The sequence below is a fragment of the Malania oleifera genome, chromosome 1, assembly GCF_029873635.1.
Source record: "Malania oleifera isolate guangnan ecotype guangnan chromosome 1, ASM2987363v1, whole genome shotgun sequence".
Lineage (NCBI taxonomy): Eukaryota > Viridiplantae > Streptophyta > Magnoliopsida > Santalales > Ximeniaceae > Malania > Malania oleifera.
The window spans coordinates 117,716,393-117,860,571 of NC_080417.1; the positions used below are offsets into that span (position 1 = coordinate 117,716,393).

General features: G+C 36.3%; 2 protein-coding genes and 1 long non-coding RNA gene across 9 annotated transcripts; 2 read left to right on the top strand and 1 right to left on the bottom strand.

The window, feature by feature from the left end:
* Positions 1-8,150: 8,150 nt before the first annotated feature.
* LOC131152285 (protein TRANSPARENT TESTA 9-like) lies at positions 8,151-85,911 on the bottom strand. 7 transcript variants are annotated; one of them, XM_058104127.1, is made up of 20 exons: positions 85,506-85,911; positions 82,588-82,639; positions 82,411-82,487; positions 82,187-82,320; positions 81,821-81,917; positions 81,534-81,591; positions 75,359-75,467; positions 75,139-75,217; positions 74,848-75,037; positions 73,422-73,738; positions 66,448-66,536; positions 66,300-66,367; positions 57,374-57,436; positions 57,049-57,186; positions 33,639-33,744; positions 33,317-33,391; positions 33,179-33,228; positions 32,272-32,428; positions 32,012-32,178; positions 8,151-8,750 (listed from the first exon to the last, which is right to left on the bottom strand). In XM_058104127.1, the coding sequence occupies exons 1-20, from the start codon at positions 85,556-85,558 to the stop codon at positions 8,490-8,492; spliced, it is 2,340 nt and encodes a 779-aa protein (XP_057960110.1). In that variant the 5' UTR covers positions 85,559-85,911; the 3' UTR covers positions 8,151-8,489. The 7 variants fall into 7 exon arrangements, with proteins under 7 accessions (XP_057960110.1, XP_057960102.1, XP_057960097.1 ...); XM_058104119.1 differs by having other exon boundaries at positions 82,588-82,654; XM_058104114.1 differs by having other exon boundaries at positions 32,272-32,407; positions 75,139-75,259; positions 82,588-82,654.
* A 26,996-nt stretch (positions 85,912-112,907) lies between these two features.
* Positions 112,908-120,938, top strand: LOC131152324 (uncharacterized). The gene is made up of 2 exons (XR_009135924.1): positions 112,908-113,285; positions 119,503-120,938. It is a non-coding gene; the product is annotated as an uncharacterized LOC131152324 (long non-coding RNA).
* Positions 120,939-133,562: 12,624 nt separating this feature from the next.
* LOC131148488 (probable aspartyl protease At4g16563) lies at positions 133,563-134,978 on the top strand. Its single transcript, XM_058098202.1, has one exon. The coding sequence runs from the start codon at positions 133,563-133,565 to the stop codon at positions 134,976-134,978; it is 1,416 nt and encodes a 471-aa protein (XP_057954185.1).
* The last annotated feature ends 9,201 nt before the right edge of the window (positions 134,979-144,179 follow it).

The following is a 144,179-nucleotide window of genomic DNA, read 5'->3' on the forward strand; positions in this document are numbered from 1 at the left end:
TACTATGTGGCCTACTTTGCAAGTATCCATACCATCTGAGTCGTCCCTCCCTTATCTTATCTTCTACAGGAGCTACACATAACTTACCACGAATATGTTCATTCCTTAATTTATCTTTCAATGTTATACCACTCATCCATCTAAGCATTCTCATTTTGGCAACTTTTACTTTTTGGATATTATGTTTCTTCATCGCCTAACATTCCAATCCATATAACATAGCTGGTCTTATAGCTATCCTATAAAAGTTCCCTTTCAATTCTGTGAGCATTGTATTCTAGGAAAACAAACTAGATCTAGAGTGCAATTTGGCATTGCAATCCACCAGAATGAAGGTATTTTAGACTACATCCACACTGATGTATGGGGACCTACTAAAACTACTTCATTGGGTGATATGCATTATTTTGTCACTTTTGTTGATGATTTTTCCAGAAGAGTTTGGGTGTATTCTATAAAGCATAAAAATGAAGTGTGTGTTATTTTTCTTAAGTGGAAAAAATTAGTTGAAACTCAAACTGGCATAAGATTAAACGACTCAGATCAAATAATGGTGGTGAATACACAAGTGACCCATTTATGAAGGTATGTCAGGATGAAAGTATTGCTCGACATTTCACAATTAGAGATACACCATAGCAAAATGGGGTGGCAGAGCATATAAGTCAAACTTTGCTGGAGAAAGTTCGATGTATGTTGTCTAATTCTAGGTTGGATAAAAGGTTTTGGGCTGAGGCTGTTAGATATGCGTGCCATCTCATCAACTGTCTACCATCATCTGCAATAGGGGGAAACACCCTATAAGGTATGGTCTAGAAAGCTTGCTAGTGATTATGATTCTTTACATGTATTTGGTACTATGACATATTATCATGTTAAAGAATCTAAATTGGATCCAATAGCCAAGAAAGCAATATTCTTGAGGATTAGTGTAAGAGTCAAAGGATACCGTCTTTGGTATCTAAAGACGAAAAAAATAATTTTAAGTAAGGATGTGACTTTTGATGAACTTGCTATGATGAAGAAAATAATATGCAAGGAGTCACCAAGTGAAGTAAAGGCCAGTTGTACTCAACAACAGGTGGAGGTTGAGACAATTTTGGGAAACCCAGTGAGAAATGAGACTACACGATGTAACTCTCCAATTACAATAGGGAATAGTGTACAAGAAGAGGAGATTTCAATCCGAGAATCTTCACAGCAATAAGAATCAATTGTTTCTCAAAGGCCAAGATGAGAAATTCAAAAACATGCTCGGTATACTGATATAGTGGCCAATGCACTTTCAATTGTAGATTATGATGTTTGTTTCTCCTAGGCCAAGATGAGAAATTCGAAAACCTGCTCGGTATACTGATATGGTAGCCTATGCACTTCCAGTTGTAGATGATGATGTTCCTTACACTTTCAAATAAGTAATGAGGAACTCTGAATCAGACAAGTGAAAAAAAGCAATGAATGAAGAAATGCAGTCTCTTCATCAGAATCAGACTTGGGAGCTAGCCCAGCTGCCTAAAGGTAAGAAAGCAATTGGTTACAAATGGGTTTATGTAAAGAAAGAAAGATTTTCATATGCAAAAAATGTTCGCTTCAAAGCTATATTGGTAGCTAAGGGCTACGCACATAAGGAAGGTATTGATTATAATGAGGTATTTTCTCCTTTTGTTAATCATTCTTCCATTCGAATTTTGTTGGCTTTGGTAGCACAATATGATCTTGAACTAATTCAACTTGATGTAAAAACTGCATTTTTACATAGTGGTTTGGAAGAGGAAATCTATATGACCATGGATTTAAGGTTGCTGGAAAAGAAAATTAGAAATGCAAAATAGGAAAATCATTATATGGTTTAAAACAGTCTCTAAGACAATGGTACAAACGTGTTAGCTTTACCGTGATCCCAAGAGAGGGGGTGAATTGGTATTTTTAAAATCTATCCCCTAGGTATTCCTCCGAACAGCAGTATGTTCACAATCCTATGGTCAATCTAGTGCAAGTAATATCATAAATTAAATAAAGAAGATAATCAATTTCACAAGCACCAGAAAGCAGTAAGAGAAGGGTGACACACAGATATGTTATCGAGGTTCGGCCAACTGCCTACGTCCCCGCCTTGGCTAACCAGCACAAGGATTATCACAATAACTTGCTCACTTAAATGGGTGGAGCGGCACCTATACAAACCAGGTCAAATTAACACAGGGCTGACCTCAACCTCTACACCAATCCTTACCGGACTGGATTACCGCCCCCTCAGGCCACGCCTGGAATCTCTCAGATATACAATCAAAAGGAATAGTATAAGGGTGCTTTCACGTAAAGCAGATTTGTACCCCAAATGTGCACAATCACAAACACCACAGATGATTTAAAATGTAAGCTCAGTGTAGTCTAAATAGTTCAACTCTCAAAACTATTTTCTATCAGTGTAGTGAGTACGTGAGAGTATCAACAACAATATGTGTATTTCAAATATGTTTCAATCAAATGTGTTTACACAGAATATCAAGCAAGCCTCAAGAATATCAATCAATAGAATATATCAATCACATGAATATTTATATGCTTAGATTGCAAAATAGATAATCTTTGTATTTCAGCAAATGATATAGACTTCAATGGATATTACCACAAAGATTAATGTAACAAACACAAATATCTTTTCACAAATAGTTCAATAAAGATTCCACAAGATATTTGAGTAAGTTTGAAAATGTTTTTGCAAACTAAAAACAAATACAAACTTCCAAAGATATTGCAATGAGAGTGCAATACTCGGAAGTTCACCACAAACCTTCTTAGGGTAGGCTTATTAGTAAAGCCTCCTAAGAATGCTTAGGTTATGCTCTCGTTAGAAAAATCAATTCAAGATACTTCAAACAATGAGAGCAAAACCTTTTTGAATATATACTCAAAGCTCTTACAAATGATTTTAAACTTGAGAAGGAAAGCTGGAGTGTTTGTAGGGAAAGTATGAGCAATAGGAATCAAAAGAGAGTATTTTTGCTTAATAGAAATTTTTAATCTTTTTTCTAAATCAATCCTTAATTCTCCCAAATGAAGGAGTATATATAGACATACTGAAATTTTTTATCGTTGGGGACCTATTAGGGATTGTTAGAAAAGTTTAATGACATTTAACCCATTTTAACCCTGTTTTAAAATTTTAACTGTGGTAAAAAATTAGGTGCAACCCGAGAGGTCCAGTCGACCAGAACAAGTTCGGTCGACCAGGACTCATGTGGTTCGGTCAACCAGGGAAATTTTGAACTGAGTGATCGGTTGACCGAAAGGCCTTTTCCAAAGGTGATTTTCCATTTCTCCGAGGTTCGGTCGACCAGGCAATTTTGAACTGGCTGGTTCGGTCAACCAGACAGTTGGGAATTTTCTCGAGGACCCTCAGTCGATTAGGTAGTTGGTGTACAAACCTAGCTCGGTCGACCAAATGGTCAAAATGTTGACTAGAGAGGGTTTCGATCGACCGGGGCTTTTTGAACTATTCTGATTCGGTCGACCAGGTGGTCAAAAAGTTGACCTAGAGAGGTTTCGGTCGACCGGGGCTTTTTAAACTATCCTGGTTCGGTCGACCCGGGACTTGGTCAACTGTTGACCCAGGCCCGGTTCGGTCGACCAGGGTAGAATGAACTACCTGGTCCAGTCGACCGAAAGTGCACCAAGTGTGCATTTCGGTCCCGTTTTGAAGCATACAAACCCTATTCAGGTGCCTAACAAATATATGTGTAAATGTGTGTGTCCTAGGGTCACTTGGGGTCCAATTTCAAGATACCAAAAAAGTTCGGTGTCGGTCAACAGGGTGAACCCTAAGGTCTTTCTACAGTCACTTTCAGTTCGTATCTGGTTTGAGCTTACAAAATGAACCATGCATGTGATGTGTGTGTTTATTACAAACCAAATACCCTAATTACTATTATAGACAAATTTCACTACAAAAAAAATATTACAATCGAGAACAAGAATTTGTCTTCAAGCTTTGAGCTTTCACGTGCCATTAATGATCTACTAATATAAACTGCACATGAACTAGATATTTATTAAATATAGGAGTATTTGTCATTATCAAAACCGGGCGTGACCTATAAGGTCAACAAAACGATTTCATCAATTTATGATTGGTCACAAGAACATTAGAAATAAACATGATCATTGCATTTATTTTTGCAAACTACAAAATGGATCTTTTATATATTTACTATTGTATGTTGATGATATGTTGATGGCATCAAAGAACAGGGAAGAAATCAACAAACTAAAAATTCATTTAAATCAAGAGTTTGAGATGAAAGATCTTAGTGAAGCAAAGAAGATATTTGGCATGGAGATATGCAGAGACAGAATGAAAGGAAGAGTTACTTTGTTTCAGAAATAATATTTGAAGAAGGTAGTACAAAGTTTTGGCATGTTTGAGCAGTCAAAACCAGTTAGCACTCCGCTTGCTCCGTACTTCAAACTTAGTGCATTTTTATCTCCTAATTCAGACGAGGAACGTAAGTATATGTCACAGGTTCCTTATTCAATTGTTGTTGGTAGTCTAATGTATGTAATGGTTTGTACAATACCTGATATTTCACAAGTTGTTAGTATGGTGAGCAGGTATATGCATGATCCGGGTAAAGGACATTGGCAATCTGTGAAATGGATTTTACGATACATTATGAGTACTATTGATGTGGGTATAATATTTGAAAAAAAATAATACTATTTATCAACGTGTTGTTGGATATGTGGATTCTGATTTTGCAGGTGATCTGGATAAACGTGGATCAACTATTGGATATGTTTTTATATTTGCTAATAGTCTAGTGAGTTGGAGGTCTACTTTACAGTCTACTATTGCCTTTTCTACAACAGAAGTAGAGTACATGGCAGCTTCAGAGGCTATTAAAGAAGCTATTTGGTTACAAGGTTTACTTGAAAATTTGAGAGTTGTTCAAAAGCACATAGTTGTGTTCTGTGATAGTCAGAGGACTATTCATTTGACAAAAAACTAAGTCTACCATGCACGAACAAAGCACATTGACGTTCGGTTTCACTTTATATGGGATATAATTAATGAAAGCAAAATACTCCTTTAGAAGATTGTTACAGCTGAAAATCCCGCAAATATATTGATCAAGATTATAACAACAATCAAGTTCAAACATTGTTTAGACTTGATCAATATCCTACAAGTTTGAATATTTTTGGAAGGCGCCGATGATGCGGAACTCCAAAAAATGATGGTGACTAAAAAAATTTGTTGAATTTACCGTTAAGGTAGAGATTTGTTGGTTTTTGTTTGTCCCACATTGATGGAAAGTTGTTTTGAAGTTTTTTGTTTGTCCCACATTGGTGGGAAATATTTTTTGGACTTGAGGTTGAAGTTATATAAAGAGCTCACCTCTCCACTTATAAATCACACCTCAAAGTTGTACTTTGTCTAGAAGTAGTGGATTGATCGTCGACGACCGAGGACGTAGGTAATTATGTACCAAACCTCATTAAATTCTTGTGTTGTTCTTTATTGCTATCATTTATTATTAGTTTCTACATTACTTTAGGTTTTATATATTCAATAGCATTAGTTGTAGGATTGGTATTTGGCACAAGTGGAGTGCCCGTCACAACATAGGTAACCTAATGACTCCTTTATCATGCATTTACAGGGGGAAAAAATTGCCACATAGAACATGAATATATTTGTGCTTTTAAAAAAATATGAATATATTTGTGCATATAAACTTAGATCTCTCTCTCTCTCTCTCTCTCTCTCTCTCTCTCTCTCTCTCTCTCTCTCTCTCATATATATATATATATATATATATATATATATTAAAACCAAGTAAATTAGAACTCCCAAATGTGCTTGTGCTTCTAATTCCTTCCAAGTAATGCGGATTGGTAGGCAGTCAAAAAGCTTGTGTCTTTGTTGGCCTAAAAAGACATGCAGCTTACAAAATAATTTGAATGCAAAGCATTAATTACAAAAGGAGTGTTTGAATGGAAAGCAAGGAATAATCACAGTTCCTTAGACTTCCACCCTTCTGCCCCATCCTCCCATCCCCATCTCCATCTCCATCTCCATCTCCATCCCCATCCCCATCCCCATCTCCATCTCCTCTATATATATACACACTGCAAAGCTAGGTGCTAAATTGGGATTGTTTGTACACAAGGAGAAATGAGTTCCAAAGCGAAAGTAAGGGGCTATCCTTTTTCTAGGTTCAGTATGAAGCCCCCTTTAATTTAATTTTTCTCGAGGGGATCGGGACTCATTGCGTTAAAGCCCTCTCCTCTTGCTTACATCGTTTGTCTGGGTTTTTCTTTTCCTTTTATTTTATTTTATTTTTATTTTTTTGCTTTTTAAGATAAAGCAGTAAAGCAGTCCAATGCATAAAGCAATATTAAAAGCAAAATATGGCATTATCTACTCAAAAGGGTCGCTCATTTTATGCCTTTCAGCCTCACTTCAAACGAGCATCTTGGCTTATACGTGGCCATGTGGACGAAAGCAAAATCCCAACTCCAAGGGAACTCAAAGAGAGAGAGAGAGAGAGAGAAGGTAAATATACAGGGGGATGTGGGGGTACTTTTAAAGGTGGGATAGATGAAGAAAAAGTTGGTCCAATTTTGACATGACAGCCTTGTTAATGTAAAGTTGATGGAATTACGTACCAAACACTCCTTTTCCCAAAAGTCACATTATTATTACTAATATATTTCATTCATGTGTGTGTGTGTGTGTGTGTGTGTGTGTTGGTTTAGTGAGTTGCATTTAGTTTGCAGTGCACAATCAGTAGCACCTTATATAAAAAGACGCCATCATGAGAATTTGTAAATTATTTTAGTGGGGAGTATCCCCTGCCCCGCTCTGCACTTGCGGCCCCTCTTGCCCTCGTTCAACATTTCTTTTAAATGAGGAATTAGAAATACATTGCACAAAGTTTTAAATAATTTCAATTCTGCTTATCAGCTTTCACGGTCCACAAAATTATGTTAGGTTTTCCGAGATTGGTGGTCAATTATTAAGTGTAAAGAATGAAAGACTCGTCCCATGAGCTAACTTTTGGAATTGAAAAGTCCCTAAACTACCTAACACTAATATCAGAATCATGGTTCAACATTCTCCTGAGACGCCAAATAGTGCTTGCCAATTTCGAGCCCAACATTCTCCCTGAGGGAAAGATTGTTGGGATTTTTCCACATCAATTGCGGAAGGAGCTGATGGTCAGTTATTAAGTGTGCGGAAAAACATCACCCCATGAGCTAGCTTTTGGGGTTTTTGAAAAGATCCTAAACCACCTAACAAATTATTGCACTATTGTATAAATTAAAATATCAAAGAACTTAAATGTATATATAACTGTACGAGAGTTTAAGAGCTTTACCATTCCAAGATCAACTTTTGACCCAGCTAAGTATTCTCTCGCATAGCTCTCTACCATCAACTGTTGTTCGGCTTTGTTGTAGCCAAAAAATAATGCATCCAACAACCCACATGCTTGAAACAGGAGACTCCGAAGGAGTTTAAAATGAAAAACGGATTACATTCTAAATTAATAAGCCTCCCAATAGATAAAGAAAAACAATCTAGAAATTCAACAAATTGGGTGTCCCAAATTAAATTCTCAATCTAGTAGAGTCAACTTTGTGTAAATGGATAAAATAAATAATCAATTTTATTCATTTTCCATCTCAAATAACATTTAAAAATTAACTAAGAAATACTCAGGAAAAAAAACTTCATTGAAATGAGAAAAAACAAAACAAAAATGAAATATTAATGATTTGTAAACTTATAATTATATTAACTATTTATTTCATTTTTCCATTTTCTTGATAACTACAGAGAAAAATGTTCCTCAATACTTTTTTTTTTTTTTCCATTTCTTCATATTTTCAAGTTTCAAATGAAAGCCTGGCAAATTCTTAAGGTCCTAAAACCAAATTAATTTTCTACAGCATCGGCTCCAGTTGCTTGTAAGCGAGATTCCTCACTAATACCATATTTTTCTATCAAGTTGCCTTTTTTTCCTAATCTAATTTCAATGTTCTATTTCTATTTTGCCACTTTGAGGGCTGTCTGTTTAGACAGTAGCCAACATAGAAAGTAGCACGTGAAAAAAAATTCAAAAAACTGAATAAAAGATCAGTTGAAGAAAAAGTGGGAAGAAGGCACTTATATAAAAACTAACCTGTACATTAAACTCAAGTTCTCAGAGAGAAAAATGACCATCCATGACAGCACTTTCTATACAGCTGACACTTTCATTGCTGGTGATCAATCCTTGAAGAGTCAGCAATGTCCATGTGGAGTTGCAACTTCATTGGGTGAACCACACCATGGTACATTGGTGATTGGTGCTTACCTATTTTATTGCAATAAGTTGTTAGTGAGCTAATCTAAGAACTCCTATGATCATCAGCGCTTCATCACTCACACTGAGCCTGCCAAATTTCTAGGCAAAACATCCTGAAGCAATGGAGTCCTGTCAGTTTCTAGGCAAAACATCCTGAACTAAGGGAGCAAGAAAATCCTTAACAAATGATCTCTGCTTGTTAATTGCCTCTTGTAATAACAACTGAGCAGCCACACAAGCCTCGGCATTTGGAAAACCAAGTGTCCACGTCCCATCTTCTACATGTTTAGACGCATCCCAGAGATGACTTCTCGTTTTACTTGCATCAAATCTTGGATTGAACTCTCTTATCCGAAGACGCAACCATGTTGGATGGTTCTCATCTATTGTTGGCTGTGTCAAGGTTAAACAATTGTTTTCATAAGCAATGTCAGCAAAAATATAATTCAACACCAGATGAAAAATTATACATTATTTTTCTTTTCTTTGCTGGGCAACTGAAAATTAGATCAGAGAGAATTAAAGGAAGGGTTTCAATCAGTCCATAACAAATTTGATGAAGTCTCCCACATACCTACAAACTTCTACGAGACCAAATTCTAACGATTCAGCACAGAACAAATAAAATTTTCTTTCTTTAAAAATAAAATAAAAGTATTAAGCCCATCATTTCATTTGAAACATAACTAGCAGGAAACCAAAAATTGTCATAGAGAAGATGGCAAGTGTAACTAAGAGCTTTAGACAGGAATAGTCAGAAAAATGACCTATAGACTTTCAGCAATGATTAGCACAAGGACAAGTTAAGGATAAACAATAACCAACAAACTGATGAAATATTTTGGGAATAATTATCAGAAAACTTCCAGAAAAATGGATAAATGACAATGCATCCATGTTTTAATTTACGAAAAATGCATGACAGTTTTCATATAACCTACAACTCAATTGAACTCAACAAAGTTTATCCCAACAACTTGAAATCAGCTGTACAATCCTCTCATTCCACTCTATCTAGGGCAAGCACATCTTTGTTATGGTATAAGCTATCATAATTTTTCACATCATAGACCTCATTCCTCTTGCCCCCATATGCCATTCAACTTGAACCAAAGTCACCACATAACAATGGTGGCGTTGATGGCATTCATTCCACGAGTCCGTGACCAAACCATCTCAGCCAACTTTCTTCGCAGAAATTTGCAGCCTCTATCAGTTCTTCTGCCACTCATCTATCTCATACTCTCATTCTAGCTACACTCAGTATAGAATATTGTAAGAAACTGCAATTCTAATGTTGATGCAGGAGCATCCCAATTCCAAAAGAATGCCAAATAGGCCAGATTTACTGCCCAATTACTTTGGTGATTACTATTCATGTCACCATGCTGCTGTTCGTACTGCTTTAGCAGTTTCATTCTTTCTAGGGGATTTTATTTTGGATTATTATTGTCTAAATTTTTCATAAATAAATAAACGACTCAGATTAAAATCTCTCAACATGAAATTAAAGGCTTTTTAGGTCTTCAGTAACTTGGTATAAAAGCCTCTCCTAAAAGGCTGCAGTTTCAGTTTTTCTCAAAAATGGATTTCAGATGTGAGTTTAAGAAGCTCATTATTTCAACTAGTTCCAATGTCCTTCAATAGGATCTCTTAATTGTAGAGAGGATTTCCCAAAAGCAGTAGTATACACAAGGCATACCCAATAAAACTTACAAGTAAACCAGATATAGAGATGGAGAGTAGGATTGCTGTTTCCATTATAAAATTGTAAGACTAGTCCACTCCTACGGTCACAAACCCTATAGACTTATCTATTTATCTTCCCTCTTCAATTTCCTACAATTATTTGGCTATTTTCTTGTTTTTGTTTCTGCCAGAACTCTATTCAGCTGCAAAAAAGCAGTTTTCATGGCCCAACACTGCCAATGGTCAAGAATGATTACCTTATAAACTCACAGTAAAACATTTTCCCATGGTTTAACCATTTGGCCAAACAATTTTGGTTCTTGTTTTCAAATAATGTCACAAAAGTCCCTAACACATTTTACACTTTTGGATCCACTTCAATCAACCCCTTTCCCTGCTGGATCCTCTCAGAATCTTCCTTTGCTTCAGTTACACTCATTCAGCAACAGCGACATTGCTGAAAATTCTAGTTCTCTAACTTCTCATTAAATTCTACAAGATGGTAGCATATCTTTTTATAATACTTTTTGCTACAGGTGAGCATTTACATATTATCACTATGTATTCACTAGAACAGCAATAAAATTATCCTCAAAAGCAGGCTTCATTGCAGCACATTGCTCGATCCAAACAAATTTTAATTTCTCATTGAAATCTACAACCAGCAGATTAAGTATATTACATAGTCTGTTTTAGGGATTGGCGACTTACCCATTCTGTCAAGTGAAGACAATGTTTGCATTATCACATATCAAAATCTGACTATTTGTTCAGTGGCAGAATGACCAATAGTTTTTTATTTCTTTCTTTGTGCGGTTGACATATGCACATAACATGTTTATCGCACAAGCAGATCCAAGGCATCCAAACTGTTTATAATACCAAGTTTCTATCCAAAGTGTTACATACAGGCATAGAACTAAAGCATGATAACTCAGCCAAGTTTTACACTAGCAAAAATGTGATTGACTTCCTTTTCTCCCAGCAGCAACCCACTTACAGCTTATGCTTGGCGCAGTTCTTGCATGATGGATGCATAAACTTTAATTATGAGCAACCTGGTTGCTAAGTCGCAGCAAAGTGATGATTAATTATTTACTTCCTGAATCCTCTGATAACACACAAATCATTATACTAGTTGTCCAAAATTTTAAATAACAATCATTATATAATTATAGAACACATTTGCAGAAATTTTCTGCAACTTTTTATGATGTTCGTGTCCATTTTAACTTTTTTGGCAGAACATACATTTGTGATGATTAAATAAAACTAAACTGCACAGCAGCCCTGTGTGTAGACTTCAACCACTCAAGTCTGAAACTTAATAGATGATAATTGGCAGGTGAAGAATAAAAATTGTAAGAAAATGTCACTTTTAATAATTAGGTTGTGTGAGTTGGGGTATTTTTGTCCTCAATTCTTTTTCTATTAATTAATATATAAGACAGCAGACCTGGAGCTGTACGTTGTTGAGTTATCCCACATCAGTTGTGGAAGGGGCTGGTGGTCAGTTATTAAGTGTGAGGGAAAGCCCTACTCCTTGAGCTTAGCTTTTGGGGTTGAGAAGCCCCTAGACCACCCCAACATACGTGTGCTCCAGGAAACTGCTGCTGGGCTCTATTATCTTCGTCTTCTCTTTTTCTCGTCTTCTCTTCTCCATCTGTAACCCTAAGTGCTGTATTACTTCATTGAATCTTCAATTTATTGGTAACAAAGCAAATACTTTGAGGTAGTGTTCAGTAATCAAGGATTAGCTCTAGGAATTAGAATTTGAATGGTCAATTCCGATTCCAAGTGTTTGATTTGCTGGAATTTCATTCCAATTCCCATCCATGGAAGAATCAAATTCCCCCTTCAGCCCACTTTTTGATTCCCACTTCCTAGCCTAGAACCAAATTTTGATTCTTAACCAAAATAATAAAAAAAATTATAACATTAACCCACTCACAATGCATTCATATAATCATATATACATTTACTTGCATGACGTGTGCGTGTTTGTGTATATGTACACCTACACATGCATCACGAGTCAAACTTGTTCAAGGCATTGTGTTTGCCTGTGACCGCTTATCTCTAGCACTAGGAAACATCATACTGTTCAAGGAGTTGTACTTTCATAACCATTTTTACACTAGGAGAGAAATACCCTCAAAGCAATAAAACCTATACTAGTACTTACATAATGGTAACTTAGTCCATGCACATGAGATAAGCGGTCACAGGCAAGCATAATGTCTTGAACAAGTTTGACTCGTGATGCATGTGTAGGTGTACACATACACAAACATGCACATGTCATGCATATAAATGCATATATGATTATATGATTGCATTGTGAGTGGGTTAATGTTATAATTTTTTTTATTATTTTGGTAAGAATCAAAATTTGGTTCTAGGCTACGAAGTGGGAATCAAAAAGTGAGCTAAAGGGGGAATTTGATTCTTCCATGGAATGGGAATTGGAATGAAATTCCAGAAAATCAAACACTTGGAATCGGAATTGACCATTCCAGTTCCAATTCCTAGAGCTAATTCTTGATTACCGAACACTACCTCAAAGTATCTGCTTTGTTACCAATAAATTGAAGATTCAATGAAAGTATGACTCCTCGAACAGTATGATGTTTCCTAGTGCTAGAACCAAAATAGCATATAAAGCTCTTTAGGGGGGCAGTGAGCGTTAATTGGTCTTGTAGAACTCACTAGTAATTGTAAACATATTTAGTCTACTTGCCTCCCTCGACAGACATGTTGCTTATAGTGGTGTTGCTTAATGAAATATGTTGCTTCCATGTTTATCGCTAGCTTGCCATTTACTTTCATGGATTTCTTATTACTTCTGCTTTCATTTCATTCAATTGCTTTGAATGTGCTCTATTGGTAAACTGCGATAATCTTTGGTTGACTTGTTAAGCAAGAGTGTTCTTCACAAGGTGTGAAATACTCAGCCTGTGACAATTGGTATTAGAACTCGGTTAATTGCTACGTGAATTCACTTGCCTTCATTGTGGGATTGTGTTAAGCATTGGTAAAAGATCAAGCCAACCAATACCAAAAGAATTAGAGCGCTAGAGGCATGGGCTAAAATAGCCAACAATGTGGCCGTAGAGATGGCCAAACTTGTTAAGCGTGTTGATGATTTGGAGGGATCACAAAAACGTCAATAGAGTTCCTGGGTGTAAATGTCAAAGGAGCTCCTCCATACAGTAGAAACTTTGTAGGCTCAAATGGTGAATCTAACTGCAAAGCTACACTTTATGATTGCTATAGGAAACTCCAATGCTCCGGTGTATAAAGGAACTAGGGTGCCAAAGCCCAGAATGTTTGGGGGTGCCAAGATGCCAAGGAGTTAAAGTTCTTGTTTGATATTAGAGTAATACTTTCACACGATGAGGTCCATGGTTTTAAATAATAGCTGCAATAGTTACATAATGCCGTTACATAATGATTTTTTGGGTTTCCAATATCATTACACACCACGAAATCAGTAGGAAGAAAAATCAAAGTCGTAGCAACAGCCACGAATTGCGACCATTACGTAAATGTCGTTACGGCTATTACGTAACCACTATAGGATTGTTATGCCAAAAATTTTATTTTAGTGTTTACTTTTTCTTCTCATTTTTGTTTTTTTCCCCCTTTCTTAATCATTCTCAATATATTATGTGGCGAGAGGGGGGAAAAGATTATAATGACAATGATAATGATACAAAATTTACTATATTTTCAAATGCTCACAAGAGATGCATTAATTAACAACTTGAAAATGCTAACTTGTTAGGAAAACATTTTATTTTGATAATATTAGCAATTTGATATCTACGTTCTATATTTTTCAATTTCAACCTTCTTTTCTTTTCTAATTATTGTATATCTGTATTATTCATGTCTTATGTGTCTAATAGATTAATGGAGTGTATAACATTTTTTTTATTAATTAATTTATCACAAATAAGAACAACGAGAAAGTATAAATATGCATACGCGCGCACATAATTTTTTTGTCAATGGTGGTTTAAAACAAATGAAAATTTCTTTCCCTTACCAAACAACCTAGTTGAACTAAAGGATCCAAAATAAAACTCTTTCTAAGAAGGGTTAAAAGCTTAAAACATGCAAATACACTAATATGCACAATGTTGTGCGTGCTTGAAAAAAATTCATTGTTACACCTTGTTATGTAACATCCTCTACTCCTGCTTCCTCTTACACTCATTACCGTTACGTTACATTACTTGCTACCAAAATTTAAAACCATGATGAGAATTGATTGAAAACAATGGGTCAATCATTCATTGACAAGGAGTTCAAAACTTGTTTACCGCTCAAGCTGCCACGAAATGCATGATTGACTACGCTGTAGGAATTCCCTAACATCCAAAAAGAGTGGTGTAAGTGGAAATTGTGGAAAGTCTTTCAAGAAGGGTAAAGCCAAAAGTGAGGGAGCTGACAACAAAGCATCAACTTCAAAAGAAGTTTCGTCTTCTTAATCATTCAATACGCCCATTGGTAATGGTAGGTAACAGGACATGCTTCTTATCTCAAGGTCCTCCAAAGTTGTTGACTGCCCTGACAACACATCATTCAATGCCTTACAAGCTTCCATTGTGGAGGGGACACTATAGGATAATAAGGATGAGGAGGAAACCTTGAGGAGGGGTGCAATGCAGTCAGTGAACGCGTTGGAGAGGTAAATGAAAGAACCAAAAGTTACACAAGCAAAAGGGTTAATGTTTGTTGACTAACAGAACAATAAGAAGAGCACCTGTGCTATGGTTGATATTGAGGCTATCCATAACTTTGTTTCACAGGCAGAAGCAAATAGACTCAAGTTATCCTTGGAGAAGGATTTAGGGAACATGAAAGAAGTCAATTCCACAATTCAACCTGCTCTTGGAATAGTCAAGCAAGTCATTGTGAAGCTTGGCTAAAGGAGAGAACATATGAATTTCACAATTGTGTCATTGAATGTTTTCCAAGTGATTCTTGGAATGGAATTCTTGAGGAAGACTACGGCGGTACCAATGCCATTTTCTAGTTGCCTTTGTCTAATAAGAGACCACCCTTGCATGGTGCAAGCAGTTGCAAAGAAAGGCGACAATGAGAAGTTCCTTTCTGCCATGCAACTCATGAAGGGATTTGATGAAGGATGTAAAGACATATCTTTCCACGCTAGTTGTAGATGATGAAGTAGGCCAAGAGGAAGTGTCTACGACCATCCAAGCTATGTTAGATAAGTATGAAGTTGTGATGCCAGAGAAACAACCTTACAACTTACCTCCACGATGGGATGTGGAGCATGAGATCAAGTTGTTCCCAAGAATGAAGTCACCTATTAAAGGGTCATATAGAATGGTGCCTCTAGAGTTAGTAGAGTTGAAGAAATAGCTTGATAAACTTTTGGAAGTGGGATATATACATCCTTCTAAAGCACTGTTCGGAGCACCAGTTTTGTTTCACAGGAAACATGATGGGAGCATGTGGATGTGTGTGGACTACGCATGCTCAACAAGGTGATAGTGCACAACAAGTACCTTATTCCACTGATTGCTGATTTATTTGATCAATTGAATCATGCAAAGTACTTCACTAAACTAGACTTGAGGTCAGACTACTATCAAGTAAAGATAACATATAGAGATGTACCGAAGACACCCTGCGTAACACAGTACGGGGCATACGAGTTCTTGGTGATGCCATTCAAGCTGACGAATGCACCTGTGACATTCTGCACCTTGATGAACTAGGTATTTCATGAATACCTCAACAAGTTTGTTGTGTTATTCATGGACGATATAGTTGTCCATTGTTCCACTCTAGAAGAACAAAAAAAGCATCTACGAAAGGTGTTCGATAGGCTAAAAAAGAACAGTCTGTATATGAAGAAAAAGAAGTGTTCTTTCGCTCAGCGAAGCATCAAATTCCTTGGTCATGTGATTAAACAAGGTCATATCAGGATGAATATGGGGAAGGTATGAGCTATTCAAGATTAGAAGAACCCAAAGACAATGAAGGATCTACTTTCCTTTCTTGGACTTGATAATTACTATCAGAAGTTTATGGAAGGGTATCGAAAGGAACCATAGCAGTCAAAAGCGCGAGGCTCAATGGAGCGACGAGGTTAGCATCTCATCAGGGTTGAGGCAAGGCGATCTTCAAGAGGAGCAGGCAGGCACACTGAGGCTCCAGGCGTAGTGAGTCATGCCTCAAATTCGAACTTGCCCTAGCCCTAACCCTAGCCCTAGCCAAAGGCTTCGACTCAAACCAACAGGTCCAAGATTCATTTTCGAGCCTTTGAACCAATATAAAACCAGCAGTCCAAGCTTGCTACTACTGCTTGCTAGTGGCTAGCAAGCTGCCCTACTCTTGGCAAGTTATAGATTAACTTGCATTGAGTCATCATCGCCATTCTTCGTGATTTGTCAAGTTGCTTCAAACTTCTTCTTCTTCTTCTTGCATTAAACCACTATGTTGATGCTTTTGGGCCTTTGGCCTAGCAATTTCATTTCCTTTCTAATTTGAAGTTTAAACTCTTGCATGTGTAATTACTTATGTTGAACTATGTTTGTTTCACTTGGAACTTGGTACTTGGTTCTCATAATTTATGTGTTTATGTTTTGTTATTGAATATTTGGCATTTTAAATTATAATATTACTATTGATGTGTTTTCATATATCAATTACCCATCAAATAGGCATTGTACACAATTTTAATAATTGTGTGCCTCACCTTTGTGAGGTTAGGGCCTTCGCCCCTCGCCTCGGCTCCAATTACCCTTCGCGCCTCAATGCACCTTGCGCCTTTAACTAGTATGAAAAGAACTACTCCTTTAACAAAACTGCTGAAGAAGGGGACAGAGAAGTGCTAGGGAGCCTTTGACAACTTAAAGGAAGTCATGATGCGAGATTCGGTACTTGCTCTCAGGACATCATGAAACCCTTTGAGGTACAAACAGATGCAACAGACTATACCCTTGGTGGATTCTTGTTACAGGAAGGACATCTTGTTGCATATGAATCATAAACTTAGTGAAACCAAACAAAGGTACACAATTCAAAAGAAAGAGATGCTAGTGGTAATACATTGTTTCCACGCAAGGACATTACCAACTTGGGTCGAAGTTTCTGGTGAAAACAGATAACTCAGCCATCAGTCACTTCTTTACACAATCAAAGTTATCACCTAAGTAAGGTCATTGGCAAGAATTCCTGGCGGAGTTTGATTTCTTGTTTAAGCACAAAGCAAAGCGGATGAACCAAGTTGCAGACGCATTGACCAAGAAGGCCGAGCTGGCGGCCTTGCAAATGCTAACACACTTGAAGATAAGTACGGTTACCATGATGATGTGAGAGTGCATCAAGGAAAACCTTGCCAAAGATCCAGATGCCTAGAACCTTATAAAGTTGACAGAAGCGGGCAAAGCACGCCAGTTTTGGATAGAAAACAAATTGTTGATGACGCATGGTAGCTAGTTTTTGGTGCCTTGAGTTGAAGATCTAAGGAAGACATTACTAAGTGTCATAACACAATGTGGGCAGGACATCCAGGATGGCATCGCACTTTGGCATCGCTAAAGCAAAGGTATTATTGGCAACACATGCATGATGATAAGGTCAATTGTACCCGAACTTGTCTCATTGCCAACAAGACAAGGTGGAGTGGAAGAAGATTACAGGACTACTAAAACTCCTACCAGTACCAACTAGACCGTGCGAGAGTACTCACCGTACTTCATCACTAGCCTGCCCAAAGTGGGAGATGCAAGGTCTATACTTGTGATTATAGACAGGTTTTCGACGCATGGTACCTTCATACCCACGCCAAAATACCATTTGTCAAAAGAGACGAAAAAATTATTTTTAAAACATATTATGAAATATTGGGGTGTTCCTAAAGATGTAATTAGTGATTGAGAGTTAAGATTCATTAGCAACTTTTGGATAGAAATTTTCCAAATCCTCTATTCACAACTTGACCTATCTTCGAGTTACCGCCTACAAAGGGAGATTCAATAGGCTACTAGTAGAGTGCTTGTGTCATTTCATCAATGCCAATTAGAAGAGTTGGATGCAACTACTTGATGTGGCTCAAAAGTCCAAAAGAGCTCAACCAACAATAGTCCTTTTGAGCTTATTATAGGCCAGTAGCTCACTGCTAACTCACGTATCTCAGAGCATACATCTTTACCAAAGAATGGAGACACAATGCGGAGGTTGCCCGAACCTACTTGGGGAAAGCTTCCAAGCAGAGGAAGAAATGAACAGATCAGGGGAGAAGACCACTGCACTTCAACATAGGTGACTTGGTGCTTGTTAAACTCAATCTTGAACCGATCATGTCATTACAAGGTTGAGATTGAAGACTACTTCGCAAATATGAAGGACTAGTCCCCATCTTGGCTAAAATCGAGAAGGCCTATTACAATGTTAATCCTCTGACTTGGATGAAAGTACATCATGTGTTTCACATCGGCTGCCTCAAGCCATTCAACACCAACACTAAATATCCAAGCAGAAGTCAGTTAATCAAAGCACCAATGACGACAGCGCAAACTAACAAAAACGAGGTTGAAGTCATCCTTGTAGACAGAGAGTTCACATCATCAAGGAATAAGCACTTCTTAGTGAAGTAGAAAGGTCTTGGAGACAAAGAAATTAGTTGGATTTTAATGGAAGAAATGCAATTGTTCATGGACAAAGTTGAGTACCTAGCGTCAAAGTCTACAAGGACATCGACCGCATAAGTGGGGGAGCGTCACAAGCAAAGCTTGCTTTTGTCATTATGCTTGCCTGCGACCACTTGTATCATGTGCATAGGATGAGTTTACTATCATGTAAATACTAGTATTGGTTTTATTGCTTTGGGGGTATAGTTTTCCTAGTGTAAAAATGGGAGTATGACCCCTTGGACAGTTTGATACTTCCTAGTATTAGAGCTAAGTAGCATATAAAACTCTATAGGAGAGGGTGAGTGTTCATCAGTCCTGTAAAACTCACTAGTCACTGTAAACATATTTAGCCTACTTGGCTCCCCCCCCCCCCCCTACACATGTTGCTTATGGAGGTATTGCTCAATGAATTACGTTATTTCCATGTTTACCGCTAGCTTTCCATTTACTCTCATTGATTGCTTAATGCTTCTGAATACATTTCATTCAACTGCTATGAATGTGTTTTGTAGATAAACCGCAATAATCTTTGGCCAACTAGTTAAGCAAAAATATTTTAGCTAGTCCTGCATGGCCCTTCACAAGGTGTGAAATACTTAGCCCATGACATCATGCATACACAAGTATTTTCATAAGTATATTTATATATGTATATACATAATATAATATACTGCTTATACTTTATTATTTAAAATTATATAATATTACATGTATTTACAACATATATTACACTTAGTAAAATAATATTACGATAATACCATTAAATTTATTTTTTCAAATATAATATAATTTAATAATAATTATATCATTACTATAAATAAACATCATCTTCATTGTTGTTGATGTTGTTATTATTCTTATTATTATTATTATATTTAAGATGTAATTTTGGTAGATTATTGATTTATACTATTATTATTTCATATTAATATTATTATCATTATTAGATTTATTGTACTTTGCATATTACATATTTATATATACTTTTGTTATCATTCTATTTTTCTATAAATGTATCAATATTACATTTTATCTTTAATTTATTAATATAATAATTACAAATATATAAAAATTTTAATAATATATATTATTATATAAAAATAATATATAATACTATTGTACAATCAAATATAATGATAATATTATGGTATGGTTATCTTTTGTTATATCATTATTTTAAATTAAATAATCAGTTGTATTATAAGAATATAGTATCTTATATTATTATTATTTATATATTTGATAAAATACATAATAATAAATTATAATAATTATTAAATGAAAGATAAAATGTAATATTGATACATTCATAGAAAAATAGAATGATAACAAAAGTATATACAAATATGTAATATGCAAAGTACAATAAATCAAATAATGATAATGATATTAATATTAAATATAAATTATTACAGAATAATTATTGACTTAAGATATTATTATTTTATATTAAATTACATAAGCATTTATAATATATAGTGGTCTATTAGACAAATTAGAGCTCTCGAGTTCGCATATACCAAACGGCATAATTTAATTCCAATTCCACTTCTCTGTCGAATCAAACACGAGGGAAATTTTTAATTCTATTACCGATTCCAGTGCATTCCATTTTCGATTTCAATTTTGATTCTAGTCACGAACCAAATACTACCTAAACTTGATTAATTGGACATTGTTACAGCCCTTTTCTTCCTCTCATTTTCTCACCCTCATTGACTCTTAAATTAGAGATTCTTTCTGATTTGTGATTTATTTAGGGTTTCTTATCCCTACTGCAGCTGGCAGACTTTTGTTGCTGTTCGGTTGTTTCCTCTGACTGCTGGTAGAGTGATGATAAGGTTATGATGCCACTATTGCCGTTTTCATGCCTGCCTATCCATCTAGACACTGCCAGATTGATTAAGTGCCTGCACTGCTATCTAAGTGTCTACAGTGCTTCATTGTGGTCTGCCCTGTTCTGAGCAGCAAGTGTGTCCTGTTCTGTTCTGTGTGGTCAAATCCAACTTTGACAGGATGAGTCAGATATTGTTATGTCAGTAATTCCTCCTAGGATACTGTAAAATTTAATTCTATGGTCAAAGCTTCCTGTTGAAGTTCTGGACCTTCGAAGATCTAGAGTGTTGTTCTGTGCTAGTATGTGCTACCTGATTCTGCTTTGTTGTTGTGTGTTGTTCATTCCTATATGATGATTGTAGTGTATTGAGGTGGTTCTCATTACCTCTGCAGAGAGAGCTTTGGCTGACACTATTCACTTACATATCAGAGCCATCAAATTGGTGGCATTCTCCAGATGTTTCATAGAACAGCAGAGGCCATACGGGATATTTTTGAAAGTTCTCACAAGATAAATTTTTTTTCTTTTAATAGCACAAGATAAATTTTTTTTTTATTTATATAGCAAAAGAAAATTTTTTTCATAGGAAGAGAATTTACACAAGGGAGAATGAGACATCTCCCAAAAAAGGCCTGGAATTATCCAGTAAAACAGCTAAAAAATACCAAAAAAATAAATCAGCATTCCAAAATGTTCCTCCAATATCTATGTAACTCATGGAAACTAATTCCTTTAAGAAAACCCAAACCAGTGCACCACAGTGAGGCCAACTACTGAATTTTTCCCCAAACCAGCACCTCATTTAATTTCTTCCCATTGAATGCTCCAACTATAACCCCCCCATAAAACTGCGAAATTTCCACACGTCCATAGGACTGCCTTGTCCTTTCTCCTACCAAAGCCTTCGAAAGAAATAGCTAACAATTCACTAACCAAAGAAGACAGACCCAGCTCTCTCCAGAAATACCAAAAATCATATTCCAAATCCTCAAAGAAAATTCACAGTGCAAAAGAAGAGGAGAAGCTGTCTCTGAATTTTTGAAACAGAGTAGACATGCATCGGAAGAGAAAGCCTTCAAAGGTCTCCTTCTTTGTAGCAAGTTATTAGTATTAATTTTATTGAGCACAACTGGTTACGTGAGAGCCTTAATTTTTGGAGGAGCCTTAGCCTTTTAGATGAAACGATAGAATGGGAAAAATAATTGGAATGAGTCAAGAATTCAAAAAAAGATTTACAAGAAAACAGTCCGACTGATCCAAAGACCAAGAATGAACATCCCTCCCCAATGAAAGATTACTCCCATTCAATAAAGACAACAAAGATGACAGCTCTAACATCTCCCTATCATTAAGAGGTCTCCTAAAATGGATATTCCAGGAAATCAATAAACAAATCAAATCCCCAACAAAGAACAATATAACTCTATTTTTCCCGGAGCTTAATCCAAAAAAGATGAGAGAATGAATTAGATAAGGATGCAATACCTAGATGAAATGATATAGTGGGAAAGAAGAGCTGGAATGAGTCAAGAATTCAAAAAAGATTTAAAAGAAAACACTCCTGACTGATCCAAAGACCAGGAATGAATATCCCTTCCCCACGAAAGATTACTCTCATTCAATAAAGATAACAAAGAAGACAGCTCTACCATCTCCCTATCATTAAGAGGTCTTCTAAAGTGGAGATTTCAGGAAACTGATGGGCTACTCAAATCCCCAACAAAGAAAGATATAACTGTATTTTGCTCGGAGTTTAATTGAAAAAATGAGGGAATGAATTGGATACGGATGCATTACCCAGCCAAGGGTCTTTCCAAAAACGGATCCGAAAGCCCCTCCTCACCTCAGTTTAGTGTCAAAGATGGAATGAGGATAAATCTGAGAAATTGACCTCCATGGACTACCCAAAGAGCATCTTAAACTTACATTGGTATCCCACCCACTCTCTTACAACCCAAACTTACTTCTTATTATGCTATGCCAAAGGGACGATTCTTCCAGAGGGAAGCGCCATAGCCATTTAGCTAAAAGAGCCGCATTTGTTTCTCACAAGATAAAAATCAAATCAAGTTATTGACCTAAATGAGAAGTTTTTCAAATATAGCACCATAAAGGGTATGTGAGAGGAACTCACTATCTATCAACCAGTTAGTTCCAATGTTGAGATCATTAAGATGCAATGGGCAAAGTTTTTGGATAACAAGAACAAGAAGAGTTATTGGCTACCAAGTTTCTGTCTGGGTAGAGTCCTAAGTTTCAACCCATCTATGATCAGATTCTTGCCATCCATGAATGGAGCATATGCTAGAATCCGACAGTTTAGTAGTCATCCTCTCAAGCTTTTTCCTGTGATATTTCAGCCATGGTTAGCACTGTCTTTAACCATTTTAAGGGAAGTGTTGGACGACAAGGACGAGTATTGGATGGCATTCATGGCAAAGGTAGTGTATCAAGATGAAGAGGTTATCAAGAAATTTTGGAATTTGAACATTGTGGTAAAGACAATCATAGTGTTGATTGCTACTGGAATCTCCATGGGAAATCGACTTGTGCCTACAAGTCTCTTGCTGAGGGTGATTCTAATGTTGACACTTCAAGTGCACCTGACAACTCCATCATCTACCATTGGAGGAGTATAACACTCTTGTCTGCATGGTTCAATAACTTGAAAATAAGTCTTCTACATCTAGTGCTATTGTGACCCCCTTAGATGGATCTTCATCCTCCTAACCCAAAGAAACTGGTTCTAGAACCTCCTCCCATATAACAGGTAGTCACCCTCAAGTTTAGACTCTTAAGGTTACTGCTGGAAATGGTTTTGTTACAACGGTTTCTGGTTGTGGCAATATTTTTTCATTTCCTTCTATTCCTCTTTCCTCTATAAATTTATCCGAAACCTTTTATCAACTAGTCAATTACTAACTCCTATACCTATTCTATAACCTTCTTGGAAAACAATTGGTGGAGAGCTTGTGAAGAATAGCCTTCTGTATTTCAATGGTTGTGGTAGATCCATAGATCCGTAGATCCAGTTCTTATCATAGGACTTCCTTAATTACTACTCATGGTCTTTCTTTAGATCAGAGGCAAGCTCATTTGGATCATCCATCCTTTCAAAAGGAACAAGTTCTTCCCATGTTCAAGTCTATTTCTGATTTCGAGTGTTCTGCATGTCAAGTAAGCATATTAAGACATCTTTTCTGTCCAGTGTTGAATCTTATAGTAAATCATTGTTTTTTCTTACATATTCAAATATCCATGTAGAGTCAAGAATTTGACTCATCATCAATATTTTTGTGGTTGTGGATGATTTTTCGCATATGGCCTAAATCTATTTATTAAAGACATGTCTGAATTTTTTAATGTATTTACTAAATTCTACCAATCAGTTTGGCATTGGTATTCAAATTTTTCGATGCAATAATGTTTTGTTCATGTTTCACGTACTAATCAAGACAAGTTCTCTTCATGTGTTGTTAAATGTGCCTTTGTCGCTTACTTTAGATCTTAGAAAGGATATAGATGTTATGGTCCCTACAATTGCCAAAACTACGTGTGTTGGTGTTACCTTTTTCAGGGAAACCTTATTTCTCTAGTATCGTGTCCTCCTTGGATGAATCTTTTTGTTTTCCATCCACGATTTATGATCACCCCCTCATGTGTTGATCCTTCCATTCCTGTCCTTATCCCTATTGAGAAATCTATTATCTTTCTCCTCCTTTGAATCCATCAATTACTGATCCATAGAAATAACTTGCAGTTTATAAACAACAGAAGTGGGCAAAGATATCACTACCATCATGTAGCTGCCTCTTCTACTCATCACTTTTTCGACTTCTAGTTCTGGAAATCCATCCCAATGTGCCCATTGCTCACCAGAAAGGTACTTGAACATATATACAGCAGTCCTTAGTTGTTTATTCTATTGCTCATTACAGTTATGCACCTTCCTAGTCCTATGTATTCGTTTGCCTTGTCTATTTTCTCTGTCTCTATTCTTTTATCACATGTTAAGTGCTTGCTAACCTTGGGTGGAAGCACACAATGGATGTATGAATGGATGCCAAGACCACTCGAGGGAAGACAATTTCTAGTGCCATTCTTCTAGCAACTATTAACAAATAACAGACATGGAACTTGGGGCATCTTGCCCCTGGTAAGGGGTTGGTTAGGTGTTGTTCGGTCTACACCATCAAATATCCTCATAATGGCTCTATCAAACAGCTTAAGGCTCAAATGGTCACCATGGATACATCCAAACATTTGGGACCTTCTCTTCTACTAATAAACTAACCCTAGTTTTTTTTTTTTTTGGATTTCCACTTTACCTATATATCAAGCCTTAACACTTCCCCACACGTGCAGCTAATTGCACATAAAGAGTTAAAAAAATGATAAATGACTCTCATTACAGGAAATAAAATAATTTTTAACAACCATACAGTAATGTGGGCAACAACCAACAAGACTAGAACCCAGGATCTCGTAGCAACCATGGCTCTAATATCATGTTAGATTACCACTTCACCTAAAAGCTTAAGCTATTAGGTTGTGAACCAACAATCCATATCAAGCATTAACAATTTTAATTAGCCCTAATAATAGTAAGATGTGAAGATGCCTATTTGTATAGATATTTGCAAATGAGGTATAGATGGAGCAACATCCTAGGTATGTTACTCAAGGGGAGGATAGTAAGGTATGTAGATTACATAAAGCCATTTATGGTCTTGGGTAGTCTCCTCAAGCTTAAAGTGACAAATTTAGAATGATGGTCACTGCACCATGGTTTTAAATAAAGGCCGCGACCATTACGTAATGCCGTTACGTAACGATTTTTTGTGTTACCAATATCGTACACTGCGAAATTGGTGAGAAGAAAAATCACGGCCGTAGCGGCCGTTACGGACCGCAACCATTACATAAAGGCCAATACGGCTGTTACATAACCGCTACAAGACTGTTACACCAAAAAATTATTTTATTTTTTGCTTTTTCTTCTCACTTTTTCCCTCTTTTCATATATCATTCTCAATATACCTAGTGGCAAAGGGGGGGAAAGATCATAATGAGGATGACAATGATACAAAATTTACTATTTCTTTAAAAACTCACAATAGATGCATTAATTAACAATTTGAAAATACTAGCTTGTCAGGAAAATATTTTATTTTGATAATATTAGTAATGTGACATTTATGTTCTATATTTTTCAACTTCAACCTTCTTTCTTTTCTACCTATTTTATATTTGTATTATTCATATGTCTTATGTGTCTGATAGATTAATGGAGTGTATAATGTATTCTGTTTTATTAATTAATTTAGCACACATAAGAATTTATCACAGATAAGAACAATGAGAAGTATAAATACGCACACACATGTAATTTTTCTATCAATGGTGGTTTAAAACAAATGTAAACTTGTTGCCCTTACCAAATAACTTAGTTACACAAACTAAAGGATCCAAAATACACTAAAACTTTTTCTAAGAAGGGCTAAAAGCTTAAAACATGCAAGTACACTAGTATGCATAAGGTTGTGCGTGCTTCTCCCATTATGTAACATCCACTACTCCCACTTCTCGTTACCATTACGTTACTCTACCAGCTACCACAATTCAAAATACGTTACTCTACCAGCTACCACAATTCAAAACTATGCTCCGCATTTAGTTTTATCTAGTACTAATTTAATCATTTAATCTCTATCCTCAAAAAGGGGGCAAGTGTGGTGCTTCTAGTAGTTTATGTTGATGATATCATCATCAATGTCAGTGATGAGAGCAAAATTGCAAAAACATCAAGCAGTGGCTTCAAGAAAATTTCCAAATGATAAAATTGAGTACTTATGTTACTTTCTTGGTATTAAGACTATACAAAGGGTTGAATCTATCTTATCGAAAATATACCTTGGACTTGCTTAGTGAGATTGGTATACTAGGAGCTAAACCAGTTGGTACTCCTGTAGATCCCAAGGTGAAGTTTTCTAAGGTGTTGAACCAGACTTTGGACATAAAACGTTGATATAGGCACTTTGTATAAAGTTAATCTACTTGACTACCACTAGGCCTAACATATCCTTTGTTATAGGGGTGGCGAGTCAATTTATGAAAAATCCCAACAACCATGCTAGGATGTTGTCTGCACGATTTTGTTATATATGAACTTTGAAGGTCTATTACTGGATATTGTACATTTGTCGGAGTTAATCTTGTTACTTAGCATAGCAAGAAACAAATGTAGTATTCACTATGAGTGAGCTTATGTGGTTGAAATCTATTATTGCAGATATGGGATCCTTGAACTGACCTAATAGATATCTTTTGTGCTAATCAAGCCACCAAGACAAAGCACATTGAATTCGATTGTTATTTTGTGACTAAGTTAAAAAGATTCCAAGGACTCTTTGTGGACTCTTTGGGTCAATTAGGCTATGTTTTCACAAAGCTTTTATTCGAGTCAGCCTTCTCTAATGGTTGTAACAAGTTAGAGTTAATGATATTTACACAACTCCAGCTTGAGAGACAATGTTAGAAGAGAATACGTTATTTTATATTTAGGTTGCATGAGTGAGGGTAATTTTCCCTAATTCTTTTTTTTATTATTAATATATATAAGAGGGCAAACCTGGAGTAGGTATGCTCTAGGAAACAATCGCAAGGCTTTCTCTTCTTCTTCTCTTCCCCTCTTCTTCTCTTCTCCACCTTTAGAAGTAAGTGCTATATTTTCTTCATTGACTCTTCAATTTATTCCAAATTTACAACAAAAATAAAAATGTATTTTTAAAAATCATCAACCAAGAAAAGCCAAAGTCAACAAAGGACAATAAATTTTTAAAGATTCTCATTCAATGGTGCAACCAAAATTTGTCTAAAAGTTAACTTAATCTCTATCTATTGGGATTTTCATTTTCGAAGGTCTCTTAATGATAAAGTGGTTTGGAACTCACATCTTTTTTTTTTGTTGGAGGATATTCATCCTTCTTTGAGGAACACACCATCAGTTATGGGTCTTTGAGGCCAAAGTTCCCTCCAAGAAGGCTTTTATTTAATTAGTTGTTCTTAGTAGAATTAACACTAACAATTTGCTGCAAAAGTCAGATGCCTAAAAGACTTTATCTCCATATGTTTGATCTTTATGTTTCGATATGTCTCTCATTTGTTCCTTTATTGTTCCATTTCATTGAGGGTGTGGAATACTTTTTTTGGAATATTTGGAGATATTTGGGTGTGTCCAATGTCTATAGAGGATCTATTGGCTACCTCTTTTTCTTGTTTTGGGAGGAGTAGAAGACGGTGTAGCATGTTGGAGGTGTGAACTTTTTGCTGTCTTATAGGGGACATGGTTGGAGCAGATGCATGTACATTCACATGATAGAAGAAGTCTTCATCTATGCTTTGGGATAGGATTCTATACTTGGCCTCATTGTGGACTGTTGCAACTGGTGGTTTTAAAGGATTGTTTTTTTTTCCAAACTTACAACATGACTGGAGGCCAATGCTATCATCATATTCTTCTTTCTTTGTTCTTTTATATTCTAGAGAGAATTGTTTGTGCACCTTTTTGTACTTTCTCTTCTCTCAATAATTTTTTTCTTTTTCTATCCAAAAAAAATAAAATGGTCAATCTCATAGACAAGGTCTTAAATACCAGTTTCAACTTCCAACTAGAATTTCAAGGCTTTAAAAGTGCACAAATTTCAATTCAAATGCCATAAAATTTGGCTGAAACCTTTTATATTGATTTCAAATTTTTTTTTTTTTTTAAAAATCAACATTTGATAGAAATACATTGAATTTATAATTGAAACTTCAAAATCCATTAGTAAACATAATAGTGCAAGATTAAAAAATAAAATATTATAAATAAAATACATGAATGACGCATATGTGGTGTATAACCATGGTCTCAAATTTCCACAAATTGTCAAAGTTTCTATTAAAATTTATGCTTTCCACCACCCTCAAAATTGAAATTGCAGCCAATTTCCTTCTTACAAGTTTCTGATGAAGTTTCCACAAATCATTCCAAAATTTATTGAATCAGAATATTTCATCACAAATTTTTGAAAAAAAAAAATTGACTAAGAAAATTTTCAAAACCCAAAAGTTGAAATTTATCTTGTTAATTATCTTTTTCTATTGAAACTAAGGATTATTACAAGAAGGATGTGAGTGCTAACTTCCATAATTTTAAAATTTTATGCGAAACTAAGATATTAGCTAAAAAATTTTGTTCAACCTTTTATGTTTACATTATTCGTACTTGTATAATAGCTCATATTTAACTAATTTATGAATATCATATTTATTAATTGAATGTGCTTAATATGATTATTGTATTATAGATATGGAACCTTTCAAGAATACATACCTATCATTGATGTATTTTTATTTATAATATTGTAGTTCTAAATCTTGCATTATTATGTTTATTAAATGTTCCTGAATTTTCATAAAAAAGAAAATTTCACGTTTTACTACTAATTTCCTCATTATTTAAAACTGAAATTGAAATTGACAACATCAATTTGAAGTCTCATAATTTTAGTTGAAATCAAAATTTTAAACCTTGATCATAACCATGGTTTTAAATAAAGGCCGTGACCGTGACATAACGCCGTTATGTAATGGTTATTTGGTTTACCGATACTGTTACACATCGCGAAATTGGTGGGAAGGAAAATCACAGCCGTAGCGGCCATCATGGACCGCGACCGTTACTTAACCACTGCAAGACTGTTACACCAAAAAACTATTTTATTTTTTACTTTTTTTTCTCACTTTTCCGTCTCTTTCATATATCATTCTCAATATACCTAGTGGCAAGATGGGAAAAAGATTATAATGAGGATGACAATGATACAAAATTTACTATTTCTTTAAATACTAACAATAGATGCATTAATTAACAATTTGAAAACACTAACTTGTTAGGAAAATATTTTATTTTGATAATATTAGTAATGTGATATTTATGTTCTATATTTTTCCACTTCAACCTTCTTTCTTTTCTAATTACTTTATATTTGTATTACTTGTATGTCTTATGTGTCTAATAGATTAATGTAGGGTATAATGTATTTTGTTTTATTAATTAATTTAGCACACATAAGAATTTATCAAAGATAAGAACAATGAGAAGTATAAATACGCACACGCAAGTAATTTTTCTATCAATGGTGGTTTAAAACTATTGGGTGGTCTTGGACCTTCTCAACCCCAAAAGCTAGCTCATGGGGTGAGGCTTTCCTTCACACTTAATAATTGATCACCAAATCCTTCCACAACTGATGTGGGATAACCCCAACAATCTCTCCCTCACACATAGGGCTCCAAACCCCTCACGCATCGGACTCCAAATCGGCTACATGCCCGGTATCCCGGGGAGAATGTTGAACCATGGGCTCTGATACCAGTGTTTGGTGGTCTTGGGCCTTCTCAACCCCAAAAGCTAACTCATGGGGTGAGGCTTTCCCTCACACTTAATAACTGACCACCAAGCCCCTTCTACAACCAATGTGGTATAACCCCAGCAAAAACAAATGTAAACTTGTTGCCCTTACCAAATAACATAGTTACACGAACTAAAGGATCCAAAACACACTAAAACTCTTTCTACGGAGGACTAAAAGCTTAAAACATGCAAGTACGCTAATATGCACAAGGTTGTGCATGCTTCAAAAAAATTCACGGCTGTTAGACCCACTTCCCGTTATGTAACATCCGCTACTCCAGCTTCCCATTACACCCATTACCGTTACATTACGCTACCCGCTACCGCGATTTAAAACCATGGTCATAACAAAACTTTGACCACTAGGAGACCGATTTGCTTGTTATTTCTCAACATTATCTTCAAGAAAAAATATAGTATCATTAACAAACTAAAGGTGGGGCACCTACAGCTCCTCCCTACTTAAAATTAAACCTTTAATCGCATTTCCTTGCTTTTTCGAGAGTTTTTGGGGAAAATTCAAGGTTGAATATCAACATGTCCAAAAGTGGGGTGGCTCGCACTAGTATGGATCATAGTGATATAGAAGGATTCAAGGCTTTAACCAATTGTGCTTCTCTGGCTTGGCTCTTGTCCTATCTAGATCTTCCTTTAGGGGGTAACCTTAAGTCTATTGCTTTTAGGACCCAGTGATCAAGAGAATGGGTAGGAAATTGGAGGGGTCGAAGAGGGCACACTTATCATTAAGGGGTTGTATTGAGCTCATTAATGCTTGCCTTTTTAACATTCCCATATATTTTTATCCTTTTTTAGAGTACCCATGAGTGTAGCAGGGGTTTTCAAGAGGCTTATGAATGATTTCCTTTGGTCTGATACAGAGGAGAATAAAATGAATCATCTTGTTAGTCAACATATGGTTAGGAGACCCAAGCCTAAAAGGAGCTTGGCATTTGGTAATGTGGTATCTAAAAACATCTCTTTAGTTAGGAACTAGTTATGGAGGTCCCATTTAGAAGTTTCTCGGGCAAGGTCCCCAGAAGTTTGCTTCCTATGTTTTTCTTTCCTTCAGTTCAGAAAACGGTGATAGGATTGGGTTTTGGAAGGATAGTTGCATGGAAAAGTTTTATTGGAGATGATGGTGCCTCATCTTTTTTTATTATCTTCTATTCATAATGCACCAATTAATTTTTTTCTTCTTTGGAAGAGAGCTCTCTTTTTTGGATACCACTCCTTTAAGAGTCTCAACAAAATAGAGGTTGATGAGCCCACTACTTTGCTTAAATTTTTGGACTCTCTTGTTTTCCAAGTGAAGAGTGATGTGTGGGTTTGGAAACAGGATTCTTTGGGTTTTTTTTATTCTAATCTTTCCTCTTTCATTTATTGAAACCTGCAATCCCTTAGCTATTTTCGTTTGTACCATATCATATGGAAGGCTAAGATTACTTTTCAAGTCCAAGCTTTCATCTCATCTCACCAGGATTAATACAAATGACTTGTTACGAGGAAGAAGATCGATAAGACCATCAGTCCAAATGTGCTCCCCTTTCTATATTGTTGGGTGGCAAGCCAACTTTGGAATGCTTTTTTTTTTTTTTTTTTTATTGTTTTGATGAAGCATGGGTGCTCTCCCAAAATGAAGGGTGATTTCTTGGTGAGATTCTAAAGCTTTGGGAGAAGCATAGAAGGGAGGGCTTATGGACATTCGTTTTATGCTATTCATTGGACACTATGACTCAAGTGGAATGCAATAATTTCAAGACTCAAGTGGAATGCGATAATTTCAAGGCTCAAATAGGACAGAGTAATTTTTCTCTCTTCTTTCCAAGCACATTCTTTTGGGATTTCTGTGCCTGATTTTTCAAAAGTATTGAAGGGCAGCATTGTTACAGCTGTTTTAGTTGATTCCCAGAGGATATCTCGTCCTTCACATGTTGTACTTTTGTTTCATTTTATATAATGCAATTTTATGTTATTAACCTAAAAAAAAACTTACATTCAGTACAGCCAATGGAGCAACAGCAATCACAACACCTCGCCGAGTGTGAAAGGGATGTTTTTCCACAAGAAGCAACTTGCCGGATATTTCACTTGCCACTGGTATTAGATAGACATCCTTTACCCCGGCCTTAGAAAATGCAATTTGGCAAGGAGTTTCAGTGCCTGCATCAATTTTGTAAAGTGAGGTTACAGAATAAACACAACTAGGTGAGTAGCATGAACCAACTACTGAAACCTCAGAGTGACATGACCAACCTAGAGCCAGCTCTGACCCAAAATTTGCCAATGAAAGATCAGGAGCAGAGGTTATTCCAGAAATAGCCATAGAACTGATGCTCAAGCTTGTCAAAGAATTTTCAGGAGAATTTCCTTTGACTATAAATGCTTTCAGCTGCTGATGGAGAACAAAAACCTAATACATAATTACCATGAGAACTTCTACATTCCAAAAAACTTAGGAAATTATAAACAATAGCAATTTAAAAAAATGAATAGCATGGATTCTAGCAAAAAAAAAGAAACAAAGAAATATGGCTTCAATTTTTTTAAAATTAAAAAATAGGAAATCTGAATACCATAAAAAAAAAAAAAAAAAAACAGTTAGAAACAGAAAAAAAAAAAAAAAAAAATTTGTCTATAAATATAACAGACAATACTTATGCCATCCTTTAAGCTGCAACACACATCATAAGTGAATCCAGAATAAAACAGGACTCACGAAGAATGAAAAGGAAACAACATTGAATACAGTTATGAAGGAACAACTAAACCATGTAACAGTAAACACAATTTAGAGAGTATCTAGCCATGAATTTAATGCAGCTGTGTAAACATGTTATATAAGATATGAAAGAAATGACAACAAAAGAAGAAAAAAAAAAAGGCATGCTTTGAAGAGTATCTAGTTCTAGTCAATAAAAATCAACATGTCCATTCCTTATTTATTGGCACAGATTGAGCTATATAAGAAAACAATAACAGAGGGGTACCCATCTGCAATAGTCCTGAGGCCTTAATATGGATTTGTTTTTTAACCTATAAATAAAATTCACAGAACATATGATCTAGAACTAATGTGAATGTTAGGAACATTAGCACTAAGGATGCCCAATTTCAAAAGTTTCTGCCATGTCACACCATTTACGCACCCATGCATACAAACCTTGACTGCGTCGACCATTTTTTCCCAAGCAGGAGAAGAAGCCATATCACCTGTAATGCATATATACATGTTATTTACTAAATAGAATGGTGCACAAGTTGCGTGAATGATGGTATGACTTAAAGTAATATAAATTACCATCTGCCACTCCTTCATGGAAATCAAGTTCTAGCAAGAAAAAAAGATCCTTAGATTGCGGTGATTCCTCGAGAACTACAACCGAAAACATGAAAATCAAAATGAATGAAATGAGAAAAAGAAATTCCATCACATGTCATTAAAAAAAAATATCATAATCTATCATTGTCCACCAGGCACACAGAAAGGCTAGCAAAAACTACCAGTTGCCAGATGGAACTGTGTAGTTCAAGCCCTAAGCAAATCTCTTCCAAAAGGCAGTCCCCAAAATACCTTCCCAAGAAAGTGCTTTACCTCCAACCATGAATCTAATGATACACACCTGCTTTACAGCTTTCCCATTCATTTCTCAAAGTATTTGGGATATAATCAAACCAGCACCCATCAAGTTCCTTCCAAAGATTCTCACAGGATTGCTGATATGAAGTCTGCCCATGGAAATTAGGCATTATAAATCTTTAGTGTTCAAGACATAACAATAACACATCTCAATATAAATTTCTATAATCAGGGCAATAGCAGTGTTCACTTTTCCTTTTAGAAATGTCAAAAAGCCAAAAGCATGATTACTGCAATGGATTCCAGGACATGGATGTGATTGCCATGTTGAACAAGCCCATTGCTCCTTCCAAATGCACAAATTGGATAGGCATAGTTTCCTAAACTTTTTTTTTTCAACTAATTCCATGTTAAGCAAGCATTGGATTTGTAAAAGCAAGTAGATTCAAAACAGAAGGAAAAAAAAAAGGCAAACTTTTGCTACAAAAGATGACAATATTAGGGAACTACCAGGTATTACATGATTTCCAATAGTCAACATGAAACTATATCTTACAGTAAAAAATAGATGTATAGCAAAGTTACCAAGGAGGCTTTAGTGATGGGAATATCTAATCACAGCTGCTATAGTGCAAGGAACCATATCTGATAGTCTCCAGTTAGATCATGAATGTGCTTTTAAGATTATTTGCAAAAAAGTACGAGGTTGACAAAGAGGGATATCATCATGGGACACAAATCTTGACTCAAAAGACAGCCTATTAGGTTGAGGTACCACCCTTCCATATAAGCTCCAATACTGACCCCACCATATTCAGTGTAAAACTCTCTCTCCCACTCAAATCTGCAATGTCCTCCGAAGGTTAGACCGTCGCACCTACTTGTCATGATTCCTCACCCTTTTGAATGCTTGGCATGATGTCAGATTGATTGTTAGATTAGGCCTTTATATCATGTTAAAGGTTAAATATGTCTTTTTTTATTATTATTGAGTGTGTTAGTATGTTAATTAGTGAGAGTTAGTTAGGGTATTATTGTCATTAGAATATATTTAATTTGTGTTATAAATAGAGGGAGAGACCTATCTTCCGCTTAGGTCATTCATTTTAATCAAATCTTAACATGGTATCAGAGCATGATCCTATCTAAACCCTATTTCCCTCGGCCGTCGCCAGAAAACACCATTCCCGCTGCTGTTCTTCCCAGATCCACCTCCAACCCATACAAAATCACAAAACCAACCATACACCCATAATCAACCCCCCCCCCCCCCGGCCCTTTGGACGAGCCACCACACAAAATCCCATAGCCAGATGGCACTCCACGCACCGGCAGGGCCAACCCCATGCAATGGTGCATGAGTGAAGTTCCAACCACTTTTTTCCTTTTTCTTTTTTCTTCTTCCATGCTCTAATTCCTTCTTTAGACTATATTATCAAGTTGTTAGGCCAGTTTTTTGCTCAAAAATTCAACCTTTTTCGACCATGCACTCGCAGTATTCCATTAATTTCTGTTCAGTGTTTTTGAAGGCTTGCGAGTTTTTTGGAGCCATGGCAACATTTGTATGTTCAGTTGTGAGGCTGCGGCAGTGCTATATCCATCGGTGAGTTGTTCACCTCATCCGTGGTTGCGCCGGCGCTTCACATGGTTTGTGATTGTTCCAGTTATTTATTGTTCTTCTTGTTTTTGGTGTGGTTTCTGATTTTTGAGTGCTGTGGCACCGCTATATCCATTAGTGAGTTGTTCACCTTGTCCGTCATTGTGTCGGTGCTTCACATAGTTTGCGGTTGTCCCAATTATTTTTTATTGTTCTTCTTATTTTTTGGTGTGATTTCTGATTTGTGAGTGTTGGGATGGAATCTAGGAATCCCAAAAATGTGTTCCCTATATTGCTGCCGCAAATAACAACTCAAAAGTTGGATGGAAAGAACTATGTTCAATGGTCTAAAGCTGTTCAGATTTATTTAGCAGCATTAGGGAAATCTGACCACTTGCTCCAATCTGATTCTTTTGATGAGAAAAGAAAAGGCATGTGGATTCAGGAAGATACCTTGATTGTTTCCCTTTTATGGAATTCGATGGAGCCACAGATTGCACGGATGTGTATGCATCTAGATACGTGCAAGGAGACTTGGGATTATGTCAAACTTTTATACTACAGTAACCATGGTCTTAAATTTCCACAAAATTGTCGAAATTTCTGCCGAAATTTCCAATTTCCGTCACCCTCGAAATCGAAATGGCAATTAATTTCCATCTTGCATAATTTTTGTCGAAATCTCAACGAATCATCCGAAATTTATCGAAATCTCAAAATTTTGGCGAAACTTGTCAAAATGTTAACTATACAATGAAATTTCTTCGGAATTCAAATGAGAGATTTAAGAGTGAAGTGAAATTTCTCTTTTAATTTATTTTATTTATTCTATAAAAACAAAAGATTATTACAAGTGCTTTTGAAATTAAATGAAAAAATAAACTTACAGTAACATTTTATTTAACCATTCATGTCTAAATTATCATTATTTGTATAATAAATAATATTATTATGATTTATTAATTTCATTTGTAGTAGCTGAATATGTTTAATGTACATTACCTTACAAATATGTTTGATACACATACTATTTTACAACTTTTCCACCTCATACAAAACATAGATGTATTTAATTTGTAATATATTAGTCCAAAAACTTATATTATTATGTTTGTTAACCATTTTTAAAGTTTCACAAAGAATTTCATGCTTTACTACTAATTTCCGTCATTTTTTCAAATTGAAATCAAAATTGACATCGAAATCAAAATTTCTGTCGAAATTTCCGTACTTTTGGAGTTTCAAAAAATTTGAATCGAAATCGAAATTTAAGACCTTGCCAGTAACATTACACGTATGTATGATTTATCCCAAGAGTACTTTCAGTTGCAACAAGGAGATAGGAACATTGCAAATTATTTTGGATAAACGAAGCATATTCATAAGAAGCTTAACGTCGTGCATCCTATAACTGCCGAAGTCCGTGAGATGCAAAATCAGAGGGAGCAGATGGCAGTTCTTCGAGTTCTAGCAGGCTTAAGACCTGAGTTCGAGGCAGTTCAGTCCCAGATACTCTGTAGTTCCAAGCTACCATCATTTGCTGATGTTTATTCTCGTGTCCTCCGTGCTTCCTTTAGCACGCATTCTCCTTCTCATGCATCTGGCTCTAAGAAGACAGCCTTTGCTACATAGAGTGATTTCAGTTCTCTACCAAATAACCGCAAAAGTTATCACAGTGGTTTGAGTAGTCGAACTGGTAGAGATGGACAAGGCAGAGTTACTCCTCGCAAGTGCACTCATTGTGGACGGAATAATCATACTATTGAGCAGTGTTGGGATTTTCACAACAGAACTCCACATGTTGCCAATGCAGCCACCACTAACTTCACACCTTTGGGGGCAACCAATGCAGCCACCACCTACTCCTCACCTTTGGGGTCGAGTGGGGGGCAACACACAGTCTCTATGTTCGAAGAAGAGTATTCCAAGTTCCAGCAGTACCAAGCATCACAATAAGCTTCTCTTCCCATTGCATCTCTTGCCCAAACAGGTAATCATACATCATGTCTATCATCCAGTATTTCTCGTCCTAATCCTCGGGTCATAGACTCCGCCATTGCTGATCATATCACAGGTATATCTAATTTTTTATTCACTCTTCAATATCCTGCAAATTTACCTTGTGTTACTCTTGCAGATGGGTCAACTACTGCAGTCAAGGGAATTGGGACTATAAATCCCACTTCTTCTATTTCTCTTCCTTTGGTTTTATATATTCCCAAATTTCTTTTCAATCTTGTCTCTGTTAGCAAAATTACTAAATCCATGAATTGTTCAGTGAGATTCCTCCCTGATTTTGTGGTTATTCAGGGTTTGATGATGAGGAAGATGATTGGCAGAGGGCGTGAAGCTGGTGGACTCTATCACTTCAAGCCGCTATCACCTTCTACCGCCTGCACTACTACAACCACACCTTTCCAAATTCATTGTCGCCTGGGTCATCCTTCATTGGAAAAGTTAATATGTTTTGTTCCTAGTTTGAGTTATGTATCTAGTCTCGATTGTGAGTCTTGTCAGTTAGGAAAGCACCATCGTTTTTCTTTTGCTTCTTGGGTCAATAAGAGGGCTGCAAGCCCTTTTATGTTAGCTCATTCAGATGTCTGAGTCCTAGTAGGGTTATGTCCAAGTTAGGTTTCTAGTACTTTGTAACCTTTGTGGATGGTTATTCAAGAATGACTTGGTTATATTTAATAAAAGATCATTATGAGTTATTTCATGTATTTTGTGTCTTTTGTTCTGAAATAAAACTCAATTTAGTTTGCCAGTTCGAACACCTCGAAGTGATAATGCTAAAGAGTTTTTCAATGCACAATTCACTACTTATATGACTCAGTATGGTATTGTTCATCAATCATCTTGTGCCCACACACCTCAACAATATTAGGTTGCAAAGCGGAAAAATAGGCATCTTCTTGAAATCACTCGCACTTGACTTTATCAAATGCATGTACCTAAAGTGTTTTGGAGTGATTTTGTACTTACTACTTGTTATCTGATCAATAGAAAGTCATCCTCTATTCTTAGTGATAAAAAATCCCCTACTCCATTTTCTTTCCTAATTCACCTTTATTTTCACTTCCTCCTCCTACATTTGGGTGTCCTTTGTTCATCAACTAGCTCCTAGGGTGGACAAAGTGGATCCTCATGCTATAAAATGCGTCTTTCTAGGCTACTTATATACTCAAAAGGGATATTGTTGTTATAGTCCTATGCTGCATCACTTTTTTGTCTTTGCCGATGTTACCTTCTTTGAGTCTACAACTTACTACACCTAGTCACTGAACGCTTCTGAGCTCAATAAGTCTCTTCCTTTGCCTAATCTTCTAGATTCTACATTACTGTCCTTGCCCAACCAACCATCTGAGTCTCCATGTAGTTCGAGTTCTTCTTATCACCTTGATCATCCTAACTTGCAGGTGTATTCACGACAGCAACTCCAAGGAAGAGAATCCCATCTAGGTTCTACCACCACACCTTTTGTTTCCTCATATGATGATCACACTTCCCATGATGTTTATCCTCCTATTGATATTCAAAAAGGTACATGCACAACTCAACACCCCATTTCCAACTATGTTTCTTATGACTCCTTATCACCCTCCTATTATTGTTTTGTCACTAATATATCATCTCCTAACCTTCCTAAATATGTTTCGGAAGCCTTAGCCATTCAAGGTGGAGGGATGCCATGGTTAAAGAGATGAATGCTTTACATGACAATGGTACTTGGAACTTGGTACCTCTTGCTAGTGGTTGGTTGCTTGTGTTAAATTTATTTGTAACAAGCTAGGAGCATATGACATTTATACTCCAGCTTAAGGGGGAGTGTTAGAGGTTATATATGTCTTTTAGTATTATTATTATTGAGTGTCCTAGTATGTTAATTAGTGAGAGTCATCAGTAAAGGTATTATTGTCATTAGAATGTATATAATTTGCATTAAAAATAGAGGGAGAGACCTATCTTCAAGTAAGTTTATTCATTTTAACCAAATCTTAACATATCACTTCATCATGTGGTTGCACCCCGACTCAAAAGATCTACCTATTAGGATCAGCCTATTGACCCCAAGAAGTCCTCCAACATATCTGCTATGGGACTCCTTAACAACAATGCTATCAGATAACTTGATCATTCTAGAATAACATAGCCAAAGGTGGGTATGATACACCGAATTAACTTGAATAAACAATAGAAAGTTATCAATTATAAATGGGCAACTAGATGTCCTCTCTTCACATGGGCAAACTTAGCTTGAGATATATTATCATTCAAACAAAAATAAGCTCAAAGGAGAAAAAAAATTGCACATCATTAATGTAACAACCTATTTGAGACAATGTAAACACATCATTAATGCAACAACCTAGTTGAGACAATGTAGAAGCTTTCTCGGCTTCATCACTCTTTATATCACCAAAGTGATGGAATAAGTTTATTCATTATAGCAAGGATAGAGATTGGGAGACATTGACTCTTCAAGTAGAAAAAAATAATAATTGTTGAGATTTTGATTAAAATAAATTACCCAACTTGAAGATAGGTCTCTCCCTCTATTTATAACACAAATAAAATACATTCTAATGACAATAAAACCCTTACTAACTAAAAATATCTAATTAACATACTAACAAACTTAGTAATACTACTAAAAGACATAAATAACCTCTAACACTCCCCCTCAAGCTAGAGCATAAATAGCATATGTTCCTAGCTTGTCACAAATAAATGTAACATGAGCACCTCCCAAAGCCTTGGATAACAAATCAGCAAGTTGCATATCGGACTTCACATAAACGGTAGTAATATACTCTGCATAAGTTTCTCCCAAACAAAATGGCAATCAACTTCAATGTGTTTCGTCCGCTCATGAAAACCGGGTTGGAGGCAATATGAGCAGCAGCTTGATTATCACATATCAACTTCATGAGTTGAGAATGTGAAAAACCCAATTCTTCCAACACGTTCTCCAACCAAACAAGTTCACATGTAGTGTGAGTCATAGCTCTATATTCTGATTGAGCACTTGACCTAGCCACCACCGTTTGTTTCTTACTCTTCCAAGAAACCAAATTACCACCAACCAAGATACAATACCCGGTTGTGGATCTTCGGTGGAAAGGCAACCCAACCCAATCTGCATCTGTATATCCATGAATATAAGTGTGACACTGATCACGATATAAAAGACCTCTCCAAGCTACACCTTTGAGATATCTCAAGATGTGAATTACTGCATCCCAATGACTTGTCCTCAAAGAATCTAGAAATTGAATCACGACACTTGTTGCAAAAGATATATCCAGCCAAGTGGCTATGAGATAATTCAACTTTCCAACAAGTCTCTGGTATTGTCCAGCATTAGGCAACAATTCACCTATATGTAGCACTAACTTGATGTTAGGATCCATGGGTGTATCAACCGGTTTGGATCCCAACAATCCAATTTCATCCAACAGATCAAGAACATACTTCCTCTGTGACAAAATAGTTCCAATATGAGATCTAGATACTCATATTCCCAAGAAGTATTTCAACGATCTCAAATCTTTGGTTTGAAACTTAGTATGTAGAAAAAATTTGAGACTTTGAATACCTTTATCATCATCACCTATAATAACAATATCATCCACATATACAACAAGAAGGATCCTACCCGATTAAATATGACGATAAAACAAGGAATGATCCATTGCACATCGTTGAAGGCCAAACTCAAGTACTACAACATTGAAGCAACCAAACCATGTTCTGTGAGATTGTTTTAAACCATATAGTGCCTTCTTGAGCTAACACACTAAGCCTGACTCCCATTGAGCAAAAAACCTAGGTGGTTGCTCCATATAGACCTCCTCCTCAAGATTACGATACAAGAAGGCATTCTTCACATCTAACTAATGTGGAGGCTAGTGACAAGTGGTAGCCAAGGAGATGAACAAACGTACTGATGTAAGTTTGGCAACCATAGAAAAAGTGCCACAATAATCCAAACCATACACTTGAGTATACCCCTTAGTAACAATATGGGCTTTCAGAAAAGCCACTGAACCATCAAGGTTGACTTTTACAATATATACCCAGCAACAACCAACCACAGACTTGTCAAGAGGAGGAGATACTAAGTCCCAAGTGTCATTGTCCTGTAAAGCATTCATCTCTTCAACCATAGCTTCCCTCCACCCAAAGTGGGCTAAAACTTCCGAAATAGATTTAGGAAAGGTAGTAGATGATAGAGCAATAACAAAGCAATAATAGGAAGGTGATAAGAAGTCATAGCAAACATAGTTGGAAATGGGATGTCGGGAACATATGTGTTTACCTTTCTGAACAGCAATGGGAGGATCAACATCATGGGAAATATGATCATCAAACGAGGAAACTAAAGGCGTGGTAGTAAAAGCTAGAGGGGACTCTCTTCCTTGGAGCTGCCATTGTGAATACACTTGCAAATTAGAATGATCAAGGCGATAAGAAGGACTCGAACTTCATGGAGACTCAGATGGTTGATTGGGCAAAGATAACAAACTAGAATTTGGAAGATTAGGCGAAGGAAGAGACTCATTGAGCTCAGAAGCACTCAGGGGTATAGTAAGGCGTAGACACAAAGAAGGTAACGTCTGCAAAAACAACGAAGCCATGCAACACAAGGCTATAGCAAGGATATCCCTTTTGAGTATATGAGTAGCCCAGAAAGACACATTTTATAGCACAAGGATCCAACTTGTCCACCCCAGGAATTAGTTAATGAACAAAGGATACACAACCAAATATACAAGGAGGGAGAGAGAATAAAGTTGAATTAGAAAAGACAATGGAGTAGGGAATTTTACAACTAAAAATAGAGGATGTCATCCTGTTGATCAGATAGCAAGCTGTTGATTTTCTGAGTCTGATCCCTGTTTTGATGTTGACAAAGCACAAGGATTTTATGTGTGCATTTAGTCTGTGAACATATTTATATCTGACACGCACATAAGACAAAGGGAAATGGAAGCTATAACGGAACTTAAAAGCTCACATCATCTGGTGTATTCCAAGAAGGCAGAAGAGCGAAGAAGAAGACATTTAATGTTTAAATTGTAAAGGCAATTTTTGTTTTTAGTCTGTAATAATGCATTCATGCATGATGGGAATGTTAGCTCAATGAAGACCTTAGACTGACCTTAGGTCCCCAAATCATGAAAAATCCCCTAAGCTAAAATGTCTTACTTATACAAACAAGGATAAACTTATAAGGTTAAAAATTAGGGCACAGCTTAGTTTTTCAAGAGCCTCAGTCGACCAACCTGTCAGCATTATAAATACCTCAGTTGACCGACCTTCATAGCTAGGCTAATTACAAAGCCTCGTCCGACCGACCCTAAAATGAACATATCTTCCTCGATCGACAGACTATTAGGTTTCACCTTTTCAGCGTACTCAATAGACCGAATAAATGACCTAAGAAAGTCCCGATCGACCGAACATACGAAAGCTTGGAAAACACCCTTGGCTCAGCCGACCGGCCCTTGCCTCAATCGACCGAGCCTCGTATATTTTTGAAAGACATAGAGGGCTCAGCCGACCGGCCTTTTGCTCGGTCAACCGAACCTCACTAGTTGGCATGGATTTTATGCACGGTCAGCCGACCGACCCTCTCGGGTTGCCAATATTTTTTAGCACTAAAGACGTTTAATTTTACAATAAAACATTTTCAAAATACTGGCTGTGTCCCTAATGGTCATAATTTTTGGGGAGTCTATATATACCACATTCATAAGCTAGATTAGCAACAAGATTAAATATTTTCTCTTAAACATTTTGTGGTATTTCATGCTATTTTACTCACATCCAAGCATACACTTTGAACTCTCTTTCACACATTATTGTTTGCACATTCATTTAAGAAAGAGAGCATAAATACTCACTTTTTCATTTGCATTTTGATTGCAACTTGAAGCTATGTTGAGTGTTCATTATTGTGAGCATTTTAATATTTAGTTCAAAGCTTAAACTCTATCATTTTTGCATTGTTGAATATTGATTTTTGAGAGTAAGCTTGAGTTATTCCCATTGTATTTCATTCATAAATATCTTTTGGGAAAACTCTCCATTTTCTTGTGAATCTTTGCATCCTCATTGCAAGATTCAACAGCTTGCATTGTGCTATTGATAAACTCATTTTTACAAGCTTAAACCCTAATGTCTGCTGCACTTAATATTTGAAATTTTTTGTTAAGATATTTGCTAAGGGCTCTAAAGATTCTTTGATATTACATATAGTGAATATATTATCTTGAAATCAAAGATCTTACTCACACACATACATTAATATATACACTTTTGAGAGTTATCATATAGTTTACCAAAATCTCATTGAGCTTAAACTCCTATCATTTGTGAGTGTATTTGTGCTTATTGGTGTACATCATTAGCTTATTGTAGAAGCACTCTCTTTGTACACAAAATATTTATTATTGTTGTATTCCCGACGTGTGGTCGGAAGAGGATTGCACCAGCCTATAACGTGCACCGAATAGACTTGGACCCGGTTAAGAAAGTCCCAGATTGGTTCAGAATCGGTTAGGAGAACTAGGAGCACCGTCCTGTAAGGTGTAATTGTAAAGGTTGGGCTCAACACTGTAAATGTGAGCTGGGATATTCCTCGCCCCGTAAGGAGAGGAGAATGTAATCGGTGTCGCTCCACCCGTTACGTGAGCACCTAGCGTATCCTCTTGCTTGTTAGCTTAAGGCAGGGGCGTAAGCAGTATTGGCCGAACCTCAATAACAAATTTTGTGTTCGCCTTTTCTTCCCTACGCTTTAATTTTCCGCACTTACATGCTCATATTTGAATTATTGTGAATGATTGGGAAGTACTGAGTTTGCTATATCTAGTTTAAATATCTACTCAGTTTTTTTATATTGTTGGGTAATTGGTATTTGCTTCGACAGACTCTAGGTTGTATTTTACTGATTGTGATTTTCTATTTAACCTAGGAAAAAAATTTTAAATACCCAATTCACCCCCCCTTACCTCTTGGGAATACACCATTCCTCTCACAAGCGGTAAGTACAACATCATTCTAAAATACTTTAGGTACATGCATTTGATAAGGTAAGGTGCGAGCAATTTCAAGGATATGTCTATCTTTCCTCTCTGCAACCCCATTTTGTTAAGGAGCGGGGGCACATGATGATTGATGGAAAATACTAGACTGAGTCATATAAGTAGTGAATTGTGTAGTGAAATACTTTTTAGCATCACTTCAAAGTATTCGAGCTGGCAAACCAAATTGAGTCCTTATTTCAGAACAAAAGGCACAAAATATATGAAATAACTCGAAACAATTGTTATTAAATATAGCCAAGTCATTCTTGAATCATCCACAAAGGTTACAAAGTACAGAAAATCCAACTTGGACACAACACTACTAGGACCCCAAACATCAAAATGGACCAACATGAAAGGGCTTGCAGCCTATTTATTGACTTGAGAAGCGAAAGGGACATGATAATGCTTTCCCAAATAACAAGACTCACAATAAATACTTGACACAAAAGTCAAATCAAGAACAAGATATGTTTCAACTTTTCTAGTGAAGGATGACGAAGGCAACAATGAATTTGGAGAGGTGTGGCAACAATAATGGAAGCAATAGAAAGAGATAGAGGCTCAAAGTGATAAAGTCCACCAACTTCACACCCTCCTCCAATCATCTCCCTCATCTTCAAATCCTGAATAATCACAAAATCAAGGAAGAATGTTATTGAACAATTCATGGATTTAGTAATATTGCTAATGAACATAAGATTGAAAGGAAACTTGGGAATATACAAAATCAAAGGAAGAGAAATAAAAGAAGTGGGATTTACAATCCTAATTCCCTTGACAGCAATGGTGGATCCATTAGCAAGAGTAACAGAAGATAAATTTGCATAATACTAAAGGGTAAAGAAGAAATTAGGTATACTTATGATATGATTAGTGGCGACAGAGTTTATGACCCAAGGACCAGGACAGGAAGTACTAGATGACAGACACACTATGGGATTACCTATTTCAGCAAGAGATGCAATGGGAAGAAAAGCTTGTTGTGACGCTTGATACTACTGGAACTTGGAATACTCTTCCTCTAACATGGATACAATACATTGCCCCCCACTCGACCCCAAAGGTGTGGAGTTGGTGGTGGCTACATTGGCAACACATGAAGGTACCGTGAAGATCCCAACATTGCTCAATAGCACGATTACCTCAACCAATGTGTGCACTTGCGAGGAATGCCTCTACCTTGTCCATCTCTGCCACCATGACTACTCGAACCACCTTGATAACTTTTGTAGTTGTTTGGTAGAGAACAAGAATAACCTTGTGTAGCAAAGGCTGCCCTCTCATAGTCAAACGCAAGAGCAGGAGAATGTGTGCTAAAGGAAGCAAGAAGGACACAAGAATAAACATCGGCAAATGATGGCAACTCTGCACTACTAATTATATAGAATAGAACTGCCTTAAACTCACATCTTAAGCCCGCTAGAACCCGAAGAACTGTCACCTACTCCCTCTACTTCTGCATCTCACAAACGTTGGCGGTTATAGGTTGCACGGCATTAAGCTCCCCATGAATACGTTACATCACTCCAAAATAATCTGCAACGCTCCTATCTCCTTATTTTAACTAAAAGTACTCCTGGGATAAATCATACATGCATTTAATGTTACTAGAGTATAGAAGCTTGGCCTAATCCCAAATCTCCTTGCACATATCTAGATGCATGCACATCCATGCAATCTGTGCCTCCATCGAATTCCACAAGAGAGAAGAAATCAAAGCATCTTCTTGAATCCACACTTCTTTTCTCTTCTCATCAAAAGGATCAGGTAGGAGCAAGTGGTCAGGTTTTCCTAATCCTGCTATTTAAACCCAACAGCTTTAGACCATTTAACATAATTCTTTCCATCCAACTTTTGAGTTGTTATCTGTGGCAGTGATAAAGGAAATATGTTTTTTGGATTCATAGACTCCATCCCAACGCTCACAATATAGCAGCCACACCAATGTGAAACAAGAAGAACAAGCAAAACTAATCATGACTATCACAAATGATGTGAAGCACTAACACAACCACGGACAAGGTAAACAACTTACCAACTGATATAGGACTGCCACAGCCTCACAACTCAACATACAAACACTGCCACTACTCCAAGAAACTCACAAAGAAGCCTTTACGAAGACCAAACAAAAACTAACAAATTACCACGAGTGCAGGGTTGAAAAAGGTTGGATCTTTGAGCAAAAAACATGCCCAACAACTAGATAATATGGTCTAGTGAAGGAATCAGAACATTGCAGAGGGGGAAAAAAAAAGTGATTGAAAACTCTCTCACGCACCAGCACGTAGGGTTGGCAGTCGGGTGGCTGGCACGTGGGCTGTTGCCGGCAATGGGGTTTTGTAGGGTTAGGCTTCAGAGGGTTCTACTTTTGGCTATATGGTTGATTTTTTGAAATAATGAAGGAATAAGGTGGATCTGAGAAGGGCAGCAACAAGATGGTGTTTTTTGGCGACGGCTATTATGATAGGGTTTAGGTTGGATCATGCTTTGATACCATGTTGAGATTTTGATTAAAATGAATGACCTAACATGAAGATAGGCATATCCCTTTATTTATAATGCAAATCAAATACACTCTAGTGACAATAATACCCTTACTAACTCTCTCTAATTAACATACTAACAAACTTAAGTATAATATTAAAAGACATAAAGAACCTCTAACAATAATAAATAAAGAACTAGGGGGCTTTCAAAATCTGAGGCCGTGAGGCATGTTTCTCAAAATAATGAATCGGATGATCTGCCTTTTTTTTCAGGAAGTAAGGACTTGGAGGCAAAAGACTAAAATCAAGCGGGCAAAGGAGGGTAATGGTAATTCTTCTAAAAATTTCCATTGGTAGGCAAATGGGAAGATGATATGGAATTTCATTAGGGAATTGGAATCTATAGGAGGGGACATTATTAGAGATGCTAGATTGAGGGTTGAGGAGAATACAGATTTTTTAATAATCTTTATACTGAAGAAGTTACTTAAGGCCTATGACTAAGGGTTTGCTTTAGAGTCCCATAAATAATGACTAGGTGTCTTGGTTGGGAAGGACTTCTTACGAGGAGGAAGTAACAGTCATTGTGATTGGGATGGCGAGGGATAAGGCTCCTGGTGTTGATCATTTTAGAGTGGCCTTTCCTAAGCATTGTTGGATGTGCCAAGGGTTGGTTTTTTGAAATTTTTTACTGAGTTTTATTTGAATGGATTATTGGTAGGATTATTAAATATTAATTCTACATTTTTACCCTTGGTTCCTAAACGGAATCAGTCTATTAAGGTGTCAGAATTTTTTATTTTTTTTTTCAAACCCCACCTTGTGGGACTTCAGGCTATGTTTATTGTTGAAGTGGTCTAGATGGCCAGCAGCCTTACAAGGCCATTTATAGCCCTCAAAACCCTAAAATTAAGCCTAAAATTAGAGAAAAAAGGAAAAAGAAATTAAACCTGAAATTAAGCCGCCTAGACAGCTCCTAAAATCCCAAAATATTGCTAACATGTACGGTAACCTGCCATGAGTTGATTTTGGCTATTAAAACACCTAAAATACCTGAAATTAGAAAATAAAATCCCTATAAATAATGAAGAAAAAAATTACAATAATATCAATAAATTCCATATATGAGTTTGATTTGTGCCCATATTGTATCCTTCCTCAGTATCAATTAAAGGGGAAAAAAAAGAAAAAAAAAACACACACACATTTGTGTTGAGCTGAAAAACCAACATACAGCCCTATTCCATCCATTAAAATATTCTATAGGAAACCTAGAAGAGTCACAAAATCCAGAAAACTTTTTCTGAATCTCTTAACAATATGCCATTAAACCTCATTTCTTACTCTTGAAATACAATATCAATATGGCACAGCCCACATAAAACCTAAGTTATTAAAACTGGGATCCTACAAAGCATCAATAGGGGAGTTACCGAGATCATATTGTAAGCTCTGATTGAGGATTGCAAGATTCTACCAATCATATAAAACAAGGAATCTATACATTGTGTTTTTATAATTTTCAATGCTATAAACTGAGAAACCTGGCTAGCAAGTGTTCAAAAGTAAGAAAATCACAACCAAAGAAGTTCAAAAGGAGTCACCTCATATAGCAAAGAGATAAAGATTCAAATTGCAGCACTACTAACTCCATTAAACAATTTACAAAGGAGTAAATACTGTGCAAATACAGGATAACATAACTTTCAACACAAATCAGTCGTCACACAACTCTATAACTAGAACACTTAAAACCAAAAGATGTTTTAGCAAACAAATAACAAAAGCCAAAGTGTATGCTGGCTTCACCACATCAATACCATCATTTAATACAAAATCTGTTCATTAATATCATTGAGATCACAAAGGTCTTCATCACGATCCAGCAGCATTATTTTAACCGAATTTCTACGCATACTAATTTCAAAACCACTGTAGGTTGTTTATTTCATGTAAAGGTCGTACATGACAAACACTAGGATCACTTTTTGGTTCCCAAAGTGTCCACTCCTTGAAATAGAGTGGAATAAGATGTGAATGTAAAAAAACAATAGATGGATATAATAATTTTAAAAATAAAAATAAAGGTCTCATGCAAATAGTAATAGTCATTCCTTGTCTATTCCATGTTATGGATTCATAAAAGTTTTACATTGTCATTTGCTTTATAATGAGACACCTACTTTTTTAGGCTATCAAATTCTCGTATCATGACTGTTCTATTCCTAAGAATAGACATTTCTTGAACCAAGTAATCAAAGTCTATAGTCCAAATAATTTAGAAAAAAATGAGTCAAAAACATTTTTTTTATGCAGAATGTTATCCTACCCTAATCCTACCAATCCAACTGCAATCCTGCAAATTTGTGATTCTTCAGTTGACTATTTTGTTTTTAATCCGCTGTTTTATTTTTTTTTATTTTTTCTTGAGAATATCTTATCTCTCCCAAGTAATTTTCTCTCGTGTAATTTTTCTTTTCCTTCCTTAGAAATTTATTCTTCTATCAAACTAGAAGGATAAAAATTCTTCCTTAATTATCATCAGGCAACTTTTGTTACTTAGAGATACTTTCATACATCAAATCTTATGGAACATTCCTTTTTTTAAATAGTTTCACAAAGCAATACTAGAACAACTAGGTGAGACTTGACAACGTGACGTAGGACAAGAATCAAGACCTTGGGGAGATCCTTGCTGGAGAATAGTTAAGAAGAGTTTGGTCAAGGAATTGTTGGGTTCAATTAGTAGTTTATTATGTGTTTAGTTTAATTGAAATAGTATTACGTGTATTTGGGGGCTTGTTTGTAATATCTGTGTAATGTACGTTTTGGTTTATAATTCATGTTGTTTTAGGGATATTTGTGTAATTTCATGTTTAGAGGCTTTCTTATAAATAGTGTGTGAAAGCCATGTCATAAACAGTTGTTTTAGGGATATATGTGTAATTTCATGTTTAGAGGCTTTCTAATAAATAGTGTGTGAAAGCCAGGTCATAAGCAGTTGATGTTGAATTTGAATTGGAATTGAACATGAGTTCCACCCTAGTATATCATCTCTCCTCCCTTCTCCTTCCTTCCTCTCTTCTATTTCTTTTAAACTCTCCCATTGCTGCAGAACCTTTGGTGCTGGGCAGCATCAAGGTTCAATGATGCAGGGGCAGCACCAAGGTTCGGCAACCATGGAGAAATTAGAAGAAAAGAAGGAAGGGGAAGGGAGGAGAGAGGAGATACCAGGGGGGAAAACTCACGTTCACTTCAATTCAAATTCATCAACAACTGCCTATATCATGGCTTTCACACGCTATTTATAAGAACGCCTCTAAACATATGAAATTACACACATACCCCTAAAACTACATTACGTTACAAACATACTCCTACACAATTACTACAAACAAGCCCCCAACACAAATAATCCTAATACAAGCAACTATACACATATACTTAGACAACTAAATAACTAAGCTCAATTGGGTTTTGGACCCAATAAACAATTCAACCTATTCTTTGACATAGGCCTCCTAATTGGGTCGAAATGATCCATCCAAACAGCAACTTCTTGTCCTGCATCAATTCCCTCCTTCCGGAAAGAACTCAACCCCGTCGAGTTGGGAGTACCAAGGAGTCCATCACCATGAATAGAGTCATCTCATTTCATAAGAAATGAACCAGCAGTACACTTCAACTTGGTGAGTGCAAGAATCTGTTATGGCATCAACTCATACTTCTTTTTGTCAATGGAGAGAGAATAAGAATTATCATAATCATGCTTCACCTTCCTATCAAATAACCATGGTCAGCCCAAATTTTGAGAGGAAGGATATCACATTGCACCATCTCCATAATGGAACCAATATTGAAGGTAAGTAAGCAGCAATCATGGACCTTCAAGTTGGTATTATTCACCCAAACAATTTTGTATGGTTCGGGATGAGGCTCAACTTCCAAATTCAACTTCTTCACAACATCTTCAAAATCTATATTTGAGCAAGTACCAGGATCAATAACCAAAGTACAAAGTTGTTTTTGCCATATCACTTGAGTTTCAAAGATGTTGGTCCGCCTCAAATCCTCGATCTCTTTAACCTTGTGGAAAGAAAGCATATCTCGAAGCACTAAACAAGTTCTCAAATTGCCATCATCATCTAAGTCAATTGGGATTTCTGTTTCAGCTTCAACTACTTGAGTATCATCTTCTTCTTCTTCTTCCTTTCTGCAACAGCCGTGAATTGGTTAGGACATTGTGCAGCCTGACGTCCAAAACCTTGACATTTAAAGCATTTGAGTGATGGCTGGCTCTTAGAAGTTGTTCCAGAATGTTCAGGTTTCTTCCAAGAGGTATTAGTCTGAACATCTTTACCCAATTGCTCAACTATCTTCTCTCATACCACTCCACTTGTACTCTTCTCAAACCAAAAGGCTGATGTAGCTCTAGGAGGATTGCGTTGCATGTCCTCCTCAATCTGAGTGGCAAACTATGCTATATTCCCAACTATGATGAGACGACATGCAGCAATTTTGAAGGCAATAGCCGGCTTCAACCCTTTTCTGTACAAAGCTATCATAACGTCCTCTTTCCATTCTGTATCGGCACAAGTCGCCAAATGATAGAATCTACTAGTGTACTCCATTATTGTCTTTTCTTCTAAGAGTAGGAGGCACAAATTGCTCCTGCATGGCTCGCTTCATCTCATCCCACATTGTAATCTCACCAAATCTCCTTCTCAAGATTTCATTGTGTTTAATCCACCAAATTCAAGGAGTTCCCTTCAATTTTGATTCTGCAAAGTACAACTTTATAGCTTCATTCATGCCATGCCATTGGAAAAGGCACTCCAAAGAATACACCCAATCATCAAATTCATCAGAAGAACCATCACCATTAAAATCTAAGACTTCTAGTTTAATTCCCTTACTCAAATGATTGTTTCAGCCTTCACACAACTCAAAAGCATGAAGGACAGCAGCTATTCCACCATCTTGTTTGGTAGGAAATTCAATGGGCCTTTTACCTAAGGCTGCAACTTCAGTTGTTAGCCTATTCAAAGCACCAGTAATAGTCTCCAAAGCATTTTCCATATTTTTTATCCTACCGGATAACAACTCCACCTTTGCAGACAATTATTTAACATTGGTCATCATGATACACTTATATGAAGCAAATCACAAACTTCACTTTCAATTATTTAAGAATAATCTTCAAGTCACCTTTAATCATCAGTATCACGCAAAAATGAAACAAATTCACTAGAAAAACTCACAAATAGCAGCAATAAAACCTGACTTTTGATACTGGCAGCGACAATTTCTAGGGTTTCGTGCTTGCTTACACAATTTCAAGTTAGGAACCAAAATATCATGCTGCAAATCAAAATATCATGAGAAAACACCAATTTCTTGTGATCAAAATATCATGAGAAAACACCAATTTCTTGTGGCTGGGAACCAATTTCTCGTGATTCTACCAGCAGGACGGAAGTCCAGTGAATCCCACTCGCAGTCACCGGAGCGTGGGTTGCCAGCAGCAACTTTCCACCAATGATTTTTTGGTGAGTGGTAGAACGAAGGGTGGTGAGTTGAGTGGTGGTGGTGGTGTGCCAAGAAAAACTCCAGCAATGGTGATTTTGAAGGGGGCGGAGGATGGAGAACTTCAGGTGGCGCGTGGAGCTTCAAAGCTGGTCGGTTGGTGATGAAATTTTGAGGGGTAAGGTTTCGGGGGGGTTCTGTTTTTTATGGTATGGGTGATGTTGCAGGATGGTAGCTGGAAAGTGGCATTTGAAGAAATGGGGAAACAGCTGGAATTTTCTAAAAAGCTCTGAAACTGCAGAAATGCTTTCGGTTTTTTTTTTTTTTAAAAAAAAAAACTGAAATTTTGGAAAGGAAATAATGAGACAAGAGAGTAACAGAAAAGAAAATCTAAATGGAGAGATGGGAAGATGAAGAAGAAGAAGAAAAGATGAAGAACATGGAAGAAACTTAATTGCTGGACAGAGACTGCTGCAAGTAGAGGAGACAGCAACAGAATTTTGAAAATCAGAGAGTTGAGAGAATTATGGGAAAGAATTAAAAGAAGAAGAAGAAGAGAAACAGACAAGAAGAAGAAGGCAGACTGCTGCTAGGCAGCAGGGAATTATGGACAGAACAGGAGATCAGAAAGAGAGAAGAAAGAAGAAGGAGAAAAGGAAGAAGAGGAAGAGAAGAGGAGAAGAGTGAGGGAGAATGGGTGGATTGAAATGGAAGAATGGAGATCGAAGTTGGGCTTTGATACCAAATGATGCAGGGGCAGAATCAATGTTCTGGCGTTCTGCAGCCATGGAGAAATTAGAAGAGAAGGGGAAGGGAAGAGAGAGGAGATACGAGAGGGAAAACTCACGTTCATTTCAATTCAAATTCATCAACAACAGCCTACATCATGGCTTTCACCCACTATTTATAAGAAAGCCTCTAAACATACAAAATTACACATATACCCTTAAAACTGCATTACATTACAAATATACCCCTAGAATACACAATTACTACAGACAAGCCCCCAACATAAATAATCCTAATATGCAACTACACATTTAAACTTAAAAAAAACTAAATAACTAAACACATTAGGGTCTCAGACCCAATAAACCATTCGCCCTATTCTTTGACATAGGCCTCCTAATTGGGTCGAAATGATCCATCCAAATAGCCGCTTCTCATCCTACATCACAATGCTCACAAAATTGTGAAAAAATCAATCAATGAGTTCAAAGTTTACACTTTACAGAATAAAGAGAAACTACCTAATTTTTGCCAACTCAATTGCTACAACAACAACAAAAACACCAAGCCTTAAGTCCCACTAGATGGGGTCAACTATATGAATCATTTTTCCGCCAATTTATGCGATCATAGACCATTTCTTTTGACAAATTCAAGGATATTAAATCCTTACTCACTATCTCCTCCCAAGTTATTTTAGGTCTACCCCTACCCCTTCTACTTCCCCCCACAATAACTAACTCACTCTTCCTCATTGGCACACTATGTGGCCTACGTTGCAAGTATCCATACCATCTGAGTCGTCCCTCCCTTATCTTCTATAGGAGCTACACCTAACTTACCATGAATATGTTCATTCCCTAATTTATCTTTCAATGTTATACTACTCATCCATCTAAGCATTCTCTTCTCAAAAACTTTTACTTTTTGGATATTCTGTTTCTTCATTGCCCAACATTCTGATCCATATAGCATAGCCGGTCTTATAGCTGTCCTATAAAACTTCCCTTTTAATTTTAAGGGTATTCTACAATCATAAAGCACACTTGAAGCACTTCTCCATTTTACCCAATCTATTTTAACTCTATGCATTACATCATCTTCAATTTCTTCTTCAACTTGCATAATAGATCCAAGGTATCGAAATCTACAAGTGCTATTTATTTATTCATCATCAAGTAAAACTTTGTCTCCAATATTCCTCCTACCATTACTAAAATTACATTTCATATATTCTTTCTTATTTCTACTTATCCCAAAGCCCCTAGATTCCAAAACTTCTCTCCATAATTATAACTCAGCCTCTACTCTGTCTCTAGTTTCATCAATTAATACAATATCATCTGCAAACAACATACACCATGTAACCTCCTTTTGAATACCCTTAGTCAATTGGTCCATCACTAAAGCAAAAAGATAATGGCTCAAAGCAGATCCTTGATGTGCACCTATGGTGATTGGAAATTCTCTAATTTCTCCATCTATAGTCCTTGCACAAGTCATTACTTCATCGTACATATCCTTAATGACATCAATATACCTACTACATACACCTTTTTTTTCTAAAACCCACCATAGAAGTTTCCTAGGTATCCTATCATATGCTTTCTCTAGGTCAATAAATATCATATGCAAGTCCCTCTTCTTTTTCCTAAACTTTTTCCATTGATATTCTTAAAAGATACTTAGCTTCAGTGGTAGATCTCCCAGGCATAAAACCAAATTGATTTTCTGAGACCTTCGTTTCTAACCTTAATCTTTATTCAACTACCCTTTCCCATAGTTTCATCATATGACTCATAAGTTTAATTCCACGATAATTATTACAATTTTGAATATCTCCTTTATTTTAGATATAGGCATTAAAGTGTTTTTCCTCCATTCATCTAGCATTTTCTTTTTTTTTATAATTGTATTAAATAAATTAGTTAACCATATAATTCCGTTATCACCTACGAATTTCCAAACTTCAATTGGGATGTTATCTGGTCCTATAACTTTCCCATTTTTCATCTTTTTTAGTGCAAACTTAACTTCGTTAACTCTAATTTTCCAAATAAATCTCATATTTTTAGTCTTTTCCTCATTTGACAATTCTTAGTTCAAGTCTTCTATTTGGTTTTCAATAAACAACTTACTAAAGTAACTTTGGCATCTTTCTTTAATGTCTTCGTCCTTGACCAAGACAATATCATCCTCACTTTTTATACATTTTACATTTCCTAAGTCTTTACTCTTCCTTTCTCTTGGTTTAGCGAGTTTAAATATACCTCTTTCCCCTTCTGTTGTATCTAATCTATCATATAAACTATTAAATGATCTATATTTAGCTTCACTAACGGCCTTTTTTGCAACTTTTCTCGCCTCCTTATACTTTTCAAAGTTATCCATGTTTCTACATTTTTGCCACGTTTTATACCAAATTTTTTTTGTATTTACAGCTTTTTGTACATCTTTATCCCACCACCAACTTTCTTTGCTATTCAAGAATTTTCCCTATGATTCACCTAAAATCTCTTTTGCTATCTTTTTAATAGACCTAGCTAATCTACTCCAAAGAGTATTTGTATCTATCCCATCCTCTATAGTCCAATCCCCATCTTTGATCATTTTATCTTTAAATTTTATTATATTTTCTCCTTTTAAGTTCTACCACCTAGTTCTCGTTTATTTTATCATTTTTCTTCCATTTTTTAATTCATATATCTAATACTAACACTCTATGTTGTGTGGTTAGACTTTCACTTGGAATAACTTTACAATCCTTGCATGATAAACAATCTATCCTCCTAGTTAAAAAAAATCTATTTGACTTCTATTTTGTCCACTTTTAAAGGTTATTAAGTGTTATTCTCTCTTCTTAAAGCAAGTATTCATTATATTAAATTCATATGACATAGCGAAGTCTAAGATCATCTCCTCATGCTTATTTTTGTCTTCATATCCATATCCTCTATGTATCCTCTCATAACTTTTATTATCCCTTCCAACGTGTCCATTTAGATCTTTTTCTCAATCCCTGGTATGCCTTGTATAATACTATTCATATCTTCTCAAAATTGTCTCTTAGGATTTTCTGTTAAACCGACTTAAGGGGCATAAGCACTAATGATATTTATTATCTTTTGTCCTAATACCATATTGATTTTTATAATTCTATCCCCTACTCTATTTATACATCAACAATGCTATCTTTTAAGTTTTTGTCAATAATAATTCCTACTCCATTCTTATGTTTTTATTTTCCAGTGTACCAAAGTTTAAATCCTGATTTATCAATTTCTCGAGCTTTCTCCCCCACCGACTTAGTTTCTTGCAGGCAAATTAAATTAATTCTTCTTCTAATCGTTGTGTCCACAATTTCCATGCTTTTACCCGTAAGTGTCCCTATATTCCAAGTTGCTAATCTAATCCTAGTTTCCTGAACTAACGTCTTTACCTGCCCACGTCCGGAATGATGCAGGAACTCTCGTATATTTGACACCATACCCAAACGCCGACATGGCGCATCGCTTTGGGGCGACAACCTAGCCCACCCTCGCCCACTTTTCGCTACACCTGAGTGGTACAAGTACAATGCATCACTCGTAGGGGACACCTCAGCAAATATTCAGTAAGGATTCATATCAAAGTGATCTAACAAATTTTACGCTAGTTGTCAGCTACCTAACGCAACCCTCCTCCTTTACCCAAGATTGGGACCAAATGTGTGTGAAAAAATTAGGACATTAAGTGCATCACAGGCAGAGTTTTTGCCAACTCAATTGCTGATACTTGAAAACTCCAACAGACTTGAGGAACCAGATCCTAATGGTTTATGCCACAAAGGAAATTGCAAAGAATGATCGTAGTAGTAGCTTCAAGAAACCTCAACAACCACACATGATGGTGAACATCCACTTCACTCTGGCATGAGAACTTCCGGAGCAACAACATTTTCAAAATGAGGTAAATAAGATAAAATCATAAAAGACAAGATACTTAATATAGATTAAACCTGTCATACGAATTAAGCCTTACATTGAAAAGGTGAAAATCATGATCACTGAGCTTCCATTCCTGAAAAGCTAGTAGCTTTCGCAAGAACCATCCAGTATGCAATAGAACTACTGAGAATTGTTGATGGCGTGATAAAACCTTCAACAAAGCATGTACAATCTGAAAATTGGAAGAAGGAACCCATAATAACACTGACAGCTAAAAATGAAAACAATCCAAGTAACGCTACCTTGTACAAGTACAGAATTGAACATTAGTAAAAAAAATATAACGATTCAATGTGGAAAAAATAATAGAGCATCCACTACCACATGTTACATATGTGCTATATATGAATATGATATACCTGTGGCATGTATGTCATGAAGATAATTCCACTCTTTACCTGTGACGCTGATAAGTCGGTTGTCTACAAGTGAAGATATTAGAAATATTAGCTTAAAAGTAGCCAAATATTACAAACTCTAACAAATTACCATAGTTACTATCCCAAACCCCCCCCCCCCCACCCCCAACAACATGACAGGAATCAACGGATAAACATCTAACAAAGTTCCATGAGTCCATCCACCATCATAATACACATAAATAGTTGGATAGATGATTCAAAGTAAACCAGTCGAGGAAATCTACAGTCACCCACAACAATAGAAGCTCCATTGCAAACAAGCAGTTCAAAAGCAATAGTCTGCCAATGGTAATTCAACAAGGTGAATAAGAAAGAAAATGATGCACAATGTAAAATTGCTAAATCTTTCTAAATTTAAAGGACTAAAGTATTTTCATTAAATTGTCTACAAGAAAAGATAATATAAACAAACATAATCAACTTGCAATGGGCCAAGGAGGGGGATTGCAAGACAATTTTTTCTTAGGATTGCTATGTGACACAAAGAAAGACTGTGATTAGAGAGTTGGGGCCAATGGAGTATCAATTTTGACTTATCTAAGTATAATAGAAGAAGAGATAATTGGTTTTCTAAAAAACATTATTTGGAGGATGTTAAGTCATAGGCCTATGATTGATGGGTTGGATTGATGTCCTATTTTCAAGGGAAAGGGGAAATGGTTGGAGAGGCCTTTTGAGGAATGGGAGATTAGGAAGGCAATCTTTGGTATGAAAAGGGAGAAGGCTCCAAGACTTAATCACTTAGATACTATTTTTTTTCAACACTGTTGGGATGTGGTCAAATACTATTTATTGAAAATCTTCCAAGAATTTTATGGCTGTGGGGTATTTGTACATGGGAGACAAATTTTGGATTCTATTCTCATAGTTAATGAGGTTGTCGAAGATATTAAGAGTAAGAGGAAAGGTTTACTTTTAAGCTAGTTTACATAAGGATTGATGGGTGAATTGGCTTTTTTTTTATGGAGTTTTAGACAGAAAGGTTGTTAGGTTGAGATGAAGAGGTTGGATAAGGGAGGTGTCTATCATCTACTTCTTTTTTTGCAAGTGTCAATGTAGCGCCCAAAAATATGTTTTCACCATCTGTGTGAGTGAAGCAAAGTGATCCATGGTGTGCATGTGTGACAACAAGCATCGGTTTCCTTGGAAAGCAATTTGAAAAGTAAAGGTGTCCCTAAAAAATGTAATTGAAATGAAAAATGTAGAAATGTGATTGAAATGAAGAATCAATTAATTAGAGACATAAAATTGCAAAAAATGAGTCAATATACACAATGTGAATTTGAAAAATTATTAGTATCAATAGTTGAATACACAAAAACTGCCTAACTAAACTGCCTAAGTCGCTAATCCCTATCCCTAAACCTGATATAATATATAAACAAAAACTCAAAGTAACTAAGCAATAAAAGAGAGAGAGAGAGAGAGAGAGAGAGAGAGGAAAACAAAAAAAAAGGAAGGAAGCACACTTGAAGAGTGATGAGGGAAGGACCAAAGGAGTCGACTCTCCTAGAGGACAAAAGGAGTCTCGAGGACTCGAAGACCAGTCAACCAGAGGGCAGACGGAGCTGGCACGAGCTGCTGCAGGGCTGCCTGCCACTGCCGAACAGGCGAGGAGGCTCAAACAAGGGCTCAGGGTGCTCGAGGGGCAAGATCAAAGCCTCCTAACTCGATTTCTTCCCCAAATAAACAGAGATGGCTGAAGATTTCCAAGGAAATTGGAGAAATAGAGGGGGGCGTACTGGCCCTACTCAACAGTGAAAACGAAGGGTGTCTTCTTCTTCATCTTCAAACAACAGTTCAAACGTGAAGTTTCTTGATTTCAAGCTTTGGAAATCATTGGAATGGTAGAGCTACCAAGGAAAAGTGGTTGGGAGAGGGAGAAAGAAGGGAATCATGAAAAATATGCATGAAATTGAAAGATAAGAGACCGAAACACACTGTCAGCAGAATAACAGACCGTAACAGACTGTAACGGCCATTACGGCAGAATAATGGCTGTTACGGCCATGAATCCACCCCCCTCCCTGGGCAGATCAGTGTGTAACAGTTTAGGTGGCCTAAAATTCCATTATGTAACGACCATTACATTACAAACCTAAAATTCCGTTATGTAACGGACATTATCTAAAACCATAGGAACCTCCCTTTGGCATAAAGTATTAGAAACATAAAAAGTCTGAGTGGGAAGGGGAAGGATAACATTACTAGTTTTAGAAGAACATGAAAAGAATCCATCTTTTCAAAAGTTTCCTCCCTGACAACCAAAAGAAAGACCATTCAAATTATCAACAAGAGGAGAATCAAGCTCAGGGTTGGAAGGAAAGAACCCTTTTCATTTAAGGCAATCAGAAGGTCTGAAAAGTCATTAATAGAATATTTACCTTCCTGTGTACATTCTGGATTCCAATGTTGACATTCTAGCTCCATTTGCTGCAAAGTGCTACTGCTGAGTTCACTATGTCCTGAACCCTTCAAATCAGCATTTTCATACTCTCTTTCAAATAGTTGAAAATATATCACCTTCCTCTGCATGCAAGTTCAACTCTCAGCTCTTATCTGATTAACTAACAGCTCCTTCTTAGATTTGCAAATGCTGCTCATATTATCCTCGCTGTACAAAGAATCCAATTTTGTTTCCTCTTTCAAAATTAGTCTTTCTGATTCTCATTTGAAACTGATTTTTGGGAGAAGATTGAAAATTCGAAAAAAACTTCTCCTAAAATCCAGTCCAAGAGTTTCTGATTGAATGTGGGGTTTCTCCCCACTATGAGAGGTACCAACAATCTCTGAGCAATTCCCATTTATCCCATCTTCCCTATAGTTTTCTGCATCCTTCTGCCCAACGTTACAGATCAGCCCATTGAGATCCTTCTTTCCTTTCTTTCTGCCCTCAGTTCTGGTAATCTTCAAGTCGTCAGTTGTAGCACATCTGCCGGTCTCAGAAGATTTGTTCCCATGATCTTGAGTTGGCTGCAGTGGTACACGCACTGAAGATTTGGAGGCATTACCTGTACGGTGAGCAGTGTGAGATCTTCTCCGACCATAAAAGTTTGAAGTATTTCTTTACGCAGAAAGAACTGAATATGAGGCAGAGAAGGTGGTTGGAGTTGATTAAGGATTTTGATTGTACCATCAGTTATCACCCAGGGAAAGCAAACGTGGTAGCTGATGCGTTGAGCAGGAAATCCAGGGAGCCGGTGTTGGCGGCTATGGGGATCCAGCATCCGATCATAATGGATCTGGAGAGACTCGGCATAGAGTTGGTGGAGAGTGATCTCCCAGTATGTATTGCCAGCCTAGTGGTACAGCCTACCCTGCAGGAGAGAATTAAAACTGCCCAGAAGGAAGATCCAGAGCTAATGGAGGTGATAGACAGAGTACAAAGTGGGCAGGGGGAGGAGTTCAGTATCGCAGATGACGGAGTTTTGCGGTTCCGTTCCAAATTATGTGTTCCTACCGATACTGAGATCAGGAAGACTATTCTAGAGGAGGCTCACAAATCTTTGTATACAGTTCATCCCGGTAGTACGAAGATGTATAGAGATCTGCGAGAGTCATACTGGTGGAGTGGTATGAAGAGAGAGATTGCCGAGTATGTAGCGCAGTGTTTGACGTGCCAGCAGGTAAAGGCTGAGCACCAGAGACCGGCAGGGCAGTTGCAGCCATTATTCATCCCGGAGTGGAAGTGGGATCACATATCGATGGACTTCGTGTCAAGACTGCCGACGGCGTTACATGGTCATAATGCCATTTGGGTGATTGTTGATCGATTGACGAAGACCGCCCGCTTTATTCCCATCAAGATCAGCTACTCCCTCAGCCGTTTAGCGGAGATTTACATTCAGGAGATAGTACGTTCTCATGGGGTGCCTGTATCTATTGTGTCGGATCGAGACTCACGATTCACATCACGATTTTGGAGAAGTCTGCAGGAGGCTCTGGGGTCTCAGTTATCGTTTAGTACGGCATTCCATCCTCAGTCAGACGGGCAGACTGAGATGACCATACAGATATTAGAGGACATGCTCAGAGCGTGTGTACTAGACTTTGGGGGTAGTTGGACTCAGTTCATGTCATTAGTAGAATTTGCGTATAATAACAGCTATCAATCTAGCATTGGCATGGCACCATTTGAGGCTCTGTACGGTAGAAGATGTCGTTCTCCTTTGTTTTGAGATGAAGTGGGTGAGCGGCGAGTAGTGGGGCCAGAGCTGGTTCACCAGGCATGTGATAAAGTTCGTCTTATCAGGGACAGGATCAGTGCAGCTCAGAGCCGACAGAAGAGTTATGCCGACCATCGCCGCAGGAATTTAGAGTTTGATGTAGGTGATCACGTATTTTTGAAGATAGCTCCGATGAAAGGGGTTATGCGATTTGGGAGGAAGGGTAAACTTAGTCCTAGGTTTATCGGTCCATTTGAGATTCTAGATAAAGTGGGACCGGTAGCCTACGGGCTAGCTTTGCCACCTGTATTGTCCAGGATTCACAACGTATTTCATGTTGCTATATTGAGGAAATACGTCCCAGACCCTTCTCATGTCATCAATTATGATGAGTTGGAGCTTAGTGATTCACTGGGATATGAGGAGGTACCAGTACAGATTCTGGATAGGAAAGTGCAAGAGCTACGTAACAGGACGATTCCTCAAGTAAAAGTCTTGTGGAGGAATCATGCAGTAGAAGAGGCTTCTTGGGAGTCTGAGGAGCAGATGAAGCAAAGGTATCCGCATTTATTTCAAGAAGTCTGAGTGAATAAATGTAAATAGTTAAGTAGTTTTCTGTTGTAGGTACATGTAATAGTTGAATAGTGTAGTACTTTAGTTTTGGGAGAATGGTTTTTCTTTTGTATATGTAATCTTCCAAGACTCGAGATGTAACCACGGTATTCCTCCACCATAAGTGAGGATAGGTAATAAAATGAGTAGACCTTTTTTCCTGATTAAAGCATGGCGAGTACGAAAACAGTAAATTTCGAGGACGAAATTCTTTTAAGGGGGGAGGAATGTAGTAACCAGAAAAAAATATATATATAATAATAATAATAAAATAATAAAATAAAATTAATTAATTAAATTAATAAGTAAAATGAACAGTATGATAAGGAACAAATATATATATATATATATTTATAAATATTAAAGCATGTATATATATATATATATATATATGTGTGTGTGTGTGTGTGTGTGTGTGTATATATATATATATATAAAAGGTATGAAAGCTTCTTAAAGAAGCTTTACTTTACTTTACTTTACTTTACTTAAGGTTTATTATATATGTATTATTAAATTAACACGAGCTTCTTTAAGAAGCTTTGAAGGTAAAAATCCAAATTTAATTGGATTTTTGGTGGATGTGAGTTCATTCTCTCTCTCTCTCTCTCTCTCTCTCTCTCTCTCTCCTACGACTCTCTCTCTTCGATTCCGGGTTAGTTTCACGCCGGATCGACAAACCGAAACCACCACGACGCTCCTGGCAAAGTTCTCTACAAGTCTGCCGGAACGGATCGTCAGGAAAACAAAGTTGAATTTCATCCCAAATCCAAGGTAAGGCTTTATATTCAATATTTGGATTTTTTACAGTTGAAGAAAGTAATATACGCGTAAAAATACTGAACTTTAATACTGAAAATTTTCAGTTCCAGGGTATTGATTGGGAACGTTGGGAATCATCCCTAAGTTGAGGTAAGACTTTTTAAGTCGAATTTGACTTAGTGGTAGTTATAGAAAATGTTGTACGTACGAAAATACTAAACTTTAATTCTGCGAATTTTCATTTTCAGGGTGTTGAGTTGAGAACCTTGTGGGTACAGGGAAGATTTTCTTAGGGGCTTTTCAATTATCAGGTAAGGGGATAAACTAAGCTAGTTTTGTTTTGAGAAAATGTATGTATATATATATAGCATCTGGTTTCAGGAAAAATAAATATATTTATATATATGATTTATATTTGGAAAATACTGTTTAAATGATGATATGTTGAATACGTAGAAAATTTGTTTAGTGTGGCATGAGTATAAAAATGTTGTGAAATACTGTTTTTTTTTTGAATGAGGACGATATGGATTTCTATGATGGAAAACCGGCGTACGGGCCGAGATATTTTTATATGTATATGTGATTTGCCGGCGTATGGGCCGTGCTATGTGGATGAGATTTGCAGGTGTATGGGCTGTGCTATGTGATTTGCCAGCATACGGGCTGTGCTATGTGATTTACCGGCATACGGGCCGTGCTATGTGGTTTGCCAGCGTACGGGCTGTGCTATGTGATTTGCCGGCGTACGGGCCGTGCTATGTTAAAATGTGTAATACCGGCGTACGGGCCGATGATTTTCATGATACACGTATATATGTGAAATGATATGATTGATATGAAAATAAATGATATGAGATATTTATGTATCACAGTTTTAGTATATGTATATGATATCAGAACCTGGTTGGCTTGGTCTAGGCTAGCACTTGCACGGTACCGTTGCTATGTGTCCATGGTCCTCGTGATCATGATATCTGTGTTAACGCCGCTGTACGGAGTGGTGTGAGATTGGATGGTCGATGTGGTTATTTTCAAGAAGTGTGCTGTTATCGCCCCTGGTGTACGGACCAGTCTGGGTAGACCCATCGGACCTACAGACTACTGTTTGACTTGGCAGTGGTCGGCCAACCATTGTCAGGTCCCGCCTTCGGGCCACACAACCCAGTCATGTGGGGGTAATACATGACAACAGCCAGCTAACCTACCAGGATTGTTTTATGTTATTATTAGTGTATGAGATGAGATATGTTTATGAAAATGCAGTATATTCTGCTATGTGTTGATATGCATATGTTTTCCCATATTTGATAAACAGTATTGAATATGTTATGTATGGTATATGTAGAACACAGAATACTCATGTTGCCACACACTGGTATTAGTTTATTTCCCTTACTGAGAGGTGTCTCACCCCTAAATCTTATATATTTTTCAGGAGCCCCTAATAGGAGAGCGGGAAAAGCCCCGCTGATCTAGATCAGTTGTTTGCCCTCTTTGAAGGGGTAAGTTTTTTGTAGGGACAGTTAGGTTTTGTGGGGATTGTCCCTAAATTTCATTTTTGAGATGTATATACTGTGAGATAGTAATTGTAGTGACTCTGATATGTGTTATGCACATTATGATGAGATGTATATGATTTTGTACTTTCTGCTGCGTAGACTTCTGCTGTATGTTTTGTTATATCCCTGGTGCCCACGGGCTCAGGTGGATTGTGACCTGCTGAGCTGGAATGTATGATGTGATGATAATTTATTTATATAAAAAAAAAATTTATGCGAAAAAGGAGCAGGTCGTTACACCAAGACCCAACTATACACAATCTCTGAACTAACCAAATGATACTTTTGACCAAAGAAAAATTTTCATCAACTCTCCCAATCTTTCTAGCTACTGCCACAGGAATTTTAAAAATAGACAAGAGGGATGCTGAAAGACAACCCTGAGAAAGCGTGATCCTCCCACCAAGAGAGAATAAAACACTCTTCCATCTGTCTAATCGCTTAGACAACTGCTCCATTATTGAATTCCAAAACCAAACAAACCTATGATACCACCCAAAGGCACTCCTAGATAAGTCAAAGGCCAATCTACGATACCCAAGCCCGCTAAAGAGGCCAACTCCAAATCTAGAATAACTCAAGCTTAGACAAGCTATTCCACTCTTCAAACTTATATTTAAACCAGAAATCCTCCATTTAAAAAAAAAAAAAAAAAGATGAGATACCACAACCCCACTCTCCACCCTCTCACAAGCCCTCTATCTACAGCCATACAAACCAATCTACTCAAAATATCCACCACAAGAAAAAACAAAAAATGTGGAAAGTGATTCTCCTTGCCTAACTCTCATTGAAGCCCTCAACCAGGATTTAGGTCTACCATTAATAATGCTCCAAAAAGATGCATCCCTCTCATCCAAGTCATCCACCTATCACCAAAACCCTAAGTACTAATGTACTATATCTAGAAAATTCCAACTAACTTGAACACAAGCCTTTTCAAAATTTCCTTCAAACACGACCTCCCTCTCTTTCCTCCTTTGAACATTCTCAACAACCTCATTAGCTACTTAAATAACATCCACAACCTGCCTACCCTCACAAAAGCACTTTGAGCCTTAGAAATAGTGTCTGCTATCACAAACCCCAACCTATCAGCCAAAACCATTGCAATAGTCTTATACACACTGGTAACTGCACTGATTGACCGAAAATCTTCTACTTTAATAGACCTATTCTTCTAAAGCACCAAAGTGCTAAAAAGAGAGTTGATACACAAACAGCACACTTAAGCTTGATTTGAGCTCCAGCCAAGCTTGAGCTCTCTTTCAAGCAATCTAGTCGAGCTTGAGCTGGTCAAAACTCGCTTGGCTCAGCTCGTTTGCAGCCCCATTCTAACCCGTCACACATAGGCCTCCGTACATCCTCCTCCTCAAACAAATTGGTAATATTGGAGAACTTTAAAACTTCAATATTTAAATTGTACTGCTCATAGTTCAATAAATGTGATGGCATATAATGGCAATACGTGTATTGGATGAATTCATGTGTTAAATATCATTATGTCATATGACAAGAACCAAGGAAGATTATCTATATGGTTTTCCCAATTCTGGATTCAAATAATTAATGAACAAAAATATATTCTACATATTCCAGTCAACAGAACTCAATTAGGAGGGCCAAAGACAAGGACAACGAGGGGAAAAATAAAAGCCTGCAAATTCCTTTAATATAGATGGTCATAAAAATTGATAAAACCACATGGCTATGCAAGATTAATCAATACAGATGCAAAATAATATGGGAATTGAGAAGCACCATCATCTTCTGCATCCAAATATCTCTTTGAGAGAATCCAATAACCGAAGCTAGCAGAGAATCAAGATCTGAGAACAAGCAAACAGTAAATTAAATTATAAAATTTGGTCATAGGTCTGCACAATGATGAGCTACAAATCATGGATACCTTTACACTCTGCTAAAATGACCAATAATATGAGTGAAGCTAACAAAAGGCCAGGATTGTCAGAGAATAAATGTGAAAGTAGTCCACTCCTGCACAATGAAAGAAAATCCTAATAAAAACCAAATGGAAATTTTCACCTTTTCTATGACTAAAATAAGTGAAACAAACCATTGTGCAAGGGACTTCAATCAGATGTCAAACATATCCTGTTACCAGAGCTTGCCTCAAGTCCAATAACACAATAAGCCTATGTGTGTATGTGTGTGCGATAAAAGAATTAAAAACCAATTACAACACATCAGAGTACAAGCATTCCCCCCAAGACAGAAAATAAAACAAAAACCTAAAATAACAAGGCCCTCTTATGTTGCACAACAATAAGCCACACCCCCAGAAGCACACCAAAAGCAAAAAACTGTAAAGACACCAAAAAAGAACCCCACTCTACATCAAATCATGTTCCCTCCCCTGGAGAAAAAAAAAATCTTGAGTTATGCTGCAATCAATCCACACAACAAAGAAACTAGGGCATAAATATAATAATAATGTGGGAGTTTAATCAGAAAAAATTAGAAGATTGCCCTCCATATGGCAAGAGAGATATGTGATCATTGCATAAATCCAGAGATTTTTGGCATGTGAACGAAAGTTAAAACATCAAAGTAGGTACAGAAAAAGAAAACATAAACTTGATTATTTCATGTGGAGCTACAAGCAACATGATTTTAGTAGAGGCCACTCATTATAGGCTACTTTGGCTCACACACTAATAAGAAATTATTCTATTTCTATTTTTAAAAAATAAAAAAAGAAGGAACCACTAGATGTGTAGCCATGATACACAATAATTTTTTTACTAGTCTTTTACCATCTTTCTCGAGTTTCGAATTTTTCTTGAAAAAAAAAAAAAAAAGGTGTGGAAGGAATGTCAATGGAGAAGACGAAACACACAATTTGTCATGCCAAAAAAATAAAAGAGCCCAAAATCCTAAAGTTATTTCCTATTTCCAAGTCTACTTCTCATTTTGAGTGTTTTGCATGTCAGATAAAAAAGCATATTATGACATCTTTTCCATCTAGAGTTGAGTCTTGAAGTAAATCATTGTTTTTCTTATTCATTCAGATATTTGGAATCCGCGTAAATTCAAGATTTTCTTTTTCTTTTTGGATAATAAAAGAAAATACATTAAGAGACCAAAAGGAGATTACAACCTAAAAGAGGGCAAGAAATCTTCAAGAGAAAAAAAGAAAATAAAACAAAAAAGTAACCTAACAATTCAAATAGGAAACACCCTCTTTAAACCCTTGCCTTCATAACTCACCGGGCACTTCAAATTTGCTAATCCACGCTGTCCCTTTTTTAACGTCCTTTTACCCCAGCCAAGAAAAATTCTTACCTCCAGGGCTGAAAAGCCACAAAGCCATCTCATCCAACAATTGTTGAGCTTTGAACTCCTTCTGGTCAACCTCATGAATGGGCAAAATCCCATTCCTGCACTGCTGCCAACCCATTCCATCCTCCACAATTATAAAATTACCCTCTAAACCTTCCATCAGAGATGGCAGCACGTACAATAAACCTCCAAATAAATCAGATGATTTAGAATCATAGCCACATTGCTCTCGAATATAATCCAAAAGCCAACTGCCCTCATCAACAAATTCACTACTATCAACCTATCATTATCCAACATATCACCCCATTTTCCTTCTCCTTACCCTTGCTACTCCTCACATATGTATCTCCATTCTAAATGCTCTAGGGTTCAAAACAGACTAACAGAGTATTTTCAGCATTGTTGCTTGCATTGTTTTCTAATTTCTAGCCTCCCAACAGAATTATTGCACTTGTCCACCAGACGTGCATAAACCCTCTCAAAACTCCCTTCTCTTACGAATAGATTTATTCCTTTTGATATCATCCACATAGCAGCTTGTTCATAAAACCCTCATCCTAGCAGCAATCCTCTTGAACCAAAAGTACAGGAGCTTCAACTGGAATCCCAAGACTAACCAAATTGCTACTATCCCTTGTCCGAATCTGTCCTAAAAGATTCACCTTGTCAATCCCTCCTGTGCTGCACCATAGAAGATGTGGATCCCCGTTTCTGCAATATGGATGTATTGTCAAGCCATTAACCCCCAATTCTGGGAAGGAATAGGGCCAACTCCTCCACATAAGAGTTTGGTGTACTGGGCTTAGTCAATCCCTTTCTAAAAGTTGAAATAATCTTATCAGTTATTACTTGTTTATGAGGGCAGGCCTTCGATCAACGGTAAGGCTGCTTTTGTGGCTGATTGATAATAGGTTCAAGTCCAAGGAAACAGCCCCTCTACATAAAGTAGGAATAAGGTTGCATACACTTTGACAACCCTCCCCCTACCCTTGCAATGCAGGGAGCCTTGTGGCCCGAGGACGCCCTTTTTCAATTATTACCTTGTTTGTGAGGGTTAGAACTTCAGGCCTGACAAGGAAACCCATTAAGCTCTAACCTTCTTCGAGCCAGATCCCCCTTACCCACCTCACAATTAACTCTATACTACCCATTGAGTGTTGGGCCTCTTGATTTCCCAACTAGGCCGATGCTTGGGCCTTCTTCATGCCTAACCCAAGAATAGTAAGTGGACTAGCCACTCAGTCAATAATAGGACCAAATCAAGGACAATATTATGCACCCCTGGACCAGACCACACTATTGTCAACCCCTATAAATCGTCTAGCAAAACCCTAGCTGCCACTTACCCTTTTGAGCAACTCATCCACCCTTCAAACCATCTCCACTTATTCTCGTGCAAAATTTCTCCACACTTTGCACTGAGATGATAGTTCTTATGCATTAACACTTTTCCATAATTGAGGTTCTTGAAGCCTTGTAGATACTCCTCCCATGGCATTTTTTAGTTGCCTCAAATCAATGCCACTGTACAAGGAAGATCTTACTTGAATCCTCCACCAACATTTGAAACTTCTTGAAAACTCCTCCAACCATCATTAAGAACACCTCCTAGGATGAAAACAATAAACTTTTTCCAATTCCACCCCAAACGTAATTCCAAGAATTTTCCGTTCATCACCACCCTAATCACCATCCAATACTCCACCCTCCCAAATCTTATTTTAAGAGGGGATCTTCCAACCACTCCACTACTAACAACAAGCCGTCTACATAGAGTTGCAAAAGAAACACTAACCCATCAATTATGAATTGGATTTCTCTCAAACAAAGAAACAAAACCACCCTCCCCTATTCTCTTTAACTCATATCAAAATACTATCCTTTGAGTCTTCAACCTAGACTATTCTCCGAGACCCACCTTCTCTCATGACCATTGTCGATCAAGATATGAATTGGAAAAAGGGCTTCAAAAGAAAAAGAGGAAACGAAGTGAGAACGAGAGACTGTGCAATATTATGAATAAATTATTGCCTATGGGGTCAAGAATTTAACTTATTAGTGTTTTGTTTCCTTTTTGGATGATTTTGCGTATGGCCTAGATCTTGGATCAAAAGACTGGTTCAAATTTTTTAATGTATTTACTCAATTCTACCGAGAAATAAAAGCTCAAATCAAAATTTTCGACCTATTAATGCACCTGAACTAGTCCAAAGTGAGCTTTAGTCTTTTTGATTGGCCAGAGGGTTTATTCATCGAACATCATGAGTACATACTCATGAGCAAAATGTAGTAAATGAACAAAAAAATGGACACTTACTTGACATAGCACAAACTCTACTCTTTTATATGCATATAAAACCCTTTGGATTGATGTTCCTCTTATAGCCTATTTTCTACTTAATAGAATGCCCTTTAGTGTTCTAAAGGGGATAAATTCCCTTCTCTCTCATGTACCCAAAAACATCTATGTTCTCTATTGTTGTCTTTGGGTGCACATGTTTCTTTCATGTTCCGCACAATGCTCAGGACAAGTTCTCTCCTCACATGGTTAAATGTTTCTTACCTTGGTACTAAAGAGCGCAGAGAGGATACAGATTTTATGATCTTCACACTCATAAGAAACATATAAATGCAGATTACTTTTTTCAAAGGACACCTTAATTCACTAGTGTCTAGTCCTCCATTGGATGAATCTATTAAGCTCATTGATCCTCATGTTCCTGCCCTTATCACTCTAGAAAAACTTCCACTGTTCTTCCAAATCCATCAGCTATTGACCTAGAGAAATAATTGTGGGTTTACGAATGATAGAAAGCAAGCATAGACATCATTAACACCATGCAGCCACCTTTTTTCCATTCACTATTTTGATTTTTGGCTCCAGATTTCCCCCCCCAGTGTGACTAGGATTTTCCAATTGCCCATTTGAAAGGTTTCAGTTCTTCATCTTCCTAGTCCCATGTATTCTTTTGCCCTATCTATTTCTTCTATTTCTATCTCTTCCTCACATGTTGAAGCACTTCCTAATCCTGAGTTGAAGCATGCAATGGATGTAGAAAATAGTTGCCCTAACAACTCAAGAGACAAGGGACTAGGTGGATCTTGCTCCTTGTAAGGAGGGAGTTAGGTATAGTTGGATCTACACCATGAAATATCTTCTTATGACTATTGTACAGCTTAAGGTTTGAATGGTTGCCAAAGGTACACCCAAACAATTGACGTTGCTAATTTTGAGACCTTTTGTCCTAGTAATCGACAAAACACCATTCATGTATTGATCTCGTTAGCAATTAATTTTTACTGCCCCCCTTTATACTAGTTGGATGTGAAGAATGCCTTCTTGTATTGCAATAAAAGTGTTAGATTACCACTTGAACTAAAAGCTTAAGCTATTAGGTTGTGGACTAAATATGTATATCAAGCTTTAACACACCCCCCCCCCCCCCGGCGGGGGCATGTGCAGCCTGACACCACATGGAGAGATAAATACACGGAATATAACAATTGTTTAACAGCACACAATAAAAGCAGACAAGAAGACTAGAACCCAGGACCTCCTACTAACCAACTTTGATACCATGTTAGATTAGCATTTTACTTAAAAGCTACAGCAAATAGGTAGTAGGCCAACAATGTATATCAAGCTTTAACAAAAAGGTATAGATGGAGCAACCCTAGGTATGTTGCTCAGGGGGAAGACAGTAATGTGTGTAGGTTGGATAAGGCCATTTATGGTCTTAAGCAGTCTCCTTGAGCTTGGTTTGGCAAATTTAGTATGATGACCTTTAAGTTTGGTTGTATCCAAAGATACTATGACCATTCAGCCTTTGTTCGCAAAAAGGGAACAAGTATCATATTTCTAGTAATTTATTATCATCAATGTCAGTGACAAAGAGCCCAATTGCAGAAGTGGCTTTAAAAAAATTTTCAAATAGGAGTTGGGTACTCTTCATTACTTTCTTGATTTTGAGATTTGTTGTAAAGTTAGAAATGTTGCAAAGAGAAGAGAAGAAGAGAAAAAGAGAAGAAAATCGGATGTGGGAAAAGCACAACAACATGAAGACATCTCTGGTGTAAGGAAACTATTCAAAAATCTCCAATAACCTGACTTTCCCTAAAATCCAAATAAACAAGTCACACATCACGACACCAAATTGGGGGAGGAAAATGGTCCAAGAGTATTATTGTTTTGGTGCAGAACTGGCAGGTGCCAAACTAACATTAGCCTCTACTTATCTAACTAAATTAGCCTCCACTTATCTATGTACAGAAACTAATAAAATTAACTGAATCAGAAATAAACAAAAAGGCTAAAAGCATTCACGATCACAGACATAAGTACCTAAGCTATTCATTTCTCAAGCCTGCAAATACCATTTTGCAATCTGCTTAATTCTAGTATCATAAGCATGGTTCGGCTGGGACCGTTACACACCGCGAAATCAGTGGGAAGAAAAATCACAGCCGTAGTGACCATTACAGACCACAACCATTACGTAAAGGCCGCTATGACCATTACGTAACCACTACAAGACTGTTATGCCAAAAAATTATTTTATTTTTTACTTTTTCTTCTCACTTTTTCCCTCTCCTTCATATATCATTTTCAATATCCCAAGTGGCCAGAGGGGGAAAAGATTATAATGAGGATGACAATGATACAAATTTTACTATTCTTTAAATACTCATAATAGATGCATTAATTAACAATTTGAAAATACTAACTTGTTAAGAAAATATTCTATTTTGATAATATTAGTAATGTGATATTTATATTCTATATTTTTCAACTTCAACCTTCTTTCTTTTGTACCTATTTTATATTTGTATTATTCGTATGTCTTATGTGTCTAATTGATTAATGGAGTGTATAATGTATTTTGTTTTATTAATTAATTTAGCGCACATAAGAATTTATCACAGATAAGAAAAATGAAAAGTATAAACATGCACACACACATAATTTTTCCATCAATGGTGGTTTAAAACAAATGTAAACTTGTTGCCGTTACCAAATAACTTAGCTACTCGAACTAAAGGATCCAAAATACACTAAAACTCTTTCAAAGAAGGGCTAAAAGTTTAAAACATGCAAGTACACTAATATGCACAAGGTTGTGCGTGCTTCAAAAAAATTCACGGTCGTTGCACCTGCTTCCCATTATGTAACATCCACTACTCCCGCTTCCCATCACATCCGTTACCGTTACATTACGCTGCCCACTACCGCAATTTAAAACCATGATCATAGCATGCCAAGATAAGCCCCAAAAACAAAGTAACCACATTCCCAAAGTCAATTCCATCATGGATGCTCCCATAATTATGACAACTATGACACTTAAAACAAATTCTCTCTAAAGTCTATGTCACCTCTTCTTAAGTCTCACCAATAATTATTTGTCCAGAATCACAGGTCCAATACAATTATTGACTGGAAAAAAAAAAGAAGAAAAAGAAGAAAATGCAATAGTCTAAAAACAAAATACAATCAATTTCTCCATTGTGACAAATTGCACTTATGTAAACCAATAAAATAAGAACCAGTATAAAATTATAATAGTAAGTCCCATAAACCTTGCTCCAGATGTATCATCTGAATGAGGATAAGATGAAGTGCACTTTGGCAAATGTCTATGCAGAATGTTCCAATTGATATTTTCTGCTCCTTCTGACTCCAGCCATGAACATCCTGCCTCTTTCTTTTCATCCAGATTGGTAGAAAAAGAATTAGGTAGACAAATGTCATCACTAGCATCCTCTTCAGTAGCATCTTTCATGAAATATGGATCCAAAATAACACTAGCCACAAAGTTCACCATGTTTTTTCCATCAACAACTTGAAGAAAACGAGAAACAATGTACAGGGAAGTGATAGAAGATATATTTGTGCCCTGACATAAAAAATAACAAAAATATTAAACACAGAATAACTTCAAAAGAATAAATTTTAAGGCATCAATATTCAATGTTGGTCCACAGCCTAAGAGTTCAAGCTTTTGGGTCAAGTGGCAACTAACATGATATCAGAGCCATGGTTTCTGGAAGTTCGTGGGTTCTATTTCTATCACCAGATTTTATTCTGTTTATCAAAAATCAACTTAGTCCCCGAAACATGAGTTCTTCATTGCTGGTTTACCTTTCCACATGCAAGCGGACACATGTGGTGAAGCAATAAGTCTTGATTATACATTGTAAGCGCACAACCCAACAGCTGAAGATTTTAGGTCAATCAGTGACTTAACAGAGAATATATTACAAGCATGACTAATGCAACTGACCTTTAGGTGTTGGTTTAGTTTCTAGAAAGGACTGGAAAATCCCAATTCAAATTGACTAAAACAATCCTAATCCAGATTAGCAGAGAATCAGTTTCCTCCAACATGAAATTGGATTTTCAAGAGAAATATGACGTACAAATCACAAGCGGTAGATATGACAACAGTGGGTTGAGGCCTGCATGACTGGAGGAGAGATCAACCCAAGAAAGGCTCAGTAAAAACATGGCTGGGACAACAATGTACATCAAGCGCTAACATCAGCCACACCCCAAACCCCCCACAATTAAACATAACCCAGGACTACCACGGAATTAATAGATTTGATACCATAGTAAGCACCAACTTGGCACTGATCTGTTAGGTTTTGGACCAGCAATGTATATTAAGCCTAAGTTCCTATCAATGCATCCTCACAGTGAGCTGGAATAACCCTGCAAGCAGGAACTACATAAGAATTATCTTAAATCCTACAACTAATATGCTCACTTAACTAAAATTTGAATTTATGTATAAGATGTTATATCTTTCTAAGCAGAAACTAAAAGCCACCCTTATGCAATAAGCAAAAGGCACATATGGTATAAAGTATATAGTCAAAAATATACATCAACAAATATCATGTTGTACATCAACTAATATACGCTTCAAAAATAATGTGAACATATTCATCAAAAAGTTGTTAAATATCATGTTCAGGAAAAAAAACAAGATTAAGATCTTACGCTACTATGACTTAGTTGCTGTAATGGGAGCAATATGGGAAAGACCAGTGAGTTGAGAAGATTTTGGATAACCAATCCACTCAAACGAGACTCGCCAACACAAAGTATGTCATTTAAGTAGTAAAGATCGTCAGCAATTTTATCAGTTTCCAAAAGTAGTTCTTTTCTCCTTTCATGAACGCAAGTCTCCCTGTATCAAAGTCAACCAGTGTCACCAAAAAGTAGAAGCAGATGTACGTGACTATATCCACAGAATGCATAAATTTCAATAATGAGTTGAAAGAAGTATACTTTGAAGTCTTGACTACGGCATCTAGATGGAAGCATTTCCCTCTTAAGCTCTGAACCAAGTCTAAGAAGTATTGCGAGGCTGGGGGAGTTGTTAAAAATTGATAAACCATATCATCACTAACTGCATAAAAGGTATACTGTCGCAGTTTTTATATTCAAGCTATCACCTAAATCACCAGGAATTGCAAAAGGGTATAAAAAGAAATTAAAAAAATAATACCATTATATATGTAGAGTGTCAATGCACGTACAGCCGTTTGAATCATTTTTTCCCCATGGTGAGCAAATTTAAGAGCCTCGCTATAGAGCGGAAATGAGATTACAGCATCCTGTTGTTAGAGACATGGCAAAAGAATCTTGTGAAGCCACATGCCAAACCCACCAAATAAAATAATTAAATAAATCCAACAAAAACAAGCATGGCATATTGATTCCAAACCAAGAAAACCACCACAGAATCATACCAATTTTGGAAGTGGTTTAAAGTAGGGTTCTAAACTTCTAATCCGCATGTTACTTTTTTTAAAACCAAAACAATGCCTGTTTTACAGAACACACACCTAGTTCCATTTTTCTTTCATTGACATTGCAACTTAGGCCGATGAATTGAAGATACGATAATACGATGACATAGTACTAGTAAATATTAGGATAACCAGAAAACTTTAACAGCCTGAGCACAAAGATGAGCGTGCTTCACCCAGTGGGGTAAACTACCAGCCATCTGAACAAATCAATTTTCTTGTCATTTTATTTTTGTACTCAGAAATTAAACTGCAAGAACGCCAGAAAACTCTTGAAACAGATTGTTAGATTACCACTTTATCTAAAAACTTAAGTTGCTAGGTTGTAGACCAACAATGTATATCAAGCTTTAACACTCTCCCACACAAGCAGCCCAACAGCATGTGGAGAGACAAATATACAAAAAATAACATCCATTATAGAGAATACAATGACTTTTTAAACACCAAATGATAAATGCAGGAACAAGACTACTAGGACATCCTAGTAACCAGCTCCAATACCATGTTAGATTTTACCACTTTACCTAAAAGCTTAAGATGTTAAGTTGTGGACCAACAATTTTTGACAAAGATGAAGCTAACTCAAACATAAGACACCAGATTAGACAAGTAGCATTTCCAACATCCCCAAGGGGTCTAGAAAACAATTTCCAGGTTTTCAGTTAAAAATAATTTACCAACACCCAAATAAGACGGTATAGATCAAAATCATCTGCCTAACTTCTTGCAGAGCTTTGTGTACTTGACAGTGTGCAGTGTTCTTTCAGCTTATAGTTCTCAAATTGGGGCTATACACAAGTTAAGCAAAGCTGAGCCAAGTTTTACCATGTTCTCTGTTCATTAAGTTTCCTTCGAGCTTGTTCATTAAAATGTTAAAAAAGCTCAACCCAAGATTGAGCTTGCTCCCAGGCTTTAGTTAATTTTAATTTAAAAGCAAGCTTATTTGACAAAATTTATCAAACAAATAATGTATAAACATTTTCTGTAAATAAAATTATCAAATGCAAATAATTTGTAAAAAATGTTCACATCATCATATTATAATATTGCAAGAAAAATAAATGACCAAAGTTAAGGATATTAGAGCATTTTGACAAACACTTAAATAACGATGAGCTAAATGCATACAGGAATGAAGCACATGTGGCCAATTGTTTCCACTGGTATTAAGCACATAACTGCCTAAGTCACTGACTCAAGTTTTCTTCTAAGCTAAAGGAGAGTTAAGTTCTTCCAGAACACCGCGTGACCAGTGGAGGCAAGACACCTCAATGCTTGCAGACGAATGAAAGTTCCTGCGAACCTAATAGGACTGCTCAGCAATTGGAGAAGAAGAGGTTGACCACATCTTCCTTGCAAGGGTGAGGTAATAGATCCATGGAGCTTGTATATCAGGCTCCAGCAAAACCCAGAAGTAGTTCAGGCAATTCTGGGAGTTCAGAATCTATCAAAATAAATAAATAAATTTCTAGGTGTTCAGGTGATCCATCTGATTCCGGGTGGGAACAGTGGTCATGACAAGAGATTGGCCAATGATTATCCTTCAGTTTGCATTGCTGGGGAAGGATTACAAAAGATCAGGAAGCTTGCAGCAATGAGGTTCAGGGTAAGATTGGTTGTGGGGGGAGAGTGTAGTGATGCAACAACAACAAACCAAGCCTTAAGTCCCCACTAGGTGGGGTTAGTACATGAATCCTTTTAGTTTAGTGATGATAAGGGAAATACCTGTGATTAGGCTTGGGGCAGTAAGGTTTATTCTTGACAGATAGCAGTGCAGGCAGGTGTTAATGTTCAAAAGGGGGATATAGTGAGAAGGATAACAAGGGAAAGGAGAAAAGCAATGACGAGATATGTCAGATGATGAGAATGATGTAGCCAGTGAGTTTTCTTGTGGTGACGTTTATTATTGGATGAGTTTTGGGAACAATATGGAATACGTCCGAATCTTCTAATTTACTGGGAACTTACTGTAAGTGCCACCAATTCTATCGATCTGGAGGGAGTCTCACATTTTCTAGGAAGACAGACTGGCTAAAGAACATCAATGTATGGAAGGGACTTTTCCTATTCATGTGGAAGATATTAAAAGGGAGGATTTAGAAGTCCAACAACAAAGTTTGTCTGGATGGTGGCACAAGAAATGTGAAGAAAGCCCGGCAGGAATTAGCAAACTTGCAACATTCTGTGGATTACAATTGCAAGGATTTAGAGAGGGATCTTCTCAATTAGTTTCTGTTATTTATTTTTGAGCAAAATACATGACCTCTGCTGAGGTTTGGAACAAAAGAAGCAGACCTCCCCTGAGGTTTGGACAAAAGAAGCAGGCAACAAACCTTCAGGGAGGTTTGGCAAAAAGAAGCTGACCACTCCTGAGGTTTCCAAAATTCCACAAACATCCCCTGACATTTGATTTTTGGAAAATTATAACCCTCCCTGTGCTTGTCTTTTTGCGAAATATAAGGAGTAAGGAGAAGTCTGTGTCTTTTTGCCAAACTTCAAGGGGGGTCCATGAGACTTTTCAAACCTCAAGGCAGGTCTACATCTTTTTGCTGAACTTCAAGGGAGGAGGAATTTTGGAATTGTCAGGGGAGATCCACATCTTTTCGTCAAATCTCATCTTCTTCCTTAATACATTTTCTTTTACCATCAAAAAAAGCATGGGCTAAGTAGAGGAGTTCATAAGCTCCTCAATTCATTTGCAACCCTAAGTAGACTGCAAATTGACATCTTTTAACCCCCCCCCCCACCTACTCCACAATACACAAAACTAGTGTATAGATGAGACCACTAACGTGCTTATAAACGGGCTAAACCAAGTGTATAAATACGCCCGAAATAAACCTATGAATGGACTGTTCACAAACTTAAATAAGCCAACCAAGCTCAGGCTCAGTCATACAAATAAACGGGCTTTGAAATTAAGCTTCGGAATCTTTCCTTTATGCAAACAGAGGAATGGGTTAGTTCGTTGCGACATTTAACAAATGTGTCATTTAGCATAACAGGAGAGGGAGAAACTAGGACTTCGTGGCAGCATTTAGAAGCTAAGAAAGAATTATTGCATAGAACAATCAGAACATAATTGTTCTTCCTTTCGCCTGCCTGGAAGACAAGATCAACGACAAAGGACAAACTGATGTGCATCCAAGGACATCCATGGGTGATCAAATGGCAAAACATTGTGGTCAAAAAATCCATGCTCACTCCTCAACCAAGAGTTATTGGGCTGCTGCCCAATAAAAGGAGATCAGAAGAAGGGTTTCAGAAACATGATCCTGTGCCATGATCATAATACAGGTAGAATGACTTAAAATAGTCAATCTGAAGTCAAATATAAAAAGCCGAAAGATATTTCAGAAATTTTGATTTTTCATTCTTTTCCGTAATTTAGATACTTTTTAAATTGAAATAGACCTTCATCAAGTAAAAAAGAATATACAATGATGGTGATAAACCAATATGAGGAGGACAGAAAAAAACACAATAAAAACAATAAAGTCTTCCAGTCCCGCCTTAAAACAGCCTGCGCTAAAAGCCCATAGAGATGCCAAATACCAAACTCTATCCCAAAGAAAATCTAAAGACAACTACTTTCCATGAAAAATTCATGCATTTTCATCCTACATCCCCACATAATTGCAAAGAGCACACATTTCCACAAAGTTACAGCAGCCTTCCTCTTCCCAAACCCAATAAAAGAAATACTTGAAAACTCATCCACCGTCTCTCAGCATACACAATCCTCTCCAAATAAACCAAACAATCTATTCCACATGCCCCAAGAAACTGAACAGTGCAGAAATAGGTTAGATAATGTCTCTAAACTGTTAAATAGCACAAGAGACACATATGAGAACAATGCATTAAAAAGGCCTCCTACTCTACAACAGATTGTTGGTGTTAGCTCTAGACCACCAACCAAACAAAGCTTTGATCTTATAACTAATCTTTGACTCTCGAATATAACGATGAAGGATAAAAAGAACATTAGACATGATAAGATGGCCACAAAGGACTCCAAAGAGAATTCACCCAAAGAATCCAGAGAACCCTCTCCCCTAGCATCCCTCCTGACATGGCAGCCCTCTAACACACACAGCAAAGAAGCAAGCTCCTCCAAGTTCCTATAATTTAGACCTCTTCAAAAATAAAAATCCCAAGAAACTCTAGAATCATTATGAAACAATAAAAAAATCCAGGTATTATAAACTGATGGTAGACAATAGAGACGAGGAAATATATCTTGCAGTGCTGAACCCCCCACCCAAACATCCCCGCAAAATGCATACAAGAACCATTACCCACCTTATACACAGCTAAAGGAATAAAAAAAGGGTAAACTTGCGATAAGTCTCCACAAAATTTCAATTGAACATCTAAAACCCATATTAATTAGTATCCCATTCACATGCAAGCCAGATTTTTTATTTTTAATGACTTTGTGCCATAAAGAGTTTTCCTCTTAAGAGAAACTGCAGTAACCATTTGCCTTTGCCCAAGAGGGCTGTTTTTGTAGACACCAAATTACTGATCTCCAAGCCCCCTTCCTCCTTAGACCTACCCTCAACCTCCCAACTAACTGGAAGATCCCTCTTTTCTCCTTCTACTGACCAAAGGAAATATCTCATAATATTCTCAATCTTGTTTGGTAAACCCCTCCCCCCTCTCCCAAATAAAATAAAATAAAAATACAAAGGCTTAGTTGAGTAACAAGCATGAAAAAGAGTGGTGTGCCCACCTAAAATAGAAAAGAACTCACCACCCCCCAGAGGGACGTTACTATGCATCACGTCCCTGTTTTTTACTCATGGCTGGCCATGACTCCATCTAAAATCCAATGGAGTCACTAGGCCTAGGCAAGAATTTATTTTGCAAAACAGTCATTTGAAAACAAGTTAAAACCAATTAAGAGTGAACATTTGTTGAAAACACAAGATACATGCATATATTTCATAAAACAACTAAAAATGTTTTACGAAGTGGCAAACTCTTTATATTGGGCTGTACTTTACATACAACATTTTCACACTTTCTAATCTACATAAATAACTGCCAACTAAGTAAATGCTTAGAACCCCTATTGTCTTCCTGCCATCCTATAATACATATCAGAAATGGCAGTCTCTTGGAAAACTTAATGAGTGGCATTGAGTTTCTCAACGACTATCAATTTTAAGAGGGCTACCATAAAATTATTTACAAATTTTCTTACATTTTTATTTTTTAAAAATAGAGAGAGTGGAGCCCAGGCCTGGCAGCCCCCTTCTCCCTTCGTCCTCCATTCTGGTAGTCCTACAGTACAAAATCCCCCTCAAGAAGGGCCAAGTTGGATCAATATACCTTCACATATATAAATTGTGACATCTGACTAAAGAGTACAAAAAATGTGGCATCACATGGCTCAGTCTGTGTGCCTATCTTTTTCTTCCTTTATACACAGTCAAGTACACCAGACTCAAATTATTGATTCCTTCATGTTATCTTTCCAAATAAACCGTTTTTCCACACGCTCTATGTCACAAATATAAGGCAAGCTTTCTAGGCAGCAATTATCAGAAAAATAAGAGGTAATACTGGAAAAGCTACTTGGTTTTGTCCATTTTTTACTGCATAAGTTAATTTGAAATTGTAAAGGTCAAAATTATGGATCACCATGAATGCAGACCTGAAGCAATTACGAAGCACATATTATAAAATTCACGGAGTATAAGACTTAATCCAGCATTTATTCCCACCCCACCCCAACCAGCACAAACCCCACCTCCCAACCCAGAGAGAGAGACCACATGTACCTCTTGAAATTATGTGCTCTATAGGCAGTGCATCAACAAATTGACAACATTTCTTACTGCATGAGATTTGATTTACCTCGTGAACCTTTACAAGAAGACAGATTGTGTCTCTGTTTATTTTGCTGCTCACTGCTCTGACTCGTTAAAAACAAAAAAAAGGGGGGATGGGGTTGGGAGGGATCAAAGAAAGGACAGTCATCAGAAAATCATTTTACTGGTCTATTAATGTTCAGTTCAAGTTCAAATATGCTTGAAAAACTAGGAAATGAAAGAAGGTTAATTTTAATGCATTTTTTACAAACTAATTCACACAAAAATATTACTAAAAAACAGGAAATGAGAAAAGAACAGAAAAATCACAACCTTAAGAAAGACACGTAATACGGAGCCAGGTCTCCCTCATTAAATTCGAACTGATGTGATATGATGCTGTTGATATAGTCATTGCTAAAACAATAGTCTGCAGCATTACAAAATCAAAACTATCACAGAAGTAATACAAGCAAAAAACAAGAAAAAACAAATGCAGACATTGAATTTACATGGGAAAAGATAATAAGGAAAGAAACAAGAGTAAAATCAAGACCATTAGCATTCACCATCCATGTTATCATTATACCCAAATATTCAAGCAGTGGTGCATCTACTAGCACACATAGTATTGGAGTTTAGAAATACAGGAACATTCAAGGAACTTAGTACATATAGTAATGGCAGTCAGCATCTTACAAATTGCATGTTCGCTACACATATTTTGAATCATTATGCTTAAATACTGAAGCAATGATGCCTCAACACTGGAATCTCTACTCATCTTCAGGACACGAACGAAGTCTGCTAAAACTTGATATTCCATAAAACATCTGCCAGAAAAATAAGATGACATTATAATATCATCAAGAACTGAGGAGCTCTAACCACACCAAAGAAGCTGTCATGTGCAAAGTTCATACTCAAAAATTGATGGGTCATGCCTATCACCATAGGTAACTATCTCTACTATCGATTGCAGTATATCTACAACTAATTCCTGCATGGAGAAAACATGTGGTAAGTTTTTTATGTTAAAAAACAAGTATCCATTTAAAATGGTATACATTAGATGTTACTATAGAAATTCATTGCCATACCCTATTGTGCCCGTCCACTACTTTAATCTCCCGCAACTCATTAATCATGTATCTACATTTGCAAAAACTAAAAATAAGTTATCAAATAAAAACAATTGCTGGATACCTTCTAACTGACATCTGAAGCTACCATAGTAATTTGGATTTTTTGGAATTCAACAAGGGTCAATACAATTGTGTGGAATTCAATAGAACAAATCCAAGGAATGAAGTCCACGCTAGCAACACATTGCCACTTTTCTCTTTCTTTTCTTGCCAGAAAAAGAAATTTATTGAGAAACAATAAAGTGCAAAATAGAAGAACAAGGTGTCCTCAAAGAAAAAAGGGAAAATTACATGAGATCTGGCCCCCCAAGCCCTTCAAAAATCAGTCAAAGGCACATACTAGATTAAAACACCCTCGAAGCTAAAGCCAAAATAAAAGTAAAGAAAACCCCCCCTATCCCACAAGAAGAGTGCAGCTGCAACTTGACTCTTGAAAAATCAACTCTTCCTATCCTTCACAAAACCCAAACAACAGAAAAATAAGCACAGTACCACAGCACATTCCCTTGCTTACTCTTATGGTCTTACCAAAACCCAAAAACTTTATTCCCAAAAAATCAACCAAATGACAGGAAAGCTTAACCAAACATGCAATATCTAGCACCAGACAAAGATGTGTTTTCACTAGTCTCATTAGAAGCCAATCATGGCTTCATCACACAAGTGTCTCTTTATTGCTTAATTAGGTCTCCTCTCCCGAAACAAACCATCAATATTAATTTTGTTAAAAACCAACTTACAAGTGAAGGTGTTAATTCTAGAGGGAACCTTAGCCTTCAAAATAGCTCTCTACCAGGAAAATGGCGTAAGGCAGAATTTCAACAGCTAAAACAAGAAAGAATTATCCCCTTTCCAAGTTGAAAAATCACATCCAAGATGAGGACATAATTGATTACGAGCTTGGGCTTTCTTTTTCCTTTTCGTTTGTGTTTGAATGACAAATTTCCAGGGATATAAGATTATAACACTTCATAATAGAATAAGCCAGGCTCACTTGAGAAGTAATGCTTGCAAAATAGAAACAAACATTCAAAACCTAGCTTCTAGTCAAGAGTTTGAAAGTAAACAATCATTTGGTTCAGCCACCATTTATCTCTAGTTTATTTTAATTTTCTTGCCCATCCATGGCAGGGACTTTGTTTGATCTTAACACAATCAGGAGATGTTGATGATCAATTCCCACTAACAAAATCTTAATGACATAGATAAGATACTAGAAAGCCATCCTGTCAAAGTTAAGGGTTCCATTCAGCAACTATGTGCATTGGTGAGGGATACACTGAAGAAATAAAAATTGATGTAAATGCAAAATGTAAAATAGTAACACCCAGTGCATAACGCACCCACGCCATAGGGGACCTAGGGAAGGCAAGATGTACACAGTCTTACCTCCATGCTTGGAGAGACCTGTTTTTTGATTTGAACCTCTAACCTTCAAGTTTGGATGTACACAAAAAACTAGAGCCACTTGGCATCAAATCCATCCATTGGCAAGTGAGGACCTATACTAAAAACCACCCAAGGGCACTATGTTTAAAGCCTTAATCTCAATGGTGCTTTTGCTCTATTGCACAAGTCAAAGCAAGGATATCTCTCTTAGACACCATGTGAATCAAATTCTATCAGCTATTGTAATTGGGAAGTGAGAGAGACAATTCCAGACACTAAACTAATTTTAAGCTTAGTTGTCTACCAGATGCAACAGCATTTTGTGAATCAATTGAAAGAATGTCAAAGAACATGAATATTGCACCAGGTGTATGTATCAGCCTCCCTTTCAATACCTTATGAGTCTATTCCTTCTTCAAGCACCCCCAGGACCATAGGTTCAGGTGCTTCCAATCACAACACGCATATTTGCTCCGTTCCATGTTCTAGCGCCCACCCCCAAACCATAGATTCAGTAACATTATATCATTTTTCTGTCACTCTATTGCCAAGAATTTCAGAGTGAAAAGTAGTGGTAGCGATCAAGCCACAAATGGTCTCCATCTTTCAGAAATTCAGCTTTGCTGTTAAAATTTGCTAGATGAGGTGGTGTCATGGTCCCACATCAGATGTGTACCGGAGAAATCTTGAACTTATACGGATGGTTTAGGCTCCAACTATGTGAGGCACCTTTTATAGGACAAACCCATAAAGTCAGTGGGTCAAAGTAGACAATACCTCACAAGAGTTGGTCAATACCTCGCAGGAGTTGGACCCAAGACCATTACAGGTGGCTGCCCGAGGACAATGGCTCCAGTAAATCACATAATAGTAGCAATATTATAGTTCAAGGAAATCCATTCTAATATTGCCAATGATAGCTCTAGTAAGATTTTGTTGAGCAAAATGGCCAACATTGCAATGGCAACCCTCTTAAAAACCAAATTAAAATAATGCAACTGTTTAAATAATCCATTCTAATATACCCACTGCATCTGGTCTACTGCACACTGTTTCATTTATCTGGATGATGATTTTCCTTTGCTAGGTGAGAACATCTTCAAAGAAATAAACAATTCGAATCATTTTTTTTTCTTTTTCTTTTTTTTTTTTTTTTTGCTAGAAGTATTCAACAGCCCTTTTCATCTGCATCAAAATTCACCACAAAACTAAAACAATTTCTTTCTTTCCCAGTTTTGGACAGTGAAAATCTCTTTCTTTTGTTTCATGAAAATAAAAGTGGAAAGTTCCACATACACAGAGGTCGTAACATACAGAATCAGCAAAAAGTTAAATAAATATATCCATGTTAAACCCTAATTCCCACATGTCTCAGAACAGGTGGCTTCTCAAGAATCGATAACTCCAACATATGACAACGTCAATTAAATTCTAAAAATTTCAATTAACATCGACTTGAGGATCACAACTCGTAAAGAACTCACTTGAAGTACTGGAGAGAGAAGCGATCGATGGATCGCCAAAGAGATCGCCACATGACGAGGGATTAGAGACACCCAATTAGAGAACTACTGGTTTGGAGAGTGGAACCTGAAAGACCAAGGTGCGTAGGATCATGTGGCGGTGCGCGCGTTTAAGGTGTGGGTGTTGCGTTTTGATTTCTCTTGGATTTTGGAGCTTGGAGAGTCGGAGGCACCATATAGTCTGGCGGTTTGGTGGCTAGCCGTTATGGGGCCGACTCGGCAACGAACCGTCAACGTTGACGGACGATTTAGCCTCTTTTAAATCTCCCCATTCGAGAAGATCAATGGATGCATTTAGCCTCTCTCTGATTAAGTTTATGATGATAAAAATAATGAAATGTCATCCAATCCCTATTGCCAAAGCCTAGTTAGGCTAATTCTTGAGAGGCTATAGCAAAGATCCCAAGATTACATTTGAATGGAGAATGATTAATTGTATACATTTTACATAACATTTAGGAGTTCTTTCTCTCTATGTAATATAGGTATAGGCATTATGGCTTCCTATCAATTTGTGGTACTATAAATGGAATTGTAAGGCTTTTGCTAGGTCTCTCACATACTCAAAAAAGGAATTTGTATGTTCAATAAAAAAAAAAAACCAAAATAAAAGAAGGTGAGGTTGAGGAATTTGGCAAGTTTGTTAGAGTAATATGGCAATGTTGAGAAAACTTAGTTGGAATTATTTTCAGACTTACACAAACCATGGATTCAACTTCTCAAGCATAATTATCTAGGAAGAAATAGTATATTTAATAATCGAACTCTTACTCATGCTTCTTGTGCCCAAAAAATCATCATGAAGAGTTTTGATAAGGCGAAGGAGGGCTATGGCTCTAGTATTCATAATTGAATCTTTTCTTTTTTTTAGCGTAATTGTTGGATTGACAAAGTTCTTGAAAATGATGTGGACATGAATTTGTTAGTTAGTGGCATCATCATATTAAATATCATGAAACACCTTTCCTATTCCAATTGAGTCTCATGGAGTCTCTTTAGTTTTGTCTGATCGTTACATTATTAATTTTTGAATAGGTTGTGTCTCTTCAGCTTCTTTCTGAAACGATGTATTTGTTTTATTCAACTATAAATTGGTTTGGGCAAATGACTAACGTACAAACTATGGAGCATTAATATTATGTTAGAATCGATAATTAGTGCGAAATGTACATAACATTTGTAGTTTGTATGTTTCAAGGGGAAGGAGAGAGAGAAATAGACAATGAAGGAAAGAGTTAAAGTATTTGAGAATATTATATTGATAGGCGAGCACACTATTGTGCAAGATCTGCTACTGTGGTAGTCATAGTAGATCTTCTTACCTGCATTTTTCTTATCTTTCCTAATAATTTAATATTTTAATAATTAATTCATTTCCACAATTCTTCTTCTTTTTATTTATTTTTACTAATGATGTGCATGTTTTTACTTCAATATATGTCTACAGTTTAAATTTGCATGTATTGAGATATTTTATAATATTACTTTCTTTTTCACATTATTTTTTATTAGTATTAGTGTTTTGCCTCTTTTGGTGGAGCCAATTTTTCTTTCTCATTGTTAAATAGGTTGGTTTTGGTTTGCCTTAAATTATTGTAGTTTTGATAATTTTGTATTGCAACATTTCTATGTGAAATGTGTTATTTGAAAATTAAAATTAAACAAAATATTATTTTTTAACCCATAGAAACAATGTTTTAGTGGAATACATTCAAAATTTAGTGATTATCTTTTCATTTTCTTTAATTTCAGGTATAAGAGCATATATGGTGGCAAGTCAATTGCTTATAATTTTTTTTCTTGAATTAAAAGATGATCTAAAAAACATCATTTTATATATTTGATTTTGAATATTAACTTTATTGTTCATTTTTCCCTTATGTTATGACTGTTATTTTTTTTATATTAACTTTAAATACATCTCATGAGTCAGTAATTGGCCACAATGACATTTTTTAGATTAGTTGACACTTCAAATTTATTTACTCAATTGTTGTAATGTTTAAAAGATTATGAGAAAAAAATTTAAAAGTATTATTATTATTATTATAATTATTATTATTATTATTATTGAATAGTATACTAACAATAAATAAATTATATATTATATTTATAAAAAAAATACTATTTCAACCTAAAATTGTTATTTTAATTTTTTTTAATTTTTCAAGTTTTATTAATTTTGTTGCAGAGTGCTAGGTTAATTTAAGAAGTAATTGCATGGACAGGAGCATTGGTTGCTAAAACACCTCTATTTGAGGAGGACAAAAGAAGAAAAAATATGAGATAATACTACCAAACTTTCTAACTCATGGATTGTGAAATAACTTAAAGTATCTAGACATCTAATTGTGAAGAAAAAGTTTCCTTCATACTTGAATTTTAGTTTCTCTATTGATTAAATGTTATATTATGACATTTTCTTATCCAATAAGGAACTTTTAAATTAATCATTTAACTACGTAGGCATTTTTATAAATGTAATTCATGTAATAGGAGTGCTTCTTGTCAAGCCAAAATATTGATTAGTATATTAAGAAAGATCCTTCCCAGTTGAACAAGGAGCTAGAGACATTGGGCCTGTGTTTCTAACCCCTCTTCTAATTGGCTTGATATTTCAAGTAATTCTCAATTCTTTGTAATATATAATGATTTTTTTTTTAAGTGGTTAGGGGTTTTTCTTTTCCTAAAATATGTACAAAGGACAACATAAGATTTATTTCAAAAATCTCACCTACCAAGACAACAATTTAAAAAATAAAATAAAATAAAATAATTCACTTCACAAATTTGATATGTATGATAAGGAATAATGCTCATTTCAAAGCCCGAGTCAATACTTTATTGTCATTTAAACTTTATTTGTTCATTACTATTATATATTTGGGTTGTGGACAAGTTATTTTCATAAATATTTCAAAAGTGAAACATACATTAATTAATATATTATATTGAGAAAAAAATTATCTTTACACTAAAAATTTAAAAAAAAAAATTATGGTTACATGAAAAATATCTTTTCATGTACAATGCACGTGTACTAGCTAGTAAACAAAAAAAGCTAAAAGTGTGTGGAATATAAGAAAGTTCCAATTTGAAGAAAATACAAAAATCATGATGCTATGGGATTTAGTTATTCAAGATGAGGTAAAAGAGTAGACTGTGGATTTTTTTTATTTGGGTGAATATTGCAGTAACATTAACACGGTGGCAAAAGTCTTGGCAAAAAATGTGGATTGAAAATTTACATAGCAATATGATTCAAAAGGTAATACAATAATCATACCTTAAATCTCATCCAAGGGTGAACAAGTCTATTACCTATGCTCTTGGTGGTTAGTTGTTAGATATTCAGCATTTGATCTAAAAGAAAGGAAAGTTTGTGTTTCGATGTCACAGGTCGAATATTTCACACCTTTGTGAAGGTCTGTGCGGCATTAGTTAAAGCACTATTGTTTAACTAGTCAGCCTAGCATTTACAATGATTCACCAATAGAACACTTTCATAGTCATTCAAAAAAGTATAAACGAAAGCAGTAAGCAACTTATGAAAACAATGGCACGCAAGCTAATGTAATTCATTAATCAACACCTCCATTAACAATATGTGTCTAGTGCGAGGGAGGTCAGTAGGCTAAACATGTTTACAATAAGTAGTAAGTTCTACAAGTTGATGAACACTCACTCTCCCCTAAAGAGCTTTTTATTTCATTCTCACTTTGATACTAGGAAACATCAGTTTGACCAAGAAGTCATATTCCGCTTTTTAGCTTAGGAAAAAACTATCTTTGAATAACCATACATGATGGAAACTTATCCCAAATGCACAAGACAAAAAGTCATAAGCAAGAAAAATTTCCTAAACAAGCTCAGCTCGTGACGCTCCCCCATTTATGCGGTTGACATCCTCATAGACTTTGACGCTAGGTACACTTCTACTTTGTCTGCAAATGATTGCATATCTTCCGTAGAAACCTAGCTTATTTCTTCATTACCAACGCCTTTCCAATTCACTAAGAAACTCCTATCAATGCTTCCTAGAGGATGTGAACTCTTTATCTACAAGGATGTCTTCAACTTCTCATCTGTCGAGTTGCACTATCTTCAATTCTACTCTGATTGACTGACATTTGCTTGGATTTTTAGTGTCCACTTTGAACAACTTGAGGTAGCTGACGTGAAACACGGAATGCACTTTCATCCAAGCTAGAGAGTCAATTCTGTAAGAGACCTTCCCAACTTTGGCAAAGATGGTGACTAGTCCTTTATATTTATGAAGTAGTGTAACGCCCCAACTTGAGTCTGCTAGGGAGCACTGCGTCTCTTTTTCTCCACCTGGACCAGACAACAGGAGGGTGGGCATTATCAGACTTATGACTGGCCCCATAGACCAACACGTGTCATTTTTAGTGTATTTTGTTCTCACTCACACACTTCCTGAGAAAACTTCCTAGAAGGTTACCTATCCCAAGATTACTATGAGTCAAGCACGCTTAATCGTGGAGTTCTTATGGGAAGACTCCCAAAAGGAAAGGTACACCTTATTTATATGGGTAGTAATATCTAATCCTTTTAAGCCTTTCTTCCACGAGGTATCACATTCTCCCCCACTTACAAAATGCAACGTCCTCGTTGCCAACCCACATTTCCAAACCCAGGCGATGTGAATCTCATCACACTTTCAGTTAGGTAATTACTATGATACCATTTTGTAACACCCCAACTTGAGTCTGCTAGGGAGCATTGCATCTCTCCTCCTTCACCTGAACCAAACAATAGGAAGCAAGTTTTATCAGACTTATGACTAGCCCCACAGACCAACACGTGTCCTTTTCAGTGTGTTTTGTTCTCACTCACACACTTCATTAGAAAACTTCCCAAAAGGTCACTCATCCCAAGATTACTCCAAGCCAAGTACGCTTAACCGTGGAGTTCTTATAGGAAGGCTCCCGAAAAGAAAGGTGCACCTTGTTGACATGGATAATAACATTTAATCCTTTTAAGTCTTTCTTCCATCGGATATCACAAGTAGTCTCCTATCTCATTTTTCGTAGTGATCTGATCTGTTCAAGATTCAGCTTAACAGACACGAAGTCACCTATGTTAAAGTGTTACAGTCTTCTCCCCAGATCTACCCACTTCTTCATCCACTTTGAAGCTTTTTTTTAGGTAGACTCGGGGCGATATCAACATTCTGTCATCATTCTTTGGTGAAAATGTATGCTTTAGGACTCTATTCTCTATATGACTTGTCAACTGTGTAAGGTAACTGTAGTTTTCTTACCTGTATTGAGCTCAAAAGGACTCTTGTTGGTTGGTGAGCTCTTTTGAGTGTTGAAACATAATCGAGCCACATCAAGTAGCTACACCCAATTATTATGATTAACGCTGACGAAATGGAGCATGTATTCTTATAGTAGCTTATTAAATCTCCCCAACTGTACGTCTGTCTATCTGTGGATAATAGCTCAAAGAGATATCAAGTTGAAAACCGAGTATTCTGAAAAGTTCTATCCACAAATTTCTAGTGAATCTTGAGTCTTAGTCACTAATAATGTAGTAACCCGGGAGAAATAATGGTATTTAAATAATAAAAAGAAAGGAAAATGGAAACAGGAACAGAAGGAGGCAGCCGATTTCGTCGACAACGTTGCATTTTGAATGGGATAATCCTACGAAATTCTCCAGGTCTCGTCGACAAACACAAGGGTTTCGTCGATGAGGGTCCTTTAGTATCTTGTTGATGAAGTTTCGTCTTGTCGACGAGAAGATACTGAGAGAGGATTTTGGAAGTCTGAAATTTGTCGACGAGGGTTGAGGTTCATTGACGAGTTTTCTTCTGGCCTCGTTGATGAGATGATGTGGTTCGTCGACAAAGGCCACATTTTAAATAGGCCGAAAATCCATTTTTGGCCGAAATTTTCTACGCTGAATCTCTCTTTCTCATCCTTCGATTTCTCCTCTTTTTCTTTAAGTTTTTGGGCTGGATTTCCACTGGTTCGACAATCTGAAGCCACTACGATGCTTCTGGTAAAGTTCTCTACAAATCTGCCAGAGCAAATCGTCCATAGGACTGAGTTGGAAACCATCCCAAATCCAGGATAAGGCTTTCTACTTAGTATTTGGTTATTTAACAGTTGTAGAAAGTGTTGTACGTGTAGTAATACTGAACTTTAGTTCTAAGGAATGTTGTTTTTAGGGTGTTGAACGGGGAACCCTGTGGGTGAAGAAGTATTTCTCTTAGGGGCTTTTTAGGACTCAGGTAAGGGGATAAACTAAGTTAGTAATTTTATGAAAAATATGTATATTGTTACAACATTTTATTTCAGGGAAATAAATATATTCATATATGATTTATATTTGGGAAATACTGCTGAAAATGATGGTATGTTAGATATATAAAAAACCTATTTCGTATGGCATGAGTAGAAATTATAATGAAAAACTGTTTTCTGAGAATGTGTTAATGATATAGATTTTTATAAAGGAAAAACGGCGTATGGGCCGAGATTTTAATATATTTGTCGGCGTACAGGCCGAGCTATGTGTATGATTTGTTAACGTACGGGCTGAGTTATGTATATGATTTGCCGGCGTACGAGCCGAGTTATGGATATGATTTTCCAGTGTATGAGCTGAGCTATGTATATGATTTGCCGACATATGGGCCAAGCTATAGATATGATTTGCCAACGTATGGGCCGAGCTATGGTAAAATGTGAAATACCGGCGTATGGGCCAATAATTTTCATGATATACGTATATATGCAAAATGATATGATTGATTTGATAATTAATGATATGAAATATCCATGTATCACAGTTTCAATATATGTTATATGATATCAGAACCTGGTTGACTTGGTCTAGGCTAGCACTTGCACGGTACCGTTACTATGTGTCCATGGTAATCCTGATCATGATATTTGTGTTAACGCCCCTATACGGAGTGGTGTGAGATTGGATGGTCGATGTGGTTTTTAAGAAGTGTGTGAGCGCCCTTGGTGTACGGACCAGGTTTAGCCGACCCATTAGACCTACAGACTGTACTCTTAACTTGACAGTGGTCGGCCAACCATTGTTAAGTCCCGCCTTCGGGCCACACAACCCAGTCATGTGGGGGTAATACATGACAATAGCCAGCTAACCTACCAGGATTGTTTTTGTATTATTATTTATATGAGATGAATTATGCTATGGAAACCATTATGTTCTGCCATGTTTTGATTATACATGTTTTTCCTAGAAATGATATATATACAGTTTTACTGGTTATGTTTATGATTATATGTATACCACATAAATGCTCATGTTGCCACATACTAGTGTTAGTTTATTTCCCTTACTAAGAAGTGTCTCACGCCGAATTTCATAAACATTTCAGGAGCCCCTGATAGGAGAGTGGGTAAAGCCCCGCTGATTTAGTATGGTTGATATGCCCTTCCAAGAGGGTAAGTGTTTTGATAGGGTCGAATGTATTTTGTGGGAAGGCCCTAAGATATCTTTTGGGTTGTGTACTGTGTGTAATAAATACAATGGTTGTAGTAACTCTGGTATTGTGATGTATGGTATAATGAGATGTATATGATTGTATGTTTCGTGTTGCTTAGGCTTCTGCATCGTGTTTCTGATGTATCCCTGGTACCCACGGGTCCAGGTAGATTATGATCTGCTGAGTTTTGTGATATTGATTGTATTATATATAAAAAAAAATGAGGAAATTAAGCAGGTCGTCACAAATAATATCTTGGGGAACACCCTAATACTTCATAATATTCTTGAAAAATAGTTGAGTCATCTTCTCTACCAAATAGTGCTTTGGTGCAGGCATAAACGTACTGTACTTCGAAAACCTATTTATAACAACAAGTATGGACCCTACATCTCCCACTTTGAGCAGGTTGATGATGAAATCCAGTAAGACACTTTCCCATGGTTTGGATGGTACTGGTAGGGACTCCAACAACCTTGCAATCTTCTTCTGCTCCACCTTGTCTTGTTGGTAGGTAAGACAAGTTTGGATATAATCAACCACATCGCCCATATGTACGACCAATAATACCTCTGCTTCAGTAATGCCAAAGTGCATTGTCATCTTAGATGTCCAGCCCACATAGTATTATGACACTCTCTTAGTAGTGTCTTCCTCAAATATCTTTCTCATGGCACAAAGAGTCGACTACCATGGGTTGTTAGCAATCCATTTTCCATCCAAAATTGACGAAATTTCCCTTATTCTGTTAGCTTCATGAGGTTATGTGCAACTGGATCTTTGGCTAGGTTCTCCTTGATATGCTTCCGCATTTTCATGGTAATGACAATCAGCATCAAATGTATTACCATTTGTAAGGCTTCCAGATCGACCTTCCTACTTAGTGCATCAGCAACTTGGTTCATCCGCCCTGCCTTGGGCCCAAATAGGAATTCCAATTCTGTCAAAAATTCCTACCATCGGCCCTACTTGGTTGTTAACTTTAGCTATGTGAAGAAATAGCTAATACTTGAGTTATTTGTCTTCACCACAAATCTTGACCCAAGTAGGTAAAGTTGCCACATGCAAAGACAATATATCACCGCTAACATATCCTTCTCTTGAACTATGCATTTTCATTCCGCTTCACTAAGCTTACAACTCTCATACACAACAAGATGTCCCTCTTATAATAAGACTTCTCTAAGGGCATAGTCTAATACATCTGTGCGTACCTCAAAGGGTTTCGTGATGTCCGAAAGAACAAGTATTGGATCTCTCGTCATGGTATCCTTCAAGTCATCAAAGGCTCCTTAGCACTTCTCTATCCAGTTCCACCCTTGACCATTCTTTAGTTGTTCCGTCAAAGGAGTAGTTCTCCTTTATTACCCCTCTATGAGCTTCTTATAATAGTTGGCAAAACCAAGAAAGGAATGTAGCCCCTTCACTATCGTTAGGATCTTCCATTCTTGAATAGGTCTCACCTTCTCCATATCCATACTAATATGACATTCCTAAATTACATGACTAAGGATTTTGATGCTCCACGGAGCGAAAGAGCACTTCTCTTTCTTCACATATAGATTGTACTCCTTTACTTTGTTGGAATCCTTTCATAGATGCTCTTTATGTTCCTACAAAGTGGAACTGTAAACAACAATATCATCTAGATACACCATGACAAACTTGTAAAGGTACTCACAAAATACTTGGTTCATCAAGGCATAGAATGTCACAAACACAACATTCATATGCCCCATACTGCATAACACAAGTTGTCTTCAACTCATCCCCATCAACAAGTCTCACCTAATAGTAGCTTGAACTTAGGTTGAGTTTAGTGAAGTACCTGGCATAACTTAGCTAATCGAACAGATCGACAATCAATGAAACGGGATACTTGTTGGTCATTGTCACCTTACTGAGCAAGTAGTAGTCTATACACATCCGTATGCTCCCATCACGTTTTCTATGAAACAATACTAGTGCTCTAAATGGTGCTTTGGAAGGACAAATATATCTTGCTTCCAACAAATCATCAAGTTTTTTTTCTTAGCTCTGCTAGCTCTAGAAGCGCCATCTGATATAGCCCCTTGGTATGTGGCTTCACTTTTGTGTTATAACTTGATCTTATGCTCCACAACCCGTCGTGGAGGCAAGCTGTGAGGCAACTATACGACATCACCTTCTTGTACTCATCTAACACAACTTGGATGGTCGTAGGCACCAGTTCTTGGTCTACTTCTTCCTTTACCACCACCGTGGCAAGATATTTATGTTCACCCCTTCTCAATCCCTTCTTGAGTTTCATGGTTAAAATGAACTTCTTATTGCCTCCTTTCTTTGCAATGAATTGCACCATGCAAGGGTGATCTCCCATCAAACATAGAGAACAAGTTAAAGACATCGACACCGCCTTAGTCTCCCTAAGGAATTCCATTCCTAACATGACTTTGAGGTAATCTAATGACACTGTTGTGAAACTCACATGTCCTACCCACTACCCAAGCTTCATAGTGACTTGCTTGGCTACTCCTAAAGTAGGTCGGGCAATAGAATTCACCAATTTCATGCATCCTGGATCCTTCTCCAAGGATAAGTTAAGTCTCCCTACTTTTGCCCGTGAAACAAAATTATAGGTAGCTCTGGTATCCACCATAGCATGCATGCTTTTCCCATTTATCCCACCTCCATTAACAATGTGTGTCTAGCGAGGGAGGCCAATAGGCTAAACACCTTTACAATAGCTTGTGAATTTTACAAGTTGATGAACACTCACCCTTTCTTAAAGAGAATTCTATGCTATTCTCACTCTAGCATCAGGAAACATCAATATGACCAATGAGTCATGCTCCCCCTTTTAGCCTGAGAAAAAACTATCACCAATGAGTCATGCTCCCCTTTTTAGTCTGAGAAAAAACTATCTCTAAAAATAACCTTACATTATTATTTACATGATGGAAACTCATCCCAAAATCATGAGACAAGCAGTCACAGACAGACATAATGTCTTGAACAAGTTCGATTTGTAATTTCGAGAAGACAACAAGTATGTTGATGTTTTGATAAAAATATGTATCTTTTTAAGACATAATGTCTTGAACAAGTTCGATTTGTAATTTCGAGAAGACAAGAAGTATGTTGATGTTTTGATAAAAAATATATATCTTTTTAACATTAAGCATACTACTAGATACAACCGCTTATAACTTTGAATCTCCCTTTGATAGTAAACTGATTTGAAGTTTCTTTTGCAAGATTCTATTCATTTGTGTTATTTTATTTTTTCTTGTACCTAAAAAAAAGCAATCTTCACGTATGTGAAAAGATAGTTAATTTTTTTCCTTGTTAAAGAGGGAAGCATAAACCACTATAAAATTGATGTTTTAGAATATAGGTGAAGGTGCATATATTAATCTTTTCCCAATTATTTTTATTCATACTTTCCATGTAAACTAAAATCATTGTATATACTATAGAAAATTTTCACTTTTATCATGTAAATTGAATTTATTTTTTAAAATTTTGTTTAATAATGTAGTTGTTTTATAAATTGATGGGAATCTGATGGGTGCAAAGGAACTGTTCTTCAATCGTTTTCCCTAAACTCAATTTAGATAAAATAACTCTCATTGATTCCAGACAAATAGAAAAATTTAAAGTTATATATCAAATTTTATAAGATTTAAATTGTGAATTATTAAGTTGTAATGAGAAGATTTAAAGGGAAGTATGAATGACTAAAGAACTATGTATAAGCAAACATGACCCTTCATTATATGTAAGTTTGATAAATATTGGATGTATTTAATATAAATAAATACACATGTAAGCTCAAAGAATACTTATTTAAGTAATATTATGAATGTCATGAATATCATGAACTCAATTAATTATAGATGCATGACACTTTTCAAGGTACATATCCTTTTCTAAGATACATTCACCAATATGTATAAATTATATAATATGTTAGAATGCCCTCACAATCTCTGACTCAGTTTTTTTAGGAATAATTATACATAATAAATACGTGCTCTGTATTGATCCTTTAATTAGTGAAATAATAATTTTCATTTCAGGCTTACTAGTGGTTTCAAACTTGAACTATGACTACTTAAAGGACATAAAGAATTATTGCTCATACTTAATAATTCAAGTACTAACATAAGCTTTAATAGCTAGTGCATTTCAATACTGTGTTAATCCCAATTTCAAGAGCACATTTGAAAAGTTTACCATTATTTTTTATGTTTTTTTAACATTTTATATTTGTTTTAATATAAAGGGGGTACTTGATTCATATTACTTTGATTTGGGTTGCTCTTATAAATTTTGTGAAGCTGACCATAATTTTTTATATTTTTCTTAACCTTAGAGTATTTTTAGGAAAATGGCCATCGAGTAAAGTATTATATTCTATAAAATTGAACTTATCTCATTTGAATCTATCTCTTGACCAATCCATCCTCATTTATTGTATCAATGGTGACCTCATTACATGTTTTTTGTTGAGGTCATAGACAATCTTGAAGAGACTAAGGTAAAAAAGTACTTTCATTTCCCATATCTTCAAGTGGGCTCTAGATTCCAAAGTGCTTATTGAAATTTTAACACTTTTATTAGATTTTTCAGTTAGGTTCCATATTTTAAAATTGATGATAAGTTAGTACAAATATAAAAATAATCAAAATGCAAATAAAGTTCAAAACACAATTCATAATTAGATTGAAGCATGAAAATCTCGCTTCTTTTCAAAGATTTGGATTTTTGTAAATTTGAAAAAAATAATTAATATAATTTGATGCTATATTTTATCCAATTTATTCCAAACTCGCCAACATTGAATCAAATTATATTTAAAATCATGAATTTCAAATCTCATATTTAGATTTGTGCACATACAACCTAATATAAAAAATAAATTAGTTTGAAATAAACTTATGTCATTCTTAATATTCAAATAGCTCGATTCCTTAAAAATATTTTTATATAATATTTTTTATGAGTAAAAAAATTAAAAATTTACATTACATATATATATATATATATATATATATATATTATGAAACTACCCCACTATCCCCCTTGGTTCCTCCAGCATTAAATTGTCAAAATTAGTTTTTTATGATATGGAAAAAATTGTAATGATGGATGTCCCCATGTCAACCATGGATGCCCCATTTCAATTATCCATCCCCATGCAATTACATAGGAAGATGTGGAGATGCCTTGAAGTTCAGTGCACGCATGCATCCTTCGGCTGTCCACATTGATTACTAGTTGGCTGTACAATGGCTATAATGTAAAAAAATAATAATATAATTTTATGCTATTTTATCCAATTTATTCCATACTCAGCCAAAATCAATTTTTGTATTTGTGACTCTTATACTTTATTTTTTGTAAGGAAAGAAGGTGAGGAAAAAACATGAAAGGGCAACACAGCAGAACTCGTTGACGAATGTCTTGTGTTCATCGACGAGTGGACAACAACGAGTCATTGATGAAGGTTATGTGAGTGTTGACGAGAAAGTACCGAGAGTAAGAAAATTTCAGAGTTTTGAACTCATCGACGAAAGCTTGTTCTCATCGATGAATTGTAATTTGTGGATTGTCGATGAAGCCCTGTACTCGTCAACGAATGGCACTTCGGCTACGAGCAGTTTTTCTGAATTTTGAATTTTTGAACGTTGGGTGGTTGGGTAAACGGAGGGAAACCTCTGAGGAACTTCTATATATGTTATTCTAGGCATATATTGAAGTGAGAGTAATCATTTTGAGAAGTGTATTGTGTATTGTGACTTCCATAGTGAAATTTGTGTGTCATTACTTCCGTGGATGTAAGTTTTGTCAAACCATGTAAATATTTGTATTGTACTTGTTCTGGTTGTGTGTTATTTACATGTTATTGTTTTTTCCATTGTGCATCTTCATTATTCGATTCATATTACAACAAATTGGTATCAGAGCGATTGTTGTTATGACATCGGGATCGTCTTCTATAAGATTTGATGTTGTCAAATTCGATGGAACTAGAAATTTCGATTTATGGCAGAGGAGAGTGAAGGAGATTCTTGTGCAATAAGGAAAGGCTAAGACTTTGCTTAATACTCAACCACAAGGCATTGATGAGACAACATGGGTAGGTTTAAAAGCAAAGGCAACGTCTAAAATACGCTTGTGTTTGGCCGACGAAGTTCTCTATCTGGCAATGGAGGAGAATTCTCTAGCAGCTATTTGGCGAAAGTTATAAAGTCGATACATGTCTAAATCCCTTAATAACAAAATTTTTTCTTAAATAGCGTTTATATTGACTTAAGATGGTTGAAGGATTAAGTCTAGATCAACACATCAATGCTTTTAACTAAATCATAAGTGATTTGATAAGGGTTGATGTGAAGTTTGATGAGAATGATAAGACTTTGATGCTATTAAATTCTTTGCCCTTGACTCATACCTACGAAAATCTTATGACCACTGGGGAAAAGAAACTCTTGATTTGGAATAAGTAACAAGTGTCTTGTTAAATTTTCATCCAAGGTTGAAGATATGTGATGAAGGAGAAGGACTTGCGGTAAAGGGTAGTAATGGGCAAGGCAAAGGAAATTTAAGAATGGGTCCAATCAAAAATCATCCCGAAAACAATCCAAGATGAAGAAGAAAATTTGGTGTTATAAATGCGGTAAAAAGAGGCATGTGAAACTAGAGTGTCCGAATTAGAAGAAGGGAAATGCTGAAAAGCATGAGGGGATTTCAAAATATGTGAATGTTGTTCAAGAAGAAGATTTAGCGGATGGTGATGTTCTATCAGCTTCACCAAGGTCGGATAATCTAACTGACTCTTGGATACTTGACTCGGCATGTTCTTATCACATGACTCCGAATAAGGAGTGATTCAGCACTTACAGGTTAGTGAATTCTAGATCAGTTCTTATGGGTAATGATACTTTTTGTAAAATCGTTGGCATAGGAAATGTAAAAATAAAGATGTTTGATGGTGCTGTAAGAACATTGTGTAATGTAAGACATATACTTGAATTGAGAACGAGTTTAATATCTCTTGACACTTTGAATTGCAATGGCATCAATTACAAGTCCAAAGGTAGAGTTTTGACGGTATGAAAAGGTAATCTGACTGTAATGAAAGGGAAGAAACTAAATGGGAATATTTACATGTTGTAGGAAACTACCGTTGTAGGTGGAGTTGCAGCCATGGATGCTGAATCAAATGAGACCGTCTTGTGGCATATACGCCTTGGGCATATGGGGGAACACAACATAAAGGAACTACACAAGAGAAAAATCTTGAACGGCTTGAAATCATGTCAGCAGTAATTTTGCAGGATATGTGTTTTTGGAAAACATAATAGGGCTAATTTTAGACCAACTATTCACAAGACAAAGGGTATTCATGGCTATGTACATTCAGATGTTTGGGGCCCAGTTAGAGTTGCATCAAAGGGTGGACATGTGTATTATGTGAGTTTCATTGATGATTACTCACGGAAGGTCTGAGTTTACTTCATGCATCACAAATCAAATATGTTTGCCAGGTTTATGATTTGGAAGGCTAAATTGGAGAACCAGGTGGGGAGGAGAATCAATTGTTTAAGGTCAGATAATGGCACTGAGTTATCAAGAGACATTATACGGTTTGTCGAACAACTCAACAAAATGGTGTGGTAGAACAAATGAATCAGATTCTTACTGATAGGGCTTCGTGTCTCTGATTGAATGCAGAGCTATTGAAGAACTTCTAGGCCGACGCAATTAGTATGACTTGTTTTCTGGTAAACAGATCACCAAGAGCGTCACTAAAGGGTAAAGTGGTGAAAGAGGTATGGACGAGAAATGCAGCAGAATATTCTGAATTGAAAGTATTCGGGTGTTTAGCCTATGTTCACGTGTCTAGTGAGGAGAGGTCTAAGCTTGACCTGAAGTCTCGTCGTTGTATCTTTTTTGGGTATCCAATAGGTGTAAAATAGTACAAGCTATGGGATCCGGTGACAAACAAGGTGGTGATCAGCAGGGATGAAGTCTTTGATGAGAAGGCTATGATGAAACATACTTAATAAAGTAATGAACATAAACAGGAGCCATAAAACTGGGCCAGTGATGAACATATTGTGCAGGTGAAGTTGGAAGCTTAGGGCAACATAAATGATCATGGTCCCGTGGTTGTAGGGAGTTTTAGCTTGGAAAGTCAGCAAGTTGATGATATTCCATAAGAAGATCCTAACACACTATTCGACCTCTACCAAGATATGAGTTTAAAGAGTTAGTATCTTATGCTTTTGTTACTAGTTGCAATGATCCAACTACATTTCAAGAGGCAGTGTACGGTCAGGAGAAAGATAGATGAATGAGAGCAATGATTAAGGAAATTGAGTCACTACGTAAAAATCAAACTTAAGAGTTGGTGGAGCTTTCAGATGGGAAAAGACCGATAGATTGCAAATGAGTTTATAGGAAGAAGGAGGCAATATCATAAAAGGAAGGTGAAAAATTCAAGACACGACTGAATATGGGCAATGAGAGTCACAAGTCAACAATATAATAGTCATACGTTATAAATATACATTAATAACAAGATTATTTTTAATGAAAACTCTTCAATAACCATTATTTTAGTACCTACAACAGCCCGAATCTATTTACACATATGACAGATAATGAACAAGATCCTGCAAGTCATTTGTAGAAAAACCAACCTTATCTAACAACGCATGGTAATGTGTGGGCCTTGTGGTCCCTTGCAAATTAAGCAAGTAGTCAAATAATTATAATTGATATATATGGTTGAAAGGCATAAATAAATCTGATATGTCCATAATAAATCACACTAATAAGGGCAGGTCAATGCTTATCTCACACTCTCTCCGAGTCTGACATTCTGATGAGTGATTAGCTTTGACCTAATAAAAAGGAGGAGAGATCCGTGCCGACACCCTTAATAACCGAGTGATAGACGCACACATTTATTGCTGGAGAGCGATTTACGCCCCCGTGCAATAAATCAAAGCCAACCGACGATCAACTCAAGCCCCTATAAGAAGGGAGTTGGAGAAAAGGGAAAGGTAAGTGACAAAACACTATTCTACTGTTGCGTTTAGCCTTCCTAAAAGTGTTCCTCTTACTTAGGCATCGGAGAGATCTCCCAGAGTACACCCCGGGTCCTCCAAGCCTTTCTTCTCTTCCTCTTTCAGGTCAACGGGAGTCGAAGAAGCATCCCCATTATTTTCATCTCGCAACAGTTAGCGCCGTCTATGGGAACCTACTTTTAGGACGCGATACTATCTTGCTCTCGACTTTCAACATTCCAGCAATGCCGACCTCACGTAATTCTACCTAGATAATTTTAAAATGTTGATTCAGTTGCAAGGAGCTCCAGACGTAATTATGTGTCGAGCTTTTGCAACCACCCTTAAGGGTACTGCCAGAGATTAGTACCGCACACTGCGACCCAGATCCATCGGTTCCTTCTCAGACATGGAACAACTCTTCACCAGCGATTTCCTTAGCAGCAGGAGGGTTGCTAAAACAACTGGTCATCTCATGAGTATGGCGCAAGGAGAGCAGGAGACTCTAAAAGATTTTATGCATCGCTTCAACACGGCAACTCTAGAGATTCGCAATTTAGACATGGGGGTTGCACTAGCAGCCCTGACAACGGCTCTCCAGCCTGGAAGCTTCTTATACTCGCTGGGGAAAAAGTCACCGGTAGACATGGGGGAACTGATGGTCCGAGCGCAGAAGTACATCAATCTGGAGGAGATGATGGATACGAGAGGAAGTCACCTCGAGCGGAAAAGGAAAAATAGTAGCAGGGAAAGAGGAGATCCCCATAGATCCGCAAAAAGACACGAGATTAGTGCGCTGTACACAGGTCAAAAGATGAAAGGACAGCACAACAAGTTCTCCACCTACACACCCCCAAATGTACCGCGCTCAGAGTTACTAATGCAGATTAAAAGGAAAGACTACATCTCGTGGCCTGAACCTATGCGAATGCCTCTACATAAGCGGAACATGTCCAAGTTCTGCGCATTCCATAGGGATCACGGCCACGACACAGAAGAATGCATTCAATTGAAGAAAGAAATCGAAGTCCTAATTAGAAGGGGACATCTGTCAAGATTTATAAAGAAAGAAAATCCACAAAGGGAACCACTCGAGCAGAGAAGGCATGGCGCAAAAGAGAAGGAAGAGCAGGTCATTGGAGAAATTGCGGTGATCTTTAGAGGATGCGCTAGTAGAGGAGATAGCGGGAGTGCACGCAAAAGATATGCTAAACAAGTGCTGACGATGGAAAAGGTGGAAAAGGGGGAAACCAGTAGCAAACAAAACAGAAAAGATGACGTCATAATCTTTGACAGTGGAGATGAGAAGGAGTGCAGCAACCACATGATGACTTTTTAGTGCTCTCCTTACTTGTGGCCAATTACATGGTCAGACGCATATTGATAGACAACGGTAGCTCGGCCAACATTATGTTCTGGTTGGTCCTAGTTGGAATGAAGATCAGCAAGGAACGACTCAAGCAGGTCTCGACCCCCTTGGTAGGATTCGGGGGAGACACTGTTCACCCCTTGGGTACAATCACGTTACCAGTAACAATAGGGACGACCCTGCAGCAGGTAACAACGTTGACAAAATTCCTGGTGGTCGACAGACCTTCTGTATACAATGTCATCTTGGGTCGCCCTTTCCTTAACGCAATTTGGGCTGTAACGTCAACATACCATCTTAAAATCAAATTCCCTACACCGCAAGGGATAGGGTTTGCAAAGGGAGATCAGGCCGCTACTTGGAGTTGCTATGTAATGGCCCTGAGAGGGAAGATGGAGGCTAGGGAAGCTCTAACGGTGGAAGATCTAGAAGTAAGGGGAGTATCCTCAAATTAGTACGGTAGATGAAGATATCAAGCACATACCATTGAAGGGCCACCAAGAGAGGAGTATACAGATCGGGGATCAATTGCCCGAAACCTTGAAAGCGGAGCTGACCGAACTATTGAACGAATTCACTAATTTGTTCGCATGGTCAGCTGCAGACATGCCTGTCATCGACCCTGCAGTCATAGAGCACAAGCTGCAGGTTGATCCCAACCATAGACCTGTGAAGCAGAAAAAGAGGAGCTTTGCAATGGAGCGGATCAGAATAATCGATGAAGAAGTGACGAAGCTTGTACAAGCCAACTTCGTCAGGGAGGTAGACTACTCGGAGTGGTTAAGTAACGTGGTTCTAGTAAGAAAGCCTAACAAAAAATGGCGCACTTGCATAGACTTCACTGACTTGAATAAGGCATGCCCAAAAGACAGCTTCCCTCTTCCCCGAATCGACCAGCTAGTAGATTCAACCTCAGGGCACGAGCTCCTCAGCTTCATGGATGCCTACTCAGGATACAACCAAATCCCCATGAGTCGAGCAGATGAAGAAAAAATGTCTTTCATCACCGAAAGGGGTCTGTATTGTTATCGGGTGATGCCCTTCGGGCTAAAAAATGCAGGAGCCATATATCAGAGATTAGTAAACAGGATTTTTAAAGACCAATTTGGAAAAACAATGGAAGCGTACGTGGACGACATAATGGTGAAAAGCTTGGTAGCGGAGCAACATTGCAAAGACTTGAGGGAAACATTCGAACTCCTTCGACAGTACCACATGAAGCTGAACCCATCGAAGTGTGTGTTCGGTGTTTCTGCAGGAAAATTCCTAGGCTTTATGGTGACTCGTAGAGGTATAGAAGCAAACCCAGATAAAATAAGAGCGCTATTGGAGATGGAGGCCCCACAGACGAAAAAAGAGATCCAAATTTTGACAGGGAGGATTCAAATAGGGGGAGGAGCAGGCCAAAGCCTTTGAATTGCTCAAACAGTACCTCGGATCCCCTCCACTTTTAACTAAAGCAAAGAATGAGAAATACCTTTACCTTTATATAGCATCCACAGAAAGTGCCGTCAGCTCTGTCATGGTTCAGGAAGAAAGGCAGGAAGCATCAACCCATCTACTACACTAACAAGGTGCTCAGCGGAGCTGAAAAGAACTACTACAAAGCCGAAAAAGCCGCGTTCTCCATCGTTTGTGCAGTGTAAAAATTGAGGCCTTACTTTCAGGCCCACAAGGTAATAGTGTTAACAAACCTCCCGATGAGACAAACTCTATAGCAGCCGGAGAGTTCGAGAAGGATGACCAAATGGTCAATCGAGTTAAGTGAGTTCGACATACAATATCAACCTAGGCCCGCGGTCAAGGCCCAGGTGCTCGCTGATTTTACAGCAGAAAGGTTCTCCGACTCAACCACTAAGCCAGACATATGGACACTACATGTTGATGGGTCATTTAACACTGCTGGAGGGGGAGCTGGATTCATCCTTTCGGCCCCTGATGGCACTGAAACTCTTTTCGCACTGAAGCTTGAGTTCACAGCAACCAACAACGATGTGGAGTATGAAGCTTTGCTAGCAGGCCTGCGCATGGTAGAAGTATTAGGGGTGGCACAAATCAAGGTATTGAGTGATTCTCAGTTGGTGGTAGAGTAACTGAAAGGAGAATTTGAAGCTAGGGATCCAAGAATGAAGAAATATCTCTTTAAGGCCCAATAATACGAGAAAGCATTTGTTCAGTTCGATATAGAACACGTACCGAGGGCAGAAAACAAAAAGGCCGACGCACTCGTGAAATTGACCTCAGCGACTGGGGCTGAGTGGAAAGACGCTATTTATCTGGAGCGAATAGGGAAACCATCATATGAGGAAGAAAAAGTTAACTCAGTAGAGTCCGAATTCAACAAGAATGATTGGAGGGCGCCTTTGTTCCTATTTCTCCAGGACGGATCCTTACCAGAAGACAACAAGGAAGCTTGGAAAGTGAGAAGGAAAGCGGCAAGGTATACGCTGATAGGTCGAGAGCTGTATAGACGATCTCTAACACTGCCCTACCTTCGTTGTCTAAATGATAAGGAAGGGACATACGTACTAAGAGACATCCACGAAGGAGTGTGTGGAAACCACCTTGCCAATAGGGCCCTAGCCCACAAAGCCATGCCGCAGGGGTTTTACTGGCCTACAATGAAGAAAGACGCGGTTAAGCTCATCAAGAAATGCGACAGATGTCAACGATGTGCAACTGTACCACACGTACCCTCTAGTCTACTCTCCCCTTTAACCAGTCCCTGCCCATTCGCACAGTGGGGAATAGACATTCTTGGACCTCTACCGCAAGCAACAGGTCAAATAAAGTTTTTATTGGTAGCAATAAATTATTTCACTAAGTGGGTAGAGGCTGAACCTCTAGCCACCATAACAGAGCGAAACATTACACGTTTCATGTAGACTTCAGTGGTTTGCCGTTACGGCATCCCCTAGGTGATAGTTACAAACCACGGGAAGCAGTTCGACAACGACCACTTCAAAAAGTTTTGTTCGGACCTATCTATTAAGCTCCTCTTCGCATCAGTGGCGCACCCCCAGAGTAATGGACAGGTAGAGAACATGAATCGGATGATACTGCATGGACTGAGGACGTGACCCGAGTCCATGCAAGGTAGATGGACAAAGGAACTCCCTTCCCTTATATGGGCATACCACACCACCAAGAGAGCAGCAATAGGTGAAACCCCTTTCATGCTTGTTTTTGGCGCAGAGGCAATCATCCCAGCAGAGGTAAGGATACCCTCTTGGCGAAGCCAGTACTTTAACGAGCAGACCAAAAATGAGGAACTCAGATAAGAAATAGACCTGCTGGAAGAGAGATAGGATCAGGCGAGTTTAAAAGTTGCAGCGTACTAGCAGAGGGTAGCCAAGTACTACAACAATCGTGTCAAAGTACGGAATTTCCAGGCAGGAGACTTAGTCTTAAGGAAGATGCGAAACAACCCATCCGAGTTAGGGTCGCACAAGTTAAAGCCCAACTGGGAGGGCCCTTACAGGGTCACAACAGAGATAAAACTAGGGACATACAAGTTAGAAGATGTAGGGGGGAAAGAAATTAAGAACACATGGAACTTGGGAATGCAAAAAAAATACTATTCTTAAAAACCGCTTTTTGCAGCGCTGTAATAAAAGTATCCATTACAAAAGTTGCACTACATCAATAAAGTTTGAAAAATTCAAAATACAAGTTCGGTTCCTACAAACTAGTTAGCTTTACTCCCTTCTCCAACTTCCTCCTCCTCCCCTTCTTCATCCTTCTCCAAATCTTCCACAGACTCAGGGCTCTCGTTGCCATAACCATGAGAGCTTACACCATCAAGAGGAAGCTCGGGATGTTTGGTCTTTACTTGATCCCGGCACCTCCTGAATCCCACTCGATAAGCTTTGGAGGTATCAATAATGAACTGGTTGGAATCTTTATACTCCTTTACTGCAGTTTGAGAAGCAGTAGCAGCAGCAGCAACTTCTCTAGCAGGTAGTTCCTCCCTACGAAGGCGATCGACCTCTGCTTGCAGAGCCCGCTCACGGACCTCGGCCTCGTGCAGTTCGTTCTGAGCAAGAACATACTTCTCCCGGGCATCGAGTATCTACCGATACATCTTCGCAACCTTCTCCTCCTGGGCTAGAGCCATCGTCGCCAGCTGTGGAAGAATACAAAGTAGGAACAGTTAGCAAGACTATGTATAAGTATAGAAGAATAAAGCCAATTAAGTGGATACCTGGTACGAGGTATGGCGAATCTTCGCTGAGAGAGCGTCAGGAAGGGTGCACTGGGCCTGCACAAAATCCTCAGCGTGCACAGCCCGACGGAGAGCAGAGGCAGAACGGGTCGGCTAGTGAAAAATCGCTTCAATTTGAGCCTGCGGAGTCAGAGGAGGAGCAGCATGGACCTCATCAGTAAGGGTGTCGGAATCACCTACCGCAAGTGCACCCCTTTGAGAGGATTCTCTTTCGATCTCCCTTCTCTTCTTCCTACTCCTACTCACCCTTTGCTTCCTAGCTTCTCCCATAAGAGATTCATACTTGGTGAAGTCCATATCTGTAAGGATAAAAGAGAAAAGGAATAAGAACACCAATAGTAGAGACAATATCTGAATATACACATACACATAACCAGGGGGACGAATGACTTAAGGGAACGGGGCTGATCCCCCACTGCACGAGGACATGGTCTTGGAGTAGCTCCTCATGAGGGATAATACCCTGTTCACCGAGGATACGAAGTTCTTTCAGGATGGCCTGCTCTTCGGGGGTAAGTCTGGGGAGGAGATGGCGCACCCGAACAACAAAGGAAAAAGGGGTGAAAGGAGAAAAGATGAGTTAGACGGATAACCTACTAGTAAGCCCTGCAAAAGAGGGTGGAGAAAAGATAGACAACGTTACCATCAAGAGGAGAAGACCAGACAAAAGAGCCCGTGTAATTCAACTCTCTCGAGGCAAAGAAGTAACGAGTCTTCCAGTTATGGATGGATGAACTGCCTGGTGAGAAAAGTTTATAGCCTGGTAGAGAGTTGAAATAATATAGCTCCTTCTCTGTAAAATGAGATCGCATTTGGAAACAACTTCTAAAAAGAGGAACTGTAGGCTGATGGCCCAAGCGAAGCAAAAGCACGGCAAAACAGGTGAGCAAAAGATAAGAGTTTGGGACGAGTTGAGAAGGTGTTATGCGGTAAAAACGTAATACGTTAGAGACAAAAGAGGGAAAAGGAAGCCTAAGACCCAAATCTAGATAATCAGTATAGAGGCAGAGCTCCTCGGAGTTTTGATCAAAAGCTGACTCAGAAGCAGATGGCAACCTAACAGTAATATTCGATGGTATAGCAAAAAAATAATGAACATTCTGCAGGTCGGACGAGGTGAGGTTACAATGAGCGCTTCGAACTGTAGTAGGAACCCTTAAAGGCTGTGAGGAAGACTCCATAGGGAAAACAAAGCCTGAACGAAACAATACCTAAACCTAAGGATCAAACGAGCAAGCACCAGCAAAAACAAAGAGGAAAATATGCCAAGACAGATCAAGACAGTAAAATTTCACACACTAACAGCTAGGCCATCTTACAAGAAAAGATCAAATATACAAAGCTAACGCAAGAACAACGAAGAACATGAAGAACAACAAAACAAAAATGTTATAAAGAGGGAAAGCGTACCTAGCACCAAATGGGGGACTTATGGAATGAAGAAGAGAAGAGAAAGAAGGAGTCCTCTCAGAATGAAGACGAGTGCGGAATGAAAGAATCCACTGGCCTTTATAAAGAGAGGAGGGCACGAATCCTTGTGGCGGGAATCTCAAGAGTTTCCATTTACAAAAAGAATTGCGTCTCGAGGGAGGAAAAGAACACAAAAAATCTCTGGCACGAACGAGGCTTCCCAAGGACAAACGCTACCTCGGAAAGAACACATCGTCTCGGACACAACGTTATACGGATGACCATAAATGAGAACTTTCCTCCTACCCACTTCCCAAGGACAAATGCTACCTCGGAAAGAACACATCGCCTCAGACACAACGTTAGACGGATGACCATAAATGAGAACTTTCCTCCATCCCACTTCCCAAGGTAGAACGCATTTAAAACCTGCTTTTATGTATCTCTCGCAGGACAGAAGGGTGCAATGACGCCTCGGAAAGGTAAAACAACCAACAGATGAGCACGACTCATCTAGCGGATAGGCCAAACTGACGAGCACGATTCGTGAGGCCAGAATAACCCAACAGATGAGCACGACTCATCAGGCGGATAGGCCAAACTGACGAGCATGACTCGTGAGGCCAGGACAACCAACAGATGAGCACGACTCATCAGGCGGATAGGCCAAACTAACAAGCACGACTCGTGAGGCCAGGACAACCAACAGATGAGCACGACTCATCAGGCGGATAGGCCGAACTAACGAGCACAACTCGTGAGGCCAGAACAACCAACACATGAGCACGACTCATCAGGCGGACAGGCCAAACTGATGAGCATGACTCGTGAGGCCAGAACAACCCAACAGATGAGCACGACTCATCAGGCGGATGGCCTAAACTGAGGAGCATGACTCGTAAGGCCAGAACTGCCCAGCAAAGGAGCACGACTCAATAGACGCAAAGGCCCAAATAATGAGCATGACTTATAAGGCCAAACAGCCGAGCAGGTCGGATAGCTCAGCCAATTTCCCTCCATGGGACAGGTCGGACTAATCCCTTTATGGAGTCGGGCAACTTAGCCAATTTTCCTCCATGGGACAGGTCAGACTAATCCCTTTATGGAGTCGGGCAACTTAGCCAATTTCCTTCCATGGGACAAGTCGGACTAATTTCCTTTATGGAGTCGGGCAACTTAGCCAATTTCCCTCCATGGGACAGGTCAGACTAATTTCCTTTATGGAGTCAGGCAACTCAGCCAATTTTCCTCCATGGGACAGGTCGGACTAGTTTCCTTCATGGAGTCGGAGAGCTCAGCCAATTTCCCTCCATAGGACAGATTGACAAATCCCCTTCATAAAGCAGGACGAACAGGTCGAAAAAATTCCTTCCATGGGACAGGTCGTCCAAGCTTCACTCCAGGGAAAAGGTCGAACAGCTCGACTTGGGCGATTCTTCAAAGGGCTCGGAGGAAACAGCTCGGCCAGAGCAATTCTTCAAAGAGCTCGGATGAAACAGCTCTGCCCGAGCGATTCTTCAAAGAGCTCGGACGAAATAGCTCGGCATAAACAGCTCGGCCCGAGGAATTTTTCAAAGGGCTGGACGAAACAGCTCGGCACAAACAGTTTGGTAAAACAGCTCGGCCCGAGCAATTCTTCAAAGAGCTCGGACGAAATAGCTCGGCACGAACAGCTAGGCAAAACAGCTCGGTACAAGCTGCTCAACTATTCTGCCAAAAAAAAAGAAAAAAAGAGGAACACAATGGAGCGTTAAACCCTCTAAGGGGAAAGATGCAGACAAAACCATTATTCAAAATTCTATCCAGAAATTTGAAACTAAGGGGGGGACAACTGATATGCCCATAATAAATCACACTAATGAGGGCAGGTCAACGCTTATCTCGCACTCTCTCCGGGTCTGACATTCTAACGAGTGATTAGCTCCGACCTAATAAAGAGGAGGAGAGATCCACGCCGACACCCTTAATAACCGAGTGATAGACGCACACATTTATTCCTGGAGAGCGATTTACGCCCCCGTGCAATAAATCCAAGCCAACCGGCGGTCAACTCAAGCCCTTATAAGAAGGGAGTTGGAGAAAAGGAAAAGTAAGTGACAAAACACTATTCTACGGTTGCGTTTAGCCTTCCTAAAAGCGTTCCTCTTACTTAGGCATCAGAGAGATCTCCCGGAGTACACCCCGGGTTTTCTAAGCCTTTCTTCTCTTCCTCTTTCAAGTCAACGGGAGTCAAAGAAGAATCCCCATTATTTTCATCCGGCAACAAAATATAATTATCCCACCTCATTAACATGTGAAAAAATAAGTGGGATTCTGGATCGTTAAATAGTCAGTTTAAGAATTTGTTTATATCAATCTCCTAACCCACAAGACCTCATAAGAGAGAATAATAAAGAAATAACATTATTTTAACTAGGCATTAGTTCACATTTGAAAACATGGTATCTACAGCTACAACATTCCTTTGGATTATAGTAGAGTCCTCCCGAGTACATCTCATATGGAGACAACCTAGTTGTACTCACAGATAAAACATGGAAGGGCTTAAGATGCATTGATTTTAGAATTAATTAGAAACAATCCAACCAGTAGGTCAATATGAGAGAGGAAGATAAATGAAAATTGATGAGATAGACAACCAAAAATGCACTCACACTTTAGCCATTAATTATTTATATCTTCAGAAGAACGAAAAAGAAGAAGAAGAAGGGAAACGATAGATAGAAAAGAAGAAATTGAGGCTCCAAAGATGGTACAACACCACGTCTTTCTAAATTCTTGGCACTCAGGGTGAGATAGTGAGACTGACGTCTTTTCCTGTAATAAACATATAATGACTGTTATGTGGTTCATTCCTATTAAAGGTTGGTCATTGTACTTGAATAATGATCAACCAAAGCAAAATATATTAAAGCAAAAGAATCCCTCCATTTATTGCCTCCTACAGTTACAGACTCACATTTTAGAATTTTTAGTAAGACATTATTTGACAAATAAATAATGCTTGCATGAAATTCATAGTGGTGACGCCAAATAAGTACCACAAATTCTGCATGCACAAATTGTATGATTTATTACAATCAAGAAAAATAAATAAGTGACTTAAAATTCCTTATGTAGAAGTGTTGAATTTAATAAGTGTTGATAATAAGTGTTGGATTGGAGAAGTCCTGAAAATTATAAGTGACATTTAATTGTATTTAAATAAGTGTTTATTAGTTTTAAATATAATTTAAATTAGAATTATTAAGATTTTTAGTTAAAAATCTCAATAATTATTATTTTTAATTAATATTTAAATATTTTTTACTAAATAAGATTTCCCTTTTTAATTAAAAATAATCTTGTTATTAGTATATATTTATAATATATAACTATTGTATTAATTTATGATAAAAATAATATTTTTAATTTAATTAAAAAATATTTTATTTTAGGTAAAAATTTAAATTAATAAATGATGATTCGTACAAAAAATTTAATTTATTATTATTATAACAAATAAATTAAAAAAGAGAACACAAAAAATTGAAATAGTCCATGTTACAAATTGTAGTTAAAAAGATTTTTAAAAATAAAATATTAAAATTATTAATAAAAAAATAAGTAAATTTCACTACTTGATCTAGTAAGATTTACCTTAAAAAACACTATATTGACACATGATAAATTTTACTAGACTAAGTAGTTAGATTACGTAAATAAAATAATTTTTTTGAAGGGAGTATTATTTAATATATTATTTTAAAATAATAACAATCTGGGAAAAAACTCAGCTCGGTTCTATACTTCTATTTTATCGCAAGCCCTAGTTAGCCTAAAAACGAGAACGATGCGATTTGCAAATCCTTCGTTCCAAGCGGTCTGCTTCCTTCGCTTTCCGAGAGCTGGAAGGGGCAGATCTTTCCCTCAAAAAATCCAATGTACGCGGATCTTTCTGCTAGGGCAGAATTGATCCGACTCCTCCTCAACCTCACATGGGGATTTTGCTTCCAGTTGAAGCAGATCAATATACTTTTGATTGGGAGCCATTGCGGAAATTCAGGTACCTTGAGCTTGGAATTGGATATGCCGAAGAAAGGACTATAGCATATGCGGAGAAAATTCGCGTGGAGGTCCCTTTTCTTGCTAGTGGGATCGTGGTCCCAATTCTCTCACCATCAATCCCCTGCCTCCTTTCTAGGTGCCCTGCATCTTCATTCTTCTTTAACTTTTGCTCAAGACTGGTCAGCTTAGGTTTTTCTCTCCCCCTGATTTTAAACTTTTACAGGTTGAAAATTTCAACTTAGCTGTTTCCATTTGTTAAAAATTAATTATGGATATGCAGCTTCCAAATTTTATTTTATTTAAAAATATAGCTTTATTATTACAGTACATTTCCCTCCATGAGATTTAGGGTAAAAAAAATAAGAAACTCTCCTGAGGTCACGTACGTAGATTTTAAAATTTTCACATGCTTTGAATGTTTGTAAAAAAGATATGGACTTATTTGGACAAATTTTTTATGGATATAAATGTGCTAAAAATTAAATGTTAGATGAGATCTTTGAATTTGTTGAAATCTGCTTGTGAGATTTTTGAAACTTGATACAAGGTTTGTGTGATTTTTAAAATATTACGAGATATTCTCGTCTTTTAGGGAAAGTCTCTATCTCTTGCTTTTATTATTATTATTATTATTATTATTATTATTATTATAATATTATTTCAGCTAATACATTTTAGTGTTTGGTGAGATTGACGACATGTGTGCTTATTTTTTCTTAGAGAGGATAGTAGTTGTGGAGATTTTTTAAGCATTCAAGAAACTTATTTAATGTAAAATTTTACCCAAGAGATCATCTTTAAAAAATATTGTAATTAAATGGCAATGGGTAATAGAGGGTCTATTTTTTTTTTAATTTTTAATTTTAATTTTTTTGTAACGTGATTTTTTTGAGGTTACAAAAACCACAAATCTCCTTTGTGATTTGATTAAAAATATGTAGACCGACCTTGAATTTTTTTGAAATTTTAAGGATTGTTTAGTTGTAGAAAACAATTTTCATTTTTTATTTTAGTTTTTGAAAAAAAATTACAATATATTAGCTGATTTATTATTTTTACAACATTTGTTTAAAATATATGAACAGTAATAAACAGTTTTGACATTATTTTCTTGTGGAAATAGTTTTATTATTTATTTTTGACATTATTTTCTTGTGGAAATAATTTTATTATTTATTTCCAATTTTTAAATAATTACAAAAATTTCAGTTTGTTTCCAATTTTTCAAATTTATATAGAAAAATTGGAAAACATCTTTTCATTATTTTTCTAGATTTCTAACTCCTACTTTGTGTATAAGAGCATGAAATTTGGATTGTATACTTTAATTTGTATGGATTATATATAAAGTTTCTTCTAAATCCATGCAAATCCAAATTCAAACCCCAAAATTCAATGATTTGATGATTCTAAATATTATCTCTTGTAAATTTTTCAAAATTGGAAAAGAAGTTGTCTCTTTTTTTTTTTTTAATTAATTTGAAATTTAGAAATAAAAAATAAAAATTTATTTTGAACATTAAACAAACTCTTTATTTTCTGCATTTTTAATACAAATCTTGAAAATTTTAAAAATAAGCTGAAATTTTATGATTCGTTAGAAAACTAAAACTTGGAAAACGGAAAATGTTTTCAACAACTAAACGAGTCCTTACAAACCTCTCTTGATATTTGATATTTGGGACACTTATACTCCCTCCTTGTGCTTATTTTTTTGCTAAATGTAAGGGGAAGTTCATTTCTTTATGTCTTTTTGTCAAATGGAAGCTTTTGAGATTTTTGAAAATGGAAGTTCATTTCTTTCTCCTAAATCTCAGGAGAGAGCTGGGAAATTTTGGAAACCTCGGGAAAGTCCATGTCTTTTCACTAAATTTCAAGGGAATGAGTGTATTTTGTCATTTATAAAAAAGAGAATATGTTAAAGGGAAAATAATGATTGAAAAAAATGTTATAGGGATTTTGAAATTTCTAAAAATCAGACTAGATAAAAGTAATTCCCTTTCTAATAGGACAGAGGAACAAACATTAAATGGATAAATAAATGTATATTACTATAAGGGTCATATAATTTGTTTTCATAAGTATCCAAACATCCCCTCTTATTCATGTTTTCGCTGCATTAATGGTTTGACTGGAAACTCTTACCCTATTATCTAAGATTAATGAAAGTTTATAAAATAATTCCTCCATAGAACAGTACAAATAACCTCTAAGAATCCTTCAACCATTAAAATCAAAGACAAGAATTCCATTGTTCTTTGTGTTGTGGTAATGATTTGACATGAAACTCTTCCCCACTTTTGTAGGATTAATGGAAGTTCATAAATTTCATATATAACCAATAGACCAAATTTGTTAAACAAAACTTTGCAACTGTTAATAGACAAAAAAGAGTCCTTCATTAATGCCACACACATGAAAACTTACTAGTTGGCAATTAGATAATAGGAAAACAATACCTTTTTATTCGAATAATCATAATAACAGGCTTTATTCTTGGTATGTATGAAATTAATCAATTTTTTTTGTATAACCTAAAAATAAACTTGATCATTTTTTCAGTCACTTCTGATTTTCACACCATATCATGCATCTTGTTTTCACTTTTGTTCCCATTCAATGCCATTTTGTTATGCCGTTTTGTTTCATGAGAATCACATAAGCACAATTTAATGAATTTCATGTGGAGAGAAAAGTGAAGCATCATCAATTGGTGCTTCCTTTTTGAGTATGTGCGGACTTGCTACTAGTTTTTATTTGCATTTGAATAGGGAAGGGTCCTTGAATGTAGGAATATAAATGATGAACTGTTTTGTTTTAAGACATAACAAAGTGGTGAAACAGCAACAACATCGGCTTTGTTTTCTTGGCAAAAATAAATAAAAAATAAAAAAAATTTCTAATTAAGTATGTGAATAAGTTAGGTGATTGAGGCAAATAAAAAATCATATTAAATGAAACAATGATGGAATGATAGGAAGAGGAGAGATGGAAGAGTGACAGGGGATGACTTAACCACTCTATTACTCAACTTTGCTGAAACCCCTGGTGGTAAAAGATCAAGTGATTCAGGAAACATAATTGTTTGAAAGGTCAAGGGGTGTGTCCAAGGGTGATGGTATGCGTGGTTTTCCACATAGTTTACTAATAGAAATGTTGCCTAAGCATTTTCCATAATGAAATGGCAAACTCTTATGATCATCTTTCTCTCTATTTCACTCTCTCTATTTGTACATCTTAATCTGTACTAAAGCCTTTATCATCAAATTCTGCTTATGAAGTACTGTTTTCAAGATTGCAAATAATGATTTCAACTTCTTGACAAGAATATATCAACCACTCATAGGCACGAGTAGCACATAAAATATTACATGGCACCAAAATAGTTTAAGAAAGAAATCTCATGATATTGGTGAATTTAGAGCCACATCTTTTGTTCTAACAATGCTCTTATTTTATCCATCCACAGATTCCACACCTATAGCAAATTTTCTGGATGTTTCTATTAGTTTCATTTTCCAAAGATTTTCATTTTGTTCAGGCTAAATAGATTTTTTTTTTTTGAAGTCAAAAGTTGTGCAAAAGAAGGGCAAGAGGCTGTAATTAGGTGATCAAAAACTACAACTTAAGGACCACATTTTTCCTCACTACATACAATGGGGTGGATGTGCTTGGAATATGCCGTTTGTAAAGAAAAATTTGAGGCTATTCGCGCCTATAAATACATATGAACCTTAGCACTGATTGACATCAAGAAGTAAACTGTACATTATTGCAACTAGGTGTATGGATGCATTACTGGACAAGTTCTTCTTTGGCAGGTGGCGACTAATGCTGCATCTCATTTACTCTGTCAAGCAGAACAGTAAGCTTACTGCCAAAGAAGATTTGTCCAGTAATTCCACTGTGCAATTGTATAATATGTGATTTATGTGCAACAACTCAGGGTAAAGCTTTCTTGAATTTGATGTGATCTTCATACTTATATTAAACATTTTGGACAATCCGAATTCCAATGGACTGACTCCTTTTCCCTTTATTTTTTTTAGGGGGGGGGGGGGGGGAGTGGGAGTTGGTGATAAACATGCCATTGGAGTCCATAAAACATTTTGGAGGTTTACGTGGAAAATTTTCATGTTTTATTCCATGGTTCTATCATACATGCTGTCATTGTCTACATTGGTGTTCTAACTTTACTGACCTAGTATGATGTGTGCTTTGTGAGATGTTTTTCAGATGCCCTTTGCGTTTTTGCAGCTGATATAGTGGTTTATTGGTATTGCATTTTGCCAGAGCTTCTGGTTGATGTTGTCATCCCTTTATCTTGTTTGGGGCAATGTAGCCTTTCTTTCTTTCTGTTTTTCACTTTCTGATTGATTAATGAGGAATGTACTCATACCATTAACAATACAAGTCCATGGGAAAAGTTAAAACATGAATAATCAAGTAAGATTTGGTGGTGTGAATAGTTGAGCTATGCAGTGTTCAAATGTTGCTGCAATAAGAACAAAAGTATGAGAAATTGAAGGATTATCTGCAGCTTAATTTGGGGCACTTGGGAATGCTCTCTTCTGTGCCCTTGACAATGCTTGACTATGTGCCATCATAGGTGGTGATAATGTGCAATATCACTGGCTCAAGAATTCATTGGACATCTCGCAGAGGATCAACTAGGTGTATGAGAGTGTGTTTGAACATCTTATGAAAATTGGATGGACCTATTGCATCCTAACCAGCTATCTACAGCTCACTTTAACTTTGGAAAAAAAAATTGTGGTCATTTTTTTCTTCATTTTATTTTTTGGAAAACATGCGTATGAATTTTATTAGGGATATATGAGAAGTATATAAGAAGAGGGAAAAAAAAAAGATTACAGTGCTGTAGAGTTCAGGATATATATCCAGAAGTTAAGGCCATAAAAGAAAGATGTCTATTGTTTCACATGATTTTGGCCCTACATAATGAGTATTTGAGAACTGAGTTGAGTATGTTTACAGAGATCTGCTCTTTAATTTAGAAAAATCTTTAAATCCTCTCTTACCATAATTCCGAGAAGATGCAAGAAGGAATTGCCTTCCATAGGGAGAGTTTATTAGATTCCCTTGCAGACCTTCCTTTGGATTTCCAAAAAAGATATTAAGGCAAGTCCTTAACGTACATAATTTGGAACCTTTCTGGAGACAAGCAGTAATGCAGAACTAGAAGTTTCACTGATTTCTCCAAGAAAGAATTAAAAAAAGCTGCCAATCTCTTTTTGAAGATTATCTAACCCAACACCCCCACCCCCCCCCCCCCCAAAAAAATGAAAATGAAAAAACTAAAATAAAACGAGTTCTTTTCTTATATATACTTTATCATAGCTATCTTCTTTAGATTATACTGACTGAATTGTTAATACAATATATATATAACCTATACTACCTTTTCTTGATCCAAAAGATAATGAGTTGCACAACAGGGATATATTAGAGGTCTATCATGCCCATAAATTTAGTCTCTGATGAAGGTAGGACATAGTCTGTCTCCCTATTACCAAGCCAGTTTCAGGGGCTTTATTAGCTAACCGAGCTACCTGATTGTAGATGACCCCTTAAAGTTCCTTTTAAAATTGTGCTTTTGTTTTGAGTCGTGTTGTTTTGTTCCGATTTTCAGAAGGAATAGAACCAAACCAAACTGTAGGTGTTGCAATGTGTGTACATGAAGTAGTTTATGTGGGGGGAATTTGAGGAAAATTAGTTATAGTAAAATAAATGAACTTTGAGAAAAATTCTCTAAATTGAATGACCTTTAAACTCTTTTTAAGCCAGTGTTTTTATTCACGGACTATCTGTTTTTGAGGCTTTGCTCTTGTTGGCCTTAAATAGTTGTGAAAGGAAATCCTGGTTTCATGTTCAATATTGGTGTTGAATGGTGGCAATGATCTTGTGGAGCCTTGGAATTTAAGGAACACCATTGAAATTTGAGTCGTCATAGCCAAGAAAAGAGAACTATGGAACAGGACAATTTCAGACTGGTGTTAGCTGAGCAAGAAAAATTATGTTTAGCAGAGTTTTGTCAATTGCTTAAAACTGAGAAGGCTCCATTCTGACTGAAATCTGGAGATACAATGTATGTAGGTAGGTGATCAACATGCAAAATTCTTTAAATTCTCTACAATGCAGAAGAGCTAGAAATAAAATGCAAAGCCTTTTTATCTTGGGTCAAGCACTTTGAACTTTCTTCTATCCTACCATATATGTAGAAGGGCTAGGAATAAAATACAAAGTTTTTTTCTTGGTTGAAGCACTTTGAATAGTTTATTGCTCTGGCAAAATGGCATGAGGTAAATCTTCTATCACTTTATTCCTACAAGGCTAATTACCCTCCCACTCCGGCAGAAGATTGTTTCCAATTTCTGGCTGTAAGAGCAAGGGAGTTCCTGGTGAAAGCTATCCCTGCTGAATGACGCTTGAGGGATTTTATATGAGGCAAATCAAGCCCTGGTAATATACTTCTTCATTCCCTTTTTCTTTCTTTTTTGCTCAACTTTTTTTTTCATTCTTGAATTAGGGAGAGAAATCCTTGATATTTCTCCTAACTTGACTCCTAAAATTAATATTGAGAAACTTGTGATGCCATGCATTTGGTTTCTTTTGAATGATTTGCTTGAATGCTTCCATTTCCTATTTCAGTAAACCCAACATTGGGTGAAGTGTGTTAGAACAAGAAGATTTTTTGTTGCTGTGAAATGCCAATTTAGAAGGCTTTTCAAGGAGGGGCCTCAAACATGGGAAACCCCTTTTGCCATTATCATTATCATTGATCAAAGTTCTTGCCAAGAAAATTAAGAGCTTTGTCTGATACTGGAAAATATTATTTTGAATATTACACACCTATAGTTTTGCATATGATCTCCATGGAGACATTCAGTATTTTAGGGGCATGAGTGATGCATGGAATGCATTTGTCTGAATCTCCAGGCAGAGCAAGCTTTGATCTAAATGCAGGCATAGAATGGTAGAATAATAATGAAATTGAGGTTTTTGGAAGGTGGGAGGATTGCTGAAAGCAGAAGGAAAAAGTTTTTTTTTTTTCCCTTAATTAGATTTGGCAAGTGGACGATACATTTTTCATGTAGAATTTAATGAACCTGTTTTTGTTTTTGTTCTGACAACTTTATAGTGTTGATTGTGGGATTGGCTTTGTTCTGATCTGTTCTTTGGTGTTTTTGGTTATTTATTACTAGACCATTGTGTACTTGTTAATAAAATTTAAACCCCACTCCTCTTTTTCGGAAAAATTTTTAAAAGAAAAAGAAAAAGAAAAGAGATGCATAATATCGGCTTGGGGAGCACGTACTCACTGGGTACTGGCCACTTCCACATTTTGAAATTTCAAAATGAAAGGATAAAAAATGTATGAATTTTTGAGAGCTAAGCACGTTTGATTTGCGGGCTGAGGTGAGAACAACTTTGGCAACAGAAAAGGAGATGGAGGTGGAGATTAAAGAGGCGACTAAGTTGCTGCCACCTCAATCTTCAAGGTTGGTTCTTGCCACTTGTGCAGCTCCAGGCAAGATATCAAAACACAGATGGTCTGTTCCCAGCACCTGGTGCAAATTGTAAGCGTGTTCTGCACTCTTTTGCCTTCTTCCCCATTGTTTTTAATTTTTGATTTGCTGCTGCTGCTGCTGCTGCTAGCTTCTATTGTTGTTCTTTTCACTAATTATGCACCTCACAGTCCCCAGTTATAAAGCAAGTTTAAGGCTCATATAAAATGATATGATCCCTTGCGGTGCGCTCTTCTTTAGCTCTCATGTTTTAAGATTGAGTTGAGTTGATTGGTACTTTGCATGATTTATATTGGACTCTCCCAAAATTATGTTAAAAGTTCAGTAAGTGTGTCTGAGGACTTGTTCTAGTGCAGAAAACAATTTGTTTCCCATTTCTAGTATTTTGAAAAAATGCAAAAAAAAATGTCGCTGTATTTTCCAGCATTTTTATTTGTATAGAAAAAGTGGAAAGGAACTTTTTTTTTTTTATTGTTTTCATATTTTCCATACAAATGTTAGGAAAGTAGAAAATGAGATTGTATTTTTGAAATCCTTTGAAAAATTTAAAATAACAATTGCTTTTAGGAGTGAACATGCGCCAAGTTGGTAAACTACTTACAAGATCACTATGAAAAACAAAGGCCTTGTTTAATTGAGGAAAATAATGTCTTTTCATTTTCAAAATTTGATTTATTATGAAAGTGTCAACTTGTTTATCACTTAAGATTTATATAGGAAACCTGGAAAATGAAAAGTTTTTTAATTTTCTTATATGAATATGAGGAACTTGAAAACAAGATGATGTTTTTGTGATTATACAAGAAATTTAAAATAAAAAAAAATCAAATTATTTTCCACTAGTGAAGAGGCATTATTCACTCAAAATGCCTAAATTTAGTTTTGTAACGACCTGCTTATTTTATTATTTTTTTTCCCTCACATACATAAATATCAGTCTTAATAATAATCCTGATATCAATATAGCAAAATCAACTCAAACCTGTAGGTGCTGAGGATGTATCCGTTATACACAGTGGACACCTAAGTAGCGGAAAATATAGATTACATTCACAACAAATAGTACTAGAGTTTTACTACAATCTATAACATTTTTGTAAATATAAATATACGATCCTTCAAAAGACCAAAAGGAAATACTAGGATCATAATTCAAAAAAAAAAATCATCTGACCTTAACTCAGTAACTCACCCTCCTATTAGGGTAGTATGAATTGCCTCTACTGACGCGGAGTTTGGTTCGTCCGTCTATTTGGATTCCCTAAAATATTTTGTAAGTTAGGATGAGACACCTCTCAGTAAGAGAAATAAATTGATGTCAATTGTGTGACGGTATGAGTATATTCATATTATAATAGATAAATAATACATAACACATGTCTGAATAAAAATTGGTGATGTAATACTGGATAAAATATACATAATCATGATCATGTTAAATCATACTGAATTTCAGTTATTATAAAATCATCTGTTATAACTGATAGTACTGAAATATTATTTAGAATAGATAGTTAGCTCCCATGACTGGGTTGTGTAGTCTAAAAGCGGGATCTGACAATGGTTGGCCGACCACTGCCATGTCAAATGTGTCTGTAAGTAGGATGGGCCCGCTCCACCCTGGTTCAGACTGTCAGGGAGAAGTCTACAACACTACACTGAAATCACATTGACTATCCATCTTCCATACTCTCTATTGGCAAGTGTGGTAGCACTAATCTAACCTGAACTGAATAGTTACGGTATCGAGCCCTGAATATTGATCTAAACTAAACCATTTGAGTTCTAATAACATATAGTATGTTTACAAATACTGATTTAACATGAAACTAGATTGATAGTATCTTTCTGAATTCTAGCATATCATACATAATCACGACCTTGTGTCGAATAACATACATAATTACAGCCTAACATCAGCTATTAATCATGACCTTGTGTTGAGTATATTATAACATACTGAACTGAAATTCGTATTGTTTGTCATAAAATCCTGAAATCATAATTTCCTGTATTATTTAAAGGTTTCCTAAAAACTATTGTAAACATGCTTTTATTGAAAATTTGAAATAACATAATATTCGTAAAATGATACTCATGCCACAGTTTTAAAAAGTATTAAAACTATATACCTAAACTGAATATATTTTCGATTTAGTATTTTAAAATTGGTTTCCTGTTCAATAGTAGTATTTTCAAATATTTTGATATAACATACAAATTATTGTAAATGCATGCTACTTTAAAAATAATAAATTTTCATAAAAATAAATTGACTTAATTTATTCCCTTACTTGACTACTCCCTTGACTACTAAGAAACCTACAAATCTAACTAAATTTGCAACTGTGGTGTTCCTAGTTCAACACAATGAAATTTACATTTTTTCTCAGCAAAACTTAAGAATTATTTCATTTCCTCAGTTTAGAAATATCAAATACCTTATAAAATTTAAAATAATTAACTTACTCAAATTTTGGGATGATGCCCAAGTTGGCCTAATCAATGATTTACTCTTACAAATATGAAGAAAAACTTCCCATGAGTGGTGACTTTAGATCGTCGAACTGGCGTGAAATGAGGCTGAATTTCAAGAGAGAAGGAGAAGGAGACGAAGTTAGAGAGAGAGAGAGAGAGAGAAAGAGAGAGAGATTCAGCATGTTCCTCTCGCAGCAAATGAGTTCTTGGCCTTTTATAGAATGTCTGCACACGTGGCCTCGTCGACGAGCCACGTTACTTCGTCGACGAGTTTAAGAAAGAGTTTCGTCGACGAACACTTACCCCTCGTCGACGAAATTCAGGCCTTGGAACAGCCCTCTCGGTAACTTCTCGTCGACGAGACACTCGTCCACGTCGACGGTCCCAAGAAGCCTGTTCATCGACGAATGCAGCTAAATTCCCCCTTTAAAATTTCCTTTCTATCATCTCCTTTATTATTTAATTGATATAATTCATCGGGTCTCTACAAGTTTAGTCTACCAAGGAATGGAATGGGCATGGTCTTCTCCCGAAATGGGAGTATGCTCAACTTTCAAATTTTTGATGCGCTTTAGCACATTTGCTCTTTATGAAAGGAGTTTTACGATTTCCATTCAAGGAAGGACAATTGGAATTTATAGGTGAAGAGGAGATTATTGAGAATTTTTTTTGTGAGTTTGTCCCACATTAAAAGAAAAGAAAGGAAGAATACATAGTTATACCTAAGATTCAATAGGCTTAAATTTTTAGGTCAAGTTGATGCTCATAATGGGAGTTGCCGAAGGAGTAAAACGGGGGAAGATATCATTCACCATGTTGCTAGAGATGCAATCCTTCTCTTAAAAAAGCAAATGTGTCTATAATTGTCCTAAGTTGATTGGTAGTGAGATGATTTTAGTAGTTACGTATATGTTGATCATCCCGTATATGTTGATCATCCCGTATATGTGTGTCTTGATTTGTTTGTATTAGTAGTTAACTTGTCTCTACATTTTTACTTTATTGTTATATTAAATGATGTTGATTTGCTTTACTTAATTAGAAAATTGTAATATTATTTAATAAATAAATATAGGGGATAATTTGGAATCACTTATGCAGAAATATTTTTAGGAAAAAGTGTTGAATTTATAAATGCTGAACTAGAAAAGTGTTGAAAGTTATAAGTGGTGTTTGATTATATTTAAAATAAGTGATATATAGACATTTACTTTTATTATAGGGTACTATAAAATTATTTGTAAACATATTTTAAATTATAAATATTAATATTTTTAATTAACAATTTCATTAATAATCAGTTTAAATATCTATAATTAAATTTAAATATTTTATATTAAAAATAATTTAATATTATTACTTTTAATTAATAATAATTTTCTTATTAATGTATATTTATAACATTATACTATCATATTAAATTATGATAAAAATTATATTATTAATTAAATTTAAAAATTTAATTTATTTAATATTAATTTAAATTAATAAATAATTCTTGTTCAATCCAAAATTAAATTATAATAACTAATATGAATTTTTAATTATATTTTAAATAAAAATATTAATATTTTTATAATTAAAATTTTAGATGATAATTACATTATTTTTCTAATTAAATTCTAAATATTTTCTATTAACCAAAGTAGTATTATATTATTTGTTAATTAACAATAATCTTGTTATTAATGTATATTTATAATGTATGATTAACACATTACTTTAAGTTAAAAAAGTATTAATGATTAAATAAAAATTTTAATTTATTTAATATTAATTGGAATTTATAAATGACTTTTTTTATTTATTCTAGAATTTAATTATATTTTATAAATAATTAATAGGTTATAATGCATAATAAAACAATATATGATTAATTTTTAATAAACAATTTAATTAATAAATATTTTAACTATTATTTTTAATTAATATTTAAATATTAGTATTATTATTTATTAATAATAATGTTGTTCTTAATATATATTTATAACATATGATTATCATATTAATTTATGTTAAAATAATATTATTAATTATTTTTTAAAATTAATTTAAATTAATAGATCATTTTTCTTCTTTATTCCAAAATTTAATTATATTTCATTAATAATTAATATATTCTAATGCATAGTAAAATAATATATGATAATCTTCTAATGAATTTTTTAAATTATAAAATAGTCATTATTACTTTTTTATATATTTACAAAATTTACCCCACATATGAATAGGATAACTTATAAGTGGCTAAAAGTTATCCTAGATTGCTTCTCAAAATTCACTTAAAATAATTAAAAAAAAAAAAAACGCATATGAAAAAACACTTATTGCAATAAGTGCTTGTTGTAGTGCAAGCCAAATACCCATTTTTTCTAGAAAAGTGCTTATTATAAGTAATAAATATTATAAAAATGTACTCTCAAATGGGGACCAAGTATTTTTGTCATTATGTTTATTTATATGCTATGCATTTCTAGGTATTATGTTATGTGAAGTGCTTTGTAGTTAAACAATTTTATGAAAATAGTGCAAAATATTTAATTGTTGTATTTATATGCAAATATCAAATGACACATGAATAATAAATGCATTTATTCTATTTATAATGAAAATATTCTAAAAGAAATCTAATATTACGGTTTGATCTTTGAATTTTGTAATATATCCCTAAAATAACAATTCATGCTTTGTTAAGTTGCCTCCTAAAATACTCATTTTTTAAATGTATCAAATTCTTTAACTTATTTTACAAAATTTATTAATATCTATTCTAAATCACCCCTTAGTTGTAAACCCAATTTCTTCATTTAATAACTTGGCATAAAAGTACCAAATTATAATATAGTTTCATGATGACTATTCGTTTATCATTTCTAAAATCAAGAATTTTAAATACATCAATATCACATAGACAACTAGGTGCCCATGGGTAGTATATTTTAGTGTTGTATTTTTTATTTACTTAAATCTATTTTTTTTGTCCAACCATTTACTCTCTTCCATGCTATTAATTACTGTAAATAGCTTAGTAAAATATTTTATCGAAATTTAAAATTTATTAGGACATTTTAGAATGTTAAAAGCTAAACACCAAAGTATTGTAATATACTGTAGTTATGTGCTAACTTATAAAATAGATAATTTATATAGAAATGGGAATAAAAAGCGAACACTGAAGTGGAAGAATAATTAAAATTTTTTTCTATGCTTGTGATATGGCTCACTATTTCCATATGGATTACATGAGAGAATTGGCCAATAGATCCTCTTGAAGAATGATGGATTCAGGTTTAGAAAACTGTTGAAGAAAATGTTAGGAAATTTTAATTTAATTTCGTTCGCATATTTAAGAAAAATTATTTTATTGGGCTATTTTAACATCTATTGGGTTTGCGATTTGTAATGTGTAGAAATTCAATATTAAGTTAATTTAGGGTTGATGGACTTCTAAAATTAACCTAATATATAAATAAAATATAATAGGATTATGGTCCTCAAGTCAAATCAGATACAATTTTCACGTTCTTTTTTTTCCACATTTAAAGACAAGAACACAAGTGAGACACTTATGAATTTGCCTGTGGAAGATCGAAAACTCTCCGAAAAGCCTATTAGACACATTTATGAACCCAGGTATTTATTCTGCATTTAGTGTGGATCCAAGGTATATATTCCGCGTTTAGTTTTTCTTAATTGAATAACATGATGATCTTGAGTTATTAGATTTTATGGATTAAAGGTATTCTCATCCCAACAAGTGGTATCAGAGCCTAATCATGCTGTTGATTTAGAAACTATGCATGATTTGATCTAGGAATGATGAAATTTAAAGAAAATCTAGATTTGATGTATTGTTGCTTGATTTTATGGATCAACATATTTTAGGATTATAGGAATTTTATTCGTCATGCGTAAAATTATTTTTTTTTCAACCCTAATTTGGGATTTTAAAGGTTTGTGATTGATTTGGAGTAATTCCAATTGAAACACATGAAAAAAAAGAAGAAGGGCAAAGCCAGAGCAATGGGTCGATCATTAATCACTCGTGAGAAATGGTGCTGACGAGCTTCAGTGGAATTGGGGTTGGGTTAGGTTTTGGCCTTGGTTGTAATTTTGGCATAGGCTGGAGATACAGCGCACTGCATTTGTATTGGAAAATATATTATATATGCGGTTTTATTTGTGCTTGGATCCCCTTGGTTTCGTAAGATTGATTTTCATGACATTGCAACGCTGGAAAAGAAATGCAGCGTCTTGATTTTATTGGTAATGGGTTCAGTATCCATATATGAGTAAAATGATTAGGAGCTTGCTAAATAAAGGGTTGCATTTTCAACCATAACTAATCTGCATAGTTTCTCTTTGATTTTGTTTCTCTTTGATTTGAAGGACTGCACTTAAAATGTTGCATTCCTGTTTGCAGTAGATGTCCTCATGGTTTATGCACCTAGTTAGATTTGTTAGAAGTAGAGTCTTTGGTGGGTTAGGTTGATAATGATTTAATACAATTATTTTGGTTTGCCTATTTTTAGAACTTTGGTTTGCATTATGAGGGTTTGATAGAAAGATTGTTAAAAGTCGCAACATAGGGAAACATAGTCAAATGTGATAATTTCATGGGTAATCTTAAATATTAGGATCGGCATGTTTGAAACACTTTTGCTGCTTGTGAGGGTATAAAGTGCATTAACATAAGTTTTAGAAAGCAAAAAATGCTATTTCTGAAATGTTGATAAATTAACCATGGTCTGACATGTAATTTTTTTTTTCCTCTTTTTGAGGTAATTTGTGTATATCTATTGTTTCATTATAAGTATATTGAAGTAATAAGTTACCAAAGTGACCTCTATTATGTAAATGCATTTATATTGAAACATTAGAGACGTATGTATGTTATTTGTGCGAGTAATGATTAGCCCAAAGGAAGGTCATTGTTAGGCCAAACAACTTGCATAGTTGTGGTGATAAATACGTTACAATTGCTAGGTTAACCATGTGAATAATAAGTCGGTCAAAAGAAAGACTTGTTGTTTGACAGAACTTATTATAAGTATTTGATCACTGTATGAAGGATACCACTAACAAGTCAATATTTTTGTCTAAAGATAGAATATTAATGTTGTACTAGATATCTTCAGATGGAACCCACTTTTATTTGTTAATATACTTGTCATGTATATATGGATCTAATTTAGGAACTTAACATGACTTGTATATTATGATTGAGCATGTTGTTTGGTTTTTTGTTCTGCATTCAGTTACTACATCTATTACTACAATTGCTAACATAAATTCCATTCCGGTGCTTAACTGCTCCAACTTTGAGAACTGGAAGGAGAACGTCATGGTTGTTCTAAGCTGTATAGATCTGAATCTTGTGCGAAGGACAGAATGACCTCCCGCCCTTATAGATACAAGTACCTCTAAATTGAATAGGGACTTGGAGAGGTGGGAGTGTTCTAATCGCATGAACCTAATGATCATGAAACGCTCTGTTCTAGAAACATTTAGGGGCGTAATGTTCGATGAGAATAATGCTAAGGTATCCCTTAAGGAATTACAGAAACATTTTGCAAAAAACAAAAAGGCTAAAACAAGCAACCTTTTGGCTAATCTTGTTTCAATGAGGTATAAAGTAAAAGGTTATATCAGGGAATATATTATGGAAATGTCTAATATCGCTTCAAAGTTAAAGGCACTTAAGTTAGAACTATCTGATGACTTGCTCGTGCACGTAGTTTTGATTTCCCTTCCTGCATAATACAGTTAGTTCACTGTGAGTTATAATACTCAAAAGGATAAGTGGACTTTGAATGAGCTCATTGCTCATTGTGTGCAAGAAGAGGAAAGGATTAAGCGAGAGAAGACAGAAAGTGCTCACTTAGCAACATCCTATAATGATTACAAAACGAAGAAGGATAAGGATGCTGCAGTTGGGACATCCCAAGGAAAATTGTAAAAGAAATTAGATTAAGAATTTGTTTACTACTTCTGCAGGTTGGGAGGACACCTCAAGAGGGACTGTCCCAATTTCGCCACTTGGCGGGAAAAGAAAGGTACACTTCTAACTTTAGTTTGTTTTGAAGTTAATTTGGCTATATTACCTTTACATACTTGGTGGGTAGATTCAGGTGCTACTACTCACATAAGTGTGTCAATGCAGGGTTGCCTAAGAAGCCGAAAGACGGTTGATGCTGAAAGATTCATCTACGTAGGCGATAGCAATAAAGTTGAGGTTGAGGCAATTGAGACATTTAGATTGTTATTTAAATCCGGTTGTATTTTGATTTGGAATAGACATATGTGGTACTGTCTTTTAGACAGAATTTGGTTTCAATTTCTGTATTGGACAAATTTGGTTATTATTGTTTTTTCGGATAAATATGGTTGCAATAGGATCTTTGGTTGACATTATATATGTTGGATACTATTGCTTTTAATAATGAGTCCTTGCATGTTAGTTCATGAGGTACTAAATGCAAATTAATTGAGGATTCCACCACCTTATGGCACAAGCGGTTAGGACATATCTCTAAACAGAGAATGGACAGACTTGTGTCAGACGGAATCCTAGGACCCTTTAACTTAACGGACTTTAAAGTTTGTGTGGAATGTATTAAGGGGAAACTGACAAACAAAAGAAATTTAGGTGTTAATAGAGTCTTAAGTGTCTTCAAATTGATACATACTGATATATGTGACTTACGACTTCTTGGAATGGACAATAGTATTTTATCACATTCATAGATGATTACTCACGCTATGGGTGCCTTTATTTGATACATGAGAAGTCACAATCTTTGGACGTGTTCAAGGCTTTCAAAGCTGAAGTTGAGAACCAACTAGGTAAGAAAATTAAGGTCGTCAAATCTGATTGTGGTGGTGAATACTATGGTAGATATGACGGATAAGGAGAACAACATCCAGGACCCTTTGCTAAATTCCTAGAGGAATGTGGTATCATTCCACAGTGCACCATGCCAGGGAAATCTTGCATGAATGATGTTGCTGAGAGACGAGAGAGGACACTTAAGGACATGGTAAGAAGTATGATTAGTCATTCTTCTTTACCAGACTCTCTCTAGGGGAGAAGCATTAAAGACTGTAGCATATATACTAAATAGGGTGCCAAGCAAGGCAGTAGCTAAAACTCTTATGAACTTTGGACTGGCAAAAAACCAAGTATTAGGCATTTACACATTTGGGGTTGTCTGATTGAGGCTAGGTCTTATAGGCTTAATGAAAAGAAACTAGCCTTAAGGACAATTAGCTGCTACTTTGTTGGGTACGCTGAAAGGTCAAGGAGTTATAAATTTTGTGATTCATCGATAAGGACCTTCTTTGAGACGGGAAAAGTCAGGTTTCTTGAGGAAGTTGAGTTTGTATTGTCGACATGATATTGTAGTTGCTGATATGAACCTATAAATGGGTGAATTAGGAATATGTTCTTTGCTAAGCATCTTGATGATTCCCTTCTTGGCTTAATCATGCCCACAAGTTGTATGGCAAGCAATAGAAAGATAGAATTTTTATGATTTTCCACTCTTATTTACTCATTCACTGTAGCCTCCTTAGTGTACTGGTACCTTATACGTCGCACGTTCAAACACCTTTAACTTTTTTAAAAACTATTCGTGTTTGGAGGTTAGAAATTCAAACTTTAAATTTGAGTTTGTGTGAACTTAGATAAAATGTAATCTAAAAGTATATTAAATTACACTAACGTCATGTTCTGTTGTCAAAAAAATTTTTTATTTCTGATTTCTAATTTTTCAAGACCACAAAAAGTGCCTCTAAATTTTTAAACTTTTTGTTATTGGTATAGAAAAAGTAGAAAAGAACTTTTTATTGTTTTCATCTATTCTATGCAAAGTTAGGGTAGCTGACAAATAAGGTTGTATTTTTTGTAATCTTTTCAAAAATTAAAAAGAAAAATTGATTTCGCAAGGTAACATGCGCTAAAGTTACTACACTACTTACAAGATCACTATGAAAAACTACAGGCCTTTTTAATTGAGGAAAACATTTATTTTTTCATTTTTAAATTTTTAATTAATTACGAAAATGTCAACTTGTTTTTCACTTTCTCAAGGTTTACATAGGAAACCTAGAAAAAAAAAAAGGTTTTCTAATTTTATTATATGAATTTGAAGAACTTGAAAACAAGATGATGTTTTAGTGATTATACAAAAAATAAAAAATGAACTTATTTTCCTCAATTGAAGAGGCATTATCCAAAATATATCGATGAGCAATTTCATCTGCTCAATGTGTTCATGAATACTTTTAAGAAAGAAAAATCATGTGGGATCAATTTGATCCCGTGTGTGTTTCGAATTCACTATTTAGTTCAAAATCGTCTCATTTTGTCAATTATTTGGATAATTTGCCTAAAAATGTCTTATTTTGTAGTATGTTATATTTCTCTTGAATTGGGAAGCAAAGAGAAACATATATATTTTTATTGACTCCTAGTCATCAATCCTGACCCAAAAAGGGAAACAACCAAGACCCTATTGATGAATGAAAGAAATGGTTTAAGAATCCTAGCCATGTAAGCCCACACTAGCATAGACTAGATTACTTAACACAAAAATGTTTTTAATATCTAGTCTTTAAGTATTATCAGCAATTGAATGTCTATCTAATAGAAAAAATAAAAAATAAGATCTAGGTCACCTCTTTCAGAAATAGAAATTAACATTGAATAAAATAAAAGATTGGGGGATAAGGAGAAAAAAAAAAAAAAAAGATTTATCAAGCTAGTAGAGAAGGAAAAAAAGAAGAATGAAGAAGGAAAAGTAGAAAAAGTGATCTACGTTCGAACACTCGTCGACATCATGCACCTAACAATAACCAACTCATACATTTTCTTGTTTCTCTAATGAGAACCTCATGTTCTAACTTGAGCATGAAAGAAGTCTTTCGAAGATAATTCACAAGTTTCACGAGTGCGTTACTCTGGTGGTGGGGTCCAGGTCACGAGAATACTCATATCAGATAATGCTCATAACAAAATAATTTTGTGTGACAACAAAAGAAAATCATTAAAAATAGATAAAAGAATGGTAAGGAGGAGGAAATGGGAACATTTTGAATGAAGTGAAGAGAATGAATAATAATAGGGAAATGGTCGGTTTGAATAAAGTGAGGAGGAAGAATAAAAAGACTATGACAATATAGCTATCACAATTGTTAAGATGGTGAATAAATTGTAAACTAATACTGTATTGTCGATATATGATACAGTAGTTGCTGATATGAAATTATAAAAGATTGAATTAGCAATATGTTCTTCGCTAAGCATCTTGATAATTCCCTTCTTGGCTTAACCATGCCCACAAAGTCTATGACAAGCAATAGAAAGATAGAATTTTTTTGTTTATTTGATCTAGTTTTTCACTCTTATTTAACTATTCACACTAGTCACCTTGATGTACTATGTACCTTATACGTCACAAGCTCAAACACCTTCAACTTTTTAATATTATTCATGTTTGGAGGTTAGAAATTGGAACTTTAAATTTTTAATTTGTGTGAACTTGGATAAAATGTAATATAAAATTATATTTATTATTCAATAAAGGCTTATGCTCGACTTTCAAATTATCGATGAGTTGAAGCATTGATGATTTTGATAATTTGCTCTTAATATTTTTCAGTTATGATAAAATGATCAATGCATTAATACTCAAAGTTTGTTTTTTCTTTTCAACAATTCTTTTTTTTACAATGGGGCTAGCCATTTATAAAACAATATTAGTAAATTCTTGTGCATCATTCTTTTTTAAAAGATCCTTTTAAAAAGTCACAGAGGGAGCAAATAGGACCACACAAAATTAAATTTAAAGTATTAATTTCATACTTCATGTGCATACTATGCAAAACTCAAAATTTATTTATTTTTTTTTAGAGAAATAATGGTGGAGTTAAAAGTAGTTTTGAGCAATTTAATTTTATTAATTTATCCAAAAAATGGGAATTTTATTTAATTTTTTAAATTGTAGAAGAAGAACAACATTTTACCATCAACAAAGAAAAAATATTGTTTCTTGTTCCTATAATTAATCATAGATATTATAATATTAAATTACAACACAAGAGAAATTGATCTTTTGAAATTTGAAAAAAAAGATGTGAACCTTGAAATTTAAAAATTATATGAAATTCAATTATTATAGCATTTGTCCTTTGGCTCCTTCCTCCACGTTCCACACCCAGCCAGCCAGCCAGACTAGTGGCTAAATTAAGCAAAGCGACGAAGAAGCTGAAGTCCTTCGGTGTCCGGATCCGCTCCGCTAACTGGCTAAATACCCTCTCTGCTGCCGTCGGCCCCTTTCATCGCATTCAATTCACTAAGCACATTCTAAGAACTATAATTCCCAATGTCTTCTCCTCCGCTCCTCCGCCGTCGTCTTACCCTCCTCCTCTCTCTCACTATCTCTGTTGCTGTTGCTTCAACCATCGACGCCACCGTCACCCTCCCTCTGTCAAAATTCACAGGAAACTCAAACCCAGGTCGCCTCCAGCCCACCAGCCCCAAACTCCTCGCCTCTGCATCTCTGGCCAGAGCCCACCACATCAAAAGCCGCCACGCCCCCAAAAATCAAACCAGCCATTCGGCGTCCTCTGTCAAAACCCCTGTTTTCGCCCATGCTTACGGAGCTCACGCCGTTTCCCTCACCTTCGGAAACCCCCCGCAAACGCTCTCTTTAATCATCGACACCGGCAGCACTCTCGTCTGGTTTCCGTGCACCGACCACTACGTCTGCACCGACTGCTTCGACCCGAACACCAAACCCACCAGGATCCCAACTTTCATTCCCAAATCATCTTCCTCTGCGAAGATTTTGGGCTGCGCCGACCCTAAATGCGCGTGGGTGTCCCACCCGGACGTCCAAATCCGTTGCCTAAATTGCAAGCACCCCAATTCGTCCTCTTGTAAGGACAAATGCCCTTCCTATGATGTCCACTATGGATTGGGATCCACCTCCGGAATTTTGCTGTCGGAAACGCTGCATTTCCCGGAGAAATCCGTGGCCGACTTCGCCGTCGGGTGCTCCACGTCAACGGAAAGCATACTCACCGGCTTAGCCGGGTTTGGCCGCGGGCCGGACTCGCTGCCGGCGCAGATGGGTGTGAAGAAATTTTCTTACTGTCTCAATTCTCACCATTTCGACGATAAGCCGGAAAGCGGGACCATTGTATTGGGTTCCGGTTCTGGCAAAACCGGCAGGGTTAGCTACTCCAAGTTCGAGAAGAGCCCAGGCGGCGTGCATTCTTTTTATAACGATTTCTACTACGTCAATCTCCAAAAAGTAATCATCGGCGGCAAACGCGTGCAGATTCCGGCGATATTTCTGGCGTCGGGATCGGACGGCAACGGGGGGACGGTTCTGGACACCGGGACGACTTACACTTATATGGATAGACGGGTTTTCGAGATAGTTTCGGGAGAATTCGAAAAGCAAATGTCGAATTACACGAAAGATACCCGGCTGGAGAAACGGGTGGGCTTGCATCCGTGTTTCCGGGTTCCCGGGGGAGAGAAATCGGGTTCCATTCCCGGGTTAGTACTCGGATTCGAAGGTGGGGCAAAGATGGTGTTGCCGGTGGAGAATTATTTCTGGTTTTACGGGGAGGTGGCGTGCATGACGTTAGTGACGGACGACGTGTTCCAGATGGGGCAAGGGCCGTCGATCATTCTGGGTAATTATCAGCAACAGAATTTTTACATGGAGTATGATTTGAAAAATGAAAGGTTCGGGTTTCGAAAACAGAATTGCGAAAGGAAAGTTTAATAGGACTTTTATTTGAATCTTTCTCGATGGTCCATACATTAATGTTACGAGCAATCAAAATAATAGATAAGAGTAGAATTCAGGTGAAGTGTATGTGAGATTTCATTTTGTTTGTCGCACTTGCCACATGCTTATGACGATCAGTAAGTTCATATAACTTGATGTGTTCATGAATGCTTTTGAGAAGGAAAAAATCACTGGATCTATTTGATCCGTAATGTGTTTAAAATACACAATTTACCAAAGTAATATTGAATATTAAATATCAATTGATTTTGCTCGTATTTGGATATTTTTTTAATTATATCTTCTTCTTTTTTTATCTGTAAATGATAAATTATATTACTCAAATAGAATATGTACAGAAAACTCCGAACATACACCGAGAGGAAAGGGGGGCAAACAAGTCTCCAACACAATTGCTAGACAATACAATCAAAAGGCTAGCCAAAAGGCCACCTACATCAAGAATAAAGGAGGCCTAAGCTCCTAATCAAAGTAACACAAAAGTTACACAAAAACCTGGACATTCCCGAGGCACATAGGCCAATCCAAAAAGATACATTCAAGACTGGGCATACTCGGCGAACAACTTCATTCAAATTCAAAGCAAAAAGGGAAAAGAACAGATACACCTCAAGGAGGCTGAGTGCCCTTGCTCCACTTCTTACTCTTCGTAGGAGTAGTCAAGGCTTGTACAATCTGTCCTTGCACCTTCTTCCCACTTTTGTTTTGGCTACCCTCACTATGGTTCAGGCCACTCCTAGTGCAGACAAGAGGAGCTTTTCCTTTATCCACTGGAGCAGCAAATCCTTTATCAATACCACCATCCATTGCATGAGCATTTGCAACAACGACAAGAGGACTAAGTTGACTACAACACTACTTGGTTGTATGCTCTGAACCATAGTAGCCTTAGTGACTTTAGATTCACCGAACTTTTGTCCCTATGAAGCACTTGTATTATTCTGAACAACTCTCTTTGCCTCAATTAGATCTCCCTACCATTGTAAATCTTTGCTCTAGATTGTCCTGGCATTGCAGGAAGGAGAGTCAACAAGGATGACACCTACTTGTTCTTTATTCATCTTACTCTGAACTTGTTCATTAGCAGTACAGTTTTCTTCAACATGGCCCAGGCACGAACAAATTTTGCAAAAATCGGACATCTACTCATAAATAACCTCTTGAGATATTACCTGTTCATTAAGAAGCATGATCTTGATGCAACCTTTAATCCCTTTGGCAACATTAATCTCAACCAAAACTCTAGCATAAGACAACCTCTCCATATTAGTGGTGAGTTTATCAGCGCACACGGGCCTTCCCAACTCAAAATAAATCTTTCCCAAAGCAAATGGAGATCAAAATTCAAGGGGCAGATCTTTAAGTTTAATCCAAATTGGACAAACACTAAAACTCTCTTTCTCAAATTGGAAAAAATTAGGAATCCTTTTGAGCATAAGAAGTCGTCCATATGCATGATAGGGGCCACCTTGCAGCACAAGAATCAATTCCTCCTCCTTTCCCAGTTTGAAAACTATCCAACCACTCTCACAGTGAAAGATTTCAACCTTAACCTTCCATTTTCCAACAATAAAATCAAGGGCCGCTTTACCTGGGAACTTACCTACGAAGCGACCAACCAAGTAGTTCTTCCATTGTTCAGTGGTGTGTGCTAAATCATCAACTTCAAATTGAGCACTTAAATCATCTAAAACAAAACTAGGGATAGCTCCACACTTCTATTGGTGTCGGTTCTTAGTGAATAAATCAGCCCATGGAACTTCTTTTGCTCCTTTGAGGGATTATGTCGAACACCTTGAGTGCAAGAAGTGTTATCATCTTTCTTTGTAGTCCTTTGCAATACATCACCTACGGAGTAACGCCCAGTATCTTTAACTGCCCAACGTTGCCTACCTTTCCCATGAATGTCCCTTGAGACATTTAATCGAGCACCTTGAGTGCAATCTCCAGCATCAGCACTCGTAATTGCCCTTTGATCCTCATCTATCTCATGTATGTTCGTTGAGACATATGGTCGAGCACCTTGCATGCAAGCTTCATCATCAAAGTGGAACATCTCTATTTTTTATTGACTTTCAGTTATCAATCTTGATACAAAAAAGGAAATAACCAAGTTCTTGTTTATGAATGAAAGAAAGGGTTAATGAACCTTAGAAATGTAAACCCATACTTGCATACAAGCATCTACTACACAAATTTATTTTTAATCTATTGGTCTTCAAGCATAATTGGCAATTGAATGGCTGCCTAATGGAAAAATGAAAAATGAGGTCTATGTAGCCTTTTTATAGAAATAAAAATTAATAATGAATAAAAGCAAACATGGAGGCATGAGGAAAAAAGAAAAGGATTTATCAAGTTGAGAAAGAAAAAGAAGAATGAAGAAGGGAAAGAAGAAGTGAGATATGACCAGAGCTTTTAGGACTCCTATTAACACCCATAGACACCATGCATCAAGCAATAATCAAATCTTACTTATTTTCTTATTTCTATGATCTCTAACTCACCCTCTAACTTGAGCATAAAAGAGGTCTTTCGAAAAATATTTAGGGATTTTGTAAGTAAGTTACTTTTGTGGTGGGGTCCGAGTCACAAGAACACTCATAACAAATAACACTGTTAATAGATAATTTTGTGTAGCAACAAAGGGGAATCATTAAAGATAGATAAAAGAATGATAGAGGAGGAATATGGGAATGGATTTTAGAAAAAATGAGGAGAAAGAATAATAATAGGGTATCAGTTTGAATAAAGTGAGGAAGAACAAAAATACTTTAGCTATATTGCTATTAGAATTATTAAGATGGTGAATGAACTGTAAACTAATACTATATTGTTGATATAAACTTATAAATAGGTGAATTAGCAATATGTCCTTGACTGAGCATCACGATGATTCCGTCCTTGGATTAACCATGTCTATAAATTCTACGACAAACAATAAAGACAACTAGAATTTTTACGAGTTGATATAGTGTTTGCACTCTTATTTACCCATTCACACTAGCCTTCTTGGTATGCTTTGTTTCTTATAAACCACAAGTTTCAATACTTATGACTTTTTAACACTATTCATGTTTGGAAGTTAGAATTCAAACTTTAAATTTGGATTTGTATAAGTTTAGATAAAATTTGATATAAAATTACACTAAATTTTGTTTAAATTAACTATAATTTAATCCAAAGTTTGAAATTTATCCTCCCAAATATAATTTCTACTTTCTTTGAACTTGTATTAAAAAAAAAAAGGTAGATGCAAGATTGTTTTTAAAATTTAACCCTTTAATTTGTTGTCACTTAGCGTCGATAATTACCTAGCCCAATAGCTAGTTGTGTGGAATTTTGTTTTTCTTAATTTGGTGGGTACCTGTGAGATGGATTTGTGTTTGATATATGCTTTTTGATAAGTTTCATTAATTCCAAATTGTTTGTTTATGCATAAAATTTTTATATTTTATTTTAATTTAATCAAAAAGTGCAATTGGTGACCTAAATTAATTTAGTTTGTCAAATTGGATCAGCTTAATTAGTTGATAGTCTAGCATGTCCATGCATTAGGCAGGTTGTACGTAGTTTGTTTGCAATTATAAACTACAATAAAAAATGATGAGTACAACAAAAACAACAAAAAAAGGGGGAAAATTTTTTTAAAAAGAAAAGAAAAAAGGGAAAAAAATCAACCTCGGTTGTCCTTGAAGCTCCAATTGGACGCCTTCCAAGAGAACCCGTACTTGCACACACAAGAGATCAAAGCCCAAGATAGCTGTAGCCCAACAAAGAAGCCCAATTTTGGGTTTGGTTTTAAATTAGAGACCTACAATGGGCCTATGTTTAATTTAAGACCCAATTTGGGCCTACTTTGTATTCTGAGGCCCATTGCGCGCACGTACTAGTTTTACAAGTCCAACTTGAACTTAACTTTGAGTTTGAGGCCCACTGTGGGTCTGTGATGAGCCTAAAGGTAGGCCCCCTCCCTTTTTTCTCAACTATTTTACCTTAGATTCTTAGGATATTGGTTTTGGCTAATTTTTCTATCGGGTATCTAGATTTAATGTTTAAACCCTAGAAATCTCAATTTTTGAATCCCCAACTCGTTAAGTTAGTCCCTGAAAGTAGTGGTGTAGTCCTAAGAGGGGGGATGAATTGGGTAGTTTAAAATTTTAATGTTCAGAAGTTTGATTTATTTTAAAACTTATTTATCACGAGCCCTCACTATTTCAATCACCATGAAAAACTAAGCAGTGAACAATTATACCAATGAGCAATCCTAAATATATAATCAACTCACAAGGTATATTATTTTTTTTAACAAATCAATATTAATAACAATTTATTTAACCATACAAATATCAATCTTGAATTTGAACAATTAATTAATCAATATCATGCAATCCCAACAGATTTAAATTACTTCTCAATTTGAAGCTACAACAGTGTTTAATCTCAATATATATTTAAATCGTTCAATACATTCACAAATTTAACTAAGCATTCACAACATTCCCAAATTAATTTTAATTCATCCATAGCAGATAAAATCAATAAATATATGCGAGAAACTAAAGAAATAAAGGGAAAGAAGAATATCAAGGTTTGTTACAAGGTTCGGCAATCTGCCTACATCCTTACCTCAAACAATTCGCTGTGAAAATTTCTTTTACTCTTTCCGTTCAATAGGTGGAGTTCCCTCCCTCTTTTTAATTTTTTTTTTTGTGTGGGATCCATGCATGTCTGTTGTTTCAAACTGTGGACATCCAAAAGGATATTATTTATTTATTTTGAAAGATTAATAATTATTATGTGCGGAGTAATGTGAAAAACTGTTACGACTTTTAAAAGTAGTTTAGCTAAGTTAGGGGAAGCTGGACTTGTTCTTTGGACAGGTTTAATGGGTTTTGGCTCAAGCCCAGCCAACGCTGACGTTATGGAGCCCAATCTTTGTTACTTGGCCCAAGATCGAAGAGCCCAATAGTAAATCTAAACTAGTTTGAGCGTCAATCAGTAGCCCATGGGCCATAACATGACCCAGTCCCTTTTGGGCAGAAGAGCCAATTACGGGTGAGCTTAATTAAGCCAGAATTAAATTTTAATTGAGTAAATTTGGTTGGTTCAATTTTGTTAAACGTTTATTTGATTTGATTTGTTCTGAATTTCAATTTTTGATTTTCAGCCCGAATAGTATTAATAATTAATAATTATATATATATATATATAGAATATAAAATATAAAATTTAATATATTAAATTATTAATTCTTTTAAAATTAGTTAACCTCTTTACTCAAAATTCCATTTGGCTGGTTTTTGATTTGATTAATATGAAATTTTGATTTGGTTCGTTAATACATTTTGTAATGAGGGCTACAGCTATTAACTTTGGCCAATTCTAATAATCGAATAGAATTAATTATTATAATTTTATTTATTTGTTATATACTTTTTTCGTTATATTTTACTCTCAATTTATCTATTTTACCATAACAAAATATTGCATTAGGAGGACGTAAAGAAGTGGGGGGTGTTCTTCACCATGCACGTCCAATAGTTGACACAAAATTTATGCCATGCAGGATGAAAATTAAATTGGCCGTAGTTTTTTTTTTTTACAATCAATGTATGAAGCTTTGAAAATAATTTTTATTATTTTTTAAATTTAGGGAAAAAATAACGTGCTATTTTGTAATTATGCAAATATTTAGAAATCAAAATAAACATCATTTTTTTTTTATAACCAAAAAACTTTTACGTCATGTTTAGTTCGCATGATGGAATGGGCTACGAAAGGAATGATATAAAAATTTGAATGGGGTACGTGATGAAGTCAAGTGATAAATTTGATTACATTCCCTCCGATTCCATTCCTGTCATATTAACTAAATATTCAATTGGTTTCTTAACAAAAAATAATATTTTATTAGGTACTATATTTTTCTTGTTCAAATTCATATAAATCTAAATTCAAGATATAAAATTCATACTCCCGAATACAATTTTATTGAAAAAAAAATCAAATTAAAAGGACAGTATCATATTATATTTTAATTAGTATCGAAATGCACACTATTTTAGATTTTTTATTAGCGTAAAAGTGCGTTTGATTTTAGATTTAAATTTGTCTAGGGATCATGCTACAATTTATATAAAAGCAGATAGTAACCTTCACAATTAACGTTAAAGAGTAGTTAGCTTACTTCGTGAAGTGATAATCTTGAGAAATACTTGAAAGAACATGTCACTTTTGTTAAAAGATTAAAGGAGGTAATTGTAGGAAATGTTTGAGAGAGAAAATGTTATCTTAGTCACTAAAATAGAAGGGAGAATTTGAAAAATACCCATAAAAGACTAAGTGGCCTTAGGTGAAAGATCAAAGGAGGTAATATTGGGAAATACTCAAAGACAAAAGGTTTCTTTACACTCCCTAAGATGAAAAATGACAACGTTGAAAAGTACATTTGAAAGACCCGAGTTGGTAATTTAAGAAAATACCAAAGATTGAGAAGGACATTTAATTTAAGTGACGGGTGACGACTTTAATTATATTGAATTTGGATAAGATGATACAAAGAATTGTATTGAAATTTATCTAAATTTACTTAAATTCAAATCTAAAATCTGAAATCTATACTTCTAAACACTACCTAAAAGGTTTTAACCAAAATCTATTTATTTCTATAGAACCATCTCTAAAAAAAAAAAAAAAATCCTCTAATTGCAAATAATTACCAATAAGGCATAATTAAATGGATCGCTGTTGAATTTTACTCACTAATAAATTGTGATTGTCGAAAATTCAAATATTGTCATCCCAAAAAAAATTAAAAAAAATTAAGAAGACTCTTGTTTTCTGTTCCATAGATTAGTGGAATTGAGAAGGGAGTTGTACATACTGTAACTCAATAAAAGAAAAACAAGAAAATTCAAAATTTGCAGAAAACACAAATCGAATTAGAAGAGGGCGCAGAGATCTCGAGACTATAGATGCTCGACACTGATCGATAACAGAGATATTGTCTGACGGCGACGTGTGTCTGCGAGCCTCCCTCCTTCGAGAGCGACAGCGACGTCGTGGCGGTGTCCCCACCGCTGTCCCTTTCCGCCGTGCGCAGCCACCGTCTCGCACGTGCGCTCCCCCCCGTGCCGACGCTCCATTGCAACTCTTGTGGGTCCCGCAGGCATGGCCCTGGCCCACCTTCTTCTGACGGCTTCACTTTTCCGCCGCGATCCTTAAATGCTACGCACGTCATCTGCTGAGCACGGATGGCGATCGGACGGACGGTATCCGTCCACCTCACAGAGGAATTGGGAGGGGAGTGCTACGTGGCGCAGTGTGATAGTGTCGGCAACGCGACCTGTCGCGTTACCTGCGTAGATTTGGAAAGGAAATGATTTCAAATGGTACACTTGCTATTGGATGAGACAGTGCATTCCACATTCATGCCACGTGTATAACTTCACGCGCCAAGTATCCTCTCGGCCAGGGACGGACTTTGGCTTCTAGGCCCTTTATGTCCCTTGATTTTATTTTTAATAATTTTTAAATATCTATAATTATTTCTTGAATTTAGTGTAATTAAACGAAATAATTTTAAATAATAATATAATTATTTTTTTATAACAAATGACATTGGCCTTTATCGAGATTTGTCAAAAAGGTAGAGAATTTCTTTTAAATTTCAAAAATCTCAAAAGTTTCTTCTAAAATTTTAAAAATTTTAGAAACCTTAATTTATATTTTATAAAAAGAAAAATAAATATTTAAATGTGAGATTTGTATCTTTTTTAGCAAATGTCCGGAAAATTGTTACATTTTTTTAAACTTTAGGAGAGGTCAATGTGATTTTTGAAATCTCTTAAGAAAGTTAGTGTCACTTTTCCTTATTTTTATAACTTAAAATTAATAAAATAAGGAGAAACTTGCAACTAGGGTTGTAATTTGTAAATGAATCGAGCGGCTCATGATGTTAGGGTGTGGCTCGTATTGGTTAGACAACTGCACTACCCAGTAGCATGTTGATTTTGTTGAGAAGACTAGCAACCTTCCACAAAACTCTGCCTACCATGTTTGAAATTGCAGCCACCTTCTGTGACTTTTTCCTTCTCATTTGTGTATATATATGTGATGTATGTGTGTGTAATTGATAGTGACAAGATTGTGAATTGCGTGTTGTGTTGTGTGCAGAGAGAGGGAGTTGCAGAGTGTGGTGTGGTGGTGTGCAGAGTAGTGTGAGACAGAGTGTGTGTTGTAGAGAGAGAGAGAGAGAGAGAGAGAGAGAGAGAGAGAGAGAGAGGAGTTGAGGGCAGTAGCCTTCTCCTCCTCCTTGTAATTCTCCCGGTTATAGTGGATTGTGTGTGCTCTCGTGGATGTAGGTCACAGTAGACCGAACCACATAAATCTGGTGTTATATTGAGGTTGCCTATTTTTCTCGTGTGATTGTTGCTCATAGATCCACATCCCAACAATTGGTATTAGAGTGAGGTTGGAGCAAAATCGCCAAATCAGAGCAAAATTCTCATATTAGAGTCTTTGCTCAATAGCTTAAAACTCAAATTTGAGCCCTCCAAAACGTTCCTCTCGTTGGGACGAAGCCAATGACGGTAATTGGAGCTTGAACGGAACTCAGAAGAGGCCGCATGTGCTCGCATGCACCACAGACGGCCAAAAGACATTCCCATGCATACACACGTGTCGACAAGTGATCAGAAGCCATATGCGCTCCATGTGCCGGGTAACGTCCGGTGAGAGTCTCGAGGTTAAAGATGCTGACGTTAGTTGCCATGTCAGCGAGCCACGTAAGTCGGGACTATGCCACGCGCAGCGCCATGTCAGCACGTAGGCCCCACGCAGCCATGTCGTAGGTGGGCCCAACACGGCCATGTTAGCAAGTGGACCCCACAGTGCTATGTCAGTAGTACGTTAACAGACGACATTAAGTAATAGCATTAGTTACTAGTAACGGCGTCAGGAATATTTCATTAGATGAAGGAATATTCTGTTAAGTTTGACAAAAATTGACCGTTTTGCCCAAAAGTTTGACCAGAGTTTTCGAAGTCATTTCGGGTCGGTTTTTCGAACAGCTTAAACCATTCTTAAGGTTTTTGACGATTCCAAAGTCATTGGTGGTGTTCATTTTGTGAGGTTCGAAGAAGAATGACAGGTGTTGGCACTTCAAAATTT

Bases quoted from the DNA above. Each gene is read 5' to 3' on its own strand.
- LOC131148488 (XM_058098202.1), top strand. From the start codon at position 133,563: ATGTCTTCTCCTCCGCTCCTCCGCCGTCGTCTTACCCTCCTCCTCTCT.
- LOC131152285 (XM_058104099.1), bottom strand. From the start codon at position 85,558: ATGTGGCGATCTCTTTGGCGATCCATCGATCGCTTCTCTCTCCAGTAC. The intron at 82,655-85,505 runs GTGAGTTCTTTA...ACTTATTTTTAG, and splicing joins TTCTCTCTCCAGTACTTCAA to TTTTTGCAAATGTAGATACA. The intron at 8,751-32,011 runs GTAAGTTTTTTT...ACCTTGACACAG, and splicing joins CTCCATTGGCTGTACTGAAT to CCAACAATAGATGAGAACCA.